Source organism: Globicephala melas, chromosome 16, assembly GCF_963455315.2.
Source record: "Globicephala melas chromosome 16, mGloMel1.2, whole genome shotgun sequence".
Lineage (NCBI taxonomy): Eukaryota > Metazoa > Chordata > Mammalia > Artiodactyla > Delphinidae > Globicephala > Globicephala melas.
Window position 1 is genome coordinate 76,815,606 of NC_083329.1, and position 144,179 is coordinate 76,959,784.

The following is a 144,179-nucleotide window of genomic DNA, read 5'->3' on the forward strand; positions in this document are numbered from 1 at the left end:
TAGCCAAATACAAGAAACATTTAACAAGGACCTAGAAGAACTAAAGATGAAACAAGCAACGATGAACAACACAATCAATGAAATTAAAAATACTCTAGAAGGGATCAATAGCAGAATAACTGAGGCAGAAGAACGGATAAGTGACCTGGAAGATAAAATAGTGGAAATAACTACTGCAGAGCAGAATAAAGAAAAAAGAATGAAAAGAACTGAGGACAGTCTCAGAGACCTCTGGGACAACATTAAACGCACCAACATTCAAATTATACGGGTTCCAGAAGAAGAAGAGAAAAAGAAAGGGACTGAGAAAATATTTGACGAGATTATAGTTGAAAACTTCCTTAATACGGGAAAGGAAATAGTTAATCAAGTCCAGGAAGCACAGAAAGTCCCATACAGGATAAATCCAAGGAGAAACACGCCAAGACACATATTAATCAAACTGTCAAAAATTAAATACAAAGAAAACATATTAAAAGCAGCAAGGGAAAAACAACAAATAACACACAAGGGAATCCCCATAAGGTTAACAGCTGATCTTTCAGCAGAAACTCTGCAAGCCAGAAGGGACTGGCAGGACATATTTAAAGTGATGAAGGAGAAAAACCTACAACCAAGATTACTCTACCCAGCAAGGATCTCATTCAGATTTGATGGAGAAATTAAAATCTTTACAGACAAGCAAAAGCTGAGAGGGTTCAGCACCACCAAACCAGCTTTACAACAAATGTTAAAGGATCTTCTCTAGGCAAGTAAGACAAGAGAAGGAAAAGACCTATAATAACAAACCCAAAACAATTAAGAAAATGGGAATAGGAACATACATATCGATAATTACCTTAAATGTAAATGGATTAAATGCTCCCACCAAAAGACACAGACTGGGGGCTTCCCTGGTGGCACAGTGGTTGAGAGTCCGCCTGCTGATGCAGGGGACACGGGTTCATGCCCCGGTCCGGGATGATCCCACATGCCGCGGAGTGGCTGGGCCCGTGAGCCGTGGCCGCTGAGCCTGTGCATCCAGAGCCTGTGCTCCACAACGGGAGAGGCCACAGCAGAAAGAGGCCCGCGTACCACAAAAAAAAAAAGAAAAAAGGGAGAAGACTCAAATCAATAGAATTAGAAATGAAAAAGGAGAAGTAACAACTGACACTGCAGAAATACAAAAGATCATGAGACATTACTACAAGCAACTCTATGCCAATAAAATGGACAACCTGGAAGAAATGGACAACTTCTTAGAAAAGCACAACCTGCCAAGACTGAATCAGGAAGAAACAGAAAATATGAACAGACCAATCACAAGCACTGAAATTGAAACTGTGATTAAAAATCTTCCAGCAAACAAAAGCCCAGGACCAGATGGCTTCACAGGCGAATGCTATCAAACACTTAGAGAAGAGCTAACACCTATCCTTCTCAAACTCTTCCAAAATATAGCAGAGGGAGGAACACTCCCAAACTCATTCTATGAGGCCACCATCACCCTGATACCAAAACCAGACAAGGATGTCACAAAGAAAGAAAACTACAGGCCAATAACACTGATGAACGCAGATGCAAAAATCCTCAACAAAGTATTAGCAAACAGAATCCAACAGCACATTAAAAGGATCATATACCATGATCAAGTGGGGTTTATTCCAGGAATGCAAGGATTCTTCAATATACGCAAATCAATCAATGTGATACACCATATTAACAAATTGAAGGAGAAAAACCATATGGTCATCTCAATAGATGCAGAGAAAGCTTTCAACAAAATTCAACACCCATTTATGATTAAAAAACCTCCAGAAAATAGGCATAGAGGGAACTTTCCTCAACATAATAAAGGCCATATATGACAAACCCACAGCCAACATCATCCTCAATGGTGAAAAACTGAAACCATTTCCACTGAGATTAGGAACAAGACAAGGTTGCCCACTCTCACCACTCCTATTCAACATAGTTTCGGAAGTTTTAGCCACAGCAATGAAAGAAGAAAAGGAAATAAAAGGAATCCAAATCGGAAAAGAAGAAGTAAAGCTGTCACTGTTTGCAGATGACATGATACTATACATGAAGAATCCTAAAGATGCTACCAGAAAACTACTAGAGCTAATCAATGAATTTGGTAAAGTAGCAGGATACAAAATTAATGCACATAAATCTCTGGCATTCCTATACACTAATGATGAAAAATCTGAAAGTGAAATCAAGAAAACACTCCCATTTCCCATTGCAACAAAAAGAATAAAATATCTAGGAATAAACCTACCTAAGGAGACAAGAGACCTGTATGCAGAAAATTATAAGACACTGATGAAAGAAATTAAGGATGATACAAATAGATGGAGAGTTATACCATGTTGTTGGATACGAAGAATCAACATTGTGAAAATGACTCTAGTACCCAAAGCAATCTACAGATTCAATGCAATACCTATCAAACTACCACTGGCATTTTTCACAGAACTGGAACAAAAAATTTCACAATTTGTATGGAAACACAAAAGATCCCAAATAACCAAAGCAATCTTGAGAATGAAAAATGGAGCTGGAGGAATCAGGCTCCCTGAATTCAGACTATACTACAAAGCTACAGTAATCAAGACAGTATGGTACTGGCACAAAAACAGAAATATAGATCAGTGGAACAGGATAGAAAGCCCAGAGATAAACCCACGCACATATGGTCACCTTATCTTTGATAAAGGAGGCAGGAATGTACAGTGGAGAAAGGACAGCCTCTTCAATAAGTGGTGCTGGGAAAACTGGTCAGGTACATGTAAAAGTATGAGATTAGATCACTCCCTAACACCATACACAAAAATAAGCTCCAAATGGATTAAAGACCTAAATGTAAGGCCAGAAACTATCAAACTCTTAGAGGAAAACATAGGCAGAACACTCTATGACATAAATCACAGCAAGAGCCTTTTTGACCCACCTCCTAGAGAAATGGAAATAAAAACAAAAAGAAACAAATGGGACCTAATGAAACTTCAAAGCTTTTGCACAGCAAAGGAAACCATAAACAAGACCAAAAGACAACCCTCAGAATGGGAGGAAATATTTGCAAATGAAACAACTGACAAAGGATTAATCTCCAAAATTTACAAGCAGCTCATGCAGCTCAATAACAAAAAAACAAACAACCCAATCCAAAAATGGGCAGAAGACCTAAATAGACATTTCTCCAAAGAAGATATACAGACTGCCAACAAACACATGAAAGAATGCTCAACATCATTAATCATTAGAGAAATGCAAATCAAAACTACAATGAGATATCATCTCACACCTGTCAGAATGGCCATCATCAAAAAATCTACAAACAATAAATGTTGGAGAGGGTGTGAAGAAAAGGGAACACTCTTGCACTGCTGGTGGGAATGTGAATTGGTACAGCCACTGTGGAGAACAGTATGGAGGTTCCTTAAAAAACTACAAATAGAACTACCATACGACCCAGCAATCCCACTACTCGGCATATACCCTGAGAAAACCATAACTCAAAAAGAGTCATGTGGGCTTCCCTGGTGGCGCAGTGGTTGAGAGTCCGCCTGCTGATGCAGGGAATACGGGTTCATGCCCTGGTCCGGGAAGATCCCACATGCCGCAGAGCGGCTGGGCCCGTGAGCCATGGCCGCTGAGCCTGCGCGTCCGGAGCCTGTGCTCCGCAACCGGAGAGGCCACAACAGTGAGAGGCCCATGTACGGCAAAAATAAAAAAAAAAAGAGTCATGTATCAAAATGTTCATTGCAGCTCTATTTACAATAGCCCGGAGATGGAAACAACCTAAGTGTCCCTCATTGCATGAATGGATAAAGAAGATGTGGCACATATATATAATGGAATATTACTCAGCCATAAAACGAAATGAAATTGAGCTATTTGTAATGAGATGGATGGACCTAGAGTCTGTCATACAGAGTGAAGTCAGAAAGAGAAAGGCAAATACCATATGCTAACACATATATATGGAATTTAAGAAAAAAAAAATGTCATGAAGAACCTAGGCGTAATACAGGAATAAAGACACAGACCTACTAGAGAATGGACTTGAGGACATGGGGAGGGGGAAGGGTAAGCTGTGACAAAGTGAGAGAGTGACATGGACATATATACACTACCAAACGTAAAACAGATAGCTAGTGGGAAGCAGCCACATAGCAAAGGGAGATCAGCTCGGTGCTTTGTGACCACACAGAGGGGTGGGATAGGGAGGGTGGGTGGGAGGGAGAGAGAGGGAAGAGATATGGGAACATATGTGTAGGTATAACTGATTCACTTTGTTGTAAAGCAATTATACTCCAATAAAGATGTAAAAAAAAAAGAAGAAAATGGAATCAAGGAATTTGCTTTAACTTTAATAATGGCTATTACAATCTCCTCACTACATTAGGGGATGCACCCCAGCCCCCAGCCCAGCCCAGCCCCTTTTTTCTCCTTTAACTCACCTTGGCATTGGCAGTATCAAAAATAGTTTCAATGAGTAAGATATCAACCCCACCATCCAGAAGCCCTTTGGCCTGCTCTTTGTATGCTTCAACGAGTTCATCAAATGCTGCAAAAAACAAACCACACCCAGGACATTAGTCATGGACATCCTCTGAAAGCCCAGGACACGCTGAGTTCAGGCCTGGTGCCAGGTGAACTGACCACTGCTGGTTTATAATACATAATTTAAGGGCAACACCACCTTTTGTAAGAAACATGGCAGTGATGCAAGTTAAACCAGCAAATTGAACACAGATGCTCCTAAGCACTTAGCACACGGGCTCACTTCCCATGTGTGAGCCGAGAATGAGTGGCTGGGTGGAAAGGTGTTTGATTTCTTGAGCCCTGGCTCTTACTTTTAAGATCTTTAATATAGATCTTTCCAGGGATGGTGTTAATCAATTCAGGGATGAGTGTGAGGAACAACAGGAGAAACGTGTCACACTGATCTGGATACAACACCGGTTGCATCACATTCTCTCACACCCTCTAAGATAAAAGTCTGCGGTCCTGTAGATTTTGCTCCTGCCCTCTGACACCAACTCTGTCAGAGAAGAAACCTGCCTGGGGGGCAATTTCACTCTCAAACACAAAAGTGTCTAATCACTCCTAGATAAAATTTTTGTTAGAAATGTCTACTTCCATCTGAGAGGTCACCCCTCTCCCCATTTGATCTCTCACCCAAGAAAGAAAAGATGCTCATATATTCAATAGAGAAGCCTACTTCATCCTATTCAGCACAAGAGACAGGAAACGTTAGCTCCTCACTGCCACACGTCAGCCCAGAATGAGCAACCCCCGGTGGAAAGTGTGGTATCTGTCACCAAAACCTACAATCCACACTTGCCTGAACTTGCCTTCTACACAGAACTCATTACCACGCGTAGCATCATTACTATTCTGCTCTAATCATTCAATACTTTTTGTTTTTTTGTAGTCTGATGCTTAAGAAATTGCCCTAGATTTCTAGACTTTTCATACACTCTCAATGCAAGTATGCTTACAGATGGTGGTTTACAACGTTTACAATGCTAGCATGCATATATAGCTTAGACTGTTTTCTGATAAATAAAGTGGGAGTCTAGTGGGTTATCCTATAACTGACCAAGGCCTGGTATCTATATTTGCTCAACTTCTCAGTTTAAAGTTTTATTTTGATTGGTTTCATTTCCGCAGCTCATAAAGAAGCCCAAACACAACAACATGCACCTTTGAAAGCAGGCTCAAAATGAGTAATACTAATACTATGACTAATACTAGCTCACTTTTTATCTTAATGTCTACTACATTCCAGGGACTGCTGTAAGCCCTTAAGTCACAATAATCCTTAAGTAGATGCTGGTATTGGCCCCATTTTACAGATTTATAGATTACTGAAACACAGAGGTACTTGCCCAAGGTCAATGATTATATCTCATACTCACTGATGTTCCTGTAATCTGGTCTTTCCACAGATGGGGACACAGAGAGTGTCTTGTTAGTTGGACCCAGAGCTCCTGCCACATACCTCTTAATTCCTTTAGGAAAAGAAAAACAAGTGTGAAATCTCTAAACAGCTCATAAGTTAATACGCTATCAGATTTCCCCTAGAACACAGGTATACAATCCTTTGTCCGTAACTCTGAAATCCAAAAAGCACAAAAGCCCCACTTTTTTCCTTAATTCATTTGACAACAAAACTTGACCTCTTCTAAACTACAAGAGGCTATTTATAGTCTTTACCTCACTTAGTGGACGATTCATAGATTTTACTGCAAACAGATGTTTGATTATGAGGCTGTCCTGGATCCCACTGAGGAAATTATGAAATATAAAGTATGTGCACATGTTACCGCCAAGCCAAAAACTCTGAATTCTCACACATGTGGCTTCAAAGAATTTCAGTTAGCAATCCTTTCCTATCACCATAGCTATGCTTGAACAAATGCTCTCTCTCCCTAATCTTAAGAAACCCTGAAGGTCGTGAACATAGGTTTTGCAGAAGTTCTTCACAGTAGCATTGATCTTGAAATGCTCTCCACTGCTGTACTACAGGGCCTTTGCTGGGGGAAAATATTAAATCACGATTAACAATTATGAAGCCTGAAATTCAAGTATGAAGCAGATCAAATATCACATTAAAACTCTTTCATGAATGTTTTAATAAGCTTTCCTCTAGGCTAGAGTCTAGGTGCTTCTAAAGGAGCCGGAGATACTGTGTTTCTTCCATATGGGAACACAGGGCAGGGCCGCAGTGCTCATCACCTTTGGTGGTTTTAACTAGGTGGTTATGCTTTACCATCTAACTGGAGCAAACTACCCACTAGCTGATAGCCCAGCCTTTGAACAGCTTACAAGCCCCGATATTCTTTATCTTCCCCAAAGCTGAACAATAACATGGGTGTAAGAAAAACGTCCTTGTCTTTCCCTGCTTTAGCTGGTTTGATAGCCTCTGACCTGTGACTTTGTTGGGGCAACAGCCTATGCCCTTCTGATTTCAACATTATCTCTCAGAAACGGAGCTCCTATAAATTGCTTCAGTCTTCATCAGTATGCTGTGTCTAACTTCCCAACAATTTTGCTTTACATCTTCCCTGTTGGCAATAATTTCACATTTCCAAATCTTAAGGGGCAGGTATTTCTTCCATTCCTTTCCCACCCTCAAAGCCTCCCCTGCAGCTGGTGCCCAAGTGTTCTTATGGCAGCCAGCCAGGAGGCTAGTTACTTCAGGGAGGCACTTTTCAAATCCCAGTAAGACTGATTCTCATGCCACCCTCTTTGTGTGGTACACAGCACCTTCAAAGACACTAGTGGTATGAAGTAGAAGATGCTCAAAAGACAATCTTTCTTTACCTAAATAAGGCAAAATCACAGGAGTGAGGGAAGCTTTCAAGCGAGAAGATCAAATATCTTAATGATCACCAATGTAACCAAAACAGCTGTGCCTCAATAACCAAAAGACGTACTCCCAAAGGGAGACAAATCATTTTAGCTGTAAATGTACAAGGAAGTCACAGTTCTACCTACAAAGTTAGGATAAAACACCCAGTAGAGTAAACACAGCGTAAACCCTGAGCCCAAGGCCCAAGGAAACAGAGTCAATTCAGAGGGACACTGAATGCTTGACTATGAAACTGCAGAGAAGTAACCTACAAACAAGTACGTGATGGTGTCTGCGGTGCTGCTGTAGGCCAACTGTCGCGAAAGGAAAAGGGGCAGTAAGGACAGTATATTATAGCTGAGGATGTCAAAGGAAACATCTTTGTAAAAAAAAAAAAAAAAAAAAGGAGAAAACTGTTCCTTACCTGTCTGGAGAGTTATCTCCTCAGCTGCTTTTCTGGCCACTCCCGCAGAGCACTTGTTCATCCTGTAGGCCTAACACATCAACTGCAAATGTTAGTTTGTCCTTCTTTCCCTCCATAAAATAAGGAATTCATGACCTTCTAAAACACAGTTTTATTCAGTAAGGAAAGGTGGAGTGAATTAGTTTGAGGTCTGAATGAAATCTTAGTCAAAAAGGCCTACCAGCGGCCCCAGCCTTGAGGGCAACAGGAAAGGCAAGAGTCTTTGGGAACTGCTTTTACGGTCTTCCACAGAACCATGAGCCAGCTGGCAAAAAGGGCAATCTCCGGACGTCTGGCATGTCAGAATAAGCTGATGTAGTGAAATATTCTGAGTTAGAAAAAAGCATAGTAATGGAAAAAGCAGGGGCTTCAGAGACAGAAGACCTGGGTTCTAAAACCAGCTCTGTCACTACCTGCCAGGGTGGTTCCCTTAGGAACTCCTCCAGGTCCTGGCTTCCTACACCGTACAATGGTGGGAATCAGTGGGTCTCAAGTTTTTGTAGATTATGAAACTCTTGAGAATTTGGAGAAGGGCCACGAACCCTCTCACTAGGAAATAAAGCAAGCATGCAGAAACATACAAAGTAGTGCCAGCAAGTTTTACCGAAAAACACTCAAGCCCATTCATTTACGTATTGTCTGTTGCTGCTTTTGCACTATAATGCTAGCGTTGAGTAGTTGCAAAAGAGACAGTACTAGCCAACAAAGCTTAAAATATTTACTGTCTGGCCCTTAACGGAAAATGTTTGCCAACTCCTGCCCTCAAATAATTCCTTTGATAACCCACAAGGCAAGTGATTTCACAAAGCCCCATCACTATAAGGGAAAACAGTGTCAGAGAACTCAGAACTATGTGCATGAACACAGAGGCAAGTTCTGGAAAAATCCCACCCAGAAATGGGGACCTCAGCATCTACCATATATTTTCATCATTAACCATTTACAAAACTTGAATATGGAAGCATCCTGTTGACTAAAAAGAAATGAAATCCTTTACCCCACACCCACTAGGATGCTTACTATCAGGAAAAAACAAAAACAAAACAAATGCTGGCAAAGATGTGTAAAAACTGGAAACCTTGTACACTATTGGTGGGTATACAAAATGATGCAGCCACTGTGGAAAACAGTATGGTGGTTTCGCCAAAAATTAAACATTGAATTAGTGTATAATTCGGCAACTCTACTTCTGGTTATGTATAGATACTCAAAGGAAATGAAAGCAGGGATGAAGAACAGATTATCTGTACACCATGCTCATAGTAACATTGTTCACAGGAGCCAAAAGGTGGAATCAGCCCATGTCCCTCAGCGGATGAATGAATAAACAAAATGTGGCATATCCATACGGTGGAATATTATTCAACCTCGAAAGAGTACGATATTCTGATACATGCTACATCATCAGTGAACCTTAGGGACATTAAACTAAGTGAAACAAGGTAAGTCACAAAAGGACAAAAACTGTATGATCCACTCAGATAAGGTAGCTAGGGGAGTTAAATTCATAGAGACAGAAAGTAGAATGGTGGTTTCTAAGGGCTGAGGTGGAAGGGAAAATTGGGAATTATTGTTTAATGGGTACAGAGTCTAAGTTCTACAAGGTGAAAAGAGTTCCACGGACAGATGGTGGTAATGGTAGCACAACAATGTGAATGTACTTAATGACACTGAACTGTACACTTAAAATTGGTTAAAATAGTAAATTTTATGTTACATGTATTTTTCCACAATTTTTTAAAGAAAGGAAACCAAATCTGGCCCCCAACTTAAAAAGGCTTCACAGAACTGTGCACATGGCCAATCATTATGCTTTTATTCAAGTCACTGCATAATGAGTATCGTTTTTATTTGATTATTACTTGCCCATAAAGAAAGCAGCTGGAAAATGAATGGGCTGTTGAGTGTATAAGCAGAAGCGATTCTAACCATTTTCCGCATCTGACCACAAATAATAGATAACTAGGCATTAGCTTGACTCTGCAGCTTTGGCTGGTTTTCTCACTAGCAATTACCAATGCAGCAAACGCTCATGAATATCTTAGATACAAGGAAAAATGAAATCCTTACCAAGTGTTCGAGGCCATAGTCAGCTTGGGCAATAGCAGTGCTGCTAAAAGTATTTGTTTCAATGATATCTGCCCCAGCCAGCAAGTAATCCTGCCACAAGAGAAAGTAATGTCAATGCTATGAATTTTAGAATCCCTGTCCCCCAACAATAAACTAGTCTTTTCCTCACCAAGGCCACCAAACATCTTTTGACCACTTACTAAGTGCAAGGCACTGTACTAGATAGAGGCTGGGGATGCAAAAAGACCTAAGGATTTCACAGAAAGGCCTGTGATATGAACAAATAAACACAGAACTTGAATTCAGACAAAGTTCACTTGTGGTGTGAATTGAGTCAAGTTCTTTAAACTCTGAGTTTCAGTTTCCTCATTTGAAAATAGTATAACCCTAACCCTACTTCACCGGGTGGCCAGATGATGGTACAGATCACACACCAAGCTTCTGGCACACGATGGCCAAGGAACATTCCTTCTGTTCCTTTGCCAGCTCTCTGCTTCAGCACAGTGAGACCCCCGCTGAGAAGGGCACTATCTCTGCAGTCTTGATTCTGACCACCGTTGTTTCAGTGCACAGCTCCTGGTCCCTCTGAGCCACATCTGCACCCTTACGAAACCCTGAGGACCTCGGTGCCCTCCGGTTCTCCCTGTTTGAAACATTTCTGCCTTGTTTCACTCTTTGGACACCATCTCAACCTCAATCCGGTGAAAATTCTGGAATCTCTTGATTTTCCAATAGTGAGTAAGCCCAACCCCACCTAAGCAGATGGACACTGTTTGCAGAAGAGCTGGGAAATGAAAACCAAGATTCACACATTTATAATAAGTCACAAACATCCCAACTATCTATCACTAGGGAAATGACGAAATAAACTATAATATGTCCATTTTATTACATGCTATGTGGCAGCTAAAAAACAGTGTGCACATATATGTACATACACTAACACGGAAAATCTCCAAAAGTATTGAGTAGAAAAACAAAATTGACTGATATGTAAACCATGACACCATTAAGTTTAAAACATACATACACACAAATTGTACTGAGTTTTCTACAGATATCTATATGTATACATGTACATGCATAATATATACATATACATAAATGCATAACAAATGATCTGGAAAGACATACATCAACTAGTATAAGTGGTTATCTCTGAGGAAAAAATAGAAATTTGGAGTAGTGGTAAAAAGGGAATTTATTCTTATCTATGGGTTCTGTTTCATAAGAACAAATTAAAATTCAGTTTTTCAACAAAGAGCAAGAAAAACTGAAAACAACCTTAATGCCTAAGAATAAGGTTAGTTAAGTAAATGATGGTATATATGTAGAATAGATTATAATAAAGTTATTAAAACCATGTCTCAGGATATTTAAGGCTCATGGTATTAAGTAAAAAATGCAAATTATAAAATAGTATGAAGCAATAATAATCCCAATTTAATTTTAAAAATCCAAACACAGAAAACTAGACTGAAATATAAATTAAAATATGTGAATGGCAATTATGTCTTGGTATCGATATCACAGGTGGTTTTAATTTTCTCCTTTATGCTTTCTATAGCATCTAGCTAGACATTTTATTTTTGTAACGATGAACACATATTGTCTTTATAATTAGGGAAAAAATATTTCTAAATTCCTAGTTATTATTTTCTCCAATTGTGTGTAGATTTAAAATTTTAAATAATATAAAGTTTAAAAGGTGTTTCTTCTAGCTCTTCACCCTTTCTCTCCACCTTTTTTCCCAGAACAATATCCCACTCATGAGCCCCGGATATGACACCCCTGAGATTCTAAGCCTATTCTCACCAATTTAAAACACGTGTGATAAGGGCAAGCTACTTAATTTCTCCTCAGTTTTCCCATGAATCAATAGAAAGCTGTCAAGATTAAAGGAGGTCATTAATGACAGCAAGGCCACAGGCTACCAACAGGTGTTTTAAATATTGGTTCCTGTTGGTCTCAGCCTATCAACAGTGATGGGCTAGGAATGCCTGATGCACTCACATAGGCCCTTACCGCCTGTGCTGAGCCAGGACCGAGCCAATGCCACAGCTACACTGGCGCTACTGGTTCTTATTATGATTGCAAGACTCACCTCAGCAACAACCATCAGGGAACTTTTGGAAAAAATCAAGGTTTATTACTCACAGGCATGCCCGGGCCATACAGTGAGGTAGCTGGGGGAAGGCGGGGGTTGGGCAGGAATGACCGAGAAAACCGGGGGTTCTGCCTTTATTGGGGTCAATGCAGGGGTGCCTAGGGTTTTGTGGGTTCACTCTTTATTGGAGAACTTAAAACCTAAGAGCAGAAATTAGGGCTCAGGAAGGAAAAAGCAGGGTAATTCATCGAGGTTATGAAAATTCCCTTTCTAAAAAGGGTATTTCATGGCTGGGAGAAGCCTGGTTCCTGGTCTGGCTGTTTAGCTAGCAGATGTGTCACACAACTGGCAGGGTGTTAATTGACATGGATGCCTCTGAAACGATGCCTCCGCAACCAAAAGCTTAATGTCAGGCACTTACATTACAATCAAAAAAGCTTAGTGTCAGACACTTGCACTTCAAATAGGACCTGGCCATTCCATTAAAATTAAGTATCAGGGGATCAGCTCTATGGTCAGTAACTCCACTAGAAATAACTAAGTGTGAAAATAACCCAGTCTTTTTCCCTTTCTCATCCATGAACACGACACGGTCTCTACATCCAGAGAATTCCAGCTAGTCAATATTCCCCCACGAATGGGACAGCTAGGTTACACCTTATGGTATTTACAGTCATTTTTGCTTCATGTCCCTATCTTGGGAAACTTGCTGTTCTATCTACATGCCTATCTAACTCACAGGACAAAGATTCGTTCCCTCAAAAAACATTTACTGGGACTTCCCTGGTGGCGCGGTGGTTAAGAATCCACCTGCCAATGCAGGGGACAAAGGTTTGAGCCCTGGTCCGGAAGATCCCACATGCCGCGGAGCAACTAAGCCTGTGTGCCACAGCTACGGAGCCTGCGCTCTAGAGCCTGCAAGCCACAACTACTGAGCCCGAGCCACAACTACTGAAGCCTGCGCTCCTAGAGCCCGTGCTCCACAGCCAGAGAAGCCACCGCAATGAGAAGCCCGTGCATCGCAACGAAGAGTAGCCCCTGCTTGCTGCAACTAGTGAAAGCCTCCGTGCAGCAACAAAGACCCAACGCAGCCAAAAATAAATAAATAAATAAAATTTATTTTAAAAAAAATTTACTGACTTACTACGTGCAAGATACTGTTTTAGGCAGTAGGGATTCAGTAGTGAAAAGCAGGCCCAAATTCCTGCCCTCAGGAAGCTCATACTCTAGTGATAATCCACTTGAATGAGGACAAAGCCACACATCATGGGCTGGCCTGGGTGTCGGGGGTTGGGGGAGGGTGGTGATTTTACCAACTGCATAATAAGAACTGATGTTTGTAACCACGCCAAGCAATTCATACCCATGATGGCATTCCCAGTCCACAATATACTGGAATTTTATAATGCAATTTGACTACATAGTCTCAGGCCTCACAGAAAAACTCGTAGAACCAAAACTCTTCAAGGACCAATTTAAAATCTTCCAGCAACTACAATTTCCATCATGACCAAAGGAAAGGCATTCCTAGTTCTTCTTCAAATGAAAACCGTTCTGCATCTTATCTAGAACAAAGTCTTGACCACCCAAGAGAAGGGTCCTTTCCACCCTCAATGAATCATTTAATCACTGATTCATTTGAGTTTTTTTTTCTCTAAGAAGAGTCTGAAAGGCAACAAAAGCAAAAAATAAATAAGTGGGACTATATCAAACTAAAAAGCATCTGCATAGCAAAGGAAACCATCAACAAAATGAAAAGGCAACCTACTGAATGGGAGAAAATATTTGCAAATCATGTGTCTGATAAGGATATCCAAAATAGACAAAGAACTCATACAACACAGTAGCAAAAAACAATCCAAACAATCCAATTCAAAAATGGGCAGAAGACAGGACTTCCCTGGCAGTCCAGTGGTTAAGACACCACACTTCCACTGCAGGGGGTGCAGGTTCGATCCCTGCTCAGGGAACTAAGATCCTACGTGCCTCGCAGCACGGCCAAAAAAAAAAATGGGCAGATCTGAATAGACATTTTTCCAAAGAAGACATACAGATGGCCAACAGGTACATGAAAAGATGCTCAACATCACTAATCATCAGGGAAAATGCAAATTAAAACCACACGATATCACCTCTCACCTATCAGAATGCCTATTATCAAAAAGATAAGAAATAACAAGTGTTGGTGGGGAGGTGGAGAAAAGGGAATCCTCTCGCACTGTTGGCAGGAATATAAATTTGTGCAGCCACTATGGGAAACAGAATGCACGTTCCTCAAAAAATTAAAAATAGAACTACTATATGATCCAGCAATTCTATTTCTGGGTAATATCCAAAGAAAACAAAAACACTAACTCAAAAAGATAGATGCACCCCCACGTTCACTGCAGCATTATTTACAGTTGCCAACATATGGAGACAATCTAAGTGTCCACTGATGGCTGAATAAAGAAAATGTTATATGTATATGCAATGGAATATAACTGAGCTATAAAAAAGAAGGAAGGTGGTTGCCAGAGGTGGAGGGTGGAGGGGAGGGGAAATGGATGAAGGGGTCAAAAGGTACAAACTTCCAGTTATAAAATAAATAAGTCATGGGGATGTAATGTACAACATGGTGACTATGTTTAATACTACTGTATTGTATATTTGAAAGTTGCTAAGAAAGTAGATCTTAAAAATCCTCATCACAAGGAAAAAAAATTGCAACTGTGTAGGGTAACAGATGTTAGCTAGACTTACTATGGTGACTGTTTCACAATATATACAAATTTCAAATCATGACATTGTACACCTGAAACCAATGTTATGTTCTTTGTCAATTATGCCTCAATTTTTTTAAAAAAAGTCTGAAACACCTATAACAATGCCCTTCTCCAAAAGATAAGACTTTCTCACTTCCCTGGTAAATATGTTTGTCCTTCAAATTGAATGCAGACCAGAAAAACAGATTAAATCACCTTATTATCTCTTCTAGTCATAATCCTATGAAATTCCCATGATAACCTATGAAACAATTTAGTCCTACACTTATTTTTAAATTTTAAAAGTCTAGCAATACTCAGTTACTTGCTTCTGATTTCTTTATGTTGGCTAGCCATTTTTATTAATTTATTTATTTTTTGGTCATGCCACACAGCTTGCAGGATCTTAGTTCCCTGACCAAGGCTAGTCATTTTTATTAAAGACAGGAAAATGGCATGAAAGAACATGGGTTTTCAAGTCAGTAAACCTCTGTAACGTCAGGCAAGTTATTTAAACTCTGAGGTGCTCAGTTTCCAAATCTACAAAATGAGAGTAACAACTACCTTTCAGTTTTACTTCATCAGGGCTGTTGTGGTGACTTAAATAAGTTAGTGTAGGTAAAAACCCTAATTTGTCCAGGATTTTATGGTTTTTCACTGTCGTTGAAATGCCTCAAAGGCAGAAAACCTGCCGTCCTCATTTCCTTATCTTGAATGCTCAATACGACTTTTACATGGTGCCCAAAACCTGCTTTCTGAATAAGCCACCTCTGTCTGAACAAATCACCCCTTTCTTCTCTCTCCCCCAGAGCACTTGGCCCAGTGGTCTGCCCTCAGGACACCAAAGGCCTTTCGGAATGACAGGATGAAAATATAAGAACCTGGGGATGCTTTACCTTATGGATTTGGTAAATGACATCGGGCTGAGTTATACTTAAAATGTCATTGTTGCCTTTCAGGGGCCTGGCGTGATCTTTAAATTCTTGTCCTCGGAAGTCATCTTCACTCAGCTTGTGCCGCTGGATCATGGTCCCCATCCCTCCATCAAGCACCATAATCCTCTCCCGCAGGATGGCGTCAATCTCATCCTGCAGGGTCTTCTTCATTCCTGCTTTAAAGAAAGTGAAAATCGGACTTTACAAAATGAAAGGGGGAAAACGTGTGTGGAGAGGGAGTGTAGACTAAATTATACTAATTCACAACAGGGAGTAAATGGGGCTCATAAAACATGTGCTTGTAACCTTGAGGCATTTGAAAAATGCTGCCCCAGAATGTTTAAATAACAATGCTTAATGAAATAGAACACTCTACAAAGCACAGAATCACTGGTAAAGCACGACACCAAGGTTAAAGTAGGCTCCAGTTGTTCCTGTTTCGAAGATGAGCAAAACAGGCAGCAAAGAGCCCAGTGTTAACAAGGCCAGGCCACCTGCCGGAGAACATCTTTAGGGCTCTCTGTTGGTTCTGTGCATGTGTCCCCTCAATAAGGAGATTTAGCTTGATAATTGAAAGCCATCAATAATTCCAAACTGCCATTTAGACTGTTAACTTTGACGGTCTCTCCCACCTACTGCCAGAACTCACGTAGCCTACACACAGGGTTTTCCTCACCCCTGCTCCACCTCCGGACCGATGGCTGCTTAACACCCTGGAGCTTCTCAACTCTCCCTGTGCCCTTGACTTCTCCTAATTCCCGGTCCTCAAAAGCCCCAAGGCCTACTCCTTCCAATCCTACTTTATGGTCTCCAAGAACTACTGGAAAGCCACAAAACCATGCTGTTTGGAGTCACTGAAAATTCCTAACATGGAGCCTCTCGTTTGGTTCACCTTTTCTCGGTGCTCTCAACACTTCCCACACCTGCTGTCCCAAACCTCTGCTTGCTTTTGGCACCAAATCCTTCTCATCCTTTTCACTCACAGGTGATTTCACCTAATCCTGTACAAAAGAGTCTTCTTTGGGGAGCTCCTCAAATTCACCCCCCTCCACCTCAAAATCCTCTTGCAGCTCGGCTCCCTCTGCACCTAAAGAAGAGCACTTGACCAGCTCCACCCACACCTCCCACTGCTCCTCCCTTCCAACTCCGCCCCCCACCCCCCCACCCCCGCCAACCCCGGGCAGCTCTAGCTCAACCTGTCTTCTCGCTGTGGCTTCCTCCTCTGCCTCTCTACCGCAATTACTCTCCAAAGGCACCCACGACCTTCGAATTCTCAAACACTGGCTCCAATCTTAGACCCAGATTTCAAGGTGTCCACCTGTGACGGCCCCCTAGAATACCCACCTGCCCCTCAATCTATTATCCAAATCCAAACCTGCCAAATTTCCTGTCTGCTCTTCCTGTTTCTGTGAATGGCACCACCCTTCCCAGAAGCCTGACCTGACAACCTCAGTGTCAACTGACTCCTCACTCGCCCTGATAACCAGCATCTACTCAGATCTCAAGCCCTATAGATCTGGCATCCAAAATGCCATTCATGGACTTCCCTGGTGGTCCAGTGGTTAAGACTCCGCACTTCCACTACAGAAAGGGGGCGTGGGTTTGATCCCTGGTCGGGGAACTAAGATTCCACATGCCAAGTGGCATGGCCAAAAGAACCCCCAAAAACCAAAAAAGCATTCACATTGGGCCCACCTTCCATCCCCAGTGCCACCCTTTTTTCAAGCCCTTACTACACATCCCAGCCATCACAGATCCTCTCTGAGCTTCAGTTTGCATCCATGAAAACTGAGAATAACAATACCTGCTCATCCTACCTCATGGAGTTGTCTTACGGGTTAAATGGGATCAGATATGAAGATGCTTTGTAAAAAATCAAGTGTCCTACAAAGGTAAGAGATTATGACCACCGGGGTGACTGTACCTGGTCACCCTACATTCCAACCCATCCTATGCACCACGACCAGATTCATCTTCCTAAAGTACAAGTTTAAACCAGCTGCTTCCCTTGCTCAAAAACCTTCACCAATCCCTTACTGCCGGGCTTCCCTGGTGGCACAGTGGTTGAGAGTCCACCTGCCGATGCAGGGGACACGGGTTCGTGCCCCAGTCCGGGAAGATCCCACATGCCGCAGAGCGGCTGGGCCCGTGAGCCATGGCCACTGAGCCTGCGCGTCCGGAGCCTGTGCTCCACAACCGGAGAGGTCACAACAGTGAGAGGCCCGCGTACCGCAAAAAAAAAAAAAAAAAAAATCCCTTACTGCCCACCAAACTTACAAGTTATTCACCACAAATCACAATGACACCCACCTCTGCTGTCAACATGGCCTTCTGTGCTCCCTAAAAGAGGAACAAAGCTGGAATAAAATGCAGCTGGCTCTAAGCTATTTGAGCCTCTTGGAGGAAAAGACTGTGACTACACCAACTGATCACTGTCCCTAGCAATACCAAGGACAGTACCTGGCACCTAAGTGTTCAGTAACTCTTTCCTTAATTGAGACAGCAAAAAAGTGAGGAAAGATGAGAAAGAAGAGAAGGTCATCTAAAACCCAAACCAGTAATGTATGAAGATTTGTAAGCTGGCATTGGGTGCAAATTTACAAGCCAGCGCTGTCTTACTGTCCAGAGTCTTAGGTACTCAATACAGAAACAGGAGCTAAATGATGGCTACAGAGCTATTTTGACTGATCTACTCCTAATAGGCTTCAGAAAGGTTTGCTCTAGCAACCCGCAAGGCAAATTTGCCAATATCTGGTTTCTTTCCCAAAGGACATTATGCTTATTTCAGGGTTTACTATTCCTTTCCAAAACCAACTCACTGGCTAATTCTGTTTATTGAACTGACAGGTGAAAGAAAACTCTTCCTGAAAAAGGAACAAAGTTAAGATCCAATGATCTGACCAGTAGTACTTCAAGTACCAAAGGAAAAAAATCACTTCCTGGGAATGTGAAGAAAAGCAGGGCTTATTGAGACATGTATAATAGAAAGATTGGTAGGCAATCCGGCAGTGGTCCAGTCATTTCCAGCTAAAGTCAAAAAAGGCAATTCAGGTGTGGCATTAATTTGGACACCCCATGATGTGGTTGTCCTATCAGCTAATAAGCACCCAGAATTTGACATGATTAATTAATGGTGACGACAAAAAAAGCCAAGAAATTGGGGTTTTAGTCCTCACTCTCATAAGTAGCTATGGGGTTTTGGACAAGATATGCCCCGCCTTTGTCACAGAAAGTGTGATAAGAGAATGAAACAATGTGTTTGAAAGCAAATTTCAGATGTTAACAGCTGGGACTCTCAAATCACACAAGTCATGAAATGAGACATATATCCTTCACATAAACAGCCCGTAAATGTTAATGACTCTTACTATGTCATTATTATTGCATAGCTGATAAAAAGTGGAGCTGGGCTTGAAACTCTAAAGGTTGCTTTCTATATACTACAGTGTCCAGCAGACCACGAAAAAGCATCACATAAGCCTGAAGCTATCAGCTCTGTTCATCTTGGGGCAGGAAGCAGGGATGGCATGTTTACAGGTTTGGAAATGAACATGAATGTGGCAGAGGGAAGACAATACTCGGTGAAAACTTTTAAATGGAGATCCTTTCAGATGGGGAATAAGAAGAGAGAAGATTAAAAACTTTAACCTATATGCTCAACTGAGTTCCTTTTTTCTTAAAAGAATGCAGCTGCAATCCACCCTGAAATAAGAGCATGTGAGCTTAAGTAGGTGTGACTGAATCACCCAACTGTGGGCGCACAGGGTGTGGACATGGTGGGGGGGGGGAGTAAGTGATGCATCTGAAATTTAAAAAGTATTCAAACCTTCTAGGAAAAAAACCCCAGTCTTTTCCACAATGAAATATGCCTTTCGCATCAGCAAAATAGTCAATCAGTATCATATTATTTACATGTCTTTGTCCTTCTATCTCCTCCACTGACCACGTGCACAGATGCTTAAGGAGACAGGAAGAAGAAAGGAGAAATTAACTTAACAACATAAGAAATGCCCCACCTCCTCCCACCCTGGTCTAGCTCATCAGTGTTGGTTTGGCTTTTCTCTACTCACTGCAAATCTGACAATGGAGTGCACCTCACTTCTCCCATTTTCATAAGAAGTCTAAGCATTTTTTCATGAGGCCTCCACTGTATTCACTTCTCAAATCAGAAATATAGATTGTTTTCAATCTGTAAGACAGTTCACTATAGGGACTTCCTTGGCCGTCCAGTGGTTAGGACTCTGGGCTTCCACTGCAGGGGGCACAGATTCGATCCCTGATCAGGGAACTAAGATCCCGCATGCCGCGTGGCAAAGCCAGAAAAAAAAAAGATAGTTCACTATTTACCATAAAACAACCCCATCCCCACACATACAAACTGTGGTATCTTGTTAAGAGTCATCACATATGTAAGAGATCGAAGGTTTTTTGTAAACTCTAGACAAAACATGTGAATTTTTATGAGAAACTTGATAAACTTACTCTGTAACTTATGTGGAAGACTAAAAGTCCAGAAAGAGCTAAGTTAACTTTTAAAAAGTAGGAAGAGATTATTTGGCCTACCAAATACTATGATATACTACAAAACAATATCATAAAATAAGGAAAGTAAAATATAGAATATCTTTATTACTTAGCATAGGGAAAGACTTCCAAAGACTCAGAAAGCTCAATCTATAATGTTAAAAAAAAAAAGGTGAATTTGATTACATAAAAACTAAGAATTTCTGTTAAATGACAGTCACTACAGACAAAAGTAATAAACAGATTATGAATTGGAGGAAGATTCTTCAATGTCTATAACTGAAAGGGACTGGGAATTCCCTGGCAGTCCAGTGGTTAGGACTCCGCGTTTCCACTGCTGGGGGCCCAGGTTCGATTCCTGCTCAGGGAACTAAGCAGGAACTAAGATTCCGCCTCAGGGAACTAAGATTCCACAAGCAGCACAGCACGGCCAAAGAAAAAAAAATTTAAAAAAAAAAAAAAGGTGTAAGTGAAAGGGACTAACATCTATTATGTACCAGGAGCTCCTACAAATCAATAAGAAATCAAATAGAAAAATGGGCAAAAGATGTGAATAAGCAAACCAAGAGAAGGAAAAATTGAATAATCAACAAGTATATGAAGAGATGCTCCAACTCATTAACTATCAAAAAGACAGGAATTAAAACAAGACAAAACCAATATATATACAATGGATGGGCAATAATTAGAAGACTGGATAATGCCAAAGAAAATCTGAACTCTTGCTTTTTGGAACATAGACAGATACAGCCATTGTGGAGAGCAGCCTAGCAGGAGTCAGTAAAATTAAGCATGAGGAAAACCCAACAATCTTACTCCTGGTATTTCCCAAACAAAGTCTCCATCGATCCACAGAGAACAAATCAGAGGATGTTTATAGAAGTGGCAAGTTGCAGACAACCTTGGGAAATGGCAAAGTCAAATGTGCAGGATGCTCATGCAGAATACTGCTGGGTGGTAGCCGGATCTACCTCTGTGTTGCTCTACTGTACAGACAGAATATTGAGGGAGAAAGTTAGAAATGACTAACTACCAGGTTTATATTTATATGAATTAAAAATACATACACAGACTAGAGTCTACAAGGAAATGTACAAATACGTGGAAATATGTGAAACAGGAGCAAGAGAATTGTGAACAGAAAATAGAGGCAAAAGGGAACACATAATAAAAAAAATATGAGTGGAAATTGTAAGGATTGAACACAAAACTCCTCTGCAACTGAGGTCCTTAAAAATCCAATGCATCTACATTTTCCACGTTTATTTATCCTTTGGGGGATAACGTAAGATTTACCATAAGAGAAACTAAAAGATCCTCCTCCCATATTTGTTAGCATAAGTGTTCACTGTTCTAATCTTTATGTGTTCCGCAAGACTTTCCAGTATGGGATTATCTTTCACTGGCTTCTAATCACCATTGCTCCTCCAGAACCTTCTCATAAGAGTAAGTCACCTTAACAATTCTCCTTTCCCTTGGCAGGGTGAGCATTTGTTGAAATGCTGCTCTCCCATAAACAACAAAAACAACAAATCAAACCTCTGGTATTTATCTGTATTCAGTTCATTAGGTCTAGAACATTCTGTACTTTTTTTTTTTTTGTGGTACGCGGGCCTCTCACCGTTGTGGCCTCTCCCGTTGTGGAGCACAGGCTCCGGGTGCACAGGTAAAGCAGCCATGGCTCACGGGCCCAGCCGCTCCGCGGCATGTGGGATCTTCCCAGACCGGGACACGAACCCGTGTCCCCTGCATCGGAAGGCGGACTCTCAACCAGTGCGCCACCAGGGAAGCCCTAGAACATTCTGTACATTCTGTACATTTTACTCCTGACTAGTCAGGTTCTAAACAGAGCAGATTCTCCCTAACATCTTTCACAGTAGAAGTTTTGCAGGTCCTTCATTTAACTGACTAGTTACAACAGTGTCTCAGAAATACCTTTAAGTTTAACATATATATGTATTATATAGATATGCAGTCCAGAAGAGAGAGTCCTTATCTAGCGAGCCTAAGAGATCATAGTATTTTTCCCAGTTTGAGAGGACCTAGACAATGTATTTTGTTTATTTGGGTGATTTTTTTTCTACCACTAACGTTTTATTTCCCAGTAATAATACTGTGATTCATAATAAGTGTTCCAAAGAATAAACAAACATGGGTTAACTGGTTAAAACACCAATTAGATGTTGAGGTGGGTAAGTCAGATACTATCACCTTTAAGAACCATCCTGAAGAATGACAAGATGAAGGCATAAACAAATAAACCCCTAATACACAGGATTTTAGGTAATAAATTAGTGTCAGGAACACATTTCCTCTGGGGATAGAATGATCCCATGTAGCTCATTTATTTAGGACTCCCATATCCACTGCACTAACTGGGGAACACACAGAGCAAGGAAAAGAAGTTTTCATTTTCTGCATTGTAAAAAAATGATCCCAACACATTCTCAGCAGTTTCCTGACTTTACTATATTAAAGACTATCTTACTGCTGCCCTATAAGTCCCTTGCAAGATACTTCATTTTTGAATCTCTAACTTCTAGGTTGCACCAACTTGCTACACTTTGTAGACATCTCTCTGCTTGTGCAATGTTCCATTTCTGAAATATACTATTTCCGCTTTGATTTTAATAAGACAAGGAAGAATTAGAATCAGGTAACTGGCTGATATCAATTCACTGGCTCATTTAGTCATTCTTTCATTAATCACTTAACAACTGAGTTCCAGATAACATAGATAGCAAGGATGAAACTAAGAAATGTTTAGAAGCTGTAGTTAAACTTTTCTCACAAGAAGTATTTGCTAGCCCACCAGCCTCTTTCCTAAGCGGTACAACCATGGTCTGAGGTCATGGACATTTAGGCTTAAGGCCTGACCTCGAGATTCAAGAATTCCCAGTTCTTCATTAAAGAGCTTCACTAAGACTGGACACCAATAAGTAACTAAGTAAGGGTTTTTAGGAAGTTAAAACCTGATTCTCACCCCAACATACAGGCTGCCCACACAGAGAGAAGCAGCAGAAGTGAGCCTTGGGGTCAGGGAGCTGAGCTAGATTCAAATACTCAACAATTTTCCTTTCATCTGCTGTACAAAGATCACTCAGTATTCAAACTATTCTAAATCTTTAGAGGCATTTTGCTGCTGGATGAGGGAAATCACATACCTCCTTTTTTAATTAAACGGGGAGGGGAGTGCCACAAGTCATCGGTAAGAGATATTGTTCAAATAAATAAATGACACCCCTGTGAGAGATACAGGTCTTACTTTATAGCAACAGTGATCAAATGTTTCTCAGTCATAGTTCCACTTGTTTCATGAACAATTCTAACGGTCCCATTTATCAGGACCTTACAATCTAAAGGGTCACTAGCTCACCTCTGAAAAATTTCTGAGTTATGAATTCAGTCTTCACGCTCCTCCCTGAGCTGAACAGCATCATCTGTCATAGCATTGCTACTGTTCCGTCCTTATTACTGATTCTCTTGTTTCTTCATTTTCTACTTCATACCTCACATGTTTTTATGGGTGTATTTGTCCACAAATTATAATCAGGGACGGCATTAAAGGCCCAGAGCTCATTTTAAAGCTGAAAATATATTCTGCTCTTGTGCTAAACTAGTTTGTTCGTTTTTTTTCCCCTCATTGTTGATGCCGGAGCCACCAACATCAAAATCACTCAGGATTATTACTCCACATCCCGACCTACTGTGTACCTGCTAATCTATTTTAACATAGTGATTCTATGCACACTGGAGTTTGCAGAACTACTGCTCTAACCCCGAAGTGGAAAATAAAACTTCAACGCAGTTTTAAATAGTTCTCTGGGCTTCCTTACCTCTCAGCGCCTGAACCTTCTTTGGCTTAGGTGCTCAGTAAACATATGCTGAATGAGAACGTTCAATCATGCAAAACTTCCATAGGGCCCTGCAGGAATACGCTACGTCAAACTGCAAAGTGTAGTTACCTTGACGTTCAGAATGTGTTTCGGGGGCATTGCGGGTAGGGGGTGTGCTCTACGGATTTGATGGTTGGTTTGCCTGGGGAGGAAGGGGGAAGTGGGTGGAGGGAAGGAACGCAGCAAGAAAACGTGGTACCTCGGGGCTCCTCCGCAAGTTCAAAGGCGCCGCCCGCCCACGGGGAAACCTAACCAGGTGTCTCCGGGTGGTGACTGAATCACCCCAGGGATTAGGAGGCAATAAACCACCGAAGCGCGGAGAGCGGGTCGTAGCGTTACCGGATGGCGTCAGGTCGTGGAGCGCGGGGGACATGCTGCGGAGTCCTCTCCTCCTCGGGCCGGGGACGCGGCGGGGAAGACGCACCCTCCCTCCACACGTGACGGCCCAGAGCCACGCCAGCCAGCGCGGGGCCAGTGGTTCACAGAAGGCCGGAGTCCGGGGGACACTGAGGGAGGAGCCTCCCCTCAGGACCCTGGCGCGGCGCGGCGACGACAGGCGGACCCCTGGCCCAGACCACTGCTCAAGCACGTGCTTTCTTCTCGGCCACCTGGCCTGTCCTCGGCAAGGGCCTGGCGGCTAGACCCGCGCGACCGGAGGCCGGGTCGCCGGGAGGGCGCGGGATAGACCCGAAGAGGAGGACGACGTGGCGGCCGAGGCGCCGGCCGAGACTCTGAGTCCCCTCAGGGTTTGGGGAAACTCAGAATACTGTTAGTTTCTGCGCGCAATCCAGCCTCAGCGTGAGAGGACCCGCCCTTCAGGCCCGTGATTGGTCTGTAGGAGCTCGTCGCGGCTCTATGGGCTGCTAGATCTCAACCACTCACCTGAGGCTTTGCCCCCAGGGGTTTCTGGGAGATGTAGTCCAGGGTCCCAGGTGCCCCTCTGAGGCTTTGCGCATCTCAGCCCTGCGTCCGAAAGTGCGGCCGCAGCGGGTCTCCCCAAGTTTAAATCCTGGTGTGAAGTTGGCGCTGACCTCAACATGTTGTATGATGTCAAGAGCCCGGTACTTGGGAGTCTTGGAAAACCAGGTGCGAGTCACGCTTTACTGTTGACTGGCGCGGGGCAAGATACTTAACTTCTTCGTCTCTACTCTACACTTAATAAAATAGGAAATGATAGGGTGGTGATAATTACTATTTTATAAGGTTGTAGTAGGGATCAAATAAGATCGTGTGAACGCGCAGGGAAAACTATGAAGTACATATATGCGTGTTAATTGTCACTTACTGACAATAAACTTTTATTGAGCGCGCACTATGTGTCAGGCTTTGGGCTACACACTTGGAATGCAAAGACAGACAAGGTACATCACACCCCCCACCTTTGTCTTAAGAGGAAGAACTCAGTCTGGTTAAGACTAGTAATTGAACAGGGAAAAATAAAAAGAATCACATACATTGTGCCAAAGGAACTCAGAAACCCAAGGGAAGGTTTCGAAGAAGACGCTGAGTTCTGAAGGAAAGGTGTGTGCCAGCTAAGGCCATTCCAGTTGGGAGAAACTCCCAGGTAGAACACAGCACTTGAGAGAATTTGAAAATAAAAGACAGCTGTGTACGGCTAAGCATGCTAGGAGGAAAAGCAAATGAATCTAGAAAAAATAAAATAGGGCTTCCCTGGTGGCGCAGTGGTTGAGAGTCCGCCTGCCGATGCAGGGGACACGGGTTCGTGCCCCTGTCTGGGAAGATCCCACGTGCCGCGGAGCGGCTGGGCCCGTGAGCCATGGCCGCTGAGCCTGCGCGTCCGGAGCCTGTGCTCCGCAACCGGAGAGGCCACAACAGTGAGAGGCCCGCGTACCGCAAAAAATAAATAAATAAAATAAAATAGAGACAAAATAATGAAGCCTACTAACTTTCAGAAAGAGCACAAGTTTGCTTGCCCTTCTCATTTTCCTGTATGTAATTGTACCTCAATTGTTTAAATCTACAAAATTATAGTAATGTGTATAGCATCCTTACCAAGGACGGTAATACCTGGAGGGGGGAAAATGGAGTGAGTGGGGAGAGAATGAAACAAGAGTGTGAGAGGGAGGGGATATCCCTGAATAGCTGAAGGTCTTCTTAAGATTGTAAGGGCTAGTTTAAAATTTTTCACCTCTCTCTCCAAGTTTGTTGATGTCTCTCTTGAAAAGTAATCTTAAAAGCACCTAGTCATTTACTATCCCCTATCCTAGTAAAAATTCCAGGTATTGTATATCAGTCTCTGTTGTTAGCAAGTCATCAGAAGTTTACTTTCTCAGATAAAACTGACCAAATTCACTATTTTCTTAGTTGTAAAAGGGGAACAAGATTTAAGGGATACATGATGCCTAATGCGGCAGTGAATTCCTACTACAAAAACTCACACAACTTAAAAGTTCCAAGAATACTCGTGTGGGTTGAATTGTGTCCTCCCAAGAAGATATGTTGAGGTTAGTCCTAAACTCCGGTACTTTAGAATGTGAATAAATTTGGATATAGGGTGGTGGTTGATGTAATTAACATGAAATCATACAGGAGCAGAGTGGCATCCTTATAGGAAAAGGAGAGAGATGCACAAGAAGAAAACAGTCATGTGACAGTGAAGGCAGATGTTGGTGTGATGCAGCTACAAACTGTGAAGTAAAATTCATAGTTTATGGCCAGACAAGAAAAATTTAAACATACAAAATTCTTCTCTGCCCTTTGGCCTCCTCTCTCCCGTCACTGTGCATTGTGTCTACATTATGCATGGACCAAACCTTCCACATCAGCAGGATGCTGCTCAACCATAAAGAGCAACATTCTCCCAGCACCAAGACAACTCCTTAAAAGATAACATTCCTTCCTGAGCTTGTAAGGGGTCACATGACCCACCACCTTGTACTTGCAGATCTGGATTATGTAAACTGTCAATAATAGGTCATTTGATGTACAGCCCTCTGTCTCAAACAACTTAGGTAACAGTGCCTTTACTTCTAACGGGCGGTACAGTTCTCAGAGCTTTCCGAGATGCTTTTCCCCGGTTATAATCCTCAAATTTGGCTCAAATAAAAATTTCTGTTTCTTTCTTAGATCGACTAATCAATTTTTCGTCGAGAAAACCAAGGAATGCTGAGGATTGCCAGCAAACATCAGAAGCTGGAAGAGACAAGGAAGGATTCTCCCCTGTAGGTAATTGTAAGAATTATTTTAAAACTTTCTCAGAAAATGCAATGTGTTCTGTTTTTTGTTTTTTTCTTCTTTGACTTGGATTTTTTGGTTTCGGGGGGGGGGTTGTTCTTATTGTTTGTGAGGGGTTGGTTTTTTAATTTGTTTTGGTTTTTTTCTATTTTTTTTTCTTTTGGTTTTGCCTAAGAGTAGTCAAGTATTTTTGTTTAATAGACAGGAATCTGGTACTTAAGATGTTGAATTGAGAGCTAAATTGATAATTGCTAATCTATCTGACTTATAAATGAGGTATAAGGAGGGGAAAGTGCTCTGACAAACACTTTTTAAAGTTCTGTCTTTGAATCCTGGAAATTTGTGTCCTAAACATGGAGGGAAATCAGAAATAATTTTTATTTTTTTTAATTTTTTTTAACCTACACTTCATTTAATATGGGTGCTATTTTATTGTTTTATATTTATTTATTTTTGCTGCATTTGGTCTTCATTCCTGTGCGTGGGCTCTCTCTAGCTGTGGTGAGCAGGGGTACTCTTCGTTGTGGTGCCCAGGCTTCTCACTGTGGTGGCTTCTGTTGTGGAGCACGGGCTCTAGGCGTGCGGGCTTCAGTAGTTGTGGTGCACGGGCTTAGTTGCTCCACAGCATGTGGGATCTTCCCGGACCAAGGCTCAAACCCATGTCCCCTGCATTGGCAGGCGGATTCTTAACCACTGCACCACGAGGGAAGTCCCAGAAATAATTTTTAAATTGAAAAGAGTACATGAAGAACGAATTCTTTTCTCATAACCAAAAAGGAAACTGGTTAAAGTTCAATGCGATCTAAACTAATCTCAAGTTCAGCAACCTAAACCAGTTAGTATTTTGCTTTGGTTTTCTTTTAAAATTTCAATATACAGGTGATTTAAAAGAATTAAGTGAACTAGCCAGTATTGTTTTCTGGCTCAGACTGGAAGGTGAAGTGCAATTAAGATAATCAAGTTTTGGGGAATTCCCTGGCGGTCCAGTGGTTAAGACTTGGTGCTTTCACTGCCTTGGCCGGGGTTCAGTCCCTGACCAGGGAACTAAGGTCCTGCAAGTTGCGTGGCGTGGCAAAAAAAAAAAAAAAAAAAAAAAGATAATCAAGTTGAAACCTAGAAATTCTGTGGTTTGGGGGACATTATCAAACTCATTAAAAGATAAGAGTTCTTGTTATACTGGCTTTTAAAGATCTAATTGTTGAAATCCTATGAATTGTTGGGGCATTTATTTATTTCACAAATATTTATTGACAATGCTATGTGCCAGGCATTGAAGCTAAAATAATGAGACAAAACAGATCCAGGTCCTGCAGCCTAGAGGGTATGACAAATGATAATCAAATATATCATTATAAAACAAGATTAGTGCCACGGAGGAGGATCTTTATAAGCTAGTTTCTGTTATCATCCTTATTTACTGATGAGAAAACCAAAGTAAAGAGACGTTGGCTGGCCAGAGTGCAAGAGTGTAACAGTGTTTACAATTCATTGATCACAGCCAGGTACAGATTTCTTTGTTCCTTCCCCACCCCCACTGCTTCACTTAACTAATCAAGAAGAAAAAGGAAAAAAAAGAAGAGAGAGAGAAGTTAAACAACTTGCCCAAGGTCACACTTCTAAGAGGTGGTACAGTTGGGCCTCAATCCCAGGAAAACTCGTTTCAGCATTCCTCTTCTTTATCTGTAAGCCAGTACTTGCCCTTGAATAGCTGATGAAAGAGCCCTCTCTGCAGAAAAGTGGACACATGGAATTGCTTGCAATTTCCATTGTTACTCAGATTCCCTGGCCTTAATTTACAGAATAACACGAGTTTATAAAATGTTGCCACGTCGTTAGAATTAAACAAATGCTATCTTCATTCATGAAACCATGGAATTTTAAATATACTACATTTTCAATGGGAGATATTCCTACTTGGCTTTTGGGAACAGATAAAACTTTAATGTTTAAAGGGTTCATGTTTAAAGGTCACCAAACATCATCCCCAGAGTGTTAGTACAGGACATTCCTGAGCTCTGGTAGGCCAGGTGCCTTGCCTGCTCTTTTGCCTTGCTTACTTAAGTCTTTGATTCAGTTTAAGAAAGTCTTATTTTAGTACAGACTTTTTCTGGTTTGGTCCTAGCTATAGCTACAGAAACATTTAATACCTGGCACATGGTGGCATGTGAGGAAATAATGTTTGCAAGAATAAATTACTGGAGAAATATTGCAGTCATCATTTTCTGGACATTATTAAATGAACACCGCTAGCTCAGCTTTCATAGCAGACGCTTTACTGGCAGAAAGAGAGATTTTTGTTTTATTTTGTCTTCACCAGGATGTAATTTGAAAGCTATAATCATTCTCTAAGATTGGAAATATGATTCCCTAATTAGCCAATGGTAAGATAAATCTCACTAAGGTTAACATTAAATAAAGCAAAATAATCCCCAGGTCAAGTGTAATTTGGTTAAAGGTATTAATCCTGGTGAAGAAACACCTGTCTGTCAGCAAATGTGGGGTTTGGGGCCGAGTGAGTACTGGTTAGGATTGGAGGCATAGACTAGGGAACTCGGGAATGTTCACCTGGTTGCTGGGATCTTTAACCCTGTTCCTGAGATGAAAGTGCAGCTGGTATCTATAATGGAGATTGCATACCTCAGGTTGTCCTGGTTTGATAGCACTAGTCTTCAAAGCCATTCAACTATTGCCTGGGTCTTTTTAGAAAGCTAGTCTTTCTCTGGTGACAGACAACCATGTTGGTATTGCTCTTCACATTTAAAGTGGAAAAATACTATACCTGGTGTATGATTAAGAATAGCTACGTAAAAAAAAAAAAAAAAGAATAGCCACGTATAAGTATCATGTACTTATAAAACGATGTGAGGTAGCTTTTACACTTGGCTAGCCAGTTGGTATTAAGAACCTTAATATAAATGTTATTATAAAACTATCAATTTGGATGTTGCACAGAAATGAACTATAGCCTGAAAACATTAAAATTAAATAATGTATTTTTCTTTAAGTAAATATTTAATCACCAATTATTCTTTCATTCTATTTGTCAATCATTAAGGTATATTGCAGGATTAGTTCTGCAGTGTGTTCAATCTTGGAATTTTTGTTATTAGGAATTAAATTAATTTCAAAGAAACTGAAGCCTATGGCCTTGTTCAGATTATCAAAATGTATAATTAATACTGACAGCAGAACTTCAGAAAATTCAATAAAACAAGTGCCAATTAAATACCTGAAGTGGATAAGAACCAGGTCAGGTGCCTTGGGGAATATAAAGATGTTCAAGATAAGATTCCTTCCCCAAAGACACTTCAAGACAAATTATGAATGAATAAGACAAAGCAGATCATAATAAATGGAATAACGGAAATACAATTGAAAAGCTACTGACTAGGGAAAAGGAAGTAAAGTTCATTCAAAATATGAAGAACTGAGAAAGATTCATGGAAGGAGGTGAGTTTGGACTACAAAAAATGGTGCTATGGGCTGAATGTTTGTGTTCAAATTCATATGTTGAAATCCTAATGCCCAATGTGATGGTATTAGGAGATGGGGCTTTGGGAAGTGGCTAGGTCATGAGGGTGGAACCCTCAGGAATGGAATTTGGGGTCTTATAGGAGAGGCCCAGCAGGGCTCCCTTGTCCCTTCTGCCGTGTGATAGGATATAAAGGGAAGTCTGCAACCAAGAACAGGCTTCTCACCTGACCATGCTGACACCATGATCTTGAACTTCTCAGCCTCCAGAACTGTGAGAAATATCTGTTGTTAATAAGCTACCTAGCCCATGGTATTTTGTTAGAGCAGCCCAAACGGACTAAGACAAATGGGTAGGAAGGAAAAGGCTATTACTTGGCTGCAAGTAATTTTTTGAAGGGCACATAGATAACAGACGTTCTAAACTCTGCCATATGTAAAATGTCTTTCTACTGTTCATTTACATGCACAACTAACTGGCTGCCTATGAAATTCTTGATACACAACCTTTTCCCCTCGAAGCTGATTGCCGCATCGTCTTTTTTTTTTAACAGCTTTATTGAAATATAATTCACATATCATGCAGTTCACCTATTTAAGGCATATAATTAAGTGGATTTTGGTGGTATTGGTATAGCTTTTTGAGGAACAGACTGTTTTCCATAGTGGCTGCAGCATTTTACGTTTCTACCAGCAATATACAAGGGTTCTAATTTCTCTGTATCCTTGCCAACACTTGTTATTTTTCATTTTATTGTTAGTAGCCATCCTAATAGGAGTAAAATGGTATCTCATTGTGGTTTTGATTTGCATTTCCCTAATGATTAGTGACGTTAAACAACTTTTCATGTGTTTATTGGCCATTTGTATATCTTCTTTGGAAAAATATCTACTTAAATTCTTTGCGCACTTTTGAATTGGGTTGTTTATTTTTTGTTGTTGTATTGTGGAAATTATTTGTGTATTCTGGATATTAATCCCTTATCAGATACATGATTTGTGAATATTTTCTCCCATTCTGTGGGTTATCTTCTCACTGTCTTGATAGTGTCCTTTAATGCATAAAAGCTTTTAATTTTGTTGAAGTCCAGTTTATCTATTTTTTTTATTACTTGTGCTTTTGGTGTCATATCTAAGTCATTGCTAAATCCAGTGTGATGAAAATTTTCCCCTGTGTTTTCTTCTAAGATTTTTAGAGTTTTAGCTACTAAGTTTAGGTCTTTGATCCATTTTTCGTTAATTTTTGTGCAGGGTGTAACATAAAAGTCCAAATTTATTCTTTTGCATGTGGAATCCAAATTTTCCCAGCACTATTTGTTGAAAGGACTATCTTTTCCACATTGAATTATTCCTCAGTTCTCTATTCCATTGGCCTATATGTCTGTTCTTGTGCCAGTACCACACTGTTTAGCTTTGTAGTAAGTTTTGAGATCAGAAAGTGTGTGTCCTTCAACTTTGTGCTTTTTTTCTCTCTTTTAAGATAGTTTTGGCTATTTGGGGTTCTTTGAGAGTTCATATAAATTTTAGGGGGACTCTTTCTGTTTCTGTAAAAAAAAAATGCCATTTGAATTTTGATATGGATTGCATTGAATCTATAGATTGCCTTGGGTAATATTGACATCACACAATATTCCAGGACATGAGCACGAGATTTATTTGGTCTTCCTTAATTTCTTTTAGCAATGTTTTATAGTTTTCAGTGTGCAGGTCTTTCACCTCCTTGGTTAAATCTATTCCTAAGTATTTTATTCTTTTTAATGAAGTTGTAAATGGAATTACTTCATAAATTCCATTTCAGATTGTTAATTGCAAGTGTGTAGAAATACAACATCAACACCTCAAAATCAGTTGTATCTGCAACCTTGCTGAATTCATTTATTTGCTCTAACAATGTTTTTGTGGATTCATTAGGATTTTCTACATCCAAAATCATATCATCTGTAGCACAGAGATAATTTCACTTTCTTTCCAATTTGAATGTCTTTTATTTCTTTTTCTTGCCTAATTGTTCTGGCTACAACTTCCAATTCTTTGTTTAATAGAAGTGGTGAAAGAAGGAACCCTTGTCTTGTTCTTGATCTTAAAGGAAAAGCTTTCAGTCTTTTTTTTTTTTTTTTTTTTTTTGCGGTGTGTGGGCCCCTCACTGTTGTGGCCTCTCCCATTGTGGAGCACAGGCTCCAGACGTGCAGGCTCAGCGGCCATGGCTCATGGGCCCAGCCGCTCCGCAGCATGTGGGATCTTCCCGGACCGGAGCATGAACCCATGTCCCCTGCATCGGCAGGTGGACTCTCAACCACTGCGCCACCAGGGAAGCCCTCAGTCTTTCAATGTTGAGTATAATATTAGCTATGTGTTTTTCATTTCATACGGCCTTTATCACATTAAGGAAGTTTCCTTCTATTCCTAGTTTATTGAATGTTTTTATCATGCAGAGGTGTTGCATATTATCATATTCTTTTTCTGGGTAATTTCAAATGTCTTATCTTCAAGTTTGCTGATCCTTTCCTCTGTCGGCTCAAATCTTCTATTAAATCCCTCTAGTGAGTTTTTCAATTCAGTTATTGTGCTTTTCAACACTAGAATTTCAGTGTGGTTCTTTTTGATCATTTCTATATCTTTACTGATACCCTCCTTTTATTCATACACCATTTTCCTGATTTCCTTTAGTTCATCTGTCCATGGTTTCCTTTATCTCTTTGAACATATTTAAGATAGTTGATTAAATGTCTTTGATTAATAATTCTAATATCTGAATTACTCAGGGATGATTGCTGTCCAATTCTTTACTTCCAATGAATGGATCATACTTTCCTGTTTCTTAGTATGTTTTGTAATTTTTTTGTTGAGAACTGAACATTCTGAGTATAATGTTTTGGTAATTCTGGTAATCTAATTCTCCAACTCCACAGGGATTGCTAGTTTTTGCTTGTTGAGGTCTAGAGCCATGTGAATTTTCCAAACTAATTTTGCAAAGTTTGTATTCCTTATTAGATACAATCACTGAAGTTTCTCTTCCATTGTTTCTGCAGTCAGTCTTTGACCTTACAAAGATTTCCTTAAATGTCTGGCTCCCACAAGGGGAAAAATAGATCCTGTTTCTTTAAATCCCCTCCTTGCTGGTAAGTCTTTCCTTAAAAGTCCAGTGTCCAATGAGATTATAGAATTGAAGTTCTTTATCCCCAGTAGACTGCAAGTTCTTTTTTTTTTTAATTTATTTTATTTATCTTTGGCTGCGTTGGGTCTTCGTTGCTGTGTGCCGGCTTTCTCTAGTTGCAGCAAGCGGGGGCTACTCTTCATTGTGATTCACAGGCTTTTCCTTGCGGTGGCTTCTTTTGTTGCGGAGCACAGGCTCTAGGCGCGCGGGCTTCAGTAGTTGTGGCACGTGGGCCAAGTAGTTGTGGCTCATGGGCTCTAGAGCACAGGCTCAGTAGTTGTGGTGCACGGGCTTAGTTGCTCCACGGCATGTGGGATCTTCCTGGCCCAGGGATCTAACCCGTGTCCCCTGCATTGGCAGGCAGATTCTTAACCACTGTGCCACCAGGGAAGCCCAGACTGCAAGTTCTTTAAAGACAGGGACCATGCCTTATTTATCTTTGGATCCCCACTCTTTATCACAGTGCCTGCATACAGCAGGAGCTCAATAAATCTTTGTTGAATAAATGATAATGTCTCAACTCTTAAGCTTCTTTCTTTTTTTTAAGCAAGGGACATATGGCCTCAGTCAGTGCTTGCACCTGCTTTATGCCAGTGCCCACCACTGGCCAAAGCTTGTCTGTCTTTTTCTGCCCCAGGGCTTAGGTCCCCAGAAATTTCCCAGGGACCATGGCCCCTGGGTGAGGGCTGTCTGCAGCGCAGCTCACTGGCAAAATAGACATGATGGATACTCCTGAGCTTGCTGTCAGCTTTCTCAAGGTTGATCTCGGCCAGATAAGAGGAGGGCTGGTTGGTACATGAAGGAGGTGCTTGATGAAAATGTTTGACAGTGAGCGGTGTGCAGGTGGAGTGCCCAGGAGAGAGGCAAAGACCAACACCCACCTTCCACCCCCATAGAGAGCTGAGGTGGTTTTACGACAGAATATTCTTTCATGCATGGTAATAACAAGCATTCCAAGATCCACGGAAGAAAACGAAGATATGATTTTAAGGAGGATGTTGCAATAGTCCAAATAGGAGATAAGGGTGTGGCCTAAGGCAGAGGCAGAAGAACAGAGACACCTCAGATGGGTTTTCTGATCCTAATCAAAATACCTACTGGGGACTCTGAAGTGATCTCCTGGGTAAAAATGTCTTCCTAATCCATTTAGTTTCCTAATCCATTTATCACTCACCTCTGAGTCAAACCTTAATTCCTCATCTCAAATTTACCCTTTACCCAACAAGCCAGTCTCTAATAATTTAAGGAAGGCAAATACTAAACCAAATGAGAGTTTTTAATGATGATGGAAATTTTACATGAGAAAAGTCTGTGGTTAACCAAAGAAGCTGGTTATTCTTTGAAATAATAAAAAACAGGGATTCCTTTTCTTTTACAAATTAAGTTTAATAATTCAGCTTCAGAAATAAAAATAACTTCTAAAATGAGAGTATAAACATGTTAAGTGTTTTCAGAGTTTATTTCCTTTTTTCATTTATTAGCAGACAGTATTGATCCATTCTCTTGCCTGAATGTTGTAAAGAAATTAAAGTTTTAGGTAGATGAACTACCTATACCCATTCTAAAACACCACAAATCCCCCTAGTAGCCTCAAAGGCAGAACAACTTCCCATTTTTTCCTTAATGTTTATGGCTGGAATATAGCACCTGCTTGAAGTAAAATAAGGAGTCACAGTTCATCTAAATGACACCCCAAAAGTGTTTGGCACTGAACTCAAGGACTTAGATATTTCAGGAATTTGTAAACTATCAACTACTTAATAAAATGAAGCAAATTAAATGAAATTTATAAAGGTTGAAGGTTCTAAGAGGGCCAACTGTGTAAAGGTATTAAGTTACCAGACAGTCATGAATGGAAAATATCACATTTCCAACTACTGGTGGAAATCTACAAAAATCTGAGGAAACAAACTGTAGGTAACACATTACTGCTTTTCTAGTGACACTTTAATTGCTGTTTACAACTGTTTTTGTTTATAATTCATGTCCTGATCATTAAGGACTCAGATATAAAAAGAATGCCTGCTTTATTCTCTACAAGCTGTCAACAAGATGGAAAAACAGGGGAGGTACAGCATACGGTAGCACAAGCAGGAAAATGAACGAACACTGACAGATCTAGCTGATGGTGGGAGCCACTGGCATCTTCTGCATGGGGCTTCCACGCGGACAGAGCCAGACTCAGGATGTGTTAGGATGCATCATCCAATCACAGCGGGAACATGCTCTGAGTGCTGGCAGAAACATCTAGGAACTCCTACTACACGAAATGAATTCACCTGAAGTATGTAAAGGTTCTACAGTGAAAGAACTTACCTCTACTGTTGTTGAGAACTAGTCCTTTCGTACTAACTCTTCCCTTCCAATGCCTTCTCTTCACCATATCATAAAACTCAAGGTATAAAGGAGAAGTTCTGCCTGGAGAGCTTATAAAGGTACCAGTTTTTGACTTGTCCCCATTATGAACTACTATCAACACCTGTTTGTTTAAAAACAGAGCACTTATGTACGGTCATCTCTTGAGAACCTAACATACTAACAAGCTCTAGACAAAGTACAGAAACCCGGAATCAATAAATAATCCTAAAAAACTCATTTTACCTAGTGATTCCATCTTCTTCCCCAGCAATTAAACTGACTTCCATGTTTCCTGAGGTCCCTACTTTGGAGGATGAGTAAGGCATTGAAACCCACTAATTAGACTACACAGTCCTAAATAATGAAGAGCTGACTATAATTTCTATCTAAAATGTTTTAAGTACTAAAGATCTTTTGGGTAGTCTGTTTCTATTCCCTGGAAGTTCCATCTCACAATATTAAATTCAGCTAAAGAGGTGACAGTACCATTTATCTTAAACATAGCTAATCTTTGGATAAGCAAGAAAGTAAAACACCGGTATCCCAAATATTTTCCCCTAGGGATAACCATATAAGCATATTATATATATGAAGAATATTTTTTAAAGTATCAAACATTTACTATTATTTTTCTGCTCTTGAATCTTGGGTATTTTGGAATTTTCCCATTTTGTACATTTCTTCTGTCCCTGGGTCTTCCTAATTTCACACTACTCAAGTAATTTGCTTTGCTTTATCAAAGAAACCAACAAAACCCCTGATATTTCATTGCATTTGGCTAGAATCTCAGAAATAAACTTATTTGTTAAGTACGCTATGTCATCTACTGGAAAAACCTCAGCCATATTACATTGCTGGCAATAACTGAGCTGCAAAAAAAGTTTTCTCTCTCTTAACTGAATAAAGCTTGTCAAAGTTTCCAAGGAACAAACTATAACGAGCTTTTATTGCGTCCTGCTGGGACCAGCGATTACAGAACCCCGGCCTCACAGATCGCTCTCCCCGTACAGCGCGGAGGAGAAGGCGGCGTAATCCAGGGCGCCAGGCACGCTTCCTGGGCCCGAGTAGGCGGGCATCCTCTTGATGCAGTACTGGGCCTGGTCAGGAGGCAGTTCTCGGCGCAGCTCCTCCGCCAGGATGTACGGCTGGAAAAAAAATACACGTGTGTTTGCAAAATCAACTGCAGAAAACACAGGAACATAAATGGTTTAAATACACTGCTTGCATTTGTGTAATTTTAAAAAAGGACTAACTGAATCACTTTGCTGTACACCTGAAATTAATACAACATTGTTAATCAACTATACTCCAATATGAAATAAAAATTAAAGGAAATAAATTAAAAATAAAAAGGACTAAAGGCAGGGTGTCTAATGTGCACAGTACTGGACAACCAACAAAAGGCTGAGTTTTACTTGTAATTCATCATCTAGCCAGCAGGAAATTTAATATACTCCATGAAGGCAAAGGGAGCAGTACCATCAGTACTCCTTGAACTGAGCCATAATGCAAGTGAAAAATACTATGAGGTAAATTTCATACCAGAAAGATTAAGGGTAGGCTGGTTTACATCATATGCTGATGAAAACGCAGGATTATTTAATTTGAAATTATCAATGTGGTTTTTTTTTTTTAAATAATGTGATGTGTGCTTTTAGAAAATGGAGTCACTTTCCTACACAGTTTATTAAAAGCTAGCAGCATGTTACCACTGGAGAAAAGCTCTTTCTAAAACAAAACAAAACTGACATTGAACAATGGAGTCTTTTTTTTGTTTTTCTTTTTCATGTCAAATGTCCAAGAGGAAATAGGGTAATTCTGATAAAACAGATCGGCTGGGCTTCCCTGGTGGTGCAGTGGTTGAGAGTCCGCCTGCCAATACAGGGGACACGGGTTCGTGCCCCGGTCCGGGAGGATCCCACATGCCGCGGAGCGGCTGGTCCCGTGAGCCATGGCCGCTTTGCCTGCGCGTCCGGAGCCTGTGCTCCGCAACGGGAGAGGCCACAACAGTGAGAGGCCCGCATACCGCAAAAAAAAAAAAAGAATCCGCCTGCCAACGAAGGGAACACAGGTTCTAGCCCTGGTCTGGGAAGATCCCGCATGCTGTGGAGCAACTAAGCCGTGCACCACAACTACTGAGCCTGCGCTCTAGAGCCCACGAGTCACAACTACTGAGCTCGCGTATGACAAATACTGAAGCCTGCCCGCCTAGAGCCCGTGGTCCACAACAAGAGAAAACAAGAGTAGCCCCCACTCACTGCAGCTAGAGAAAGCCCACACACAGCAACGAAGACCCAACACAGCCAAAAGTAAATAAATAAGTAAATTTATTTTAAAAAAAAAAGATTGGCTGGTCAAGATAAATAGCAAATATCATAGTGTAATTTATAGTAGGGTTTTTTGGGGGGTTAAATAAGCCTTGGTTTATTATCTCCTACATCAGTTGGACTTCCTCCCCTCCACCCCTATCCCCATGATAAAGGATTCATTTTAAAACGTAATTATTTTAAACATAGTTTATCTTGTCTGATAAGGGTTTTTTAAGGTAATAAACATGGCCATGTTGATGTGTTTCTTTTTTTTTTTGGCTGTGCTGCACAGCATGTAGGATCTTAGTTCCCTAACCAGGGATCAAACCCACGCCCCATGCATTGGAAGGTGGAGTCTTAACCAGTAGACTGCAGGGCAAGTCCCATGCTGATGTGTTTTAGAATCCTAACTTCCTTTCCCTCTCAGCTAGAACACAGGGTAAAGGAATCATAGCTCAAATTGAGTTTATACATACTGAGATGTTTTTATATTGTTTTGGGAAAGAGATTTGAAAATTCTGTATTTGCAATTAAACTCCTACTTAATTTCTAGGCTTCAGATAATGAAAAAGTAGCCAATTTTTTAAATGAATGAATGGCTCTTCTATTTAACTTTGCTCCAGGGGCGGGGCACAGTGTCAGGGTCATTGATCCTTGAGAGAAGGTTCTCAGTTTTATAACATCTGAATTGCATTGTTCCTTCTTTCAGAGTCATATCTACCAACCCAGAATGTGAAGTAGGGTCGAACCAGAAAAACACAAAAAAAAACTGCAAAATACATACTCTCGGTTCCTTCTATAAAACTCCCCATAAGGACAAGCACAAATGCCAGGACAGAATGTCTGTGTTTAACCTGTTCTGGGGGCATCACTGTTATATTTACGTGATTTCTGAATTCAGTGCTGTCGTGATACAAAATGCAATACATCAAAATGGTTATTATTTGCAATGCTGTTTCCTTTTTGATTAGAATGAAGCAGTGGGCTGTCACAAAAGCAGAAGAAAACATGTCCATGCAGACCTTGTCGGAAGCCAGGATTCGGAAGGAGGCGATGACCTGCTCGGCAGTGTCGGTGTCGGCCGTCTCTCTGGTCATGAAGTCAATGAAGGATTGGAAGGTGACGGTGCCCTGCCCGTTGGGATCCACCAGGGTCATGATGCGGGCAAACTCAGCTTCACCCTGAGGCAAGGTTGCAAAGAAACATTTACTTCAACCGACAACTCTCAGCAGTGCCGTTCTCCTGCTTTTACCTGTTGGCATGCAAGTTCCTTTCTGCTTGAAAACTTACATAGTCCCTGCACTTCCCTTCCACTTTTGGAACAGATTCCCCTTATGGGTGACTTAAGTTTACTGCCGTCAAATGATTTTTAAACGTTGCTGTAGCATCAACCCAGAAGCTCCTGAATGTCAGAATTCCTTCCTCTCTCTAACCCATGTTGCCGTTGGGACTTAATATAGTTATGGAAGAGGAATTCAAAGAGGGTTAGGCCTTTTCTCAGACTACAGTTGAGAAGAATAATACTGCAAAAGACAAGGCAGGTCAGAAAAGGGTTCTCATGATGCTTATTTGACAGTTCTGAGAGGAATCAAAGCAGCTCATGTTCAACATTACACATCAGCAGGTAATAGAGAAGTGAGGGTATAAGGGCACACTCACAGCCCACAGGGAAATGTAAGATTTCTTAGCTGATTTTTACTAAAAACTTTTTATCTTCTAAAATACTAGAGGAAAAATACTTTAAAATCAGCAAGGAAAGACACTGAAGTGTATACTCTCAATGGGTGAATTGTATGGTATGTGAATTATCTCTCACTTAAAGCTGTTTAAAAATCATCAGGAAAGTTTATGTTCTCTTCCTTCACTAGGAAAAAACCAGCTGACCGATGACTGAATGAAAATATATGTTCTGGCTCTGTGAAGTTATTTTTATATGGTACCAGGCAAACCTTCAAAAATGTTACCCTAGACAATGTAAGTCAACGAACCCCAAATGAGCTGCCATAGTTTAAGGCAGTTGTCTCCTATAATACAAATCTAAGCTCAATAGAATATCACACGGTAGTAAAATTTTCAACTTCTGTCTTACCAAGTCATAACCCATGGAGATCAGGCAGGCTCTGAAATCCTCATGATCCATCAGGCCATTCTTCCTCTGCCGACAAATACAAAGAACAAAGAAGCTGAGGGCTTCCCTGGTGGAGCAGTGGTTAAGAATCCGCCTGCCAATGCAGGGGACACAGGTTCGAGCCCTGGGCAGGGAAGATCCCACATGCCGCGGAGCAACTAAGCCCGTGCGCCACAACTACTGACCCTGCGCTCCAGAGCCCACGAGCCACAACTACTGAAGCCCACATGCCCAGAGCCTGTGCTCCGCAACAAGAGAAGCCACCGCAGTGAGAAGCTTGCGCACTGCAATGAAGAGTAGACCCCGCTCTCCAGAACTACAGAAAGCCCGCACGCAGCAACAAAGACCCAAAGCAGCCAAATAAATAAATTATATAAATAAATAAATAAATAAATAAAAAGAAGTTGAGAGTTAGAGGCAAAATAAAAAACTCTACTTGACCAGGGAACAAAATCCAACACAAGAAGGGACACTCTGAGATTTGCCAAATAATTTGTAAATGTCATCACTGACTTAGAGGAAGGACAGACCCGACACAGGGATGTTAGAAAATAATTTCTTAAAAAGGAAAAAGGAGGAAAGGAGGGTAAACAGCAGTCAAGAATGAAAGGAGACCACACATTCAAGAAAGCAGGAGGGACTACCCAGTGCCAGTGAAAATGACCTCGTCAGGAGCTGCCCACTGCCACCCACCGATGGCTGAACACACTCTTAAGTGTTCTGAGAAATCCTCACGCTCTCGTGGCCCCAGGCAGTCCTCACTTGTAAAATTCCCCCAAAGATTAAAACATGGCTAGGACTCACACTGGAAAGTTACCCCGCAGCTACTCTCAGGCCCATGTCCCTCCAAGACACAAAAATCCTTAATTTAAACTATTAAACTTGGCAGGTTCTGCATTGTCTGCCTTTGAACTTTTGTTGCAAAAGACAGTCTCGTTATCCTAGATTCAAATAAATTTGAGTTTTTTTTCCTATGAGGTGGCCCAAACGATTGAGGGCTGTCTTCGCATAAGCCCGGGTGGATGTGTGTAGGGACGATGATCAATTATTTCCCTCCACAGGAGGAAAATGACTCAACCTGAAGGAAGTCAGGTCAGTGTTACAGCATGTTTTGTACAGTACAGTTGTGCTGAAGCCAAGCTAACTTTAATGCCCAACTCTGTGTATAATTCTTTATTTATGCCTCAGCTCCCTGATCAGAAGTCTACTTTCTGAACTCTTTGATAGGCCTGAATATGGCTGGTCTAGAGCAGAGGCATTTTAAGAACCATTTCACTGATATCTGTAAACCATAAACAGGGTCCCAAGCAAAGTAATGAAATATACTTACTTTGTTACGGATCTTTTAAGGAATGGAATGTGGCCTTAGGAGTCACTTTTAACTAGATGATAAGCAAACTGGGCATTTTCTTGTGAAGAACTGGTTTTACTCAATTGTATTCAAATCAAAACACTAGATAATATTTTAAGAGCTGCACTTAACTTTTTATATGATCACCATTTTGTTGGTGCACTTTCCTTCAACATTCCATGAATCAATTTTGTTAATTAAAAAAGAAACTTAAATTTTATGGCAAAAGAGTAGGCTAATTTTCACCAGGTGCTTCACCTAAATAGTTAATTAGGAAAAGTTCACTACAGCTTTGTATTTAAGTATTTAGAAAATGTCCTAAATCCCAAAACCACGTTTTGGTAAGGGTACACTTTCACTTAGAACAAATCTAGTGTTGATCCCAACTACAAAGGCATTCGTTAAGTGCTCTGTATAAAACAGCCCACAAAGCCAGACTTTGTGTCACCTTCAGCGACATCAGAGCTTAGCACACTTCATTTCGGAGCCTCTTTTCCTTTGGCCTTAATCGTCCTGTTTCCCCATAACCTTTAAGGACATTAAAACTTAAAATGATAGCATGAATATTATTTCAAATACATCTTTTGATGTCCCCAGTGGTGCCTTTCAAATAACTAGAGGGAGTGAGGTACCCTGTCGAAGTGGTTGAAGGAGGCTCTGAACTCATTCATCTGCTCCTGGGTGATGCCCTTCGCATCTCTCATCAGGATCTGGGTCTCCACTTCGTTGATGGTCCTGGCAATGGTCGTCAGCAGCAGCTCCCAGCCCACACGAATGTGCTACCGAGGGAAACATCAAACGATCAGCTCCAGGTCCTCCCAGCAGGTCAATCTTGCCTCCTCATTTTCATTTTTTTTTTTTTACACCTTTATTAGAGTATAATTGCTTTACAATGGTGTGTTAGTTTCTGCTTTATAACAAAGTGAATCAGTTATACATATACATATGTTCCCATATCTCTTCCCTCTTGCGTCTCCCTCCCTCCCACCCTCCCTATCCCACCCCTCCAGGCGGTCACAAAGCACCGAGCTGAGTCAACCCAAAGGGAGATAAGTAGGGCTTCCCTATGCTTTTTTTTTTTTAAATTCTACTTTTCCACTTTTTTCGAGATTCTATAGTGGGAAATACTCAGAAGTGAGACCAGGGTTCTAGCAGTGACAACTGGCACTGTGAAGATAAAATATACAATGTACAGTGTATTATCTGTCGTTAGCGTTTACCAAATAGCAGGATGGGCCCTGGATTATACCCACTGGCCAATTTGCAAGATCAAATTGGGTCAAACTGGCCAAAACGTAATAGTCCAATTTCGGTTCATTGTTGTGATAATGATGATGATAAAGTTGTTGAGGACGGTGATGATAATTAACAACTAGGTAGCGCTTGATCTAGTTCACAAAGCTTTTTCACGTACAGTAATAGGAAAGGTTTAATGATCCCTTTCATACTTATAGAACAAAACAGGAACAGATGGAGACCAATGTGGGAGGAAAACACCCTGAGAAGGTGAAGTGGTCACAACCAGAAACCAGAGCACCGCAGGCCTGTGCAGTGGCTGTACCTCCATGGTGTAATTCGTGTGCTTGTTGTCGAAGACCAGGGCCTCCTGGATGAGCTGATGGTCACCTTCCAGCTTGTCGATGTTGTTCTTGTAGTTGATGATGTTGTGCTCGTACTGCTTCAGCTGATTCATCTGGTCCTCCAGGGCTCCCGTGATCTGGATGGAGCTCCGGGCAATCTCCTGGTGGAGGCATGAACAGGAGAAGAAAACAAGGTGAGCCGGCCTTTCAGGTTACTACGGGGGCCTTCCTGCTTCTGCTTCCAATGCCACGCCGGCATCAGGCGGCAGCTAGAGACACTTGCTTTTTCAGATAAAGTGGGAAACAGGATAGTACTGCAGCATGAAGCAAGCTCTATTTCTAGTCTGTCTAGAGAATGGGGAAAAAACAAAACAAACCCACCAAGATCCATAAAAGCAAAGCAAGACGGGTAAGAAAGGAGCCATTTAGGCCTCTTCCAGTGAACACAGAAGCCTCCCCAGGCTGGAGCTGCCTCTTCTGCAGGAGGCCAGGGGATGGTCTGCACGAATGCAGCTGCCAGGGAGATTTCAGACCACTGGATGCTTCATCACCGGTCAAAAGAATTTCCTAGATTTTTAGATGTCCTCCTCTTAAGAAAAAAGTTAACATTTTATCACCAAAAGGGAGGCTGGGAGAAGAATAAATAGGCCAATAAATGTCTCTTGGCTGTTCTTGGTGATAAAATGAACCCAGCAATCAGTGTCATTCAAAGATTACTTTTCCCTGAATGTTCTGAAAATGCCAAGTATTTGTGACTCATTAGGGACGCACGGTTTAAAACTCTAGGTCCTGCAGAGGCTGAAAACTGAGGAAGAGCCCCGTCACCATTCTTAAGGACAGGATGAATGGATGGCAGCAAGAACAGCCTCAACTTTGGTGCACAGGTGCCCTCCCTGCCCCCCGCCCTGCACTGACGCTCATGGGCACCCAGGCTGCAAGAGCTCAGGGGCCATCAAGAGTAAGGCCCACGGAGACCTGGATGGTGCTCTCACGGCACTGAGTGGAGACAGGTCGTCGTGTCAGCTCAGGGACCGATTTGGAGGCTGTGACAGGCTCCCTCTGAAGGTCACTAACCCACCTCCATCTTGTTCTGGATCCAGGGCCCAATGGCATTGGCCTGTGCAGCGAACTGGCGCCGCAGACGCTCGTTGGCATGCTGGCGGGCCAGCTCCTCCTGCAGCGACTGGTCCCGGATGGGCACGAGCTGCTTCACCTGCCAGGGTTCAAGGGCAACAGGGGTTAGAGGCCAGCTGTGGAGGAGGGACCAAGATCGGTGGTGGTGGCTGAAGGGCAGGGGTGGGAGCAGAGAGAGAGGGAGGGAGAGTAGTGGGGAGGGGAGGAGAGGTAGGGAGGGGAAGGGGAGTGGGGTCCCTACTTTAGGGACTAAAGGAAGAGCTCAGTCTAGCCTCGACTGCCACCCAGTGCCTCCACTGCCTGCTGAAAGACTGGCTAAGTCTGCAAGAGGGACACTGACTGTTCCTCTAGCCAGGGGCTCTTGGCCTGCAGTACTAACCCTACGGGGAGCTGGGTCCAGGGTGCAGAGAATTTGTGAACTTGAATGAAGGAAAAGTGGCATCCTTATTTTCACCACCCCTAATGGAAAATGAGCATTTCCTTTGATTATGAATGCGGGCACCAAATCCACTGTGACTTTACCACAATAGAAATCACAGACATTCTCATATATATCAGTTACTGCCTGCCTCTCAAAATATCATATACACTCATCACTACTCACAATTATTAGACCTGCTATTAGATCACGGTTTAAAATGTGGTAGTAAAGAAGTACATACATTACTATATCCCAACTTTAAATATATATATATATATATATATATCCTTTCATTAAAATTTATTTTTTATCCAAGTACCATTGATTTACAGTGTTGTGTTAATTTCAGGTGTACAGCAAAGTGATTCAGTTACACAAATATATATAAAATATATTTTACTAACTTTTTTTTTTTTTTTTCTTTTGCAGTACACGGGCCTCTCACTGTTGTGGCCTCTCCCGTTGCGGAGCACAGGCTCCAGACGCACAGGCTCAGTGGCCATGGCTCACGGGCCCAGCCGTTCCACGGACGGCATGTGGGATCTTCCCGGACCGGGGCGCAAACCCGTGTCCCCTGCATCGGCAGGCAGACTCTCAACCACTGCGCCACCAGGGAAGCCCTTTAATAACTATTTTTAATGTAATTTATTTTCTTTGTAACCTTAAGTATTTTTTATGAATTTACACATATTATTATCAGAAGGGATCCATGGGCTTCCCTGACTACCAAGTGATCCAAGACACAAAAAAAGTTGAGAACCCCTGCCAGTTTCAGGAGTTCAGTCCTATATGATGTTGGACCACAGGAAAGTATCCTACCCTGCCTACATCTTTTCCATTCCATTTGTACCCTGTGATTTACACTTTAATGCTATGTCTCAGTTCTTTTTGAATCTGCAGACAAAAGAGCTACTTCAAGAAGGCTTTTCTGTGTGTTGGCAAAACTGCTGCTAAAGACATTATTATTCAATGTACCTTTTACAAAACTCCCTCTGGCAAATTTTGCTTTATAACTTAGTGACAAGAGAAAAGTTTGTCTCACTTTAAGAAATGACACATTTCCCTGTTTTTTTTCAAGGAAACTACTTAGCTCAACACGTTTCCCTCTTCACTCCGGCTGTCAGAAGAACAGAGCTAATTTTAAGGTCAAACACAATAACTAATTATGGTCTCTCAGATGAACACTCTCTTTCCCATACCTGTTTTTTTTTTTCTCTTTGCATCGTTTATAACTAAACGACTGCTGAATGTGTGTTTTTATAGCAAGCCACCTCAAATGCACGTGGTGGATTTCTTAAAGACTATGTAGTAGCATACTAAGATGATCGTGCCTCAATTTAAACAAGAAAATAAATCTTTCTTAAGAATGAGACAAAAAGGCTCAAATGATCCCATTGGACTATAATTAAGCCTGTACGGTTTCCCCAAATATAAGAGGCAGCAAATTAGCAGGAAGTCCTTTGGTTCCCCAGATACAGTTTTCTAAGTAATTTTCCTGCATTTAAAATTCACACACACTTGGGACATGTCTATCCCATATTCTAAAAATTCTTTAACGAAGTACTAGCGGCAAGCTGATACCATCAAATTTTCAGTTGGGGTTTTAAAAATAGTTTCCTTTATGGTATTAGCATCATAACCTGTACTGAGTTTGCCAACATTGATAAGGTTTTCCTTAAGGACAATCATTTCTACTTTCTTTCCTTACAAATCACAGAAGCTGCTGAATGGATTTAAGAGTATAACATATTTCATCTGTTAAAAACAAGCCCAAAATAGAGTCGAGTGCTAAATCCCACTCCACCAGACCAAGATTTAACTTAATTACAGTTTCCACTCTCCCAGAAACGGAATCTTAGTCAATCAGTCATCTGGGTAGACCCCTTCCCTCCCCTAAAGGAAAGTAACTCTGAAATAACCAATCTGCCTTTTTTTGGCCAGATAACTTCCCTGTTCCTACTCCCTTCTGCCTATAAAAGCCTTTCATTTTGTTCAGCTCCTTGGAGTCCCTTTCTGCCAGCTAGATTGGATGCTGCCCAATTCGAATCGATTTTTGCTCAAACACTTAAAATTGTTACTATGCCTCAGTTTCCCTTTTAACATGTCTATGAAGACAACCCTGATTGTGAGGCAATGTCACGCAGTCTCTCTACCTCCCCCAGGGCTTCACCTCTTCCCTCCACCTCGGCTTTGAGAACGTTAGCCTCGCCCCCTCCCCCCTCAGTCACCCACCTTGTCCCACTTGGACCGGATCTCGTCCACGGTGACAGTGCTATAGGGGTTGCTCGAGCTGATCCTGATGCTGTAGCTCTGGATCACCTTCTCCACCTCGTTCTGGATGGCCAGGATGGACTGCCGCTCGCCGTCGGCCTCGGGCAGTGTGGCCTTGAACTGCTCGTGGGCGGTGATCAAGCTCTAAGCCAGAGACAGAGCGGAGAAAACCCGACTTACTTCAGTGTGAATTTTACAGGCTTGCTGTTCCCTTCAGCACGCGTATAAATGACTTCATAACTGCGGGAATCTCCAGTGGAAGACAAATTCTCGATGTCTTTAGAAAAGCTACCTGGTGCACAAAAGTCAAGTTCCTCGAAAAGGGAAAAAAAGATCTCCTGATGACTCCTTGGTGGCTATTAATCCAAAGTCTTCAAAAAATAATTGTTTTCTTTTTAAAAAATTATGTTTGATTTCATCTTATATGATCCCCAGCTATTGTTTAGGTCTGACTCGCCACTGACATACAGAACTTAAATCAGGGCTTCCCTGGTGGGGCAGTGGTTAAGAATCTGCCTGCCAATGCAGGGGACACGGGTTCGAGCCCTGGTCCAGGAAGATCCCACATGCTGCGGAGCAACTAAGCCTGTGCGCCACAACTACTGAGCCTGTGCTCTAGAGCCCGTGAGCCACAACTACTGAGCCTGCATGCCACAACTACTGAAGCCTGTACACCTAGAGGCTGTGCTCCGCAACAAGAGAAGCCACAGCAATGAGATGCCCGTGCACCACAACAAAGAACAGCCCCCGCTTGCCGCAACTAGAGAAAGCCCACGCACAGCAACGAAGACCCAACGCGGCCAAAAAAAAAAAAAAAAAAAAAAGTGTGTCTGTGTCCCAGTAACAGTTAAAAAAAAGAATTTAAATTAGCTGCCCTTTCTAATGACCAAGTTTACCTATAGCCCAAGAAAAGAACGTCACATTTGCTGCCTTTATACCTAAAGATCACCAGGAAGTACATCCCTTTCTCCAAAAGAAAAGGCCACAGAAACCAACTGCTTCCCCTCAGGCTTTATAAAACCTCCACTTAACAACCCTATACCCTTGGACCCTAAAGTATAAGACAGCAGCCCTTTATACTCAGCTGCAGGAAGGTGCCACGTGGACCACCTTCCAGGGCAAAGCTAACACTCAGTTCAGATGCTACAACAGATCAGCTGCTAACACACCTTTCACTAAACAGAGAAACTACTTCATGCATCAGGTATGGCTTCCAAGGCATACTTAGACATCTCACTTTTTCCAAAAATAAATGGTTTTAGGTTGCCAACCTCTGCTTAAGAGTCTATGCAAGAAACACCATCACAGCTTCTTTCAGAAGACAAAGGCAATGTTCAACAAATTTCTTGCCTCTTACACCCCGCTGCAAAGCCTTCTAGAATGGCCCTTGGCAGGGAGATATGGGTTCAAATCCCAACCTTCAGTATTTCCTTTACATCTGGATTCTTTTCGATGACCTATCTATTTTACAGAAAAAAGAGAATCTAAAAGTATTTTCTCTATATTCCATTATACGTCAAATTCAGTATACAATGGTCTCTAATATATTGGGTCCTGGCTATTGGAGAGGAACGTTCCTCCCTAACTCGATCACTTAGAGGTCTTATTTACAATCTGAAGCTCCAGCAAAAATCAAAAGCAGAACATTTTGGATGGTGGGAAGCAGAGGGTACTGATTGGTGGCTTCTTATGCTTTACGATCCGGCAAAACCCTATAGATCTTAATGAGGGGTAATATGCAAACATCTGCAAAGTAGTTAACTCAGCAGCCAGTAAACTCATAACCTGCTGTGACTAACCCCAAGAGCATATGTCTGTCTTGCTCGTATGATTCCACATTCCATTTTAAAGAACAGACCCTTTTAGATGTAGTCACCACTATCTGGCTGATGTTAATTTAGTTGCATTAAAGAGTGGTATACACATTTTTAAGCTAAAGGCCAAAGGGTAATATGGGTTTTCTAACCACATTTTTTTTTAAGTTAAAAAATGAAACAAAACCAAAAAGAGAACTCTACGTTTTTAAAATTACGATTCATTTCTGGTACAGTGAGAGCACAGAGCTGGCTTCAGTTACCTGGATTTCCTCAATGCTGTGGACAATAAACATGTCTTGCAGATCCTCCATGGCGCCTTCCATCCAGTTGTTGAAAGGAGCAGCTCTCTTGGCAAACTCCAGGTGAAGCTGATCGATGGTTTCCAGCAATTTCTCAGTTCTCTGGAGATCAAATAGAAACCAGTGTTATCATAGGTTAAATCATAAAAATTCTCTGAACATGTAAAGATGCACTCCAGAGCAGTAAACTATTATCTGACTTTTTTTTTTTAATGTATTTATTTATTTATTTTTGGCTGTGTTGGGTCTTCGTTTCTGTGCGAGGGCTTTCTCTAGTTGTGGCGAGCGGGGGCCACTCTTCATCGCGGTACGCAGGCCTCTCACTATCGCGGCCTCTCTTGTTGCGGAGCACAGGCTCCAGAAGCGCAGGCTCAGTAATTGTGGCTCACGGGCCCAGTTGCTCTGCGGCATGTGGGATCTTCCCAGACCAGGGCTCGAACCCGTGTCCCCTGCATTAGCAGGCAGATTCCAAACCACTGCGCCACCAGGGAAACCCTATCTGACGTTTTGATGGTCGCAATCCTCTCATCATTAGCTTGTGTATGCAAAAGATGAACTGATGTTCAAATGATGAGGCTGAGCCCTGCAGGTCTCCGAAGTGCCTTGTGCATCAGAGATGGATTTAACAACATCCAGAGTCACACTGTTCTGAAAGTACTTAAAATACTCCTCCACATGCTACTCTTTTGAAAACTGAGACTCCACATAGGGTATAGAGGCACTTGATTTCAGCTAAAGCAGTACTTTGTAAGTTATAGGACCTGATTCCCCAACCGTGCTGGTTCACAGGAAATTCACGGTATCTTCCTCATTTTATAATCAACAGTGTGCCTTTCCCAAAAGTCGCCTAGAGAAGACGGAAGGAACTACAGTTCCATATTCTTAAATCCTCATTCAGGATTTCACACAGAGACCCTCTTTGCCTTTCTGAGCACATGAAAGCACAGGGCTTTAAGCCACCGAGAACGGCACTACGCGCTTCCTATGGCAGACAGGGCGGGGAGCTGGCACGGAAGCGTCTGGTATCTTCAAGTCTTCCATAATTAGATTCATTTTTCCTCCTGTTCTAAAATATTTGAGCTGTCTCTGTTATATGCCTGGTCCTTCCTTTCTCTCAGCCTTTTTCTTTAGGTGGATATGTTAACCGCTGGCTGGCATCCAGGAAGCTTGGTATCACATGTGTTAAAAGTTTCATCAGAGTCAGGGTGAAAAGACTCAGAAAACTGCTAACTGCTTCTTTCTGTCACGTCGTCTGAGTCTTCCGTGGTGAGAGACGATGAGGTTCAGCTAAAAACCAGCTGTTTCTCCAAGCCGTATACTTGAACAAGGCCAGATTCATCCTGATTCTGTTTCATATCCACTTTTCCTTACTTCAACATGTGTTGCCATTTTCCCTTTGCACATCTCAACTTCCGTTCCTCCTGATTTCCTGACTCATTCATGGCTCAATTTACTCTCAGATAAGGACTCTGGGGGAATTATCTGCCATTACTACTTCACACAAAATGAGTTTATACCGTTATCTCATTACTACTACTGGACTTCTGTTTCTTTAATTCAAAAGGATGCGTCACTGCCGTGTGGATAAATTAAAGTACAAAACTACCGACTTTCCATTTCCCTCTTTCTCCTACTTTTCATGTTCCCTGTAGAAGCTCCCTTCCCTAGATAATCTGTTTCGATTTAAACACACCATACCACAGAAAAACAAAGGAACAGTGACTTACTGAAAGAGCCCCTATTAAAAGATTTCGTGCCAACAGGTGGCTTGGAGACTCACCTCCAGGGCCTCTCTCCTCTTCTGAGTGAGCGTTCCCAGCCTGTCCCACTGGTCACAGATTTTCTGGCACCGATCATTGATGTTCACAGCATCGTGATAGTCCAGTTCACTATCAGAAGGGAAAATAAAGGTTGACTTTCCCAGATGACGTGAAGAAAAGTGGACATGGGCTCAAAATAAACAGATGATAATTTTTTTTAAAAAAAAAAAGATCTGATGGGGAACTGGCAGGGTATTTCAGGGTTTTGTTCATCATCACCATCACAAACATGATCACTATTCCCTTACATCATGAGAAGAATTAGTAAAACTCTTGGTGGTCAGCAGATTTCTAAACAGAGAGAAACGCTGTCTTCTCGACACTGTAGGCTAACTCTATTCTCCCTTTGTTTTCTTGGCCAGGCCTCCGGAGTGCATTATTTTTAAGTGGTGATGTACCTGTAAATGAAGCCAAGTATCTGACCTGGAGGACAGTCCCAGGGGCTGTGCTGAAGCCACGGGGAAGGGAACATCAAATGAGTCATGCGGGAGGGAGGGAGGGAGGGAGGGATCAGCTTGCACCCCTTCGTGTCCTTGGCTGCCCTCAAAGGGCACGGGGCTGGATGGGGCACCACGTCCAGGAGGGGCACTGGGCCGCTGAGCCTGGCAGGACAGAGTCCTTCCTCTTCTGACAAAGATTCCAACTCGTCTTATGCCATTCGTGTGACAGCAGGAACAAAATGATTTCTCACTCCGTAGTCCCTCTTCCTCTCCAGCCCCGTCTGTACATCCTAACGGGATCTTGGTGACGTGAAGTAACTGAAACTTACCATTCAAGCAGATTCTCGACTAGATGGTTAACCTATTATCTCTGGGGGTAAAAAGTTTGAATCCTGGACAAAATGTAATCACCCTTTTAGTTAAGATGAAAGCAAGACTCAGGGAGGTTTAAAGACCTCTTCAGGAGACTTCTCCTTCAAAAATGGTCCAAGGTGAGGCTTTTAGGAAACTCCCTCCTATCCATCCAAATCCATTTCCCTGAAGCTTAAGTTTATTTCTTCTTCCAACTCTAAATGAAGGCAATGGTTGTTTATTACTTGTTTTTTCTCTTAAGTGATATTAGCTTGTCCTTATTGAATGTTACTGTTTCTTTTACTGAATAAAGAAGATGCATACAGTTGTGATCTGAGTGTCATTTCAGTGGGTAAGAAGCTCCCTATCACCTAATGAAAGCCTGTCCAGTTCTTAAGAGCAGCTTTCTACGTACACACACTTCACTAATTGAGATGGATTGAGATTCTGTGCTTATTATTATAACCAGGTAACCAAAACCAACCAAAACACACCAGCAATGTGCACAGCCTTGAATACAAAGTGAAAAGGCCATGGCCCTTCAAAATGCAACTATTAAAGAACAGAAAGATTTCAAAAACAAAAACCTAGGAACCGTCTACTGATCCACAATGGAGACATCAACACTAATCTCTCTGTGGTTATCTTTAGGGTGTACATTTTTCCCTCTTCTCTAATTCATACGTACTAGCTCTATACCTACTTGCTTTCAAGAACTTAGGGTTTGCATAACTGTGCATACTATTTTTATTTTTATTTTTTTAATAATTTTATTTATTTATTTATTGCTGTGTTGGGTCTTCGTTGCTGCACGCGGGCTTTCTATAGTTGCAGTGAGCGGAGGCTACTCTTCGTTGTGGTGAGCAGGCTTCTCATTACGGTGGTTCCTCTTATTGCAAAGCACGGGCTCTAGGCGCGCAGGCTTCAGTAGTTGCGGCACGCAGGCTCAGTAGTTGTGGCTAGGGCTCTAGAGTGCAGGCTCAGTAGCTGTGGTGCACAGGCTTAGTTGCTCTGCGGCATGTGGGATCTTCCCTGATCTTCCCACGGCTCAAACCCGTGTCCCCTGCATTGGCAGGCGGATTTTTAACCACTGCGCTACCAGGGAAGCCCTATTTTTATTTTTTGTACTTTAAGAACTGCACAAACATGTTCGTTATTTTAGAAAAGGTAAAAAGGAAAGGGAGACTAATAACAGTAAGATGAGCACATCTTAAAATTCTGTGGTTCCTCTCTCGACTGTGTAAAGAAATACACATTGAGGATAACCGAGAATAATAATAATATAAAATTATTACTTAAATTTTAAGGGCAACACTTAAAACCATTCCAAATTACTTATGGGAGCTATGATAGAGCATTCAATTGCTTGAGTTTCTCCCCCTTATTTTATCTGTAATTGTTAACAAGCAGCCAAACAGCCAACATGCAAGAAGCATGAGAAATAAGAGTAAGGCCACAATCATCAAAAAATCTAGAAACAATAAATGCTGGAGAGGGTGTAGAGAAAAGGGAACCCTCTTGCACTGCTGGTGGGAATGTGAATTGGTTCAGCCACTATGGAGAACAGTATGGAGGTTCCTTAAAAAACTACAAATAGAACTACCATATGACCCAGCAATCCCACTACTGGGCATATACCCTGAGAAAACCAAAATTCAAAAAGAGTCATGTACCAAAATGTTCATTGCAGCTCTATTTACAATAGCCCGGAGATGGAAACAACCTAACTGCCCATCATCGGATGAATGGATAAAGAAGATGTGGCACATATATACAATGGAATATTACTCAGCCATAAAAAGAAACGAAATTGAGCTATTTGTAATGAGGTGGATAGACCTAGAGTCTGTCATACAGAGTGAAGTAAGTCAGAAAGAAAAAGACAAATACCGTATGCTAACACATATATATGGAATTTAAGAAAAAAAATATCATGAAGAACCTAGGGGTAAAGCAGGAATAAAGACACAGACCTCCTAGAGAACGGACTTGAGGTTATGGGGAGGGGGAAGGGTGAGCTGTGACAGGGCGAGAGAGAGTCATGGGCATATACACACTAACAAACGTAGTAAGGTAGATAGCTAGTGGGAAGCAGCCGCATGGCACAGGGATATTGGCTCTGTGCTTTGTGACAGCCTGGAGGGGTGGGATAGGGAGGGTGGGAGGGAGGGAGAGGCAAGAGGGAAGACATATGGGAACATATGTTTATGTATGACTGATTCACTTTGTTATAAAGCAGAAACTAACACACCATTGTAAAGCAATTATACCCCAATAAAGATGTTAAAAAAAAAAAAAAAAGAGTAAGGCCACAAACACAGCGAACAAATTAGATACAAAGACCACAAATAATTAAGAATATTTTTAGGCAAGGCCAAATAGGAAGATACTCTTAAAAGAGGCCATCTCTGTTAATTAAGGCATTTGCTCTGGTTAAGAATGAGCAACATGGGGGTCTTAAAATGTAACATATCATAATAAACATTTATTATTGGTTGTTTAAAGTTATCATTATGTGACAGGCTCTAAAAATTGTGCAAATATATCCGTGGTTATAATGAGAGAGAAGTAGGGAATGAAATTCTGTATTTTTCAAAGAGAAGCAAGGGTCTTAAAAAAAAAAAAAGCTTAGAAACACTGCAGGGAGGCCCCTCTCCCAGAGGGTGGCCACAGCCAGAGGCAGCACCACCTGGACCAGCAGGACCTACAACTCCCACTGGGTAAACCAGCCTGGGCTCAACCTCATGCTAGCTCCTCCCATAAAAAAGCATGAAAAAGAAATGGCACTTATTTGACAACAAAGAAAAGTGGGGCCTTAATGTTTCTTCTTTCAGAGGTGTCTTGTTTTTGGTTTCTGGGCGGGCAACGTGGTCCCGTCTCCTGCACCCAGGCCTGGGTGAGGCCACCTTTGCGAGCCATGCTCTGTCCTGTTACTTGTTTCTCATCCTCTTGGATACGAAGCTGCCTGTGCTGGGGCTGGGGGTGTTGCCCAATGGGAGGACACAGGGATGCTACCACAATCAAAGCACCAGAGAGGAAGTCAGTGCATCTCTTTATATAAAAAAAAGGGCTTCCCTGGTGGTGCAGTGGTTAAGAACCTGCCTGCCAATGCAGGGGACACGGGTTCGAGCCCTGGTCAGAGCACCTAAGCCTGTGCGCCACAACTACTGAGCCCGCAAATGGCATTATTTCACTCTTTTTTATGGCTGTAGTATTCCATTGTATATATGTACCACATCTTCTTTATCCATTCGTCTGTCAATGGACATCTGTCAATGGACATTTAGGTTGCTTCCATGTCTTGGCTACTGTAAATAGTGCTGCTATGAACACAGGGGTACATGTATCTTTTTGAATTTTAGTTTTCTCCAGAAATATGCCCAGGGATTGCAGGATCATATGGCAACTCTATTTTTAGTTTTTTAAGGAACCTCCGTACTGTTCTCCATAGTGGCTGCACCAATTTACATTCCCACCAACAGTGTAGGAGGGTTCCCTTTTCTCTACACCCTCTCCAGCATTTATTATTTGTAGACGTTTTGATGATGGCCATTTTGACTGGTATGAGTTAGTACCTCATTGTAGTTTTGATTTGCATTTCTTTAATAATTAGCAATGTTGAGCATCTTTTCATGTGCCTGTTGGCCATCTGTATGTCTTCTTTGGAGAAATGTCTATTTAGATCTTCTGCCCATTTTTTGAATGGGTTGTCAACAAGGACCTACTGTATAGCACAGAGAACTATACTCAGTATTTTGTAATGACCTAGAAGGGAAAAGAATCTGAAAAAGAATAGATATATATATGTATAACTGAATCACTTTGCTGTACATCTGAAACTATCAAACACAACACTGTAAATCAACTATATTTCAATTAAAACAAAAAACAGGACCAATCCCATCACAGGGTCCTCTGGCTTGGTTCTATGGGTACATCTAAGACAGGACAGGAAAGGCAAGCTCCCCTGCCCCTCTCTGGGAATGCCCGGGGAAGCTCTCCACCGAGTTCTTGCTTGGACCCAGGGCTCAATGTCAGCACTGGCACCCACACAGAGCACGTACTTGAGCTCCTGCGCGATGGCCGCGATCTGCTCCACGCGGTCCTGGTGCGCCGCCAGGTCGCTCTCGAATGCCTCGTGCTTCCGCAGCAGAGCCCGGACTTCGGTCAGAGACGCCGACTCGTAATCCTTCTGCAGCAAGATCTGCTCTTTGCCTGCAATGGTTGTAGCAAGGGAATGTGAGTGCTGTCACACTTCAGCCTCTATGCAAAGTACTGGGTGATTCCATAGAACCAAGAGGAGGAAAGGACAGCCCCGAGAGTCAGAGGCCACATTTCAACTGGAATTCAGGCTGTCACTCTGCTAAGGCCCCGAGTCCCTCTGTGTTCTGAAAGCTCGTGTCTACAAATACAGGGCGGAAAGCACGCTGAGCACTTTCTAAATAACAAGTCTGTGATAAACCTAAGAAACAAGTATCTGACTTTCCCGTGAGATGCTCAGTTAAGTTAGTAATTATTAGCTCACAGAAATTACCTGGAATTATTAGGTAAAACACTTGTACTCTATTTGTCTGCCCATGGGCTCAACCTTTACTCCAATTCTTTTTGTTTGAAAGCTTTATTCTTTTAGTGTGGTTAAATGCAGCTTGTGATTTTTTTTTTTTTTTTTTTTTTGGCGGTACGCGGGCCTCTCACTGCTGTGGCCTCTCCCGTTGCGGAGCACAGGCTCCGGACGCGCAGGCTCAGCGGCCATGGCTCACGGGCCCAGCCTCTCCACGGCATGCGGGATCTTCCCGGACCGGGGCACGAACCCGTGTCCCCTGCATCGGCAGGCGGACTCTCAACCACTGCGCCACCAGGGAAGCCCCCAGCTTGTGATTTTTTATGTAATAACATTAGAAAAATTTCTCTCCGAAACTCCACCTATTTCCCCACAAATACTTCCTAAGTTAAGCAACTGCTGTGGTTATAACTGGACCCATTTTTATTCCCTGGTTGATGACCTTTAAGAATTTAATTCCACAAAGCTAGACGTGGAAAGCAAATGTTCACATGTTTAATGACAACACAGCACTTACCATCCGCCAGACACCAATTTTACTACTTTATAATACAAACTCATTAAGTCTTCATCAAAACCCTGCGAGGGAGGTATGATTGTTATTCCACTTTGGAGAGGACGCTGAGGCCCTGGGAGGTGAGAATGCATCCAAGGCCCACAGCTGGGAAGTATCAACTGCACGTCTGTGCCTGTGACCGTCTCGCTGAGCAACGCCAACAATCAAGCAGCAAGAAAGCAAAAGGGACCCAAGGGATGAGGGGAACCTCCCTGCCCTTTCTCGAAATAGATTACCATGCAATGAGGTGAATGTTTTGTTCTTTAACCTCAGCAAACAGCAGAGCCAAAAAAATCATGACCATAGTATCACGGCCATGGAAACAGGTATGTCTGCAAGGCCTGAAAGGAGTAGATGAATCTAAGTGAAACAAAGGAGTTAAGACTATAGAAAAGCACACCTCGTGTTCTTCCTTTCCAAGCAGATTTTCTAAGTGGGCAATTATGTTGCTTTGCGGCACTTAATAAACCTTCTATCAGCAGAAGCTAGTGTCTGGGCCAGGGCTGTCTGACCTGCTGTTAGGGAATAAACAGATGCTTGTGGAATCAGATAGAAGAAAGCGGGGGAGGCAGGAGGAGGCGGATACCTATGCAGGTAAGTGTGGGAAGAACGCATTGTGAGTCCTGTTTTATAAAAACATCCATCTTCATACTCACCTCCTTTTTTTTTCTTTCTTTCTTTTTTTTTTTTTTGGCCATGCCACGCTGCTTAAGGGATCTTAGTTCCCCAACCAGGGATTGAACCCGGGCCACGGCAGTGAAAGCGCCGAGTGCTAACCACTGGACCGCCAGGGAATTCCCCACACCCACCTCTTGAAGAACCGCAGTACCTGGGACAGCACACGAGAGAGGGGCGAGGGCAGCTGCCCACAGGGTCACAGGCGCCAGGGACAGTGGTCACTGCACGTGGGGCTCTGTCCATAGCTCAGGCCCGATTCTCCAGGAGCCCCACCGCATCCTGTGGACTCACCGTAGGCCCAGGTTTCGTGCGTGGACGCCTTCTGCCGGAACTTCTCTGCCAGGTGCTCCACACGCTCCAGCCTCCGGATCTCATTCAGCAGCCATTCCTCGTAGCCCTTCTCCGCCTGCTCCAGCCGCTGCCAGGCGCCCGCGATGTCCTGGGATGGGTGGGGACCGGCGAAGCCACGTCCGTTACGCCCTGGCCTCCTGGGCCTCTCTACGAATCCCCTCCACCACGTCCAACAGTGTTTTCCTTTGTGTCTTCTTGTCTTTCCCTCACCCCTGTGCCTCCACACCCGCCCCAAATAGCCATTCAAATGTTTTGGCTTCTAAACATCTTCATTACCACTGCACCCTTTTAGAACTAAGATCACGGTTCTCATCGGCGAACATTTAACCTGATGCTTCTCCGGATGTGGACAAAGGCTAACAGGGCTTTAATTTTCTGGCTACGAGAAGATGAAGCCTCACAGTGACTCAGCCCAAAACGACTCTGACTCAGCGACTGGGTTCAGTCAGCCATTAACTGTCTCCCCGGCATCACGCACGTGCCAGGCACAGTGAGAGCCTTGGATATAAGAGTGAACAACAGCACCTGTAAAGTTCCCTGGGCCCCTGTGCAGCTTTCATGATTGTTGGGGGAGAAAGACATTAAATAAGGCATTCAACAACAAGTGTAATTCCTATTTCCGATAGCGATACACTCTGAAGGAAAAACAAATCACGGTCAAGTGATGCTGATGAGAGCACGGTCGGGGCAGTTCCTTTAGGCGGGTTACTGAGAGGAGACCCCTCTGAGGAGGTGGCCTTGGAGCCCAGACCTCACTCATGGAAAAGCCAGGTATGTGATGAAGTGGGGGACGAGCTAAAGGCCCGAGGACGGGGTGCGCTCCACGTAGGGGAAGGACCACAGCAGGCGCAGCGGCCGCACAGTGGGTGAGGGGTAGAGCAGCCAGGGACATGGTCAGCAGGGTGGCCGTGGGGTCAGACCACATCGGATCCCAGATAAGGAATCTGGATCTTATTCTAAGTATTTCGGGAAGTCACTGGAGGGTTCTGAGAAGAAAGGAGACACGCTCTGATTTATATTTTAAAAAGATGACGGCAGCTGCTACATAGAGAATGCATTTTAGGGGAAAAAGAACAAGAAAAGCAAGTGAGAGGGTTACTGCAAGGTTGAAGGAGAGACACTGGTGGCTTAGCATAGGCGACAGCAGCTGAAGGGCTGCTCAGACTTAAGATATAATCTGGACGCAGAGCCAGTGGCACTGGCTGAGGAACCAGGTACAAGAAAGGGACAGACTAGGAGGATCAGTGATGACACCTGGGGTTGGGGCTTTAGTAACTTAGGGGATGGTGATGCTATTTACTAAGACAGAGATCACTGCGGGAGGACTCTTGGATGTTAGGTTTTGAGACATCCAAGTGGCTCTATGAACCTGGAACTGGGGGAGAAATCAGAGCTGAAGATGTAAAGTTTGGGAGGTGTTGCCATTACAGCTGGTAGTTAAAGCCACGGGCCTGGATGAGGTCACCTGCAGGTATCAAGACAGAGAAGAAGGTCAGCATCCCTGTACCCACAAACCATCCACCTACATACAGCCCAGGGACAGGAGGAGGCAAAGCTGTGAACAGCGACGGGAAGGACTCGGTGGTCAGGTGGGAGGAACTCAGCTAAGTTCAAGGGTGGAAGGAGTTTCAAGAAGAAGGCCATGGTTACAGCTAAAGCGAATATGAAAATAAAAGTGACCACTAGGGGGCTTCCCTGGTGGCGCAATGTTGAGAGTCCGCCTGCCGATGCAGGGGACATGGGTTCGTGCCCCGGTCCGGGAATATTCCACATGCCAAAAGAGCGGCTGGGCCCGTGAGCCATGGCCGCTGAGCCTGCGCGTCCGGAGCCTGTGCTCCGCAACGGGAGAGGGCACAACAGTGAGAGGCCCGCGTACCGCAAAAAAAAAAAAAAAAAAAAAAGTGACCACTAGGTTGTCAACACGAACGCCGTTGCCTTTGAACAGAACAGTCTGTCTTAGGGTGGACGGAAGCCGGATTACTTACTGCAGGTTGAAGAGTAAAAGACATAAAGGAACGGGAAGTGACCAAAAACCAGTACCATAAAGAACTCTCTCTAGATGTCCTGCTACAAAGGGGAGACGAGAAACAGGACAGGTGCTGCAGGGAGGTGTGGAGTCATAGGAGGTTTTCATTTTCCTCTGGCAGATGCTAGAGCGCTTCCTATGCGGATGTGAAAGCTTCAGCAGAGCGGGAGAAACTGATGATGCAAAGAGGGATGTAAATATGGGACTGAGGCCTGGAGAAGGTGAATCGGGGAGATGGTAACAGGAGGGAACAGAGGGCCTGTGATCTAGATGCTGGTCCACCTAGAGGCGGGGAGGAGAGGAAGGGGACCGTCATCATTAGGTGTTTGTCAGAGGCCTGTTCTGCGTGAGGCACCAAGAGCAGTGAGGGTCAAGAACTGCATGACGGCAGGGGGAAAAGTATCCAGAAGGAAGTGGTCACAGGGTCAGAATTACAGTCAGTGCCTCTTCTCAGTGGCCCATCAGAGGAAGGACTTTGGGAAAAGAAAAGGGGGGGCTGCCCCCGGGGCCAGGGGGCTACTCACCGACACCATCTTGCCCTCCGAGGGCATGAAGGCCGGCCGGTTGCTGATGCGCAGCTTGGTCTGCAGGGTGTTGAAGTTGATCTCCAGCTGGCACTTCTCCTGAACCTTGGGAGGCTTGTGCTTCCGGCGGTAATCCCGAAAGTCCTCCAGCTTCTTCTGCATGGCCTGCATGGTCTTCTCAGGGGTCCGGTTCTCTAGCCAGGGGATCGTGCGCTGAATCCATTCCAAAAGCTGTTCCCAAAACACATGCACACAAAAAAACTGCTGACAACACCAGCAAACTGCCCCCCGCCCCCGGTTAAAAAACAGAGGCACCGAACGATTGGGAATGGATTGACTGAATGCTCCCGAGATTACAGAAGTCTGACTGGAAGGAGGGCATAAATACAAACTTCTGTGCCCTCCCAGGGCCACTCACCCTCGCCTCAATGACACCACACACAGGTCGAAAATTCAGAGTCAGCACGAGTCATGTTTTACAAAAATGGGACATTTACAGGAAACTCCGGGACCAGACATTAGCAGACAAATGCTGGATGGAGCTTTCAAATGAGAAAACAAAAACCTCACGTGGTGGAACATGGTGGAACATGGTGGAATAAAATCAGGAAAGAACTGGGTTTAACTCAAAATGTATTTCTAGTTTAAATCAGCTCAAATCTAACGGGTCTACTTACGAGATGAAAGTATCGTAAATCTGAGACTGACTCAATGCCAAAGTATATTTTATTTTAATAGCTAGCTTTCAAGGAAATCCACAGGATGAAAGTGAAAATGGCAGTGACTCCAAGGACGAAGTACGCCCCCTTCTCTTGAATTACTACCAAGGCCTTACAAAGGCCCTGCATAGTCTGTTTGAGGGGTATAAATGAAGGACCAAGTAAGAAAAGAAAGGCTATCATCACTGAGGAGCATCTGTCCTTCGGTCCTGGTCATACTTCAACCCTGATGTCGATCGCTGGCATTAAACAATGTTGCCAAATGGAATTCTCCCATAGCAGCAGGAAACATAAACAGTATCATTAGCTTGGACTAATATACACCACTACTGGGGAAGACTGATTCCCAGTGTCCTGATGCTTTGCACAGTACAGACCAAGTATCAGCCAAAGTAAGTCAGAGCAAACATTATGTGGTCTCTGACATTGTCACTGTGATTGAGTTCAATCCAGAGAGAAGGTGGCTATGGACCTCACTCAGATCCTGCTTAGTTAAGATTTATACTATAGTAAGAACAAAAAGAAAAGCGACATGGAAAGTGCTATTCTAACTGAGAAATCTAGCTGAAGAGCTGTAGAAAGGCATCCTGGAAACTCATGCTCAAATGTCTCGGACGGAGGGCTCTGCCTCTCCCGAGGTTCCCTCTAGGTATTTAAATACACACACAAGGCTGAGGCTTGTCTCACTGGCATGTTCCTTAGATGCTGAGTCACCGCGTGGAGCTGGGATTCTGAATACAGAGCTCACCCTACGTGATGTCAGTAGCCGATGAAGCAGGAAAAAAACAAGGAACACAATGTCATCTAGGGGAGCCCGACCCCGGAGGTGCAGAGCTGAGGATGGAATCACATTCTACGTTTTGTAACATGCAAACCACCTCTGTGCCTTGCAATGCCTGGAAAGACCAGCAGCACTACCTTTGTGCCCGTAATTAAGCAGGATGAACAACCCCTGAGAGCGAGTGTACTTTCCTACTTTTATTCTGTCTGAGATGAAAAATGCAAAAAAAAAAACCCCAACACTGACAATCCGTGTTCACCCTCTGTGCCTCCCCCTCAGGGTGGGGATGGACAGGACTGCGGGGACCCGTTTCCTTTACCTCACTTGCTAGCCTCTCATATTCTTCCATCAGCCTCTCATTCTCTTGATTCACAGCAAGAACCTTACATATCCTGTTAGCCGCTGTCTCGGCCTGTAAAACACAATAGGTAAACAGGACGGCTCTGTCGACAGGGACGTGCATACACAAGGTGGAAGGTGGCAGGGCAGGGGGTGACCAGGGAGGCAGCATGTGCTGTAAGTGGTGCAGGTTCTGGGTTCGGGTGGGGTAAGCCTGAGGGCCCAGCTCGTTCACACTATGGGTCATTTCACACCTTTGGGACCGTTTTCACACAGACTTACATGGCAGGCTGAATATACTGTAGGGAGTAACAGGGAAATAGCATTAGTCGCAAACACGAGCTTTGTGAAACATCAAGCAAGTTAGTAACAGAAACTGATGGGCTGAGGAAACAATGGTCCCTGGGCGTCCACCTGAGCCCCCTGCCAACCTCACAACTACAGGGAGAGAACTCTCTGAGTTACATTAGCCTTTGGAAATCAAAGCAGACAGGACTGGATCCTGAATGTATACCTGTCATTGCACTGAGTTCACGAGGGCCTCTACGTATTCATTCCTGAAATGAATACATCGAATGTGCTAGATGGGATCCTTCCACGGGGCAGAACCTGCTTTAATACTTTATTTAACCCATGTGAGTAGCTGTTGAGGTATCAATAATTCCCGATCATTGTTTTGTGGGGAGCTTGAGGCCGGGAGGGGCCAAGTGCCTTAAACCGTGACCATGAGATCCGTCCGGCTTCCGGGCCTGCAGCCTGGCCCCCAGCCTTGCCTCTGAAGCCCTAGTAGGGGCCGATTTCCAGTTATCATTGTTCGCTGGTGATGATCTTTTTTTTTTTTTTTTTTTTTGGCCCCGCCAGGCGGCTTGTGGAATCTTAGTTCCCCGACCAGGGGTCGAACCCGCAACCCCTGCAGAGGAAGCGTGGAGTCCTAACCACTGGACCTCCAGGGAAGTCCCCCAGTGATGGTCTTAAAGAGATCACAGAAATGACACATACTCTGTCCAACCCCATCTCTCAGGACTCTGCAAGTAGAGATAGGGGGAGGGACAGGAAGCAGAAACAGGGGAACGCGGGAAAGCAGAGGGACATCCACCCATGATGTCCCTCAGGCTGTTTATCTTAAGGAGTATAAATTTTTTTGAGGTTTTAACACTGTTAGACTTTCACTATTTCAGTTAAATTAAGATTCATCTCGCAAGATGCTTGAACACGTCACTGAACAGTGAAGGCAATCTCCAGGCGGAGAACGGGACAGGGGCCCTGGAAAGGCGTTCACTTCTCCTCGCCCAAGTCCCCCTTCACCGCTCAATCAGTGTGGCTCAATTTTCAGGGCCCTTGTTTTTTCCTGAAGCACAAATGTTTCCCACCATTGATTAATGAGATAAGAGCAATATCTTAGAAAGACAGAGAGCTAAGAACACTTCAGAACCGTCTAAGGGTAAAGCTGTTAACTAAAAAAGCATTCGCAGTTTGGAACTTGCCATATTAGGTCATCACAAGCTACTTAGAAAGAGTCCAAGGTAAGATGTGAAGTGCACGCACACACACCCAGGTATGCACGCGCACTCCCACACGACTAAAACCGATGCACAAGGGCAGCACGGCAACCAGACGGACGAGGGTTAAATACCTGCTCCGCGCCCGCGAAAGCATGGTAGAAGCAGGAAACGTATGTCATGATAGCTCTTTCATCGGGTTTGGGAGTGTTCACAATGTCTGAGGGAGGGAAAAATAACACAGAAAACAGACACACGCACAGATGAAGAGCAGAAACCAGGGTGAACAAAGGGAAGAACGAACTGGTTTACACTTGACTTTCTGTGTTCCTCGGGCCCACAACCCTGACCCGCAGGAAGCCTGTACAGAACTGACACACTCGTGAACAGAATGCTTTCAACCAGCACGTTTTTTTGTTTTCACATCATCAAACCAAGGGTTTCCCTCCTCCCCTACCCTGGATGGCTTTTTTTTTAAAGTGTAGGCGAGGCATTCCTAGGGGAACCCGTGGGCTGCCTGTCAGAGCTGGTGACCACTTCCTAAGGACCCGGGCGGCCCCGTCTTCCTGTCTTTTGACTGGATCAGGTCATCTGCCACTTTGGCTGTGAGCAAGGCGTGGCCCTCTGCAAGATGCGGGGACACACGCAGACCTCTCTGGCCCCATCTCGGATGCCACACCCCGCCCCCACCCTCATAATCCTTGGCTTTCTGCTCTGTGCACGGCCCTGGCTTGTGTGGGGATGAAGTTCATTGAAGATGGCATGTTTCCTAATCCTTCTATACGTACTTGCCATGCCATTGCTAGAAGCTACCCAGAGGAACAAAGCATCTAAAGGGGAGGGTCTACACGGCTTGTACTTATTAACTATGACCCTTGCCACTATTTGTATGAGCTGCTGAGACAGCTACCGGGAAGAGAGAAAACAGAACCACGGGAACACACACCCTTCCTTCCTCACCTTGGCCTCACCCCAGTTTGGGCTGAATTACGTTCTAACTTCAGATTCAGTTCAGTCACTGGACAGAATGCAGTTAAAAAGGTGCCTCATAATTCCCTAAGGTGAAACCCAGTCATTGGGTTTCCAGAGGATATTGATAGAAAGGCTGTGGGGATGTGGAACAGCATGGAATCTTCTGGAAACCAAAGATGAATGGCATACTACTGCATGGACAGGAAGTAAGTTTCAAAGAAAACTGGACTGAAAAAGACAAACGACTGCCTCCTCAGAACCAGACGGGTCTCCTTACTCAGAGGAGTCGGTGGGGGGAAAAGAGAAAAACAATTGAAGAAAAATCAAGACAGAGGTAAAGGATGAGTGATGACTTGTGTTCTACCTCCTCACCTTCTGTGCACCAGCAAAAGCATGATAGTAACAGGAGACATAAGTCATTACGACTCTTCGGGTCTGGCGGTGTATGCTAAATCTGTGTGGAAAAAAGGTTAACGGCTCGGATGTTCCGAGAGCAGCAGGCTCCTGCTAAGGGCTGCCTCAGAGAGGCCAAGGTCATGAATCTTCCCCCAGCAGCCCCACACACTTGTGTTGCTCAAACTTTGGCTCAAATCAAAGAAGTGACATTTGCAAAGTCATTACTCTGTGTGCACTTCTAAGAACCACCAAAGAGAAGGGCACAGCCAGCTCAGAAGAGCCCTAAACTAGCAAGGAAGTCACATCCATGGCCGAGCTGGACCTCCAGAATTCCGCAGAGTGCACACAACAGCACTTTCGCTCTCTGGACAGATGGAGGGCCCAGGGGTCAGCAAAGGTCCTTCCTGCAAGTCCACACAGAACACGGGCACCCACAAATCTACAACGAGTACTCACCGGAGGGAGGAAAATAGAGAAACAGTTTTCATAACCTTTTAAAAAGCATGCAAGGGGGCTTCCCTGGTGGTGCAGTGGTTGGGAGTCCACCTGCCGATGCAGGGGACACGGGTTCGTGCCCCGGTCCGGGAAGATCCCACATGCCGCAGAGCGGCTAGGCCCGTGAGCCATGGCCGCTGAGCCTGCGTGTCCGGAGCCTGTGCTCCGCAACGGGAGAGGCCACAGCAGCGAGAGGCCCCGCATACCGCAAAAAAAAAAAAGCATGCAAGGTAGTTAAGATGAGGAAGAGTTTCACCAGTTTTCACTACAGGTTTATGGGTGAGCAGCCCAATTAGCCACTTCAAAATCCCCATTTAGGATTCAGAGACTATCACAAATGCCAGGAAGTAAGGTCAACCGCAGCAGGCGGTGGAGAGGCAAGGATTCGCCAAAGGGATTAAGTGATCTGAGGGGAGGAGATCAGTATAAGACATTACAGTAAAAGAGCAGGAGAAGTAAGAACACATTCATAGGAAGCTGTGGGGAAGGTAAGGCCGGGTGCAGGTGGCAAAGATGCAAAGGGTAATTAACAAATGGGGGGCTGATCTACTGGGGAGTTGGTTATACCACAGCTCGCCCCTCACCCAAGTCAGTCAAGTTCATAACTCTTTCACCAGAAGACTCTTACAGAAATTGCTCTGCAAAGAAAATAATATCGTATGCAAGCATTTTTCTGAGCCATTAAAAAGGAAAGAAAAAGAAAAGTAATAAGAGACTAGGATGTGTCACAAGGGAGCAAGAAATGAATAGAGTGCTAACGCATCCCATCCACTCAGAGGATAAGCAGAACACACGCCCAGACCAGGACTCAGAGACTAAGGGAAACCCAGGAACAAGAGGATGGTCAGCCTCCCAGGGTAATAACGACAGCAATCCTGAGCTCACTCTCAACCGTAGGAAATCAGGGAGGCATCAATGGACAGAGAGATGAATTTACTAAATGTCGCCTGTTTTCTCCTGTCTTCAGTATCCTAGCTGTTGACTCAAGTGGTAAACTCTGGGTAGTTATTTATCGAATGGAAAGGTCAAAGGACAGAGCAGAGCACCCAAATGCAAACTTAGCGTAGAGAGGACAGACAAGAAGGAAAAGGTATTTTCCTATGTGGCAACTTCACTGTTTTATTGTCTTTCTCCCTCTAAAGAGTTTCTGAAAAAAGTAGATTCTGAAGAGCATATTCAAGTGTGGTCAACACCCCATAATACAGGTGTTTGATAAAATGGCTAAATTAACAAACGGGCAAAATTAGAATCCTAATTGACAGACTACTGTCTCAGGTGCACTGTGTCCCTCAAAATGATAGGTGGAGTCCTACCTCCTGGTACCTGTGAATGGGACCTTATTCGGAAGTAGGTCTTTGCAGACGTGATCAAGTTAAGATGAGGTTGTGCTGGAATGAGGTGTGGCCTTAATCCATAATGACTGGTGTCCTCATAAGTAGCGGGAAAAAGACACAGAGACAGATGCAGAGGGAAGATGACCATGTAAAGACAGAGTCAGAGACTGGAGTGATGCTACCATGAGCCAAAGAACACCTGGGGCTTCTAGAAGCTGGAAGAAGCAAGGAAAGGTCCTTCTCTACAGACTTCGGAGGGAGCATGGCCCTGCCAACACCCTGATTTCAGAGTTACAGCCTACAGAACTACAAGAGAATAAACTTCTGTTGTTTCAAAAGCCACCTACTTTGTGGTGACTTGGTACAGCAGCCATGATGCAGTCACCAAAAATAAGGAGGAACAGAAGACTGACAACTGACTAGAATCAAGGTCTTTGCTTTTCCCCAACATGCTAATTAGCAGAAGCAAGGAACAAGAAGCAAGAATAATAAGATTAACAACGAGCACAGTAATATAAGTCCTTGAGGGCCGGGCCCTGCCTTATACATCACATTATCTCCTGCAGCATCTCCAGGGTCTTATACATGGTAGGTGCTCGGTAAGCGTCTGCTGAGTGAGAGGTGACTCATGCATAAGTGAAACGAAGGGATGGTCTCCACGTATCTGTGCTTTAAATGCTGTGCCAGGGCGAAACTCCCATGAACTCATCTCAGATAAAGGGCACAAGAGGTACTGAAACTAGTCTCCAGCATGAGGGCCGCTAAAGCTGCAAAATATTGAGAGGTTCTAGCTCTAACAAAACTAAATTTAATTTGGACAAATTAAAAATGAAACGTGAAAGTTTCAGAGGCACATGATGAATGACCGCTCCATAGTCTAGACTGAGATTCTATGACTTCCAGTTGGAAGGAAGCATTTTTTTCCTTGTGGAGTCTTAAAGAACAAGGAGATTTATTTGTTAAATTTCTATGTGGTTTAAAAAGAAAAAATGTTGTTAAAATAAAAACAGGAAGCTTTCCATTGAAAATCACAAACCAAAGCATTCTGTTTCTTTGCCAAAGCTGAACCTTTTACCCAACCCTTTCATTGTAGTTTTGCTGGCTTGGTTTTGAGCAGGATGCTAGAAAATAATTTTGAGCAAAAGCTACATACGAAATTCTCTAATATTCACGAGGCCAATGACAGAAACTTCTTAGGAATCCTAAGTCCTTCAGATGTAACCTGGCTATAACGTTTACAGGTCTTTATGTGTGGCCGTCACATAGGGAGGCAACAGATTTTCTGTAAGCCAAAAAACACAATTTTCATCTCACCTTCAGCATCCAACATTTTGGGAATATCCAGGTGCTTCTCTGCAATTTCCATGGCCAAGTTGATATTTCCTATTGGGTCATCCTGCATGGAAAACAGCACAACCAGCTTTTTAGCATATTTTTTTGAACAGGACTTACGACTGTTTTTTAGATACCTCATTCTGGGGAGGAAACTTTCCCATCCACACATAACCATAATAGGATAAGATCTTCCTTCTTATATTTTCCCAAACATTTCAAACATTTAGAGAAATATCAAAAATGACATGAGAATCACCCAATCCATGCACACTCCAACTTCATAAAACGTGAGCAAAAGGTTGAAGAGAACAGATACTGTGCAGCTAGAAGGAAAGTTGTGAGGTATTTTCTCATGGATGGAAAAACACCTGGATACCTCAGCGCTGAGCTTCAACTCTGGGTAACAAAAATCTAGATGATTCCAAAAGGAAGCATGAAACATACATTTTCCACATCTGGAAGGTGATCATGGAGAATATTTAGTACCACACTAACTTTGTTTATTTTTGTTTTAAATATAAGAAAACACGCTGCTTTCAGCATGTTTAGGTGAAACTTTTAGGTCACTAAAGAATATTACAAGATGGCTACAAAGAGCAAAAGTTAGGTTTCTAGGATGTTAAAGACCACAAGAAATGAAAGAAACTTAACATTATAATAGAAAATTGTGAAGAAATTTTTGTTCGTCCGATTGCGTTTGTCTTCCACGGTAAAGCTGGTTAAATATATACGTAACGTAACAAAATACATTGAACCAGAGGTGTATAAATGAAATACTGAAAAATTAAAAGAGGTATTTAACATTTCCTGTTTTAATCTTCTAAAGAGATTAAGTATTGTGAATTTGAAATGGGATGGGGGTATGTAAGACAGAAAAATCAAAATGAAAAGTAGTGTTAGTACAGGGATGACTGTAATGAATTTTAACATCAAAGCCATTTAAACATTTCAGAAACTGCAATGATTTGCAATAAGCACAATCATTTTAATACAGTGAAACATCTAAAACATAGAGGCTTCAAAAACATTCGGTGCTCAAGGAAGAAACCAAAGCAAGCTTCCTGGCCTCTCAGAGTTTACTATCATTTCAGGCAAAATGTTTCTTCAACTCCATGTTATTTTAACAAAGCATATAATCATTTCACTAAAAGCAGCCATATAATAAGGTGAGTCTTACCTGCATATTTTATGCAAATGTTTAGAAAACCAAATAGCTGAGTGAAAGTTTCTTTTTGTTCTTAATATATAAGAAAATTTTCAGCATTAAAAACAGAGTAATGATTCTGAGTCTTTGTGAAAGCTATCTCACTTACACTGTAACTTAGATAAAATGTAGCAGTTAAGTGTTTTCTTGGCTCAGCTACTGGTATGTGACCCTGGGAAGATTAAAGCACTCCTCCCTTCTTCATCTGTAAAACTGGGATAATTAGTACCTCCTTTATAGATGCATGATATTATATAGTTTACTGTAGATTTTGAAGATTGAATGACTGTGTATGTATAACATACATAAAATATATGTATTAATATTAACATACGTATATGTATATAAAACGTTAATATATGTAATATCCACATATGTAACACATATTAATACATATATATAATAAACATATATACTTATTTATTAACAGTGTCTAATCTAGAGCTATAGAAGTATTCACTGCTATGGTTAATTACTATCATTTTTCCACCCATCACAGGTGGCCAATTACCCCATCTGTTGACCTTTTGTAATAGAAACTGACCATTATAAACTGCTAATAAAATGAGGTCTATCTAGTATAATCCCTTCATTCTGCAAATGAGATAAAGAGTAACTGAAAAAAATATACACCGTCTCTATGTTTGAAACGTTTCAAAATAACTCAGGGATGAGAATATATGCTTGGGGAAGTCAAGCAACTCTGGCTGCCCCGTTCCCTTAGGCAACCTTCCATTCGTGTACGGCAGCTCTCATCTTCAGGATACAAGTACATTTTTCATGTGCTATCCTGTCGTCAGTGGAGAGAGGCCAGGGGAAGGGTGGTGAGCACGTGACAACTGCAAAGGTGGCAAAAGCCAGGACACTCTTCCTACTACCCCCTGTGCCACACGGGGAGGGCAGCATGCAGCAGGACCGGATTCCACACCAAACACAGCGACACGAGGTGCACGGCCAAGGAAGCACACCAGCAACCAGAGGAAATGTGCCCCACTACTCCTGGCAGGAATGGTCATGGGGCGGGCAACACTTTCCATCTTAAGTCTTTACACGGCATTATTTCTAGGACAGATGGACTGTCCACCACAAGATTTAGAAGGGAACAGGATTTCTTTTCTCCATCACAGATCCCACGTGCAAACTACTTTTAAAGAAAGAATGTGCAGACTATTTGAAACTTAAGCACCATACAGCTTAAGCTTAAAGGGAGAATGAAAGTTTCCTCAGCTGAAAACGTAAGTTCCCTAAGTTGAATTTTCTGAAAAGAGAGAGAGAAAAAAAAATCCCCCAAACTTCTTTTCTAAGGGTGCAACTCATACCTTGTATCAATAGCAAGATAAGCATCCCTTGTGTGAGAAACAAGTTAATCAACTCTGAGTAAATATGTCAACAACTAAATCCTTCAGAAAAAGGAATTTAAAAAGAAGGTTTGGGGTATTTGAACCTTTCTCCCCCCAGCCTGCCCACCCTGCAGCAAAACAGACACTTCACTTCTCATATTTACAACCTGGGAATGCAAAATCTCTGAGAAACATGTGTAAAAGCTGTCGTAGGAAATCAGGCCAAATCAACAAACATATCGTAATGTGGGCAAAAAGGTGACTTGGCTCTGGGTCTTGTCCTGCCCTAATTATAACAGGTGAGTATTTTCCCGCCACCCTTCCTGTTTTCATCCCGTGCCAGGCTAGCTGGGAGGGCATGCTGGCAGCAGCCTAGGTGTTGGTGTGAGTTCAATGCCAATGGGCTCACTTCCAGGACGACATGCTGGGGGCAGGGCAGACACAGCATGCCGGGCCCCGCAAATGACCTTGTTCAGCTTTGAGTAGTCAATGAGGTCGGGCCGGTGTCTGTGGATGAGTGCACAGAGTCCAAGGCCGTCTTTCCAGCTGCACGACGGTCACGGTCGGGAGGAACAGGAACACGGGTTAATGGACGGGCAGCAGCAAGGGGCTGACCTTGGTCAGACGTTGGCCTGAAATCTCGGACCTGGGGCCCCAGGTACCTCCCTCCCTCCCCCACCCAGTGACACCCTGGCCCCTTCCCTGGACTCTCGCCTCCCTCCCAGGGTCTGCCACCCCCCTACCAGTCTCCTTTCCATCTACAGCTTCAGGCCCAGCCTTGCTGGGGACTCCCCCTAACCTCCCCGCACCCCCCGCCGTGTCCTGCCCCGGTCCCTGCTGTGCTGGGAGAACTGGCAGGGACTGGAGGGAAGATGCCCCCTACTGTCCCCCACCTCCCTCAGTGCCCAGCAGGCCCGGCTTTCTCCTCTCTTCTCCAAGTCTCCATTCTAGACCTGACCCCCAGAGTCTGCCCAACAGACAGACACAAGGACATCCACCCAGAAATGCCCAGGACACACTTTCCTCCAAGAGCACACTCCTTTGTATACTCAGTACTCTCCGGTTCTCCTCTATCTTTCTTCATAAGGTTCCTTTTTGTTTTGGATTTCTTCTTTTAAAGGCAGAGATGTGTAAGCAGCTGAGGGACTTAGCAGGGAGGGTTTGGATTTCCAGTCTGTCTGCCCAGAGACACCAGCGCTCACTGTTCCCAGACACCCCCAGGCTACGAGCTCCCAAGTGATGAGCGGCAGGTTCACTGAAGGTCAGGAGCCTGTGCCTCCAAGGGTCGGGGAAGAAGGAGGCCCCTGGGGCCACACTGTCGAAGGGCTCAGGCCCATCTTGGGCCAGAAGAAGAAAAGCAAGAAGGTGAGTGGGAGGCCAGGCTGGGCCCTGAGACATTCTACCCAGCAGGTCCCACACCCCGATGGCATGTGATGTACGAACAGGAAGCCTCCTCCTCACCTGTGTGCACTCAGGGAGTGGCTCAGGGCCTAATAATACTTATCTACCTAGATTACCTCCCCAGTCTGTCCTGGTAGCTCGTCCATATCCTTCATTTCTTTTTTTTTTTTTTGCGGTACGCGGGCCTCTTGCTGTCGTGGCCTCTCCCATTGAGGAGCACAGGCTCCGGACGCGCAGGTTCAGCGGCCATGGCTCACGGGCCCAGCCGCTCCACAGCATGTGGGATCCTCCCGGACCGGGGCACGAACCCACGTCCCCTGCATCGGCAGGCGGACTCTCAACCACTGCGCCACCAGGGAAGCCCCATATCCTTCATTTCTTTTCTCTGATCTATGGGGGCCAGGGACCCATTTATATTCATGGGTAACCCACCACACAGAGGGAGAAAATATAAACACCTGACAAAAGATCTGTGCAAGGAAAAGACTGAAGCAAGGGACAATATCATGCTCTGAGGTTATATCTGGATTTCCTTCATCCAGTTCCCTACAGTTTTTCAAACATGATTTGCCTACTTCTCTCCAATCCCAGCCTACAAAGCTGACTGATGAAGCATCTTTTGGGCACGACAGAGAGGAGGGACGGGGTGGAGCTCGTATGTAGGATACGCAGACCCTGCTACGGTGTCTCCTTGTCACTGAGAATCCATCCCTGCCGCATCCCTGCATGACACTCACTTATAAACAGTGCCAGCCTCCCAAACCTTAATCCAACGTTTTCCCCTGAGAGACCCTAAACATCAATCATTCTAGAGCCTGAGCTCTACTACATACAGAAAACGCGTGTCAGACAGGAGGAGACACAGGAGTAAATAAACATTGTTCTCCCTGCCAACCCGGATTCCAAAGAGAATACCAGGACCCCAGGGCCCTGGTTGCGCACCTGGTGTGGAAGTTCTGAATGTTCACATTTCTATAAGGAGCGGTCTTCCTTTGACACCAAAGCAGCAGACCTTCTTTGGCAGAGGTTTCTGTAATGACAGTCAAGAAAAAGTGTCCACAGGGCAACACTCACCCTCACTGCTCACTCACCCAACTTCTAGTCACTTGCTAAAGAGACCTCCCAGGGGGCCAACACCAAAGGCAACCTCTCTTCTCCAGTCTCTGCAAGAGGATGGAGCTGGAACCCTGCTCCCAGGGACTGACTTCTGAGGCCACTTGAAGTGACTTGAAAAGGACAGTGCAGGAGCTACAGCAAGTTATGACATGATGAATACAAAACTGGACTTCAGGGTTACTGCTAACGTACCTTTCGGATGAAAATTTGTTTTAATGTGCATAATTTATGACCTAACTATCCTGTCATTTATCTCAATTATAATTTATATTCTTAGGTAACTGGAATTCACAGAGGCCACTGTGTCTGAAATGTATTCCCTTACCCACTGATTTTAAAGTACTTGAAGGCTTTTATTGGCAAATTCCAAGTTTGGCCACTTGGGTTCTGACCAAGTTAAGAAAGCAACCACCCCTGTGGCAGCCATGAAGACGTGCTGCTCAGATGTCCTGCTGCAGGGAGCACAGGACAGAACTGATGTCCCAGCTACCACACTCTGAATCCTCCCCTGCATTCCCCAGAGGCCACACTTCTTCAGGGCTACTCCAGCCACAGACTGAGTGAGGGAGGGGCACCAGAGCTGGGCCATTCCTGCCACACGTGGGACTCCTCTGAGAGCAACTGAGGCTGAAGAACTCCCCATTGGCCTGCTGACCCTGCCTGAGGACCACTTTGCAGAATGAGATTCTTCTTTCTCAAGCTCTTCCTTCCCCAGCACGGGTGTCAGCCAGGCGCTATGCCTGAAGGGGCTCTGCCATCTCCTGCTTCTCCCCACCCTTATCCTCCACAGGCATTTCCCCCAACAAATCTCTTGCATTTCTGCTATGGATGGAATGACTGTGTCCCCCGAAAATTCATAGACTGAAGCCCTAACCCCCAATGTGATGATATTTAGATATGGAGCCTTTGGGAGGTAATTAGGGTTAGATGAGGTTGTGAGGGTGGGGCCCTCATGATGGAATTAGTGCCCTTCTAAGAAGAGACAGCAGAGTGCTTGCTCAATCTCTCTCTCTCTCCCTCTCCCTCTCTTCCCTCCACTCTCCTTCTCCCTTCCCTTTCTTTCTCTGCCGTGTGAGGACACAGAGAAAAGGCAGCCATCTACAAGCCAAGAAGAGAGCCCTCACCAGAGACTAACTATGTTGGCACCCTGATCTTGATCTTCCAGGCTCCAGAACTGTGAGAAAATTAATTTCTGTTGTTTAAGCCACCCAGTCTATGGTATTTTGTATGGCAGCCTGAACAGACTAAGACAACTTCTAACACCATCTTGGCACTTGCTTGTTAGAGGACCCAAAGTTTTATACATCCAAACAGCTCCTCAAAGCCACTTACATAACTGGGATTCTGCTTGTATTTACATCTTAACAATTTAGAAAGCTCCTATGAACATGTGGACTCCTAACCAACATTGGGACCTGGCCTTCCATTTCAGTAAGAGCTTAAGTTGATTTTTTCAAATCAAAGTAAGTATTCTGTAATTATTTATCTAAATTCTCCATTTCTAGTTCAGATTTTTCTTTGACCCATAACCCATATGAAATACCCCCCCCCCGCCCCTCGCAAACTTCCACATGCTCTAAGAATAATTTGAATGATTCCTGATCATGTCTCTTATCTACCAAATTCCTGTTAAGGAAAACGACTGAAAGTTCTAAGACTTTATTAAAATATTAACTGGTATAGATATCGAAATATGGAACTCCATACCCAGCTGTTCTGCTATACACACAACTGCCTGCCTTTGGGGTCCTGGCGAACGGAATTAGTAAGAAAAAGTATAACAGGAGGAAATAATCCAAACTTTTTTATAAAGTTTAAATGGCACTTAGATTAGAAAAGTAAACAGAGGTAAAGGAGATCAATACAAGCTTACAACTGCCACTTAAGCTTAGATTTATAAGTCATTGAGTTTCACTTAATTTCTTTCTGAATACGTCTGAACACTCTTATGCTATGAATGTTGAACAAAGTTTTTTCCTTATTGAATTGGCTACTCTAACAAAGCTGACTCTCTCCCACCCCAAGTCCATTCTGAGGCATTCAGCAAAAGGTTACAAGCCTGTGCCACATAGTACATGACTGTGGTACCTCCACCCTGCCCCCGCAGGTGTAGGTTAAACCTGAGAAGTCCACACACAGAACCCTGATGGTGGGTATAAAAAGCATGTCATAAATAGGTAATGTCATTGGTTATTCCATCATGAAAAACCATAGGATGCACCAAGAAGCCCCATCTACTTGGGCATCTCTGCACTGCCCTCACCAACAGGTATGTCAATCTCTCATTTCCCTTCTTCGAAGAGGTCCATCATTCTGTTGACAGAGGCTGGCTCCTCAAAGAATTCAGTTTAATGACAATGTCATTCTCCTACATAATATACATCATCAAAATAAATTAGACAATTTTTCTATAGATTTACAGAAATTAAGTGAGGTTGTTAAGAAATGACCCCACAGAAGTAAAACAAATAAAAATATAAGTTAGCAAACTAACTTCATCTGCTGTGTGGGACACTGGAAGACTTCTGCTTGAAGAGATTTAAGCACCTTGTCAGTGATATCACACTTTTGAATGTTTATTTCTTAGTCTTTTGAAAAGCAGATTAGTATATCTTTCTATCATAATGTTTTATGAAATACTATGCTTTAATTATCTTATCTTGGGCACATAAATAATAAATTGGGGAACCTCTAATGGATCACACCATGCATAGTTACATTTGAAATAGAATTAAGTTTTCAATTAGTATAATCACAATTTGAAATCTGTTAACCAATCAGAAGAAAACCTGAGGTCAAGCTCACCTCTGTAATGTTTGTGGGAAAAGGATTTGCTAGTGTAGCAAATGCAGTGGTATGAACAAGATTTTTAAAAAATAATATTTGTTCTATCAAGTGGGCTCAACTGCTTAAATATTTAAATGCCGAAGTATATAAAACTGATTAAATGATTACAAACTATTCTTTTTTAATAAAGCAGGAACTTTTAAAAAGCAGATTATTATTTTCACTAGCATGAAAGAAATGTACTTTAATAAGAGTACATTGTATGAAAGTTTTCAAATTCAGACTCTTCATAAATTCGAGCTGGCTGTTATTTCTGAGCCTGAATTCTTGAGGTTTTAATATCATTATATCTTAGTTTGATTTTTAGAGGGCATAAGTAAATTCCTGGACAGAATTATGAACCACGCTCCCAGCCCTGACCATTTGGGTGCGTGGTTGCCTTCTAGGTGACAAAGTTAGAGGAGACTGCCTGGTTGGATAAGTCAGACCACCCTTAAGTACATTCTTTTTTTCATATTTATTTATTTATTTGGCTGTGCTGGGTCTTAGTTGTGGCATGCGAACTCTTAGTTGCAGCATGCATGTAGGATCTAGTTCCCTGACCAGGGAACGAACCCAGGCCCCCTGCATTGGGAGCGCAGAGTCTTAACCACTGTGCCACCAGGGAAGTCCTAACTATGTTCTGCAGCTATACCTTTTGTGATTTGAGTGCTAAATAGGCCGAGTTCTAATTTTAAGAATGTCAATTTGACACTTTTGACAGTGATGAATTCATCAAAATATTCTGGAGTGCAGTGGGCGTAAAAGACTAAAGAGCTGCATCTTCAGTGGCAGTGCTGAGGATTAGGGTTATGTTACAATGATGGAACAGTTATTGGGCCAAAAGACACAATGACAATAGATATTTTGTTTAAAAAAAGGGGGGGGAGGGAGAGAGGGAGGGGAGAGAGAGAAAAAAAGAAAGAACAAATGAACAAACTCAGATTTCAATCGATTATCTTTCAGCACTTGAAGGAAAGCGTTTCAAGTGTTTCAAGATCTAAGTCTAAAGAACTGTTATAGTCGTGAACCTACTAGTATAATAAGCAATAAAGAAGCTCAAAAAATGCTCATTTTAAAAAGCGACTTCTGTTCTGAACATGTACTCATCTTTTCCAAAATGATTCCAACCCCATGAATGAAACAGCATTGCTGGGGTCTTTTTTTCATACAAATAGAAAATTTGTGAAAACCCAAGTCCCGTTATCTTTCATTCAATCCAGTCAATTTTACAAAAGCCTATCCAAACTCAACTTCATCAGCTCAATTTACAAATCACGCTAAGTATCTTAATACGATCAGGTTTTTAACCCTGTCCTTTACCTTCAACGGAAATATCCTGAATAGCAAAGCGCAGGATGATGGTCCAGATCATACCCAGCGTCATCTTCACGTTGCCATCGACAATTTCTTTAGGTAAGAAGAAAGAGCAACAAATGAGGGTAAAGATAACATAATCAGCACATAAAGTTTTCCTGTAAGTTATGAGTCTCCTGTAAAGTTTTGACTTCAGAGCTACTGGAAGATATACATATGCAAAGACCAGTTTCTGTTTGTGTAAGTGTCGCAGCGTGTCTAGTTCTAAATGTGGTATTCATAACCAAATGTCTACAGTTTAAATGAGTTATGAGTTAATGATGAACACAAAGCTTCCATATGCAAAGTCACTGAAAACAACCCAGGGGTTTCCAAGGTTTACAGACTAGATGAGCCAAGGTTCTAAATAATCAAACAGAGAGAACACTGGGTCATCTTTACCCTGATCCCTCTTCCCGAGCTCAGTTGTAAAGATTGAGAGGCAGGGCAGTCTCAGCTCCTGCCAGACTCACCCGGACTCCCAATCTCCCACAGAGAATGGAGATCCTTCCTACTAGTTCTTATTAAGAGTCACTGGGATGTACAAGTTCTTTCTCATTTGGATGATCAGTTTGAAAAAGACAGCATCATATTTGACTCCTTTTTTTTGGCCACACCATGCAGCATGTGTGATCTTAGTTCCCCAACCAGGGATCGAACCTGCGGCCCCTGCAGTGGAAGCTCAGAGTCTTAACCGCTGGACCACCAGGGAACTCCCTTGACTCTATTATGTACAAATGATCCTAGAGCCTTGTCTCCCGTTCATGGTGCCTGCGGAGAGCCTGTCAAGAGAGGCTGACACAGGAGATGGGGAGAAGGAAGGGGGGAGGGAAGCAGGCATCCAGCTGCAGGCCCACTGCCCCACGGGGAGGTCTGTGCGCAGTCAGGGTCATTCGCATCACACCCCATTTACCTTCCGCCCCGATGGACACCAGCTTCACGCCTTTGCTGGCTATGTAATCCAAGGCTTTGTTGACGTTAGCGATTTTGTGGAATCGCATTTTGCCTCGGTCAGGTTTGGGCAGCCTTTCCCCTGTTGGATGAAGAAAGAATCATGTAGACACAGAGAAAGGAGACCCTTGATGCAGAATCAAGATGCCAAAGTTCAGAGCCCGTGCCCTCCTTAAATGGGAATCATTATTTGACTGTTCCTTATGTGTTCTCGGTTTCTGTAAATCACAGTACTTTCAAGGTCAAATGGACCAGAGGGGAGCTGTGCTATTAAGGCCATATGCTTTTCAGATTTGCTGGGAGAGCCCGGTTTGGTCTTTGAGCCAAAGTACGAATGAGTAAGAAAGAAGCTGGCTGGTGCCCCTGCAGCATTCAGAGGTGCTGACCAGCTGTGGGAGAGAGTCAGGGAGCTTCGTTCAAATCACAGGGTTCATCTCAGATGTGGAGCTACGGAGACACCTGGATCAGGGCCACCCTGCCCTCATCCTTCCCACTCACACCTCTTTAATTAAGCCCGATCCACTCTCCAGTCCCCAGTCTAAACCAGCCAGCTGACATTTAGGGCAAAGGATAACCCCTCTGGGACTTGAACTCCTGTTTTCAGAGTTAAGCCAACATGTACACTGGCCTTCGGCATGAAAGACAATTTCTGGAATACACACTCGCTGGACTTAGTGGAGAGGGCAGCCTGGTGGGCAGTCATATAAATGTCATTTTCTCTTCTCTTATTCTGTTTTGAAGTGGGTGGTAGAAACATGATTTTAATAAGTCAATTTTAAACAGAATTCACTCCTTTTTTAGAACAGAAAAATAACTCCAGGCAGACCGCTCTTTGGAAAGGTTTGCTTTGCCAATAATACCATCTCCCCCAGCCAGGTTCAAAGGGAGCTTTTTTTAAAAAACAAACAAACAAACAAAAAAACAGATGCGTATCTACTGCTCGGACATAGAAGTACATGTAAGATTGGGTATAACATGTATGAAAAATGTTTAAGACTCACCTGAGATGACTTCCAAAAGCAGCATGAGCTTAAGGCCATTCCGGAAGTCTTCCTCGATGTTCTCGATCTGAGTGCCAGCTTTCCTGAGGTGGGAGTTACACCAGGCAGTGAAGGTCTGCAACAAGAAGCAAACAGTGCTGAGCACAGCCCCATCAGCACTCAGAGCCCCTCCACATGGACCATGCCTGACATCTTACACATCGTGGGGAGAACAGGAGGCTGGGGCATCCTGGACCTTTGAGAGAGAGCAGACCGAATTGGATGGAAAGCATGATTTGAGCCCTGAAGGTAAGATTTTAATAAACTTTCTTCTTTAGAGACCAAAAAAATCATTTTTTGGGTCTAACCACCTGAGGAATTTTTGCCTTCAGTTTAGAAAGGTAACACATTTGGGATTAACATATACACACTATTATATATAAAATAGGTAACCAACAAGGACCTACTGGACAGCACAGGGAACTACACTCAATATTTTATAATAACCTATAAGGGAAAAGAATATATATATATATAATATATATATATAACTGAATCACTGTGCTGTATACCTGAAACTAACACAACATTGTAAATCAACTATACTTCAATTAAAAAACTAATAAAATTTTTTTTAAAAGATACCATGTTTACACCTATGCCTTTGCCTTCTGAAAACCTCTTATTCTGTAGGAAATAAGGATGTGCTTATTCCCTGCATACAACAGAAATCAGTGTGCTTGCAGAATGGATGAATAAATTATGCTTAAAGAATGTTCAAAATGTCGTACTTTAGAGCAGAGGGTGGGCGGCATTGTGCAGTAGAAAGGGGAAGAGAAGAGGGACCCGTAACCACTAATTATCTACAACTAGTTTATCCTGGATGAACAACAGTTTTAAGCTAGTAACTGAATCAATTAAACAAATTTGCAGTATAGTCAATCATTAATAATAATAATAGTAGTAGTAGCAATAATAATGAACTCCTACTGGCATATTCCAGGTCCTGGGCTAGACCCCGGATTTCAAAGACAATTAGATACAGCCCTGCCCTGGAAGGGCTCAGAGGCTAGTCATGTTAACAAATAACTAGGGCAATATTAAGCAGAAAGATGAACTCTATACTAAGTGGCATCCAGAGTCATTCTGTTTATTTTTCAAACTTCTTTTAACTTGGTTTCCACTTGTGCACTATTTCCTGCCAAAACCAGATTAGAAATGCTTCTGGCAGCTGCTGGCTGAGAATGCAAACTGTGCCCTTGTCACACAACAGCTGCTGGGCTCCGGAACAAAGTGCCCGCACATTACGCTGCAGCGAGACAGACAAACAGGGTTTGTGTTATAGATGAGAAGATGAACCTCTCAAAAATAGAGTTTTTCCAAGTAAGACTACAAAAAGACACAGTTTTCCATAAAAATGATTTTTCTGGGTAATAAAAAGGATTTTCAAATCTGACTGATGGGCACTTATTTCAAGAAATATGTGATGTTATTTGCAGCAACATGGATGGACCTGGAGATGATCATACTAAGTGAAGTAAGTCAGAAAGAGAAAGACAAATACCATATGATATCACTTATATGTGGAATCTAAAATAGGACACAAATGAACTGATCTACAAAACAGAAAGAGACTCACAGATACAGATAACAGACTTCTGGTTGTCAAGGGGGAAGGGAGCTGGGGGAGGGATGGATTGGGAGTTTGGGGTTAGCAGATGCAAACTGTTATATAGAGAATGGATAAAGAGCAAGGTCCTACTCTGGGATGAAGTGAGAGAGTAGCATGGACATATATACACTACCAAATGTAAAATAGCTAGTGGGAAGCAGCCGCATAGCACAGGGAGATCAGCTCAGTGCTTTGTGACCACCTAGAGGGGTGGGATAGGGAGGGTGGGAGGGAGACGCAAAAGGGAAGGGATATGGGGATATATGTATACGTATAGCTGATTCAATTTGTTATAAAGCAGAAACCAATACACCATTGTAAAGCGATTATACTCCAATAAAGATGTTAAAAAAAAAAAGGTCCTACTGTATAGCACAGGGAACTATATTCAATATTCTGTGATATACCATAATGAAAAAGAACATGAAAAAGAATGAATATAGATGTATAACTGAATCACTTTGCTGTACAGCAGAAATAAACACAACACTGTAAATCAACTGTATTTCAATAAAATAAATTTAAGAAAAAGAAATATGTGATGGCATTAAATTCTAGGACAAAAAGAAAATATAGGTATTTTCTTGGATTTCCAATAATAAATGTTATTGTGAGAGCCAAAACTAATAGTTATTTCTCCTAAAACACATCTAAACTTTAGTCAGGTTTAAACAGAAGAGATACTCTAAGTCATATACTCTAGGTCTGCACCCAATCAATATGGTAGCCAGTAACCATACTTCGCTATTTAAATGTAATTAATTAAAATGAAAGGAAATTAAAATTTTAGTTTTCCAGCTGTACAAGCCATCTTTCGAGTGTACAAAAGCCACATGTGTACAAGCACATCTGTACTGGATGGTGCAGATGTGTACGGAACACTTCCAGCATCACAGAGAGTTCTATTGGACAGTGCTACTATACATAATCAAATTTTGTTTTTTGAAGCTAAGATTATTAACAAGAGTCTATTATTACCTGGGTTCAAAATTCAAGTGGTACAAAAAGGCATAAAGTGGAAAGCCTCCCTCTCACTCCTGTTTCCAGCCACTGAGTTCCCTTCCCCAGAGGGAACGACAAAGAGATTCAGTGTCTTGTGTTTCTCCTCAACAATATTGTATACATACATTAACACAAAGGCACACACATCTTTTTTCTATCCCTTTAACACAAATCATAATATACACATTGTTCTGCACCTGGCTTTTTTATATTTTGGAAGAAAACTATAACCTAGGGTCATTCAGTATCAGCAAAGAGCATTCCTCTTTGTGGCTGCATAGTATTCCACTCTCGTGACTATACCACATTTATTTTCTAACTAGCTTGTTGGATGGACATTTAGGTTGCTTCCAGATAACTAAGTTCATACAGTGAAAAACTTCCCAGGCCCCATTTTCAGCAAGCAAAACTACTTTAAAGGTTTTCTGTTTGTTTTTTTCCCACAATACCGAGACTAACCATATACATAACCTTTTGGGGAAGGCACAAGAGAACAGTGGGTTATGGAACTGACAGAGAAAAAAATATAATGATATAAAATATTTATTGAATTATCTTTATCTATACTCTAATTAAAAATGGGCAGGCCTTCCCTGGTGCCGCAGTGGTTGGGAGCCCGCCTGCCGATGCAGGGGACGAGGGTTTGTGCCCCGGTCCGGGAGGATACCGCACGCCGCGGAGCGGCTGGGCCCGTGAGCAATGGCCGCTGAGCCTGCGCGTCCGGAGCCTGTGCTCCACAGCGGGAGAGGCCACAACAGTGAGAGGCCCGCGTACCGCAAAAAAAATAATAATAATAAAGGCAAATATTGCTGGTATAAATTACCTTATTACCATGTTATTTAAGCCCCTTCATAATGTAAGTATCAGAAGCACTTCTGGATAGAACCCCAAAGCTTTTCATGAAATCAATGCAGGTTTCCTGACCCCCACTATGGAACACTGTGAACATCTGCTGGATACCACCTTTTTTTTTTTTTTGCCGTACGCGGGCCTCTCACTGTTGTGGCCTCTCCCGTTGCGGAGCACAGGCTCCAGATGCACAGGCTCAGCGGCCATTGCTCACGGGCCCAGCGGCTCCGCGGCATGTGGGATCTTCCCGGACCGGAGCACGAACCCGTGTCCCCTGCATCAGCAGGCGGACTCTCAACCACAGCACCACCAGGGAAGCCCCTGGATACCACCTTTTTATAGGTATGCATGCGATGAAGGTAACTTACCACAGGTAATTATTTAGCTGTGCAAATCCAGAGAATGAACTGAATCTACCAGGTCAATTTTGTCAGTTAAGCCTAATGAAGTTTCGTTTTCTTTAATGAGTATTCCGAAGAGCCAATAAAGGTGGTTGACTAACCAACTCAAATGCGAAAAAGGACCCCAAGGCTCTGTGATAATAGCTTGCAAAGAAGCCAGTGCACTCTGAAAAGGAATTTTAAGCTTATTAGACTGTTTAATTTTCATTCTATTTACAGTTTCCATTACCACGGCCTACAGAGACTGTTCCTATGCCTTCCCTATTGTCCTCAGCTTCTGTGAAAATCCCGCTAATCGTGGAGGAGATAAAAACAAAAGCCATCACAGCAGCAACAAAATCCCACATATTGTACCTAAAAGACTTCTTTGTGGGGACTTCCCTGGTGGCGCAGTGGTTGGGAATCCGCCTGCCAATGCAGGGGACACAGGTTCGAGCCCTGGTTCGGGAAGATCCCACATGCCGCGGAGCAACTAAGCCCGTGCTCCACAACTACTAAGCCTGTGCTCTAGAGCCCGTGTGCCACAACTACTGAAGCCCACGCGCCTAGAGCCCATGCTCCACAACAAGAGAAGCCACTGCAATGAGAAGCCCTCGCACCACAACAAAAAGTAGGCCCCGCTCGCCACAACTAGAGAAAGCCCCCGCACAGCAAAGAAGACCCAGTGCAGACAAAAATAAAATAAATTAATTAAAAAAAAAAAAGACTTCTTTGTGGATTTTCTTGATCTTTGACGGCAACATGCATCTTTAAGTTCCCTGTGAACTAAATCTGGGAGAAATCAAATGGAACCAATGTAGGTCCACGTGGTTTTGGAGGGAGGCTCCTTGGTTCAAACCAGATTAGGAAGGCAGGTGTCCTTTCTTAAAAGATATGGTGTTGGGCTTCCCTGGTGGCGCAGTGGTTGAGAGTCCGCCTGACGATGCAGGGGACGCGGGTTCATGCCCCGGTCCGGGAAGATCCCACATGCTGCGGAGCGGCTGGGCCCATGAGCCATGGCCGCTGAGCCTGTGCGTCCAGAGCCTGTGCTCCGCAACGGGAGAGGCCACAACGGTGAGAGGCCCGCGTACCGCCAAAAAAAAAAAATAAAGACATGGTGTTACAAACGAGACAGAGACCCTCAAGGAAAGAGGCCAACGTCTCCCCAGCCCAAAGCTCACCTCAGAAGCTGCCTCATCACATCTGAGATCCTCCAACCTCCTCCCTTGCTTCCAACTCAAATCTTCCTCTACCTCTCTCCTAGAGAAGAGCTTCTTCCCTGCCCCTGTTCACCTAGTGATAAATACATACACTTTTTGCATCTTGAAAACAAGCACATAAAAAAACCTCTCAGGGGCTTCCCTGGTGGCGCAGTGGTTGAGAGTCCGCCTGCCGATGCAGGGGACGTGGGTTCGTGCCCCGGTCCGGGAAGATCCCACATGCCACGGAGCGGCTGGGCCCATGAGCCATGGCCGCTGAGCCTGCACGTCCAGAGCCTGTGCTCCGCAACAGGAGAGGCCACACAGTGAGAGGCCCGCGTACCGCAAAAAAACAAACAAACAAAAAACAAAGAAAAGAAAAAAACCTCTCAGAGCCACACAAAGAGAACCAGGATGGGAAAGCATGAACCGCCTACCCGCAGACAGGAAAGGCTGATGCTTCCAGTCCTTCTCACCCTTCAAAGACGCGCACAACAAAGGGAATGATGGACCTAGAGATGATCATACTAAGTGAAGTAAGCCAGACAGAGAAAGACAAATATCGTGATATTGCTTACATGTAAAATCTAAAAATAAAAAGTGATACAAATGAATTTATATACCAAACAGAAGTAGACTAACAGACATAGAAAACAAACTTACGGTTACCAAAGGGGAAACGGTGGGGGGAGGGATAAATTAGGAGTTTGGGATTAACAAATACACACTACTATATATAAAATAGGTAACCGACAAGGACCTATTATATAGCACAGAACTATACTCAATATTTTGTAATAACCTCGAAGGGAAAAGAATCTGAAAAATAGATATAAATGTATCACTGAATCACTGAATAGATATATATGTATCACTGAATCACTGTACACCTGAAATTAACACAACATTGTAAATCAATTATACTTCAATAAAAATGAATAAATATATATGTATATATTAAAAAAAAAGCTAAGAGAACAAGTGTTCAAGTCACAGAGGAAAAGACGGAAGGGCATGGGAGTCACTGTCTCACTTTGTATATTCCTTAGGCAATGGGAGCAAATATTAGCATTTCTTCCTGAAACATACAGAATCATAACCCATGAGTCACTGGCCAGGATGGACAGTCCTGTGGGTGCAGACTGGTCTCCCTGCTCATACAGGACCCTCTCTGGTCATGGTACTGAAACTCTCCAAACACAGGGGGCAGAAGAAGAGGGCCTGGGGGTTAAGGCCATGTGCCTGTGACTTATACTATTCTGTTTTCCCGGGATAAGTCTGAAGGATACTCAAACAATCAGCGGTCGCTACCCCGTTATCTTCCTGAACATAATCTAAGAGATCCAGAAATGCTCTTCAACCCCTGAAACATGGTGGTTGAGAAAAATGTCAGTTGGAATAACCAACACACGGAAGCAGCCTAAATGTCCATCAACAGAATAACGGATAAAGAAGATGTGGTACATATATACAATGGAATATTACTCAGCCATAAAAGAGAATGAAATAATGCCATCTGTAGCAACATGGGTGGACCTAGAGATTATCATACTAAGTGAAGTAAGTCAGAAAGAGAAAGACAAATATCATATCACTTATATCTGGAATCTAAAATATGATACAAATGAACTTATCTACAAAACAGAAACAGACTCACAGACATAGAGAACAGACTTCTGGTTACCAAAGAGGAAAGATCGGGGGGAGGGGTAAATTAGGAGTTTGGGATTAACACAGACACACTACTATATATAAAATAGATGATCAACAAGGACCTACTGTATTGCACAGGGAACTCTACTCAATATTCTGTAATAACCTATATGAGAAAGAATCTGAAAAAGAATGGATACATGTATACGTATAACTGAATCACTTTGCTGTACACCTGAAACACAACATTGTAAAATCAACTATACTCCAAAATAAAATAAAAATTTTAAAAAAAGAAAAAGAAAGAAAAATGTCAGTTGGGGGAGTTTTCCAGGAATATCTGTTAGCAAGAATTGCTACCCCCATTCAGAGGCCATACCTTCTTCCTTGAAGAACATACTAGCAAAGTCCCAAGTCCATAGGAATCCTAAGACCACTGTCTTTCTGAAAGTTAAATTATATGCCATGACAACCAATACAATGTGCTTAATGGCAAAAAAAAGCACTTATTAAAAAAAAAGGGACTTCCCTGATGGTCCAATGGTTAGGAGGACTCTGTGCTTCCACTGCAGGGGACGCGGGTTTGATCCCGGGTCAGGGAACTGAGATCCCACATGACGTGCAGAGCAGGAAAAAAAAAAAAAAAAAAGCACTTATGTCCTCACTGAAATATTGAGATAAGCTTGACCATTATGCATTCATATTTGGTTTCTATATAAGTTAATTAAGCCAATTAATTCCACAGACACAACAACCTACATTGTAGACTATTCCAAAGAGAGAAGGGAAAACAAGGTCTTTTAATCAAAATGAGTAATATCTGTGATTATATATATTGTTTAAATAACACAAGTTTGCATCTCTACCTGGAAAAGATTATCACCTGGAGACACAAATAAGAACCAAAAAGATCAATCCTGAATCTGACACGGTCCTCTGAGTTTGAGTCCATCTCATACCATCAGTTAATTATTAATTCTTCTAGCAATAAGGCTCTAGGGTTGGGCTGGCTCCTATAAGACCATCCCTGTTCAATTTACTATTCCATTTTCTCCAAACAAAAATCTGGCAACACAACAGCTATCAATTTCTTTTATACTCTGTTAACCAGCTTTTATTTTCATAATAACTGCATAAAATACTAATTAGAGGTCACATTTCCTAACATGGAGACTCACTACAGCCACTGGGCGTTTCTGAACAAAATAGAACAGGGTTTACTGAGGGCTGGGACGTTCGGGCAGAGCCTGCAGCATGAAGCTCAGGATAGGCAAGCCCGAATAATTTTCAGCTTTTAAATCCACTAATTATAAAACAGCATTGTCAACTGGGAGTCTGGGGTTAACAGATGCAAACTTTTATATATAGAATGGTTAACAATAAGGTCCTACTGTCTGGCACAGGGAACTATATATGTGTGTGTGTGTAGCTGAATCACTTTGCTCTACAGCAGAAATTAACACAACACTGTAAATCAACTATACATCCAAAAAAAAAGAAAAACAGCACTGTCTATCAGGTCTAAACAGGTTTGGGGCACCATCAGAGTGTTCTACAATTTTGAGTTTGCTTATCACTTACTGTTCTCATAGAGTAAAAACATCGAGTGGCTAGCATGGGAATTCCTGGCCTGCATCCTATGGGTGGGACAACTGAGCCCCAGGTGAGCAGGGGCAGTGGTCCCTGAGAGGGAGCAGGGAGGGCAGGTGGAGCCCAGTCCCGCCCACAGTCGTGGCTCAAACTCGGATTCTATTTCTGACTCTGGCACCATGCAATTATTTGTCCTTCACGTCCTGACACCTTCCCAGCTACCAAAAAATTGTCATGATCAACTTAATGAAACAATTCAAAAGGTTATCAGGAGGAGAAGAAATACAAAGGCCAGCCGGGCCACACGACCTATTATCACAGTGGTTCTGAACAGCCTCCCATGAAAAACTGTTGAAAACCACAGCTCTGTTAAGTTGATTTTCTAAAAATGCTCCATTTGTTTTTCTATTTACAACAATCATTATAACAGTGTCTTCTTTTCCACTTCACAAATTCTCAATTTGCCAGGATCCCTCCTAATCGCTTTCCTTGTTCTTTTTAAATATTCAAAAAGTAAGGCAGGGGTGCAGGTGTCTAGAGAGATGCACACATTTTGTAAGGGAGAAGGGGGGCAGCTCCAGCGTTTAAGAAAGGACACACTGCCCTCCTGAAGGGCAGGGAGCCGCTCCTTTGAGAGGGCAGAAATTCCTGCAAACCATGTGGCTGGCAGAAGCAGATGTGCTGGTTCACCACAAACCTTCACCACCCCTCAGCCAGAAAGACCCTGACCCACAAATCACAGGGGGAATAGCACTGGGTGAGCCTGGACAATGCCACAACGCCCAGAAAAATGGGCCACTCCAGCGTCACATCAGAAAAATCAGCAGAATGACCTCAAATTGAAAGATTCAGACACTCAACCATCTTTAAATAAAAGGTGTTTCTCAGGATCACAGACATAGAGAACAGACTGGTGGTTGCCAAGGGAGAGGGGGTTGGAGGAGGGATGGAGTGGGAGGTTGGGATTAGCAGACGTAAGCTATTATACATAGAATGGATAAACAACAAGGTCCTACTGTAGAGCACAGGGAATTATATTCAACATTCTATGAGAAACCATAAGGGAAAAGAATATATATGTATAACTGAATCACTTTGCTGTTCAGCAGTAATTAGCACAACACTGTAAATCAACTATACTTCAATTAAAAAAAAAAAAAAACACCAGGGGCTTCCCTGGTGGCGCAGTGGTTGAGAGTCCGCCTGCCAATGCAGGGGACACGGGTTCATGCCCCAGTCCGGGAGGATCCCACATGCCGCGGAGCGGCTAGGCCCGTGAGCCATGGCCGCTGAGCCTGCGCGTCCAGAGCCTGTGCTCCACAACGGGAGAGGCCACAACAGTGAGAGGCCCACGTACCGCCAAAACAAAACAACAAAAAAAAAACACCCCCCAATTTTTTTAATGTAAATCGCCAAAAAAAAAAAATGGTGTTTCTGCTGGAGTTTATACTAACATTAGGATAGTTCTCTGGACCCAGCAGTCACTCAACAGTTGTCACCGACTGTTCAGCACAGTGAACGCTGAATAATCATCTGATGTTGAAAACATTCCAAACCTTCAAGGTTACCAAGCACCCAAGTACACTTCTCAACTACAGACATTTAAAAAATTGAATCAAAGCAAGAAATACGTAAGTAGAAGAGTGTTCCTTCTAAGGATGCTGCATGTGCTACAAGCAATTACCAGATATCTCGGAAGCCCATTTGGGGCCCTCCTGTTCTCATAACTGGCATAACCAGGCAGCTAACGACACGGCGGGCAGCCCTTTCTTCTCCACCCACAAATCTCTGCTTAGTCTCCAAGATCCTGCTGCATAACATGGCATGCAACAGCTCAGTTTAGCAGTCCCTAAAAAACAGCGACCCTAAAATCCAAAGCCTGGCTCTGTGACCAGCTCAGCATCTGGTGTGGGTAAGTCAGCTCATCTCTCCTGTGGCTTATTACTTTCCTTTTCTTTTTTTTTCATTTTATTTTTAATTTTTTTAACATCTTTATTGCAGTATAATTGCTTTACAATGTTGTGTTAGTTTCTGCCGTATAACAAAGTGAATCAGCTATACGTATACACATATCCCCATATCTCCTCCTTCTTCTGTCTCCCTCCCACCCTCCCTATCCCACCCCTCTAGGTGGTCACAAAGCACGGAGCTGATCTCCCTGTGCTATGCGGCTGCTTCCCTTTAGCTATCTATTTTACATTTGGTGGTGTATATATGTCAGTGCCACTCTCTCACTTTGTCCCAGCTTACCCTTCCCCCTCCCCATGTCCTCACGTCCATTCTCAACATATGTGTCTTTATTCCTGTCCTGCCCCTAGGTTTTCAGAACCATATATATATTTTTAGAGACCATATATATGTGTTAGCATATGGTATTTTTTTTCTCTTTCTGACTTACTTCACTCTGTATGACAGACTCTGGGTCCATCCACCTCACTACAAATAACTCAATTTCGTTTCTTTTAATGGCTGAGTAATGTTCCATTCTATGTATGTGCCACTTCTTCTTTATCCATTCATCTGTCGATGGACACTTAGGTTGCTTCCATGTCCTAGCTATTGTAAATAGTGCTGCAATGAACATTGGGGTACATGACTCTTTCTGAATTACAGTTTACTCAGGATATATACCCAGTAGTGGGATTGCTGGGTCATATGGTAGTTCCATTTTTAGTTTTTTAAGGAACCTCCATACTGTTCTCCACAGAGGCTGTATCAATTTACATTCCCACCAACAGTGCAGAGGGTTACCTTTCCTCCACACCCTCTCCGGCATTTATTGTTTGTAGATTTTTTGATGATGGCCGTTCTGACCAGTGTGAGGTGATACCTCACCGTAGTTTTGATTTGCATCTCTCTAATGATTAGTGATGCAGAGCATCCTTTCAGTGTTTGTTGGCAGTCTGTATATCTTCTTTGGAGAAATGTCTATTTAGGTCTTCTGCCCATTTTTGGATTGGGCTGTTTGTTTTTTTGATAATGAGCTACATGAGCTGCTTGTGTATTTTGGAGATTAATCCTTTGTCAGTTGCTTCATTTGCAAATATTTTCTCCCATTCTGAGGGCTGTATTTTGGTCTTCTTTATGGTTTCCTTTACTGTGCAAAAGCTTTGAAGTTTCATTAGGTCCCATTTATTTATTTTTGTTTTTATTTCCATTTCTCTAGGAGGTGGGTCAAAAAGGATCTTGTTGTGATTTATGTCAGTGTTCTGCCTGTGTTTTCCTCTAAGAGTTTGATAATGTCTGCCTTACATTTAAGTCTTTAATCCATTCTGAGTTTATTTTTGTGTATGGTGTTAGGGAATTCATTCTTTTACATGTAGCTGTCCAGTTTTCCCAGTACTACTTATTGAAGAGGCTGTCTTTTCTCCATTGTATACTCTTGCCTCCTTTATCAAAGATAAGGCGACCATATGTGCGTGGGTTTATTTCTGGGCTTTCTATCCTGTTCCATTGATCTATATTTCTATTTTTGTGCCAGTACCATACCGTCTTGATTACTGTAGCTTTGTAGTATAGTCTGAAGTCAGGGAGCCTGATTCCTCCAGCTCCATTTTTCTTTCTCAACATTGCTTGGGCTATTCAGGGTCTCTGGTGTTTCCATACAAATTGTGAAATTTTTTTGTTCTAGTTCTGTGAAAAATGCCAGTGGTAGTTTGATAGGGATTGCGTTGAATCTGCAGATTGCTTTGGGTAGTATAGTCATTTTCACAATGTTGATTCTTCCAACCCAAGAACATGGTATATCTTTCCATCTGTTTGTATCGTTTTTAATTTCTTTCATCAGTGTCTTATAGATTTCTTCATACAGGTCTTTTGTCTCCTTGGGTAGGTTTATTCCTAGGTATTTTATTCTTTTTGTTGCACTGGTAAATGGGAGTGTTTCCTTAATTTCTCTTTCAGATTCTTCATCATTAGTGTATAGGAATGCAAGAGGTTTCTGTGCCTTAATTTTGTATCCTGCTACTTTACCAAATTCATTGATTAGCTCTAGTAGTCTCCTGGTAGCATCTTTAGGATTCTCTGTGTACAGTATCATGTCATCTGAAAACAGTGACAGTTTTATTTCTTCTTTTCCAATTTGGATTCCTTTCATTTCTTTTTCTTCTCTGATTGCTGCGGCTAAAACTTCTGAAACTACGTTGAATAATAGTGGTGCGAGTGGGAAACCTTGTCTTGTTCCTGATCTTAGTGGAAATGTTCTCAGTTTTTCACCACTGGGAATGATATTGGCTGTGGGTTTGTCATATGTGGCCTTTATTATGTTGAGGTAACTTCCCTCTATGCCTACTTTCTGAAGGGTTTTTATTATAAATGGGTGTTGAATTTTTTCAAAAGCTTTTTCTGCATCTACTGAGAGGATCATATGGTTTTTCTCCTTCAATTTGTTAATATGGTGTATCACATTGATTGATTTGCGTATATTGAAGAATCCTTGCATTCCTGGGATAAACCCCAGTTGATCATGGTGTATGATCCTTTAATGTGCTGTTGGATTCTGTTTGCTAGTATTTTGTTGAGGATTTTTGCATCTATGTTCATCAGTGATATTGGCCTGTAGTTTTCTTTTTTTGTGACATCTTTGTCTGGTTTTTTTTTAGCTGTACGCGGGCCTCTCACTGTTGTGGCCTCTCCCGTTGCGGAGCACAGGCTCCGGACGCACAGGCCCAGCAGCCATGGCTCACGGGCCCAGCCGCTCCGCGGCATGTGGGATCTTCCCAGACTGAGGCACAAACCCGTGTCCTCTGCATTGGCAGGCCGACCCTCAACCACTGTGCCACCAGGGAAGCCCTGTCTGGTTTTGGTATCACAGTGATGGTGGCCTCGTAGAATGAGTTTGGGAGTGTTCCTCCCTCTGCTATATTTTGGAAGAGTTTGAGAAGGATAGGTGTTAGCTCCCCTCAAAATGTTGAGAGAATTTACCTGTGAAGCCATCTGATCCTGGACTTTTGTTTGTTAGAAGATTTTTAATCACAGTTCCAATTTCCGTGCTTGTGACTGGTCTGTTTATATTTCCTATTTCTTCCTGGTTCACTCTCAGAAGGTTGTGCTTTTCTAAGAATTTGTCCATTTCTTCCAGGTTGTCCATTTTATTGGCATATAGTTGCTTGTAGTAATCTCTCATGATCCTTTGTATTTCTTCAGTGTCAGTTGTTACTTCTCCTTTTTCATTTCTAATTCTGTTGATTTGAGTCTTTTCCCTTTACTTCTTCTCTGAGTCTGGCTAATGGTTTATCAATTTCATCTTCTCAAAGAACCAGCTTTTAGTTTTATTGATCTTTGCTATTGTGTCCTTCATTTCTTTTTCATTTATTTCTGATCTGATATTTATGATTACTTTCCTTCTGCTAACTTTGGGGGTTTTTTGTTCTTCTTTCTCTAATTGCTTTAGGTGTAAGGTTAGGTTGTGGAGATTTTTCTTGTTTTTTGAGGTATGATTGTATTGCTATAAACTCCTCTCTTAGAACTGCTTTTGCTGCATCCCATAGGTTTTGCGTTGTTGTGCTTTCACTGTCATTTGTTTCTAGGTACTTTTTTATTTCCTCTTTGATTTCTTCAGTGATCTCTTGGTTATTTAGTATTGTTTAGCCTCCATGTGTTTGTAATTTTTACAGTTTTCTTCCTGTAACTGATATCTAGTCTCATAGCATTGTGGTTGGAAAAGATACTTGATATGATTTCTTTTATTTTTTTAATTTATTTATTATTTATTTTTGGCTGTCTTGGCTCTCTGTTGCTGCATGCGGGCTTTATTTAGTTGCAGTGAGCAGGGGCTACTCTTCGTTGCGGTATGTGGGCTTCTCTTGTTGTGGAGCATGGGCTCTAGGCAAGCGGGCTCAGTAGTTGTGGCTCATAAGCTCTAGATAGAGCACAGGCTCAGTAGTTGTGGCGCATGGGCTTAGTTCCTCTGTAGCATGTGGGATCTTCCCAGACCAGGGCTTGAACCCGTATCCCCTACATTGGCAGGCAGATTCTTAACCTCTGTGCCACCAGGGAAGTCCCTTGATATGATTTCAATTTTCTTAAATTTACCAAGGCTTGATTTGTGACCCAAGATATGATCCATCTTGGAGAATGTTCCATGAGCACTTCAGAAGAAAGTGGATTCTGTTGTTTTCGGATGGAATTTCCTATAAATATCAATTAAGCCCATGTTGTTTAATGTATCATTTAAAGCTTGTGTTTCCTTATTTATTTTCAGTTTGGATGATCTGTCCATTGGTGAAAGTGGGGTGCTAAATCTCCTACTATGAATGTGTTACTGTCAATTTCCCCTTTTGTGGCTGTTAGCATTTGCCTTATGTATTGAGGTGCTCCTATATTGGGTGCATAAATATTTACAATTCTTATATCTTCTTCTTGGATTGATTCCTTGATCATTATGTAGTGTCCTTCTTTGTCTCTTGTAATAGTCTTTATTTTAAAGTCTATTTTGTCTGATATGAGAATTGCTACTCCAGCTTTCTTTTGATTTCCATTTGCATGGACTATCTTTTTCCAATCCCCTTCCTTTCAGTCTGTATGTGTCCCTAGGTCTGAAGTGGGTCTCTTATAGACAGCATATATAAGGGTCTTGTTTTTGTATCCATTCAGCCAGTCCGTGTCTTTTGGTGGGAACATTTAATCCATTTACATTTAAGGTAATTATCAATATGTATGTTCCTATTACCATTTTGTTAATTGTTTTGGGTTTGTTATTGTAGGTCTTTTCCTTCTCTTGTGTTTCCTGCCTAGGGAAGCTCCTTTAGCATTTGTTGTAAAGTTGGTTTGGTGGTGCTGAATTCTCTTAGCTTCTGCTTGTCTGTAAAGGTTTTAATTTCTCCATCGAATCTGAATGAGATCCTTGCTGAGTAGAGTAATCTTCGTTGTAGGTTTTTCCCTTTCATCACTTTAAATATGTCCTGCCACTCCCTTCTGGCTTGCAGAGTTTCTGCTGAAAGATCAGCTGTTAACCTTATGGAGATTGCCTTGTATGTTATTTGTTGCTTTTCCCTTGCTGCTTTTAGTATTTTTTTCTGTGTATTTAATTTTTGATAGTGTGGTTAATATGTGTCTTAGCGTGTTTCTCCTTGGATTTATCCTGTATTCTTTTCATTTTATTGAAGTACAGTTGATTTACAATGTTGTGTTAATTTCTGCTGTACAGCAAAGTGACTCAGTTATACATATATGCTTTTTCATACTCTTTTCCATTATGGTTTTTACAGGATATTAAATATAGTTCCCTGTTCTATACAGTAGGACCTTGTTGTTTATCCATCCTATAGATAAGAGTTTGCCTCTGCTATTCATGTGGCTTATTTCTTCCCCTAAGCAATGCACCATGGACCTAATTCGATGAGTTGGCTGGGAAGTGTGATGAATTGTAAGCGACTGGAAAATATTTTGCAAATATAAATGCTACAGGAACACACACAGAAATACCAGCAGTCGGTGATGGCAATTCAAAGAAACCTGAAGTGCTTACAATGGAAATGGAAGTAAGTCATCACATAGAAAAATGAAGACAGCCCATGGTCACAATTTATGTCTACTTGAACAGAGGAGATATTCCACCTCTGATAACTGAACATAAAAATGCTGTCATTCAGCACATTTCATAGCCTACTGCTGTACACAGAGAAGGATACAAGGAGGTCTGTGATCCAAGAACCCAGAACCATGCCAGGTCTCCATCTTTGCTGGTTTATCACAAGTACTCACCCCACCATTAAAAGGAACAAGGACACCCACTGGCATATCTTAATTTCCTGAAGGTACAAGGTGCTTAGAGCACTAGTTTTTGCTCATAGAGGGTAAATATATTTTTCCCATGAACTTTAAAATTATCTCATGTAAAAAGACAAATTCCAGGCTTCCCTGGTGGCACAGTGGTTAAGAATCTGCCTGCCAATGCAGGGGACACGGGCTTGAGCCCTGGTCCGGGGAGATCCCACATGCCGTGGAGCAACTAGGGCCGTGCACCACAACTACTAAACCTCCGCTCTAGAGCCCGTGAGCCACAACTACTCAGCCTGCATGCCACAACTACTGAAGCCCGTGCTCCACAACAAGAGAAGCCACCACAAGAAGCAGCCCGCGCACCGCAACGAAGACCCAACTCAGCCAAAAAATATTTTTAAATAAAGTAAAATAATAAAATAAATTTAAAAAATTTTTAAAGACAAATACCACTGCATTCCATTGCAAATGGAAGGCCCACAACTGGTTTCCCAGGCTTTTATATGCCCGCAGGCATACATATTATGAATCAGAGAACCACAAAATGAACACAGAAGCCCCTAGTCTTCCCTTATTCACCTTTGTATCAGCACCAAGCAGGGACACCTGTATTCACGCACACAGAGCTAGCACTCATTCAAATTTTTAATACTTCAAGCTTAAACTTGACAATTTCAGTCCTAAATGAATTGGAGCCTCAACAGTAACAACATACTGCTTTTAACTTGAGTAACAGGAATACTCATCAATACAAATTTGATTACTCAAAGACAAAGAAAGAGAAAAAAACAGAGGCAGCCTTTTCCCACTTATTCATCCCCAACAAATACTGCCTTCAAGCAGGATTCAGGATCTCTTTGTAGGCAATGTGAGAATATCTAACAATTTCTAATTAAGGAATATCAAAGGCTACAAACAACTCAAGTAGGGCTGTCACCATTTAGAATTCTTTAAGGACTTGGTAGGGAAGCAGGAATAATCCTCTCAGAAATACCTGGTGGGTGACACCACCACCTGGAACATTCTAAAAATATCTGTGAAAGTGCCACACAGAGAAGCTGGGATTTTTGTTTTGTGTTCTAGACAGTGCCCGGGACCTAGTGGCACTCCGTAACTATTTGCTGAATAACATCTTATTTGACCTTCTGGAATAGATCAAAGGAGATAGCAATCAGATTTTTTAAACTGAAAAAATAAAAAACAGCGCAGAGCTAAAAATCTCTATTTGCTCAAGTTCCAGGCTTTTGAAAATTATTATTATCATGTCAAACTTAACTAGAGAATCCTTAAACGTTAAAAAAAGAGGAGTCTGTAATCTTGTTTCCCAAAAAACACCTCATAAAAAGTAAAAGGCAACCTTACTGCTGAGGGGACCTAAAAATAGAATCAGGCTAATGGATGACTGAAGTGGGGAGGTTAAAGATGGCTCTCCCAGCCTCTGAAAAGACAGTCTTAACCAGGTCTGGTTTTCATCATGAATTTTAGGCTTCAATCACCAGGCTCATAAGACTGACTTCCATTTAGTCCCTGGATGTTCAGAATAGATTAAGAAATGTGCTAAAAACCCTTGAGGCTGCCTAACGGGACAAAAATGCTTTTCAGTTTTTTTAACAAAGCCAAGTCTAGCCCGGACTAATTCCGGTTTAAGGAATGACCTGTCTGGGACTTCCCTGATGGAGCAGTGGATAAGACTCCACACTCCCAATGCAGAGGGCCTAGGTCCAATCCCTGGTCAGGGAACTAGATCCCACATGGTGCAACTAAGAGCTCACATGCCGCAACTAAAGATCCCGCATGCCACAACTAAGGATCCCATGTGCTGCAACTAAGGAGTCCGCCTGCCGCAACTAAGACCCAGTCTCAACCAAATTAAAAATAAATAAGTAAATAAATAAAAAAGGAATGACCTGCCTACTATGTGGAGTCTCTTCTGTAACTTCCAGAAAGGATGTAACAGAAAGTTATGAAATTTGGAAAGAGGAAATAGCTAAATGAGGTACTTTATGTTGGGAAGCATCTGAGCTCCAAAGGGAAAGTTGTGCATTGTCTACGGCATCACTTCTATGCTCTTCTACAGCTCATCTATCTAAGCCAAAGATGATCAAGAGCAATGCAAAGTCATTCTTGTCCACAGACAAGGAATGCATTCTGTCCAGTTCAGGGACAACCCTCCTTCCACCCACAGAAAAGTATCTGCCACCATTTGGACATTAATTTCAATATTACCGATCTATAAATGTTACTGTTCTTCAGATTCTCTTTTGAACTGGCTGGAACACCTCTCCAGTTTTCTCATTAGTAAGTTAAATAACATCTTTAACGTGTTTATTTTTCTTCTTGTATGAGAGTCGTGGTTTTACCTTTATTTAAGAACTATCTTTCAATAGTTTTAGTCTTTCTTCTAAAAAGAGGTCAACATTCACATGTGCTAAAATATTCACTATTCTGGTCTAAATTTTACTGATTTTGATGAAGACAAATAGTAATTAATGCACAAGAATGATACACAGAAAACAAATTTATGGTTACCAAAGGGGAAAGAGGGTGGGGGAGCGATAAATTAGGAGTTTGGGATTAGCAGATACAAACTAATATATATAAAATAGATAAACGACAAGGTCCTACTATATAGCACAGGGAACTATATTCAATATCTTGTAATAAACTATAAGGGAAGTATATAGTTATAAGTTATATATATATATAACTGAATCACTTTGCTGTACACCAGAAATCAACACAACATTGTAAATCAACTATACTTCAATAAAAAATAAAAAAGGACATGAGCAAAAATTTTACAAAAAGAATGATACACTAAAATAACTGAGGTCTATCACTTGCTGATGTTAATATCAGTACGCTTTGCCTGTCCTGTGAAAATGACAACTGTCTGAAGTCTCAGCTTACTGCATTCCTTTTTCATTTAAAACCCAATGTGCGTCCCCGTGTTCCCTCTCATACAGATCACCAGAAATAATATTGGATTTGGGTTGAATTATTTAGCACTTTTCTCTGTTTCATAAAAAAATCTTACATTTCTCTGGAAGCTGAAGTACCTCCATCTGTTAATTTCCTCCCAGCTCATGAAATTTCCTACAAACATTTTATTACCACTTACAGGAGTCCTTATTACTCATTCTCCTAATTCTTATTTTTCAGGGGCAATTACTCATCTCTGCATCTCTGTAGTCCTCAAGGTAGAGGGAAGCAACCTAAGCAAGGACATCAAACACTTCTGTGAGCCACTGACTCCCAATACTAGTTTGCAATCCAAACTACCTCTCCTTTAATTCCAAGGGATGTTTTGCAATGCTTGAAACAAAATCTTAATTATAAAAAAAAAAGTTACAGCCTTCTGTCTTCTAAAGGACAGTTAAATGATCTTGATGAAACTTCCCCATTTTAACTGTTAAATGGGAAAAAAAAAAAGTTAAGATTAGAAATATGCAGATACTTCCTAAACAATTGGAGGCATACGCTAACCAAATCAAATCTCTACAGAATCAAAGTTTTGGTCATTTTTGCTCTAAAGTATTAAAAACAAAAAGCGGTAAGCTCAAAGAACCACATGAAAGCTATTGGTGCCTGGTCACCTGAGCTTAAAGATTTCCTAAGGTCAAGAGCCTGACTTAGCCGCTGGCTGGGAGTTTTGTGGGGTCACACCTGCCTCCCCCAAGCTGGCATGACCTCCGTGGAGAATTCCTTTGACGACTTTCTGGTAAGCAAGCATTTAAGGCTCCCAACAGCCTCACATACGATTGATCCTAAGTTATGCTTTCCAAAATAACTTGTTCCCTTGGAGCCTGGGTAATTACGTGTAAGACATGGCTCTGGGACAGGGCAGACCCAACTGTTGCTCGGTTATAGGCAAAAGCAACATTAGTACTTTCACGATTCTCTTCTTGAGGATGAATTCAAGTTTAAAGAAAAGCACACTGATGGCCCCCTCCCCAACCCCGGTCCATCCCAGCAACCGGGGAAGCAGCTTGTACTACCCAGACACCAAAATAAATATTCTTTAATTCAGGTTCACCATACTGTTACTATTTTCAGGGACCCAAACAAATGGCTGTCTGCACAGAGAAATTCAAGTGTTCATTTCAAAGGGAACAGCTCTCTATAATACGCCAGTCTCTGCGTTGGCAGTTTGGACAGAGCACAGTTCTAAGTGAGGAACAGCCTCCAATTAGGTCCGTCTACAGCTTTGCTCTACATACGCGGAAAGCTCTGGAAAACAGAAGGGCTAAAAACCAGGAAAGCCGGTCACTTCCAAAGTTCCTGCCCACTCCGCCCTGGGGGAACCAGGCTGGGATTTCCTCCATCGAGAGGTTCTTCCCTAGGGCTCATGCTGACTAAAAAGTGTTCATAAAAATAGATAATAAAGTCTTCGTATCCTGAGCCATTTCAGACAGTTATATATTATAGTATAAAAGACAGAAATATATGCTTTTCTAGTACAGCCTCAAGTCATCTAGCAGGCAATATGGCAAAATGTTAACACTAGTTTTCCCTACAGTATGACTTTTTAAATTTCTTCTCCATATTTTCTGTAGTGAAGACATGACTTGGGTGATGTGATTATTTGAAAATGTATCTTAAAAAGGTAGTTTGGGAAAGTCTATATAATTTGTTAGGCTAGATTCTTCTCCCTTCCCTGGTTATCTGTAATTATGTTAGCTAGCTTTCTTTCACTCAGCCTCCATCTTTTTACCTGTAAAAGAAAAACTACTTAAATTGGATACATTCCAGCAAGCTTACATTTCTTAAGTTAATCAGTCGGTGAGGTGCTACTTCAGGACTTTTTTTAAGTTTGACACTAAAATCCCTATTTCAATGTGAAGTTTTAAAATGCCCATGGAGAAGGTACACACTGTCCAAGTCCGAGGACCGCAGCAGAGAAATCCTCAGTATCCAGTTACCCAGACACCAGTGACAGACAGCAATAGAACCCACTGTCACTCCCCAAGTATTTCTGACAACATTCACCCTGCTTCCCGACCAAGTCCTTAATGGACTCGAATGGTGACAGCCCCACCTGTGTCTCATGACAGAAGGGATAATTTTACATGAAACACGATTTTGTCCCACAGTAAATATATTTATCACCACTTCACTTCCAGACTTTCAAGTGTCTAAAGATATATACAATTTTATTAGAAAAAGACTTAAGCTGTCATAAGGACAAACCCAGAGATCCAACCTTGGAAATTGGTCCAGATATCTCAATAAAGTTTAACCCTTAGTTTTTTAGATGTGCAAAATAAGCATCCTTAAAGCCTAGCACATATTAATAGCAAGCTATCTGCATATGAGTATATATACTATTTATAAAACCACACAGACGGCATACAAACTACCATAAGGACGACGACAATGTGCATTTCAGAGGGAAACCTGGCCCACAGTAGGCATCCAGCGGGGTCCGTGGTCCCACACCCTCCAGACGCAGGGCTCACTCCCACCGCTGGCTACAAGGCTTGGTCTTCTAAAGGATTCGTGAGTTAGAAGATTCAGAAATTACTAGACAGTGATATTTAAAACTGTCGAAGTTTTAGAACTCTCATTTCACCAATATTTGCATTCTTTCAAGTTCAGAAATAGGCCAGAACTTTGAGAAAAGGCATTACTGTCCAATATACAAATTATTTGGGTCTCAATATTATGGTAACCTTCTCTGAGGTGGCCTTGTGTATCTCCTCTGAACAGTGACCACAGAATTCGAACTGGACCACTTCTGAGAGTGAAAGGTGATGCTATTTATAGTTACTCTGGGACAAGAGCCACAACTGGGATTGTCCTGGGCAAACCTGGATGAGGGGTCACCCTACCTCTGGAATCAGTCCACCCTCCTTCCTCATTTCCTTCCATAAAGAATAGAGAACCTGGGCTTCCCTGGTGGCGCAGTGGTTGAGAATCTGCCCTCTAATGCAGGGGACATGGGTTCGAGCGCTGGTCTGGGAAGATCCCACATGCGGCGGAGCAACTAGGCCCGTGAGCCACAACTACTGAGCCTGCGCGTCTGGAGCCTGTACTCCGCAACAAGAGACGTCACGATAGTGAGAGGCCCGCACGTCGCGATGAAGAGTGGCCCCCGCCTGCCACAACTAGAGAAAGCCCTCGTACAGAAATGAAGACGCAACACAGCAAAAATAAATAAATTAATTAATAAACTCCTACCCCCAACATCTTCTTAAAAAAAAAAAGAATAGAGAACCTGAAAGATGGGCAAGATGTTGTAACCCTTCAACTTATACAATATTACATCTCAATAAAGCTGGGAAACAAACTAAAATGAATCTTTGTAAGGAAGGGGGTGGCCTGGAACTGCTACGTGCAGGCAGCAGCCCCCATCCCTCCCAGGGCTCCCCTAGAAATTCACATACCTAAGCAGGTGAGGATGTGATCTGTACCTAAAGAAAAGCTGCAGAAGCAGTCTTGGCAAAACTGCCCCTAAAAATAACCTTTCCCCAAGAACACTTAACACGTGTGTTCTGCTCCTTCCTCCCTGCACTCTGGGGTGGTGGAGGAAACAAAGATGCAGAGGTATCAAATTCAGCCTCTTCAGACACGGTGCCCACCTCCTGTCTCAAATTCAGGCTCCCCACTCAAAGAAGTAAAAGCAGTGGTCGCGGGAGCTAGACCAATAAACCTGAAGGAGGTTATGGGGTCAGTTTATCAGATCAGTCTGCAGCAGGAGAAGAGAAATACCCTATCAGTACTGACTTTACAAGGGGCCACAAACAGCAGTTAACCATCCCCGTTTACAGGATGTTAAAAGGCTTTACCTCTGCCAACAGTGCTTTCTTTGCACAATTCTGTCCTCTTCTCCTACAGAGCCTGAAATTCACCATTGGAATTAGATAACAGCGTTATTGTCTTAGAAAGGTCACCTTTAAAATATTGATGATCTCTGGAAAAGCAGGTCTTGGCAATCTTTGGTTTTTAGAAATAGCCAGTTGTAACATTAACAGCATGAGAAATTACTAGGAGAACTGGGGGTTAGGAGAGGTATCCCAGCAGAGCAGGGAGGAGGCCTGGACAGCCAAAAGGGGTAGCAGGAAGCGTGGGGTCTGGGGGGGAGGAGACTGATGTTTCAAAACAGGGAAGGCAACTGTAGGCTTAATTGGCAGTTTTGATTCAAAATTTCGTTTAGAGAATAAAGCATCTATTGAACATAAAAACTTTTTTTTTCCTTTTAGTATTGGACATCCCTGGTAATTATTTCACAATGTATACATTTATCAAAACATGTGGCACACTTTAAATATATAAAATGTTTTATTTGTCAATGACAGCTCAATAAAGCTGGGGGAAAAAAGAACCAGGCATCCCCTATTCATGAAACTTTGGTTTTCCTTGGCCAGTGGGATTCAGAGGGATTCGCTATATGTCCTGTTTTTATATATGTTTGAAATTTTCCATAATAAGAAGTTAAAAATAAATAAAAGAAAGGCAGGATTTTTTTCAATGTAAAGTGAAGGGAGTCCTTGGCACTGCCTTTGGCCGAATCTCTGTGGACCCCAAATCTTGGAGAACATCCCTGTCCACTAAGACATCACGTCTGCAGGAGGACGGCTCTAATCTATGCTCTTGCCACTGGAAGTCTCCTTTTCTAGTTCCAAACGGGAACTGACTCAAATGCTTAGGCATCCTGAACTCCGGCTTCTTTTTGGAACTGTGTCAGACAGACCAGCAGGTAATTCCAAAGATGTGCCCTTAATGGCATGTCCTGTAAGCCTCCATTTGAGAGGTGTAGTTGGCTTTTCCTGTGGTCCGTTTCCTCCTCCTCTGGCACTTTTGTGGGACAGAGTGATTGCTAGGCCCTCACTTGGGGTTACCTTGGAAGGACAGTATTTTCCATAACTCAAAATTTAGTCTTCTCATTCTCATCAGATGCTCCCCCTGGACCCATTTAGAAATTAAAAATTCAGACACACACACCCTTATGCATGGGCAGTAGGTTTTGGATAAGTGAAAACTTAGGAATACTGAATTCCAGGTGTTTTCTCTAGGTTGTTGGTTAAAACTCTGAGCAAAAAAGCAACGAAAACAGAAAAATTTAGTGGTTAAAAAGCACCACCTTTGACTACTCACAATAGCCAATAAACAGCCTAGATGTCCATCAACAGAGGAATGGATAAAGAAGATGTGGTACATATATACAATGGAATACTACTCAGCCATTAAAAAGAATGAAATAATGCCATTTGCAGCAACATGGATGGGCCTAGAGATTATCATACTAAGTGAAATAAGTCAGAAAGAGAAAGACAAATACCATATTGTATCACTTGTATGTGAAGTGTAAAACAAGACACAAATGAACTTATCTGTAAAACAGAAACAGACTCACAGACATAGAGAACAGACCTGTGGCTGCCAAGGGGGAAGGAGACAGATTGAGAGTCTGGGGTTAGCAGAAGCAAACTATTATATATATATATAATGGATAAACCACAAGGTCTTACTGTACAGCATAGGGAACTATATTCAATATCCTGTGATAAACCATAATGGAAAAGAATATGGAAAAGAATATATATGTCTAACTGAATCACTTTGCTGTATAGCAGAAATTAACACAACATTATAAATCAACTAAAATTCAACAAAATAAATTTTAAAAATATAAAAATAAAAGCACTGCCTCTGGAGTTAAGCATCCTGGATCCAAACTTCAGCTCTGGCACTTGCAGACCAAAATGTGCAATAAAATAATTAGCATCTCCATGTGTTATAAAATTTCGATTGTGAGAGAGAATGTCTTTGTAATTTAGACAAAATTCTGTGTGCATGTTCCAGCTACCACTTCCCCACCCTCAACCACCCTTAGGTAAGTTACTTAACCTCCCTGGTTGAAAAATGAGAATCACAATACTCATCTCCTAAGACTGTTGTGACGTTCGAATAAAATAATACATATGGTCTAAACAGTGCCTGCAAATTCTCAATAAATAGCTGCTCTGCCCTATATACTGAATAGTTGGGGATACTGGGAACCATATGCCAAATCCCCTCCCATTCTTTTTTTAATCCACTGGAAAAAAATCCATATCTTAAAATATCACTTTTACTGTCTTACTGGAGTATTTTTGTTTTGCTGTTATACTGAAAAAATGAAAATAAACATCATTTTGTCCCAAAATTTAACAGGAAAGGTATGCAATGAAATATTCAGATACTTCCTATTTCATAAACTGCAGTAACAGAATAGAAATTGTACGGTTTACAAAATGTAAAACACATGGTTTGCATTTTTCCAACGAATATCCCCTCCTCACGTCCCAGCCCAACCTGATCTTTACCCTTGCCGCCCCTCCAACATGGATTTGTTTTAAAATAGGAAAATATTACCCTCTATGGGTAATCTCGAAACTGATTGCAATTCTGTTATGTCTTTTACTATTTTCATGACTGATACACGCAAAATATCAATAATATTTTTTAAACCTTAAAACAAAACCCCTAAATGAGGACCACCACTCATCCTATTTTCTTAATTTTATAAATGATAAAACAGAAAAGGGAAACCCACCTTGTGGTTGAATGCTACACTTGGTATGTTAAGATGAAACCAATTCTTTTCAGTAATGAAACTACTTTCTTCAGTAATCCTTACAAATTTTCAATAAAGTCTTCCTCAATAAAGCCCAGCCTTGGCCATTCCAGCTGCAGAAGGATTTTATGTCACAGACTTGAGCATACCGCCATAAATAGTTTCTTACAGCTTCTCACTTCCTTTGCAAGCATAACTTATCTCATGAGCTAAAAGATCTCCCATTCCACGGTGCCAAAGCCCTGGGTTTCTGTTCCAGCGACTAAACGGATTCAAATGTCAGATTCAGACGGACTGGCGAAGTTCCAGAGAAATACCAAGGTGAGATTTCTCCCGGAAGAAAATCAGACATTTCAACAGTTCATCTAGTTTTAAGTCATCCAGTAAATGCATGTTTTCATCCAGAGAAGCGAGGCTTCCACGTTCCAGTAATCACTGCTTCCTCTGGGAGCCCTCGATGTTAAGCTCACCTCAGCACCTGGCAGGTAGATCTTCCACTATCCCCTCCTTACAGTTTCAACCATGGCCTCTGAGCAGATAACTCCCACACCTAAATCTCTAGGCTTGACCTTCCTTCTCGATATTTCCATGGGCTGTCAAGCCCTCAATCGAAACCTCACATTTTTAACTTCTACAAAACCTAACCACCCCTTATTTTCCCAAATGAATACCAAAGGCATTAGAGGTAAGACTAGAAACAAGCTGAACTCAGTTTTATGGCTTGGCTGTGGTGTGGTCTTGGTCAAGTAACTTGAATATAGTGGGACAATAGTGGTAAAGTGGTTTTATTGGGTTGAGCCATAAGAAACTGCAATTTTTGGAAGTCAAAATGGTCAGTGTCAAAAATTTCCTACGGTTCAACCTAATGCATACAAAATATCTTAAAATCCTAATAAAAAACAATGAGATTAGATTACCTACCTTCTAAATAATTATTATCTTCCCATCCTGTTGGACTATAATGAAGAAACTTAAGGACTCCTCATGACTCTAAAAGACAGGATTTTTTTTTTTTTTTTGGCCGTGCTGCGTGGCATGCAGCATCTTAGTTCCTCGACCAGGGATCCAACCCGTGTCTCCTGCAGTAGAAGCGTGGAGCCCTAACCACTGGACAGCCAGGGAATTCCCGAGCATTTCTTGAGTTGCCAATCTCAATTATAATTGTCTGTATAAGACTCACTCATACCTTCAATATCAAATACTGTTCTCATTTCCCCTCAACCTCCTATTCACTTACTTGCCCACTTGATCCTTACAATCACTAAAAAATAAGAGTTTTTCCCGTGATAGCATGCCTTTTAATGAAAAGGTTGTAACAGAGGCTAATGAGAATCTATTTTCATTATATAGAAATTTCTAGGAATGATGACTAATACATTTATCCCCTAGCAAAAACAAACAAACACAGCAAGACAACTCAAAGCCATGCTAACTCTGTAGTCTTGGGTTCGGCTTATATCAATACCGCCCAGGCCAATTCTTTTCCAGGGTCCACATACCCTGCAGAATCATCTGCATCTCTTCTCTCTTTTCCATTTCCGCTACTGTGAAGCCTACCATGTCTTCCAAAAGTTTTTGTCTTACCAGGTTTTACATTGAGAAGAACAAATTTAAATGTATACTTCTCTGAATCTAAATGAATTTGGAATTTTCTCTATGATGTGGGTAAAGGTTTTCAATCTGGACAAAACAGTCATTTCCAATCCAATTTGGGCTCCCAGAGCTTTGTTCATTAATATGGTGACACATTTTAGTATCATTTAAATAAATCTACATGTATGATTTTATTTTATTCCCCAAATCTCTAAATTACAAATTATTGTTTTTTTTTTTAATTAAACATCTTATCTTCGTAGGCTCAGTCTGAGAATAAGAGCTAAGTCGGAGAAGTCCATCGTTTGGGGAACTTGCTCTTTAAGGAGCATTAAACAAGTATGAGCTGGAGTTAATACATTTGTAGCTCAAGGAGTTGCAAAGATTGCAAAAAAAAAATTTAATGGTACTAAATTCTTTTCAGAAATATGACTTATAATTCCTGCATTTCACAAATGTGAGTGCAGACTCTAAGCAGGACCGTTGCAGGGCCAGGGGGCCACAGGACAGTGTCTGCTCATAGGGGAGACCAGGACAGCACCCAGGGACCCATGGTCTAGAGGAGGGGCCCGAGGAAGAAGAACTCCCAGGGCGGGTAGAGGAGGTAGTCTCGGGTATAAGCCAAGAGGAGAATCAAACACGTGGGCTCCAGGAGCCCTAGGGGGAGAGGCGCAGCAGACAGAGGCTGGCTCAGGCCTGGCTCCCAACACCCTCCTGAAGGCAATAAAGAACCACACAGGGGCTTTAAGCAGAAATACCATGACCAGGCTGTGTTTTATACAGATCCCTCCTGCAGCGTCAGGCAGAAAAAAGCCTGAAGGCAAGTACGGTATGTGGAAGGGTGACAAAGCAGGGGCCACCACCCCCATCCAGGCAGGAAGTGCAGAGGCCCTGAAGGCCTTAAAGCACATGATGGGAGGAAGGGGCAGGGTCCGGAGGACTTTAGGAGGTGGGCTCACAGGAGCTGAGAGAGAGGGAAGCCTCAAGGGTAACTCCCAGCTTCCCTGCATGGGCGCCAGGGAGGAAGATGCTTCCAGGCACCGGGAAAGGGGACCATGCAGGAGGGGCTTTGGAAATGCTCTCCACTCCCTTCCACCGGCCAGGGTGAACTGGGTGTCCCTCCTCTGTACTTCTCACTGCCCTTTCTGTCTCTTGAACTAAGCTGCAAGCTCCTTAAAGCCTGGGGTGGTGTCAACTCCATTCCCTAACCCCGGCCTCTAGCGGGACCGTAATAAACGTCTGCCAAAGGAATGAAAAGGATAAACAGCCATGCTTGTGCTCCACTTCTATTCTGCCCTTCAGTACGGCTGCAGGAGAAAACATCCAGTTTCTGATCAAGAAAATCGTGGGGAGGGGTACAGGTGTGGTGTGGGCTCAGAGGCCAGTGCGCAAGTGCTCAGACGGATACGTGCTTGTGTAAAACATGTTCCTCAGCTTCTTTAGAAAAACACATTTCTGGCACTCAAGATTTTCCTTCCTTTGAACCAAGTCTAGCACAGTAGTTAGCAAGCGTTTTCCCCCTCATCTCTGCTTTCTGTTCTTTCTGGAAGAACTAGTACCGTTCCCACGGAAACAGCGGTACAGTTCTGACTGTCCTCCAACGTATTCCGTACCAACTCCTCTGCTCATCACGGGAGTGCCTCCACCCACCCCAGAGCTGCACCTTTTCTGTAGCCCAGCTGCAGCAACCGACTGTAGGGCTTTCTGACAGTTTTCTGAAGCTGCTGTTCTTTAGGCTTCCCAGCTAAGAGTTCTATTCCTCCTCCCACGCTCCCGGAAAATCGTATCTTGGGCTCAAGTTTCTTCCTTGGTGAATGTGGCTGAAGGGGTAGGGCAGACCCCAGGACACACCGCAGTGCCTAAGAGAAGATGCAGAAATCACAAAGAGTGATTTCCCCACCTTACGACTCCTGCACCTGTGGTTCTCCATAGCAAACCAAGGGCATCTTGAGAACAACAGCCCTTCTGGAGGCAGAGATTTCTTAGGGCTCATACAAGATTCTGCCTTTGCAAGCCTGCCCATCAGCAACTCTCTCTGGACATCAAAGGCTGCCTGAAACTCCAGCCCTGCATTTAGGCAATGGCCACGTGGACACACAACTTGCCCCTCAGCACTCAGCCCCTGCACTGAATGATACATCCTGTAAATGGTCAGCCTTCCACCCAGACACCTCTCCTGGTTAGATAAGCAGACACTCCTCATTAGTTTGTTTGTTACTTGTCAATATCACTATCTTGAGTTTTAAGCCCAGGAGCTCTAATGATGAGATCATGTCTGCTTAATTGGATTTATACAACAGCCTGCCATGCAACAACATGGGGTTATTTAATACTTTTTATAATCTCTCCTGATCACTCTCAAATTGATGGCTTCCTCACCACTGCTTCTAATCCTCACCACTTTAAACGTATCATTCCCGTAATGGGCTTCTACCTGGGTTCCCCACCTCAGCCCTTCACCCACTGCAATTTATTCTGCAAACAATATTCTACTTGAAGCATGGCTCTTCCTGGCTCAAATATTCCCAGAGCTCTGCACTGCTTGAAGAACGAAGTCCACACTCACCCTGGCATCCTAGGTCCTCTGTAAACTGGCCCTGGATCACCTATGCAATTTTCTCTCTAAATCTGAATCGTATCTTTAGCTTCAGTTAAGCCTAGACTGTTCACTCTATTTCTCTAGCCAGGAATGTTCTGTTTCTCTCTCCTCGCCACCCAGCTAGTATTTAGTTACTCCTCAAATTAAGGCCCACCCCAAGTTCTACTCCCTTGTAAAGCTGTTTCCCCATTATCCTCACCCACAATGGTTTTCCTTACTTGATCTCCTAAATTTTTTGCTCTTTATACAACAAGCACCTGGCACTTGTTATTAAACAATTTCTTGTTCTAAGTGTGGAAGCGTGTAAACCCTACCTTTAAAGGTACATGGGGGGAGGAGGTACTAGGAAGTTACTGTTTAATAGACACAGAGTTTAACTTGGGGGTGAGATGGAAAAGTTCTGGAGATGGATGGTGGTGATGGTTGCACAACAATGTGAATGTATTAATGTCACTGAATTGTACACCTAAAAATGGTTAAAATGGTAAATTTTATGTTATGTCGATTTTACCACAATTTTTTTGAAAAGTAAATCCAAGTCACTAAAGAACAAATCACGTGCTTCTTCAACCTCACAAATTCAATCACAGCGCTAATTACTACAACACCACCTGATGAAATTAATTATTAGGCTGCACTAGGATAGTAATAATATTTGAACATTTACAGATCCCTGTACAGCGTACAAAGCCCCTTCGACGTAAACTAGTTTGACCATTTGATTCTGAAAAACTCTGTGAGGCAAGAAAGACAGGAATCCCTTATCTTTATTTTCTAGATGGAACTCGAAAGGCTTAGTGACTTGATTACGGCCAAACAGAGGGTACCAGGCAGAGCTGAGATTCATCTGGGTCTCATGAATCTGAGACACTTCCCAGGCCCCTCGTTAATCGTTTACCTCGTTGGAACAATTCGTGCCTTTCTTTCCCCAGGGAAAATTCCCGCAAGAGCGTACTCCACTGTGCAGGGGAGAAGAGCCTTGACCTGCACCCTTAACCAGCAGTTGCTCCTTGAGACACGGAAAGGGGCAACTGGCAGGTTCTGGATCCTCTATTTAATCCAACCTGTGCGCAGCTGCTCCCACACAAGCGTCCTTCCCCACTGCCTGACCCCACGTGGCAACATTTCAGCCTGATGACAGGACAGGCAGCAGGTGTGCTGAGGAGAACAGTGAGCTGCTCCATCTAAACTGTGACTCTGCGGAAGAACTTGGATTTCTTTAGGAACGATGAAAACTAATCAGGATTCTGAATGTGGAATAAATGAACGACTCTCTTATGCTCCCCACAGCTGGTGAAAAAGAGTATCGATCACCTAGCCCTATACAGATTAAGGATGTAAGGGCCCTTTATGTATCGAAACACACAGTCATTTCCTTAAAAGGTCTGTTCTAGCCTCCCAGAGTGGTGAAGGACAGCGCCCTGTGCCCACGGAGATAGCACACATATTCAGCATTGCTGTTCTGACAAGTCACCTCCCGATTAGGCCGCAGTTGAATTAAAGGCTGAATGTGCTCTTTGCTTCCAGGAGAAGCTTACTTCTAACCACCAAAGCTCTAGAAGTTTCAGAAGTCCACTAAAGAGAGCTTCACTTATGTGACTACAAATATTCTTAAACACCCCTGCAAGAGGAGAGCACTTTGAAATGCCTGTACATACTCATGCCAAATTCAACATCTTCTAAATTGCCCTTCTTTTGGAAAAAGCACTGCATGTGCTCAAAAAATTGAAAACCAATCATTGCCACAAGATCCAGAAATTCCACTTCTAGGTATCTAACCAAAAAAACCCGAAAGCGGGGACATGAAGAGATATTGGTACACCCATGTTCACAGCAGCATTATTTACAATAACCAAAAGGTAGAAGCAATCCACGTGTGCATCAATCAATGAATGGATAAACAAAGTGTGGTCCATACAGTCAGTGAAATATTACTCAGCCTTAAAAAGGAAGGAAATTCTGACACATGACACAACGTGGATGAACCTTGAGGACATTATGCTAAGTCAAGTAAGCCAGATGCAAAAGGACAAATAGTCTGTGATTCCACCCATATGAGGTCCTCAGGGGTCAAATCCATGGAGACAGAAGGTAGAAGGGTGGTTGCCAGGGGCTAGGGGGTGGGGAGGATAGAAAGTTATTGTTTTATACAGAGTTTAATTCTGCAAGATGAAGAGTCTTGGAGATTGATTGCACAACAATGTGAATGTACGTAGCACGCCTGAACTGGACGCTTTAAAATGGTTAAGATTGGGCTTCCCTGGTGGCGCAGTGGTTGAGAGTCCGCCTGCCGATGCAGGGGACAGGGGTTCGTGCCCCGGTCCGGGAAGATCCCACATGCCGCGGAGCGGCTGGGCCCGTGAGCCATGGCCGCTGAGCCTGCGCATCGGGAGCCTGTGCTCCGCAACGGGAGAGGCCAAAACAGTGAGAGGCCCGCGTAACGCAAAAAAAAAAAAAAAAAAAAAATTTAAAATGGTTAAGATGGTAAATTTTATGTAAAAAAAAAAAAAAAAGATCTCCCATCACATACACACACAGCACTACAGTTTTACTAAGTCCTTCTGTAGCAAGGCATTCCATACCAGAGCAAGGTTTACCACAGCCCATGAGACTCTGTGAACTGTGGATATAATTAGGTCCCTCATCCATTATAACGCTACAGACGTCATCATGTGTTACCAGCATCTGTTGACAGATCTCATACCCAGCATATCATTGAAATGGCAAGTGTGGAAAAGGTAGCCCACAATAGAAACAATGGCATTTTATCCCTGTCCTGTTCCAGCAGTTTGGCTCATAGGACATAAATAGAGGCTACTGCTCTGCCTGCCGGGACCTCACAGTTCAGTATTACTTTACTGACTTGAGTGGGTTCTCTACCAAAAGTAGAAACAGAGGATCTTCTGGATCTGTTCAGGTCTGTGTCCTAACGTAATGTTTGGCTCTGTTTTGTTTGTCACTAAAGTCACAACACAGCACTCAACCTACCTGAGAAAAAGATGACATATGTCTGTTTTTTAATATATAATATACAAGTGCTATACAATTATAATAACATATTCACGCAGGAACCCCAAACTTTAAAAAAATCACAATGAAATTATACCCAAAAATACTGTGAATTTAAAAATATATATAATTATATATCATATATTAAAAATAATTTTAAAATTATATGTATATGACAGAAGACATATATCAATGTTGTCTTTGGAAACTAAAATTAACTCTATCCTGTACTGTAATTTTAAAAAATCAACAGAAACCACTGTGATTAGACTATTACTTTCAAAAATGATGGGCAGACTACCTGTCCAATTCCTTAGCTATTTTGCTCTTCCTCATGAGGAAAAAAAAAAAGCAATCTCTGCAACAAAGACTTAAGACTTTTTTAAAAATCCATGAAAAAATGTAGTAATCAAAATTGTGGGGAAAATTTTTAAAAAGAAACACTCACTGTTAAAAATTAAAGCAACTATTTAACTTCTTTCTCATTGATGATGCAGCAATTAGCTCAGATGACGAACTAATAATAACAACACATTAATAATCTTCAAGCCAGGTGTTTAAAAAATTGTAGAAGGTTTGAAATTTTATTCTCCTTTATAGACTCAACTTCTACTTATCACTCCCATTCTACTGTTTCCAAGAAGGCAGGGATGACGGAACTAAGGGGGAGAATGAAATGTAGCTAAATTAGAGCTTTAAAACAATAATAGTAAGTGGTTTTAAAAGAGAATAGACAACAAAAGAAAAATCTTGATTTGAAAATATCATGGTTATTTAACAACAATAAAAAAAAACCCTAAAATGGTTATCTGATAATTATCCAAATGTGGGACCTCTCTCCTTCAGCTAACACTGTTTGTTGGGAGTATGTGTTTCCTACAGTCAGACACATTCACCAGGCACTATCAGATAATCCCCCACAGTGGCAGCTACACAGAGCAATCCCAGGCACACAGATGGTCAACAGACGTTATCCACTTAATGGCAGGCCCTTAGAAGGGAAACCCACTTTGCCCCACCCCGAGAAAAATAGGGGGGAAAAGCAGAGGTCACTTTGCTTTTGCCAGGACACTGTCATCATAAGGTTGGGTGAGCAGGTCTGGGTTGGCATCCCTGACCCAGCCAGGCTCTGTGCCCAAACAGGAGGCGAGATTTAGCCTCCTGGTGAGCAGTCCCTAGAATTCTAGCCAAGGGGATCAAGAAGAAACCTTGAGATAGTGGAATGTTCCATTGGGCCCCCAGAGAGCGCCAACCAAGATGGGAAGGGAACTTTTAGAGCTGGCTGACTCCCTCGTCCCTGTGCGCTCACCTCAATGAACCGTAAATAGAGTGTGAAATAACTATTAATTTATCTGTGAATGTCTAGTGTTCTTACAGCATCTCTCTCCAGGGAACCCCAAAACATGTAATAAATGATTTTCAATTACTCTCTGGGGCAGCTCTGTGAAAATCGGAATGAAGCCGATGTTCTTTTGACCTCTTTTACTTGGAGAAAGACGGGTTAGGGGGAAATGGGACACAACGGGACCAGAAGACACAACTCTGTGGCCAAGGTCACAGACTCAAGGGATCAGGAACAGACCTGAGACTTTCACATTCTGGACTAATGCAGGTTAAAACAGAAACGGCTGCACTGTTCTTCCCCTAACATTGTTCGTTTTGTGACTCTTATGTGACACACGCGCGCACCCACGCACAATCGTGCGCGCGCGCACTCACGACGCCCAGGTCCGTGCCTGTCCCTGGACTTTTCCCGGATACGAGGACATGGGACAACACGACCCTCCATCAAGCTCCCTCCCGCTAGTCCACACGGTCGGCGGCGCCCCCGGGCGGTCGCCCCCCGGGGAAGGCGACACACAGACACGCGGGTCCAGCCCGCAGACGGCGGGCACGCGGCCCTGGCTGACCTTCCTCTGCTGCTTCTCCCAGGCCGGGTCGAGGAGCAGGTCGCGGTCCCACTCCTCCTCCTGGATCATGTACTCGTCATCTTCGTAGACGTAGTTGTACTGCACGCCGGGCTCGATCTGGTTCATGGCGCTCGGGTGGCCGGGGCTGCGGCGGGGCGCGCGGGGCTCGGGCGGTCGGACGGGCGGGCGGAGACGCGGCGGGGCCGGCGAGGCGCGCGGGGCTCGGCGGAGGCGCGGGCGGCGGACGGGCTGGCGGGCGCGGGGTGACCTTCGCGCGGTCCTCTCGGGGCGGCACGCCTGGGCGCTGGGTCGCGGGCGAAGCACCAGCTCGGGCTGCGGAGCAGCTGCCGCCCCGCTTAATACCCGCGCCGCCCGTCACGTGCCCGCCCGGCCGCGCCCCCACCCCCCGCCCCGCCCGGGCCTCCGCCCGCCCCCGCCCCCGCCCCCGCCCCTCCGAGCGCTTGCTGGCGGGCAGCGGGGCCAGGGGTTCGCGTCAGCGTTCCCGGTGCTGCCCCAAACCTCCGGCGCTGCGAGCTGAGGCCGCCGGCACCAGCCCACGCCTCCCACCCACCCTCTGCCTCGCTGCGCGGCTGGACTTGCGGGCGCCCAGGTGGGTTACCCGGGTGAGTGGATGCGGGCGCCCAGGTGGGTTACCCGGGTGAGTGGATGTTCGCGGATCAGAGAAGGGACACACGGCCTGGGCTCCTGACCACCCCCAGCACATCCAAGTTGTCCAGCGTCTTCACGTTTTCCATATATTCCCACATATTCGTAGATACCACACACATACACCCCTAAAAAGTAAAGTTTAGAAGCTACGGCATCCCCTTTCTTCCTCCTCTCCTCCCTGCCCTCACCTGCGGAAACCGAGGCAAGGGAGTTGGCCCAGCCATGTTAAAAAGTCAGGAACCAAACCAAAGGCAGGAAGTGTCTGCTCTCACCTGCCAGTCTTAAAACAACTGACAACTGAGGACAAGCAGCCAGCTTCATGTTACATTTCCATCTCCCCTGATGTGTTGCACTTAAGGCTTTTCCTCCCTATCGTCCTGGCTGGCTGTTTCCTGTGCCTTATGCCCCTATAGGAACCAAGATGAGGTCCCTTGAAGAGGAGGTTGAAATTTTTTTATCACATATGTGTTAGACACCGGGAATCCAGAGGCCAGCTGACAGGCAGGGCACTTGCCTCGTGCAACTTATGTCCAAATTGAATAAAAGTTGCCCACCGCTGCTACACAACTGTGGTTCAGGTCTACTACTTTGTTGACAGATTTCAAGCCAAAAGTATGTCTGGATTCATTATTGTTCCTTAGAATTTTTATATCACTTAGTTTTATTTTTTTGAGCTTTCTGCAAAAAAACTTTGACAAATTAGCAAATACATCATGCTAACATTTTTTTAAAACATGCCCACTAGAATATGAACTCCATGAGGCCAGGGCTCTTGTCCTGTTCACAGCTGTAATCCCCAGAAACCACTAGGTGCTCAAGTATTTGTTGACAAAATAAGTATCCTTAGAAACAGTGACTGAGCTAATTTGCTTGGATTTAAAGTTTAAATTAGGATTAAAATTATAATCTCTAAACAAGTTTATGAGTAAATTTAATTATTAGAAACTGGACCAGCAATTACAAAAACTGTTAATGTTAGGCTTCAAAAATTGTGGGGACTTCAGGTTCCAGATGAGATGTATTAAAAGACACCAGATTTACAATGCTGCCTGAAACAACTAAAATCTGGAGGAAAATATATTAAGCAAAGCTTTTTAAGACATTGACCATCAGGCAATGAAAGATGATGATCCCTGAGAGGCAGAAAACAAATGACATGAGCACTCTGCCCCAGGTTATTGCCTGGAGAAGGTTTCCAAGATGTACCAGAATAAGGGGAACCCAGGCACAGCTCAATGGTCTCCCTCAACTGTGAGTTCAGAGAGACAGAGGCAGGTAGAGTTTGCAAGGCCAGTTGCAGAAGAGGAGAGAGCTGCAAAGAGAGAGAGAACCCTGGAGATTTGCAGAGGGTCTCCCTTGAGTCTTATCAGTGAATGTGTGGGAGAAAAACACCTGAGGCCAAGGAAGGAAGCACCCAAAAAGATTAGAAGGAATGATTCTTAGAATTTCCAAAGGGCTGGGAATAGTTCCTGTTTCCATTCATAATTCACAGGGCATTAATTAGATAGAGTGTTCAGAAGTGGGGGAGTGGGGGAAGGGGCATTAGGCTTAAACTAAATGATGTACTGGTGCTACCTGAAAAAGCGCAAAAGCAAGACCTGAAAGGGTCAAACTGTTTCCGAGTCACGTAACTGTGTCCCAGAACAAAGCTGAACACGTAGTAATACACGAACATTCAACACTTAAGGTAAATTTTGCGGTTTCTGGCATCTATCAAATATTACCAAGTGTGCAAAGAAACAGGAAAGTATGATCTCTAATGAGGAGAACAATCAATCAAAACTGATCCAGGGACTTCCCTGGCAGTCCAGTGGTTAAGACTCCATGCGTCCAATGCAGGGGGTACAGGTTCAATCCCTGGTCAGGGAACTAAGATCCCACATGCCCCGTGGCATGGCAAAAAATAACAACAACAAAAAAAAACTGATCCAAAATTGGCACATGATTGATAGAGTTAGTAGAAAAGAACACTAAAAGCAGCTATTACTGTATTACATGTATTTAAGAAGCTAAAAGAAAGATTGAACATGCTATGTAGAGACATGGAAGATTTTAAAAAGACCCAAATTGAATATCTAGAGATGAAAAGTACAACATCTGAGATTAAAAATACCCTGAATGGGATTAAATACAGGGTAGACAAGAAAAGATGAATGAACTCGAAGACTTAGCAATAGAAACAATGCAATATGAAACATGGAGAGGAAAAAAAAAGACTTAAAAAAATAAGCAGAGGATGAGTGAGATGGGAAAACTTTAAGCAGCCTAGTATTTGTGTAATTGGAGTCCCTGAAGTGGGAGGACAGGAAAAAAACAAACAAACAAACTTGAAGACATAACAGCTAAAGTTAAGAAATTAATAAAGCAACTTCTACTTCTGGCCAAGATGGAGTAATAAGGACTGGAATCACCTTTCCTCTTGAAACAATTGTGGGGGCAAAAAAAAAGACAAAGCATATGAAGCAATGGTTTTCCAATACACCAGAAATCATGTAATGAAGGACAGGAATGCTGAGAGATGGGAAACAAATGGGGAGAGTCCTATAACTGCCTCAGTTTACAGCCTTGGCTTGTAGACCAGACCATTGAGGTAGAGTCCGGAGGGCTCCCTGAGTTGAGGACATGAAGCTGAGAGTATGGGAAGAAGAAGGCAGCTAGTATTCATAGGATAAAGTATCAGAGAGGAGAGGGCCACACACAGAGAGAGCTCTGGAGATCTTCGGAATGTCCCACCTGAGCGTGTACTGATCAGAGCATGCTTGTGAAGAAGCCACCCAAGTCCGAGGAAAGAGCCATCTGAGAGGATTAGAGGGAGCAGTGCATGGCATTCACACAGGGCCAGGTGGGTGGCTGCTTCAACCACAGGACTGCAGAAACGTTTAATTCCCAGAGCATTGAGTAGAGGACTTAAGGTCTTGCTTCAGTAGTGTAGAATGAATTATTCCTAGATTGGTAGTGGTATGGAATTAATTATTCCTAGACTAGTCCTAGAATGACCACTGCTCTCAACTGGCCTAAAAAATTATAAAACAATCATGAAATCATAAAAGCAAGACCCAAAAGGACAAAAATGTTTTCCAAGTAACTTGTTTGCAAGTTAAGTTAACGGTTTCCAAGCAACTGAACTACATCACAGAACAAAGCTCAAGATTTGTAAGAACACAAAAATATCCAGCACTCCACAAGGTAAAACTTACAAATATCTGGCGCCAACCAAAGATTCCCACCTATACAAAGAAGCAGGAAAACACAACCCATAATGAAAATAGCAAATCAATCAAAACTGATCGAGGGCTGACATAGATGTTAGAGATAACAGACGAGGACGCTAAAACAGTTATTACGGCTGTATTCCATATGTTCAAAAAGTTAAAGAGAAACATGGAAGATTCTTTTTTTTAAAGATCCAAATGAAACTTCTAGTAATAAAACTATAATATCTGAGATGAAAAATACACCAAATGGGATTAAGGGCAGGTTAGAGATTGCAGAAGAAAAGATCAGTGAATTTGAAAGCATAGAAATAGAAGCTATCCAAGGGGCTTCCCTGGTGGCGCAGTGGTTAAGAATCCGCCTGCCAATGCAGGGGACATGGGTTCGAGCCCTGGTCCGGGAAGATCCCACGTGCCGCGGAGCAACTAAGCCCGTGTGCCACAACTACTGAGCCTGCACTCTAGAGCTCGTGAGCCACAACTACTCAGCCCGTGTGCCACAACAAAAGGAGGCACCGCAATGAGAAGCCCGCGCACCGCAACAAAGGGTAGCCCCCACTCGCCGCAACTAGAGAAAGCCCGCCAGCAGCAACAAAGACCCAACACAGCCAAAAATAAATAAATAAGTTTTAAAAAAAATAGAAGCTATCCAAAATGAAATACAGAAAGAAAAAAATAATCCAGAAGAATCAAAAGAACTTCAGTGACCTTGTTGGGGGGTAATCCACCATGGGTCCTGAGTATGCCTGCACATTCTTGCAGGTATGCCAGAATTGCAGAACCCTGGCCACTTTATCCAGGCAATTTCACTAGGTTGTATTTGCAATGAGCAATCTTGTCAGATGAGGTAATGTTCACCCCTTTGAACAAAGAACAGTCTTGCTTCTGCTTGCAATGAAAGTCATGAGTCCCCAAGCTCAGTCTTCCTCTCCTCTAATGAAACCCACAGTGTGTGCAGGCTTCCATTATGGGTTCTTTGAATCACCCCAATAGGACCTAGGAATTATGGAAAACCAGCATGAGCAGCAAGATAGACCATATTCAGGGCCATAAAACAACTCTCAATAAATTTAAAAGGATATAAGTCTTACAAAGTATGGTCTCAGACCACAATAGGATTAAATTAGAAAGCAGAAACAGAGACCTCTAGAAGATCCCCAGATATTTGGAAATTCAATAACACATTTCTAGGTAATCCAAGGATGAAAGGAAAAATCAAAAGGATATTAGAAAGCATTTTTTAACTGAATGAAAATGAAAACACTTTATATCAGAAGTTGTGGGGTGCCATTAAAGCAGTGCTTAGGGGGAAATTTATAGCACTAAATGCCTATATTAAAAAAGAAGAAGGATCTTACATTAGTAACCTCAACTTCCACCTTAAAAACTAGAAAAAAGAGCAGAGTAGGCAAAAGAAAGGAAATAATAAAGGTCAATATAGAAATCAATAAAATAAATAAAACAGAAACCCAGTAAACTTAAAGCTGGTCCTCTAAGAAGATCAATAAAATTGATCCCCTTCAGGCCACACTGTTGATCAGGGAAAAACCACAAATTATCTGTATCAGGAATGAAAGAGGTCGCATCATTACCAATTCTATATACATTAAAATATAATAACAACTATTATTAATACTATTAACAACTATATTCCAATAAAGTCAACGGTTTAGATGAAATAGACAAATTCCTTTAATGACACAAGCTACTAAACTCACTCAAGAAGAAGTAAAAAATTGGAATAGCCCTGTATCTGTTAAAGAAACTCAATTTGTAGTTTAAAACACCCCTCTCCTCCATCACAGGCACACAAAAACTCTTAAGGCCCAGATGGCTTCTGTAGTGAATTCAATCAAACAATTTTTTAAATTTTATTTATTTATTTGTTTATTTTGGCTGCGTTGGGTCTTCATTGCTACGCACACGCTTTCTCTAGTTACGGCGAGCTGGGGCTACTCTTCATTGCGGTGCGCGGGCTTCTCATTGCAGTGGCTTCTCTTGTCGTGGGGCACAGGCTCTAGGCGCGTGGGATTCAGTAGTTGTGTCACACGAGCTTCCGTATTTGTGGCTCATGGGCTCTAGAGCACAGGCTCAGTAGTTGTGGTGCACGGGCTTAGTTGCTCCACGGCATGTGGGATCTTCCCAGACCATGACTTGGACCCGTGTCCCCTGCGTTGGCAGATGTATTCTTAACCACTGCACCACCAGGGAAGACCTGGTTATACATAACCAGGAAACTGAAGAGAAGGGACTACTTCCCAACTCATTCTATAAGACCAGTATTGGTCTGATACCAAAGGTAGGTAAAGATGTTACAAAAAAAGGAAAACTACAGATCAATATCTCTCATGAAAATTGATGCAGAAATCCTCAACAGGGGCTTCCCTTGTGGTGCAGTGGTTGAGAGTCCGCCTGCCGATGCAGGGGACACGGGTTCGTGCCCCGGTCCGGGAAGATCCCACATGCCGCAGAGCGGCTGGGCCCGTGAGCCATGGCCGCTGAGCCTGCGCGTCCGGAGCCTGTGCTCCACAGCGGGAGAGGCCACAACAGTGAGAGGCCCACGTACGGCAAAAAAAAAAAAAAAAAAAATCCTCAACAAAATTTTACCAATTCAATCCCTGATGATCAAGTGGGATTTATTCCAGAAATTCAGGGTTGATTTAAATATTCAAAAATCAATTAATTTAATTTATCATATAAGCAGACTAAAAAGAAAAACCATATGATCATCTCAATAGATACAAAAAAATTTGACAAAATCCAACATTCATTACTGATAAAACCCTCAGCAAATTGGAATGGAAGGGAACTTTCTGAACCTGAAAAGGGGCATCTATTTAAAAAAAAAACACTATAGCTAACACCATACTTAATTTTGAAAAACTGAATGCTTTCTCCCTAAAATCAGGAACTAATCAGGAACAAAACTGTTAATGTCTGCTCTCACAACTTCTATTCAACATTGTACTGGTGATTCTAACCCAGGGCAATCAGGCAAAAAAAAGAAATAGTCATCAAGATTGGAAAAGAAGTAAAATTTATTTATTTTATTTATTTATTTTTGGCTGCGTTGGGTCTTCATTGCTGTGCCCAGGCTCTCTCTAGTTGCGGTGCACGGGCTTCTCATTGCGGGGGCTTCTCTTGTTGCGGAGCGCGGGCTCTAGGCACGCAGGCTTCAGTAGTTGTGGCACGAGGGCTCAGTAATTGTGTCTCGCGGGCTCTAGAGCACAGGCTCAGTAGTTGTGGTGCACGGGCTTAGTTGCTCCGCAGCATGTGGGATCTTCCTGGACCAGGGATCAAACCCATGTCCCCTGCATTGGCAGGCAGATTCTTAACCATTGCACCACCAGGGAAGTCCCATAAAACCGTATTTATTCACAGACAGTGATCATCTATGTAAAAAATCCAATGGGATCATCAAAAAAGTTCCTAGAACTAATAAGTTAATTTATCAAAGTTGCAGGATACAAGATCAATATACAAAAAATCAACTGTATTAAGACATATCCTGATCCAAATGGCTTCACTGGCAAATTTTAACAGAATTTAAAACAGAAATACCTCTAATCCTACACATTCTCTTCCAGATAATAGAAGAGGCAGGAACACTTCCCAACTCGTTTTATGAAGCCAGCATTATCTTGGTACCCAAACCAGACAAAGACAGTGCAAAAAAAAAAGCGAGAGAGAGAAAACTATTCTAATTAGTCTATTCCAATTGGTCTCTTCCAACTAGACCAGTTTCCCTCATGAACTTAGGTACAAAAGTCCTCAATGAATTATTAGCAAACTGAACTGGTTATGTATAAAAAGAATAAAGACATTTGCAAATCCCATATCCAACAAAGAGCTTATATCCATAATATATTTTTAAAACTCTCTTCATGCAACACTAAGAAAACAATCAACCCAGTAAAAAGATGGTCAAATGGCTTGAACAGATAATTCACCTGAGAGGATATACTACCAGCTTACCTTGTTTTCTTGTGCTTCACTTTGTTACTCTTTGCAGAGACTGCATTTTTTTTTTTTTTAACAAATTGAAGGTTTGTGGCAACCCTGCACTGAGTAAGTCAATTGGTGCCATTTTTTTCTGACAGCATTTGCTCACTTCATGTCTTTGTGTCACATTTTGGTAATTCAATATTTCAGACTTTTTCATTATTATTATATTTGTTATGCTGATCTGTGATCAGTGATCTTTGATGTTCCTGTTGTCATTGTGTTGAGGTGCCATGAACTGTGCCCAGGATGGCAAATTTAATCAGTAAACGCTGTGTGTGTTTCCTGACTACTCTGCCGACTGGCCATTTCCCCATCTCTCTCCCTCTCCTCGCGCCTTCCTATTCACTGAGACACAACAATATTGAAATCAGGCCACTTAAACCCAACAGTGGCCTTTAAGTGTGTTCAAGTGGAAGGAAGAGCTGCACATCTCTTTTTTTAAATCAAAAGCTAGAAATGATTAAGCTTAGGGAGGGAGGCATGTCAAAAGCCAAGACAGGCTAAAAGCGAGGCATCTTGTGCCAAGCAGTGAGCAAAGGTTGTGAACGCAAAGGAAAAGTTCTCGGAGGAAATTAAAAGTGCTGCCCCAGTGAACACACGAATGATGAGAAAGTGAAACAGCCTTATTGCTAAGACAGAGAAAGTTGTAGTGGTCTGGATAAAAGAACAAACCAGCCACAACATTCCCTTAAGCCAAAGCCTAATCCAGAGCAAAGCCCTAACTCTTCAATCCTATGGCTGAGAGAAGTGAGGAAGCTTCTTCTCAGATACCATCTCCATAACATGAAAGTAAAGGGTGAAGCAGCAAGGGCTGATCTAGAAGCTGCTGCAAGTTACCCAGAATATCTAGCTAAGAGAATTAATGAAGGTGGCTACACTAAACAATAGGTTTTCCATGTAGGTGAAACAGCCTTATATTGGAAGAAGACAACACCTAGGACTTTCATAGCAAGAGAGGAGAAGTCGATGCCTCACTTCAAATTTTCAAAGGAGAGGCTGACTCTCTTGTTAGAGGCTAATGCAGCTGATGACTTTAAGCTGAAGCCAGTGCTCATTTACCATTCCAAAAATCCTGGGGCCTTAAGAATTATGCTAAATCTTCTCTGACTCTATAAATGGAACAGTAAAGCCAGGATGACAGCACATCTGTTGACAACATGGTTTACTGAATATTTTAAGCCCATTGTTGAGGCACTGCACAGGAAAAAAAACATTCCTTTCAAAACATTACTGCTCAATGATAATGCACCTGGTCATGCAAGAGCTCTGCTGGAGATGTACTATGAGATTAATGTTGTTTTAGGGCCTGCTAACACAACATCCATTCTGCATCCCATTGATCAAAGAGTAATTTCAACTTTCAAGTCTTATTATTTAAGAAATATATTTTTTAAGGCTATAGCTGCCATAGATAGTGATTCCTCTGATGGATCTGGACAAAGTCAATTGAAAACCTGAGAAGGATTCACCATTCTAGATGCCATTAAGATTCATGATTCATGGGAAGAGGTCAAAATATCAACAACTTTGTTGACTTTGGAAGAAGTTGATTCCAACCTTCATAGATGACTCTGAGGGGTTCAAGGTTTCAGTGGAGGAAGTAATTGAAGAGAACTAGAATTTGAAGTGAAGCCTGAAGATGTGACTGAATTGCTGCAATCTCACAATAAAACTTTAACAGATGAGGAGTTGCTTCTTACGGATGAGCAAAGAAAGTGGTTTCTTGAGATGGAATCTACTCCTGGTGAAGATGCTATGAAAATTGTTGAAATGACAACAAAGGATTTAAATATTACACAAATTTAGTTGGTAGAGCAGCGGCAGGGTTTGAAAGAACTGTCTCCAATTTTGGAAGAAGTTCTACTGTGGGTAAAATGCTATCAAACAGCATTGCAGAGAAATTGTTCATGGAAGGAAGAGTCAGTTGATGGCAAACTTCCTTGTTGTCTTATTGTAAGAGATTGCCACGGCCACCCCAGGCTCGGCCACCACCACCCATCAACATCAAGGCAAGACCCTCCACCAGCAAAAAGATTACAACTTGCTGAAGGCTCAGATGATGGTTAGCATTTTTAAACAATAAAATTTATAAAATCTCTACCCTTCCTTTGGCCCCTTCTCCCCAACTCCTCCCACCTACATGTAAAGATTGGTCAAGGACAGATGAATGGATAAAGAAGATGTGGTATATATATATATATATATATATATATATATATATATAAAATGGAATATTACTCAGCCATAAAAAAGAATGAAATAATGTCATTTGCAGCAACATGGATGGACCTAGAGATTATCATACTAAGTGAAGTGAGTCAGAAAGAGAAAGACAAATATCATATAATATCACTTATATGTGGAATCTAAAATATGATACAAATGAACTTATTTATACAACAGACTCATAGTTATAGAAAACAAACTTATGGTTACCAAAGGGGAAAGGTGGGGAGGGACAAATTAGGAGCTTGGGATTCACAAACACGCACCATATATATAAAATAAATAACAAGGACCTACTGTATAGCACAGGGAAGTATATTCAATAGTTCAGTATTTCAAAGAATTTGAAAAAGAATACACACACACACACACACACACACATATATATAACTGAATCACTTTGCTGTACACCAGAAACTAACAAAACAACCAACGACACTTCAGTTAAAAAAAGATTGATTGTCAAGAAGTTAAATCAACATTATTGAGACAATGCTGCCTTTAGGAAGAATGATCTACATGCAGTGATATAGAAACATATCCAAGATAGTATTACATTAAAAAAAGGAAGTTGTACAATCATTCATATAGTTTAATCTTATTTAAATTAAAAAAATTTATGGAAAAGCATCACATTTTTAAATGTACATTTATAAAAAAAACCAACAAATTGAAATACCCCCAGCACAGTCAAATAGCTCTACCTGCACACACCACCCACCTGCCCTTTTTCACTCTCTTAAGAGACTCTGAACCTCATGGTAACTCAAGGAAACCGTAAACATCATCAATAGGAAAGAGAATGTGGGTTGATGCATGAATAAATGTTGGAAATGCCAAGGATTTCACGTTGTTTTAAGTCTGTTCTTAACAATAAGTAACAATAATTGGACTGAATTTTATCTCTTGTTTTTTTACCCACACTGCTTTCTGCTTCTGTGAAAAAGACCTAGGTGTCTTAACTGACAGCAAGTTCAATAGAAGCCAACTGTAGGCGGACCAAAAAAATCAAATGCAAAGTTAAACTGGATTAATAGATGTGATATTCAGTTCTAGATGATGCATTGTTCTCTGAGCTGGCGAGAACACAGCTGGAGTAATAAAGGCTATCATTTATTACAAATGTGACGTACTCCCTGTAAAAATACAAATAGTACAAAATGGTATGAAATAAATAGTCGAAGTCCCCGCATCTTTCCATCCCCTACCCATTTGCCATGGTTTGCTGATATGAAGAGCTTGGAGTGTTTTCTTCTAAATACAAACATTTTATAGACATATGTAATTTTCTTCCAGAAAAGAAATCACTTTTGCAACTTGCTTTTCATTTCTAAATCACAGACATCAACATTTAGAGATGTTCCATAATTTCCTTAATCAACCCCCTACACATGGACATTTGTCTGTATCTGTAGGGTAGGTTCACAAAAATGGAATTTCTGTGTCAAAGAGCACATTTACAATTTTTGATAGGTAATCTCCAGAGAAGAGACCCTCTCCCTGCCAGAATTGCCCTTCTGGATTCAGTCAAGCCAAGTTCACCCCAGGACAGCATTCTCCCACACCTGGTGGGGGGATGGTAGAAGGCCGGAGGACACAGTGTTACGTCTACCTGTTCATAAACATCCATTTGTGCCAACTGTTTTATTGAGGCAATGTCTGAGATGGTCTTGTGAATTTGAGTTTAGGTACTAGGTAGCAAGGTTTAATTTGGACTTTTGGAAAATGGGAATGCCTGGGTGGGTGGGATGTAGGATGTTAGATGGTAAAGGACAGAACACAGTGCTGGAAGAGAAGAAGGAAGTGAGAAAGGTGGGTGAAGACTTTCACGTACTTCGTAATTTTGATAGAACTTGGGTAATGGCTGGAATAATTCCTTAAAAGCTCTCTAATGCCATTGGCAGATTTATGGTTCTACAGGGTGCCAGGGCCTGAATTTTGGATCTTTCTAACATGATAATCCAATTATGAGCCCTTAGTAAATTCTCCAGTAGCTCCCCCCTGTCTTATAGACCAGGTCTACACTGTCCAGTGCAGTACACGAGGCCCCTCCTCAGGGTCTGCCCCAGCCCTCCTGTGATGTGTCTGCTCTTACTTCCTGCTCTGCCCCACCCCACCACCTCACGTTAGATTCTCACCCTCAGGGCTCTAACAGGCATCCATGCCTTTGCATGTGTTTTTCCTTCTTCCTAAATACCGACTCCAGCTTAGGGACCTGGAAAACTCCTGCTCAACTTTCACATCTCAGCTCAAACCCCACCTCCTCTGTAAGGTCTGCCTTGTCTCACCTGATCAGACCTGAGTCCCATCTTCCTTTACACCCATGCATTTGTACAAACTCCCATCACAGCTACTAAATGATTCTACTGTGTAGCCCTTCATTTGTGATTCTCTCCCCTTTAGTCTGTGAGCTCCTTGAAGGTAAGAGCAATTTGCTTTCTTCTTCGTATCCCCAGCACCTACCCAGGTCCTTGGTACTTAGAACCTGCTCAAAAAACATTTGCTGAGTAAAGAAGTGACCTTCTTGACCTGCCTTGTCCTGATTGTTCTGCAACAGAGCTGATTCAGAGAACAGAGGAACTTCTGGAAGTTTCTCACTTGTATGGGAGTATTCCTAAATTGGAGTGGTCCAGGGAAGTGGGTCATTCAAGAACAAGAGTTGAACCTACTTTTCCCCAAGCACAGGTCTGGCAAATTCTTTTGCCTTGGGTTTCCTTACGCTCTCTTGGGGAGAATCACTAAATTCAAAATTGCATCAGACTGCAACTAGAGATTATCATACTAAGTGAAGTAAGTCAGAAAGAAAGACAAATACCGTAATATATCATTTATATGTGGAATCTAAAATATGGCACAAATGAACCTATCTGCAAAACAGAAACACACTCACAGACATAGAGAACAGACTTGTGCTTGCCAAGGGGAAGCGGGAGGGAAGGGCTGGGAGATTGGGATGAGCAGATGTAAACTATTATATATAGGGTGGATAAACAACAAGGTCCTACTGAATAGCGCAGGGAACTATATTCAATACCCCGTGATAAACCATAATGGAAAAGAGTACAAAAAAAAAAGAATGTCTCTATGCGTGTAACTGAGTCACTTTGCTGCACAGCAAAGATTGCCACAACTTTGTAAATCAACTATACTTTTTAAAAAAAAAAGTAAAATTAAAAAAAATTGCATCAGAGGATATTTGCCTAGCTTGGATCAGAATCTACCAGTTAAAATAAGATAGACTGAGATTACTGCCTTGAGAAAAGCAGTATGCCACAATAGCTAAGGAGTTTGAAATCAGAAAGATCTATGTTTGAATCCTGACTGCAGCATTAACTAGTTGTGGGCAGATTTGCTCATTGATTTGACAATCATTTTTTTAATGGCATCCTACTTTCATTAGTAGAGATTCAAAATAGCTATTGTTGGTTTGAATTTAATCAGGATGCATGGATCTACCGAATATACCAAAAGGCTAGCTGGTTTTCTTTGGCAAAAACCCAGAAAACTTTCTATTCTATTTTAGTCTCTTTTTTCTTTATTTTGTATGTGGGATTGAGTAATACAGTTTCTTTTTTCTGAATGTTCGTACAAATATGCTTTTTTTCTAGAAAGTTATAAAATCATTAGGAATTTTTATTTCCTTCATCTAAAAGAAATCTTCAAATACATCTTCTAAAGACCAATTCCACTGTCTCTTTCCCAATCCCTAGTAATGGACCCTGACAGTTTAAACAAAATAAAAAGTCAAGCAGTGGAGGAAATGTAGGAAGACCACAACTGAAGGGCTAGTAAAGCTCCCTCCTGGGAGGTCTGGCAATGACAAAGGAATAGGGTGATGAGTTTTTGTTATCTCTTTGACACAAAAAAGAAGCCAAGTTCCAAGCCCACCCTATAATTTAGTCCTTAAGGCAACTCAGCTGAAAATAACACAAGTGCTTCAAGGCAAAAGGCAAAACAATTTTCTCACTTGACAGAGACTGAGAATCAGGGGACTTTCTCATAACAGTGGAAAGAGTACATTCCCACTTGAAATTTTATTTTAAACAACACTTTGTGCTTGAGTTAATTGCCTTAGGTCTAAATTGCTACAGTAGGAGGGGGGACCCATCTCTTGTCCTTCTATTCTTTTCCAACATGAGAAGTAAAGGAGATACAACTTTCAGAGAGTATTAGAGGTAGTGGGGTCATAGTGACCATGTCTAACCCTCTCATTTTACAGGTGAGGATATACTTACTGAGGCTGATGGATTTAGGGGCCTGCCCTAGGGCTAATCATCACTGGTGTCTGGAGAGGCCATGTGTGGTGGCAGAAAAAGAACTGGTACTAGAGCCAGTTTGACCCAGCTTTTCTGGTCCTGCTCTGAGACCTCAGGCAGCTTTAGTTACCTCTCTGAGCTAGATTTCCATCCAGGTAAAAAAGAAAAACCTGGGTTATAAAATCTCTACTATCACTTCAAGCGATAGCATCCTGAAAATGGCTTTTCGTTGTTGTTGGTTGGTTGGGCTTTTCATTGTTTTTTATTTATTTTAATTGTGCCTGCATGCACAGTGCTGCACCACCATGTGAACTTGGGGGGGCGAGCCACTGCCTCAGTCAAATGGCCACCAAGGTCTCGGGGCTGGGGAGGCGCACACTGGGGAAGGGTATGGGGAGCAGTCAAGTGCCTTTTTTTTTTTTTTTGGTCGTCCCGACCAGGGATTGAACCCGTACCCACTGCATTGGTAGTGCAGAGTCTTAACAACTGAACCACCAAGGAAGTCCCCAAGTGGCTTTTTTAAGATCAGAGCCAAAATTACCTGGTCGCTCGTCCAGGACATTTTAACCACACTTTACTGCCCCTCACACCATAAGTTCTTGTTTGCAAAAATTGTGAAACCCTTGCTACTCAAAGAGTGGTCTGTCTGCAGACCTTCAGCTACACCTGGGGGCTTATTATACAGCAGAGCTTGTGGGTCAAACCCTAGACTAGACCTTGTGAATCAGACTCTGCATTTTAACAAGATCCACTACTGGCTTAGAGTTTGAGAAGCACTGTGTTTAAACACTCTGTGCTGTAGTGTTGATCACAAACACTCTAATTATATTAACATTATATGTATATTATTTATTTTTATTTATTTATAGTTATATTATTTATGTATTATATTTATATTAACATTACATTTAATGTGTTTACACTTAAAAAACATAAATTAGAAGCATATATAAACAAATTACTTACTGTTCAGATCAAATTCACATTTCACATTATCAGGACTTAAGAATTTAGATTCAAGGCCCAGAATTATTACTTATTATTTGTGTGATGCTGGACAAATTATCCCCCAAGCTCCAGCTTCCCCAGCTGTAAAATGTGAATAATTCCTGCCTTGCATACTTCATCAGGGGTATTATGAAGAGCAAAAGAACTTTGTAAACGTTTATTACAGAGAAGCAACTTTTAAGAAAGGGGATAGGGCTTCCCTGGTGGCGCAGTGGTTGAGAGTCCACCTGCCGATGCAGGGGACACGGGTTCGTGCCCCGGTCTGGGAAGATCCCACATGCCGTGGAGCGGCTGGGCCTGTGAGCCATGGCCGCTGAGCCTGCGTGTCCGGAGCCTGTGCTCCGCAATGGGAGAGCCCACAACAGTGAGAGGCCTGCGTACAGGGAAAAAAAAAAAAGAAAGGGGATAATCCTGACTCTATTGATAGTAGAACAAAGTACCTTCGAGAAGTTGATAGGATGGGTTTTGTTTATAGAGAGAGGTAATTACCTGCACAGTGAGGTTTATGAAATGATGGGAAGGCTTCTTCCATCCTTTTCATTCTCTTATCCAGGAAATGTCAGAATTTTTCTAATGGGAGCCTGGGATTGAAAGAAGTTCAATACAATAAATCAATTAAGAGACTGGACGTACTATTTTAAAACATCTTTGTAAATGCATTAATGAGCTGGCATTGTTATATTAGATATGACACCAAAAGCATTATCCATGAAAGGAAAAAATTGACAAATTGGGCTTCCTCAAAATTAGGAAAGTCTGTTTTTCAGAAGATACTGGTAAGAGAATGAAAAGACAAATTACACAGGAGAGAAAATATTTACAAATCCTATCGGTAAAATACCTATATTTAGGTATACCAGCAATCCCATAAAAAAAGGGCAAAATATTTAAACAGACACTTCACCAATAAAAATATAGGGGTGGCAACTAAGCACCATAAAATATGCACGACATCAGTTGTTACTATGGAAATGCACATCAGAAGCATAATGAGATAACATCACATGCGTGTTAGAATGGCTGAAATTAAAAAGACTTACTATACCAAGTGTTGGCCAGGATGTGGAAGAAACAGAACTCTCAGACATTGCTGATGAAAAATGGTTTGGACGTTTCTTTAAAAGTTAAATATATGCCTACCATATCTTCCAATCAATCCACTCCTCGATATCTACCCAAGAAATATGAATATGTACATACAAAGACTTATACATGAATGTCCTTACAGTATTTGTAGTAGCCAAAAAGTTGAAAATAAACTAAATATCCATCAACAGGTGAGCAGATAAAAGAATTGTGGTCTATCCATTCTGCAGTAGGCTGAAAAATTGCCCCCCAAAGACACCCAAGTCTAATGCCTGAAACCTCTGAATGCTACCTTATTTGGGAAAAAGGTCTTTGTTTTTATGATTCAGTTAAGAATTTTGTGAAGAAAAGATAATGCTGGATTATCCAGATGAGCCTTAAATACCACCGTAAGTGACATGATAAGAGTGACACGAGGAAGAGAAGACAAACAGAAGAGGCGAAGGCACTGTGACCACAGAGGCAGAGGTTGTGATGCAGTCACAAGTAAAGGAATGGAGACTTTCCCCAGGAGCTGGAAAAGGCAAGGAATAGTTTCTCTCCTAAAGCCCGTGGAAACAGAGTGGTCTTCCTGGATTTCAGACTTTTAGCCTCCAGAACTACGGGAAGAATACATTTCCGTTGTTTGAAGCCATCCGGTTTGTGGTAATTTGTTGCACAAGCCCCAGGAAACTAATATACATACAAGAGAATACTATTCAGTAATAAAAAGAAATGAACACTGCGTCCACATAATAATATGGCTAAATTTCAAAGTAATTATGCCAAGTGAAAGAAGCCAGACCAAAAAAAGAGTACATGTTGCATGATTCCACTTCTATGAAATTCTGTGAAATTCTAGAAAATGCAAACTATGGAGACAGAAAGCAGATCAGTGTTTGCCTGGGGGTGAGGAAGGGCAGAAATGAGACATTACAAAGGGCACGAGAAAACTTTTGGTGGGGTTCATTATTGTGACTGTGGTGATGGTTTTATAGGTGTATACATATGTCAGCTTCATTGAATTATACATTTTAAATGTGTATACATTATTATATGTTAATGATGCCTTAATATATTTTAAACAAAGCAAAACAAAACAAAACAAAATATAAAGGGCTATCAATCGCTAGGGCCCACAGTCTCCTGGTAGAAGTAAATCCAGATGCTGTCTGGAAGACCAGACACCTTAAACACTGGGGTTGAAAAATTCCCATCAATCAGCTTCAAAGGATTCTGAGCTCATGTTCGAAACTCCCCAAACACCAAAGGAAGGAAGGCAGAAAAAAAAAAAATTTGCAGGAAAAAAATTAGGTATCAAAATCAGACTAACATTTCAGATATTGGAATGAACAAAATCAGAATATAAAATAAAATATGCTTCCTATGTTTAAAGAAATAAAAGATAATTAAAAACATGAAGATATAAAGGACTGTAAAATAATTTTAAATACTGCAAAATAATGAAATAAATTAAAAGTTAAAAAAGATAAGCCTACAATAATGGAAAATTAAAACCCAAAGGAGGAACTTCCCTGGCCGTCCAGTGGTAAGAACTCCCTGCCTCCACTGCAGGGGGTGCAGGTTTGATCTCTGGTTGGGGAAATAAGATCCCACATGCCAAACACCTCCCTGCCCCCCACAAAAAAACAAAACCCAAAGGAATTTAACAACAGATTAAACACAGATGAAAATATACTTTGGTAAATCAAATAATATCCTTCCCCTCAAATGTCTATACCTCAGTCCTTAGAACCTGTGACAATGTTATGTTACACGGCAAAAGGGATTTTGCAGATGTAATTAAGGTTATGGATCTTGGGAGCTTGAAACTGACGGCAATCAATCATCAGTGAGATCTTTTCCACCTGTGACCTGCCTTCACAGATCAAGCTCGCTTTAATTGTTGCTACAAAAGACTTTCCTGTCCTCCAAGCGGCACGTGGCAGAAACAATGTTTGCCTGAGCTGATTTTTTTTTTTTTTTTTTTTTTTTTGCGTTACGCGGGCCTCTCACTGTTGTGGCCTCTCCCGTTGCGGGGCACAGGCTCCGGACGCGCAGGCTCAGCAGCCATGGCTCACGGGCCCAGCCGCTCCGCGGCACGTGGGATCCTCCCAGACCAGGGCACGAACCCGCATCCCCTGCATCGGCAGGCGGACTCTCAACCACCGCGCCACCAGGGAAGCCCGCCTGAGCTGATTTTTAGGAACCTGGAGTCAGCTGTGTCCAGTTGGAGCTTGAGCCGGTTAAAACTGGTTAGGACCACCGACCCCCCCCCCCCCCAAACCCGGCATGCGCGAGTGTCCGCACCATGACCCTTTTTTTTTTTTGGTACGCGGGCCTCTCACTGTCGCAGCCTCTCCCGTTGCGGAGCACAGGCTCCGAACGCGCAGGCCCAGCGGCCATGGCTCACGGGCCCAGCCGCTCCGCTGCACGTGGGATCTTCCTGGACCAGGGCACAAACCCGCGTCGCCTGCATCGGGAGGCGGACTCTCAACCACTGCGCCACCAGGGAAGCCCCGCTCCATGACCTTTTGACCTTTTGAACTTTTGACAACAGAGGGCTGGAAGCTCCACACTCAGATTATGCTAATGCCCAAATTTCTGAACACGTGTTCTGTGAAGATGCCTGTAGCTTAATTGCACCTGCGCAAAACCATGATTACCTCACCTTTTTCTTATTTACATTCACCTTGCCACGGCCCCCCCGCCGCCTCAGCCCATCCTGCGCCTCAGCCCATCAATATCCTGAGCTCTGTGCCTTGGCGGAGGACAATTTGATATTTGTTCTCTCTTCTCCTCGCTTGGTTGCCTCGTAAATAAACCTTTTCTCTGCTGCAGACCTTGGCATCTCGGCGTTCAGCTTGTTGTGTGTCAGGTAAATGAACCCGGTTCAGTAACAAGCCTTTAATTCAACTTAATTAATTTTTTAATTGAAGTGTAATTGATTTACAATACACTGTCAGTGTCAGGTTTATAGCAAAGTGATGCAGTTATGTACATACATTTTTTTTTAGATTTTTTTCCACCCTAGGTTATTACAAGATATTGAATATTGTTGGCTGTGTTATACAGAAAATCTTTGTTGCTTATCTGTTTTATATATGGTAGTGTGTGTCTGTTAATCCCATACTACTAATTTATCCCTCCCTCCCTCCCCCTTTCCCCTTTGGTAACCAAAACTTTGTTTTCTATGTGTGAGTCTGTTTCTGTTTTGTTTTATTTATGTATGTATGTATGTATGTATTTATTTATTTATGGCTGCATTAGGTCTTTGTTTCTGTGCGTGGGCTTTCTCTAGTTGCTGTGAGCAGGGGCTACTCTTCGTTGCTGTGCGCAGGCTTCTCATTGTGGTGGATTCTCATTGCGGTGGCTTCTCTTGTTGCGGAGCACAGGCTCTAGGCATGTGGGCTCAGTAGTTGTGGCTCGCAGGCTCTAGAGAGCAGGCTCAGTAGTTGTGGTGCACAGGCTTAGTTGCTCCACGGCATGTGGGATCTTCCCGGACCAGGAGTCGAACCCGTGTCCCCTGCACTGGCAGGAGGATTCTTAACCACTGGGCAACCAGGGAAATCCCTGTCATGTATATTTAAAGGCATGAGGACAATAGCATATAAATCAGGAACAGGTGCTCCGCATTACAGTGGTCTACAGTCCTTGCATGGTCCAGGAGGAAGTTAAAGATGTTGTATAACTTTAGAAGTTAGCATTTATCATGTTGTAATTCCCATCTAACTGCTAACAGAATAGAAATATGGTTTATAACTTTCAAGGTAGTAAAGGGGAAAAATTGGATTGAGGAAAAAAGAAAACATTTTATCCATTATAAGGCAGGAAAACAAGGCAAGAAAGGCAAGAAAGGAAAACAGAAAAGTAGAACATATTAGAGCAAATTTGAATGTGGACGGAAACAATCCAGAAGAGAGCAGGAGAGGAAGCATTCGAGGAAGAAATGAGAATTAGGGAGGAAGGTGTGTGTGAAAAGGAAGGGAATGGGATTGGAGCACATGAGGATGAGGCAGGGGCTCCCAGGGTGGGGGGATGGTGAAGACGTGCAGATACTGGGTGGCTGTGGGCATGGTCCCCGGAAGATGAGGCGCTTCTGTCTGATGGCTTTTTAGAGTCACCAATGAAGTGGAGGAAGCAAGGACATCTGCTGAGGGAGAGGGAGGGGGTCGAGGGGTATGAGAGAGTTCAGCAGTGCTGCCCAAAAAGAGCAGAAAGTACCACAAATGGCAAGAGAGAAAAACTCGCCCCTTCACAATTGTGTCTCGTTTCCTGGAAGTCTGCTTCTATCAATAGACTGTGGAGACATTTAGAACTACAGCTGAGCTGAGCCCACCTTGAAATGATAAAGCAGAAAATGCTTTATCCATTTCATTTTTGCTTCCATTTCATGTTTGCTTCATTATCCATCCAACCTTCCTCTTTTAGAAACATCCCTGTCAAATTAAGTCACAGAACTATGAAGCTTGGTATCTTCGAGCTTGGAGGAAATTGGAGATCATTTTTACAGAGGAGAAAGTCCCAGAAATATTAATCAAATTTTCCTTTCCCAGACCTCTGTTTTATTAATTATTTAATTGATGTATAGGTGATTTACAGTGTTTCAGGTCTGCAGCAAAGTGATTGTCATACATCTGTTTTATTAATTTTATTTAAAAAGAAGACTCTGGCAATACAAGATGATTGACAGCATTTCTGCAGGTCTTTTTTTATTGTTTTAAAACTTAAAATTTACTATTTTAACTATTTTTAAGTATACATTTCAATGGCACAAATTACATTCACTTTGTTGTGTACCCATCGCTACTATCCACCTCTAGAAGGTTTTCATCTTCCCAAATTAAAGCTCTGGACCCATTAAACAGGTTATCATTCTTTCATTCTTTTTTTTTTTCTCCTTACATTGCCTTTATTTATTTATTTTTAATTGGAGTATAGTTGCTTTACAATGTTGTGTTAGTTTCTGCAGTACAGTGAAGTGAATCAGCTATATGTGTACATATATCCCCTCTTTTTTGCATTTTCTTCCCATTTAGTCACCACAGAACACTGAGTAGAGTTCCCTGTGCTATACAGCAGGTACTTACTAGTTAACTGTTTTATACATAGTAGTGTATATATGTCAATTCCAATCTCCCGATTCATTCCACCACCACCCCCCCCCCCCATTTATCCCCTTGGTGTCCATACGTTTGTTCTCTACATCTGTGTCTCTATTTCTGCTTTGCAAATAGGTTCATCTGTACCATTTCAGGGTATCATTCTTAACCCACGTACTGACTGAGTCAACAGCATTCATATGCATAACAACAGGGTCTCAGCCCCCCTCAAAACATCTCCCAGCTGTTTTTGGAGAATTTAAAGAGTGATTGTCAAGTACTCATAAAGCAATTTGTTACCTTCACTTCCTCCCAGTGCCAGGCCTGCCTTTCCTTGGCCTCTTGGCTGGTGGAATGGCCCTGAAAGACACTTTCACTGATTGCCCATCCGTGGACCACCAACCTCCGAGCCCCAGTGCTTCCAGGACTTGGGATGTCAGAGCATTGTCGAGTTCTGCGCAGAGGCCAGGGGATGGGCTTCCTTTCCAACCTTCTCATCTGGAATACCACATAGCTCTGCTTGCACGCAGAGGCTCTGTTCTTGAAGAGTTCTTTCAACTTCCAGGATTCATTCTCCCACCTAGAGTACTTCCAGTCCCCTGCACACACCTGAGTTTATAAACAGAAGCTGGTCCATCCTTTCCCTTCTCTTTTTGATTTCTGCTCCCTCTTTTTTTCTACCTTCATCAGAAAGCACAGTCTCCAGCTGCATATCGGTTGAGGCAAAAGGATGTGCGCGTGACTGTGTCTATGTCTGTGTGTTCGGGGGTGGGGGGAGGGTGGAAGTGGGAAGAGAGGCGAGCTGTCACATACCTTGGCAACAGCCCTGTCGCACATCAATCACCCTTGGACCAGTTGCAGTTGGCTCTCAGAGCCCTATCTCCATCAGCAAGATAAAGTTTTCTAGTCAGTGCTCATCTTGAAGAGGCTCCTGTAGACAGAAAACTAAAAAGAGTTATCAATTCCAGTGTAGACAACATGGTTTTATTTTTCTATTGTTTCCTTCACTCTAAGGTTACACGGTGCTGTTAGCACTGAGATTGCTTTCGATAACACTGTATTCTAATGGTAGAAAATGTCACATTTGTAAAAATTAAAAAAAATTATAGACTGTTGGAACTTGAAAACACCTTTAGAGATCATCGGTGCAATCCCATATTTTAGACAGAGAAAATGTGGCCAGAGATTTAGGTGTCTTTATGGAGGTCATATAGCTGGTGTTCTGACACCAAATTAAATGTTCTTTTTAGTACATCATGCTGCTATCTAAATTTCCAGTCTTTTCTGTGAAAGCAGAGCTTCTCAACCACTTTTTTCATTATTATATCCCCAGGAGTCTTCTTTGGTCTTTTTCCTCCTAAACCTGTCCCTTCTCCGTGAAATTAAAATATGAGAGAAAATCTGTAAATCTGTTTAGACACTGTATGTATATCTGTGCTTTACACATAAAAAGAGTAAGATTTTTTCACCCCTTCATTGAGAATGAATGTGTTAAAGCAATACAGAGTGGTGTAAAAGGCATAATTCTAAAACACCACCAAAAACAAAAAAAAATTTATGTTGGGGCACTTTTGGCTACCAGTAATAGAAATTTGACTAGAAGTCACTTAAACAAGGAGAATGTATAGCCCCACATAACAAGAAATCCAGAGGTAGGCAATTCAGGCTTGGTTAATCCTTTATTCGATTGTAAATTTATATAATCTTTTAATTAATAGACACTTTTTGAGCAGTTTTAAGTTTACAGAAAAATTGAGCTGAAAGTACAGAGTGTTCCCATCTACTCCCTCACCTATTTCCCCTATTAATACTAGTTTCCCCTAATACAAACATCTTGCAATTGGTGTGGTCCATTTGTTACAATTGATGCACCAACATTAATATGCTATTAGTAACTAAAGTCCATCATTTACATTAGGGTTCATACTTGGTACTGCAGTCTTTGGCTCTTGACAGATGTGTATAACGACTTGTGTCCATCATTACAGAATAATACTGAATAGTTTCACTGACCTAAAAATACCCTGTGCTCCACCTATTGATTGCCTTCTCCCCCCAAATCCCTGTCAACCACTGATCTTTTTACTATCTCAATACTTCTGCCTTTTCCAGAATGTCATAAATAGTCATGTAGGATGTAGCCTTTTCAGACTGGCTTCTTTCACTTAGTAACATGCTTTTATACTTTCTCCATGTCTTTTTATGCCTTGATAGCTCATTGCTTTTTTATCACTGAATAATATTCCACTATCTGAATGTACCATAATTTGTTTATTCATTCACCTTCTGAAGGATGTCTTGGTTGCTTCCAACTTTTGGCAATTATGAATAAAACTGCTACAAACACTCATATGCAGGTTTTCATATGGACATAAGTTTTTAAATTATTGGGTAAATAGTAAACACTACTGCTGGATCATATGGTAAGAGTATGTTTAGTTTTGTAAGAAACTCTGTCTTCCAAAGTGGCTGCACCATGTTGTGTTCCCACCAGCAATGACGAGAGTTCCTGTTGCTCCACATTCTCACCAGCATTTGTGTTGTCAGTGTTTTAGATGTTAGCCATTTTAACAGGTATGTAGTGGTATCTCATTATTGTTTTAATTTTCAATTCCCTAATGACAATATGATATAAAACATATTTTCATACACTTATTTGCCATCTGTATATCTTGTTTCTTAAGGTATCTGTTCAGAGCTTATTGTTAAGTTTTAAGAGTTCTTTGTATATTTTGGATAACGGTCTTTTATGAGAGATCTCTTTTGCAAATATTTTCTCCCAGTGTGTGGCTTGCCTTTTCATTCTTTTAATAGTAACTTAAACAGAAGGTTTTTTTAAAATCATTTTATTTATTTATTTTATTTTTGGCTGCGTTGAGTCTTCGTTGCTATGCGCGGGCTTTGACGGCGAGCGGGGGCTACTCTTCATTGCGGTGTGCAGGCTTCTCGTTGCAGTGGCTTCTCCTGTTGCGGAGCACGGGCTCTAGGCACGCGGGCTTCAGTAGTTGTGGCGCACAGGTTAGTTGCTCCGTGGCATGTGGGATCTTCCTGGACCAGGGCTCGAACCCGTGTCCCCTGCATTGGCAGGCAGATTCTCAACCACTGCGCCACCAGGGAAGCCCCAGAAGGTTTTTTTTTTAATGTTAATGAAGTCCAACTTATTTCTTTAAAAAAATTTTTTTATTGAACTAGAGTTAATTTACAATATTGTGTTAGTTTCAGGTGTACAGCACAGTGATTCAGATATATATATATATATATATATATATATATATTCTTTTTCAGATTCTTTTCCCTTATAGGTTATTACAAAGTATTGAGTATAGTTCCCTGTGCTCTACAGTAGGTCCTGCTGGTTATCTGTTTTATATATAGTTATGTGTATATGTTAATCCCAAACTCCTAATTTATCCCTTTCCCCCTTCCCCTTTGGTAACCATGTTTGTTTTCTATGTTAACTCATTTCTTCCTTTCATAGATAGCACTTTTGGTGTTGTACTTAAAACTCATCAGCAAACCAAGGTCACCTTGATTTTTTCTGTGTTATCTTCCAGGAGTTTTTCATTTAGATCTGTGATACATTCTATTTTCTTTTTTAATTAATGCTCTCCATAATTTTCCATTTTAATTATTGCATTGGTGGCTATTTTCCATTCACGCTATAAATTGCGCTTTGAAAATTGTGTTCTTACTTTGTATTCCACTATGCTTTTCTGCTTTCTTTCCATTGGTATTTCTTCTGCAATAATCCTTTTATAACGTCTATATGGTTTGGACTTGTACAGTAGCTTCTTTAATCATGAGCATATTTTGCAATTAGTAAGTCAAAGATTTCTCATTTAAAAATGGGAAATAATTCAGACCCTAAGTGAAACTAACTTCCTAGATACCTAACTCAATATGTATCACACAACCCAAGTGAAACGGCACAGCTGAAAAGCTGTGAAGGTTCATAAAGTGTCCCTCAAATGGAACATTCAAAGAAAGCACGGTGTTCTAAATGAGCTCGAGCTGGGATCGTGTGCTGCATGAAGCTGCACTCGCCCTTTGCAGCCGAACACACATGGTGACAGGTGGAGAAACTACAAATAGCCTTGGCCTAAGAATGGAAAAAATGATAAGCTGGGGCCAAAGCTTTCAAAGTGACTGAATGCCAGGAATGCAAGGGGCAGACCTGAGGATACAGAGGAGGGTATTACAGGCCTCCTGAAGAACCTTTGAGTGCAGAGGACTTAGGCTGCATCCCTCTCCTGCTGGCTGCTTAGACTAGGGTAGAAAACCCCAAGACTCGCTTCTGTGCCAGTGCTGAGATCCACGAGTACACACAGCGTGAAGCACAAATACCAGCTTCTTCAAAACAGCCGAGGCCCCCATCAGTCCTTGTCATGACACTGAACGGAGCCACTCTGAGCTGCTCATTTGCTGGGCCCATGGGTTGGTTGGTGTTGGGTTTTGATGCTGGTGGAGAGTGGCTAGCCGCTTAGCTCACCTGTATCATGTTACCTGTAGGCCGAGCAGAGGACAGTGGGCAGGAGATTTAAGAACTCAGGGTTTTAATCCCAGCTCCACTCGTCGGCTCATTGAACACTTTCGGCATTTTGATTTCCTCATCTTTAAAACTGGGATATGAGCTGGCTTGACTGGGAAGGTGACCATGAGTGATGAACCGTAGACCGTTTGGTGCTCTAAAAATTATTCAGCGGATGAGTAAAGAGTTAACCACGGGGGCTTCCCTGGTGGCGCAGTGGTTGAGAGTCCGCCTGCCGATGCAGGGGACACAGGTTCGTGTCCCGGTCCGGGAAGATCCCACATGCCGCAGAGTGGCTGGGCCCGTGAGCCATGGCCGCAGAGCCTGCGTGTCCAGAGCCTGTGCTCCGCAACGGGAGAGGCCACACAGTGAGAGGCCCGCATACGCAAAAAAAGAGTTAACCACGAACTCTAGGCCTCGCTCTGCTTCATTTCCTCAATACAAGATAGGCCACATGATCCCTAAGATTGCTTCCATTCCGAAATCCATCATTTTATTTTATTTTTACATGGTATTGTATTTTATTATTTATTTATTTTATTTATTTTTGGCTGTGTTGGGTCTTCGTTGCTGTGTGCGGGCTTTCTCTAGTTGCGGCGAGTGGGGGCTCCTCTTCGTTGCGGTGCACGGACTTCTCATTGCGGTGGCTTCTCATTGCGGAGCACGGGCTCTAGGCGCACGGGCTCAGTAGTTGTGGCACGTGGACTCAGTAGTTGTGGCACATGGGCTCAGTAGTTGTGGCTCGCGGGCTTTAGAGCATAGGCTAAGTAGCTGTGGTGCACGGGCTTAGTTGCTCCGCGGCATGTGGGATCTTCCCGGACCAGGGCTCGAACCTGTGTCCCCTGCATTGGCAGGCGGATTCTTAACCACTGTGCCACCAGGGAAGCCCCATGGTATTGTATTTTATTTCATTTTATTATTTTAATTTTTTTATAGAAATATAGTTGATGTACAATATTATACAGGTGTACAACATAGTGATTTATGATTTTTAAAGGTTATGCTCCACTTATAGTTATTATAAAATATTGGCTATATTCCCTGTGTTGTACAATATACCCTCATAGCTTATTTATTTTATACATAATAGTTCGTACCTTTCAATCCCTTCCCCCTTCCCTCTCCTCACTGGTAACCACTAGTTTGTTCTGTGTATCTGTGAGTCTGTTTCTTTTCTGTTATACTCACTAATTTGTTTTATATTTTGGATTCCACATAGTAGTGATATCATACAGTATTTGTCCTCCGTCTGACTTACCGAGATCCATCATTTTAGACATCGAATTCCATCACGTGGCAGTGGTTCTCAAACTTGAACATGAGACAGAATCACCTGGAAGGTTGATAAAATCACAGACAGGAGCCCAAGATGGGCATGTCCAACAAGTTCCTGGATGTCACTGATGCCACTTTCTAGGGACCTCACCCCTGAGAACACTAGATTTCGGCAGTGGAGAAAACTGGTCCAAGGAGGGTTGGTGAATAAAGCCTCTTCATGGGCACACAACCTGGGCAGCACCCCAGGCTCCCTGCCTCCCCTCAGAAGCTCTCATGCTTGGTTTAATGCTCTGCTCTCACCAACCACTGGAAATTTTAAATTTTCAAACAAGAGGCCTTGCATTTTCATTTTGCATTGGGCCCCATACATTACGTAGCCGGTCCTGTTCATAGTTTTGGTTTTACAAATAAACTTTGGGTAATGAACAAATGTCATTTGGAAAAGGCATCTTAAAAAACCACTAAGAACTTTTCAGCTGCTTCTCCACCCCAAGAAACAGGCTTATTGAAAAATTGTTCTTCTAGTTACAGGCATTTTGCCAGTCTGCTAATCCACGTGCATAAGTGGGCAAGCCCTTGGCAAAATTAGGGCAAGGTGAGGTCCAGTCTTATCCTCCCCCTTCTTTTGCTCCTTCCTCTCCTCTGTTCACCAGATGGGCTGGGCCTTCCTCACTGCCCCAGGCAGAAAAGCCTTAACAGGTTGTAGCAGGAATGCCTACGTTTCAGAAGGTGAATACAGTTAATCTTTGAACAACATGTGTTTGAACTGCGTGGGTCACTTATGCATGGATTTTTTTTCAGTAGTAAATACTAAAGTACTACATGGTCCAGACCCATGCTTGGTTGAATCCGAGGATTCAGAACCAGGGTTACGGAGGAACCACAGACATGGAGGAACTGCCTATACAGAGGACCAACTATAAATTATACGTGGATTTTTCAACTGTAGCAGAGGGTGGGCACCCCTCACTGTTTGTGTTGTTCAACGGTAACTGTACTTACAGGGAGAAAGCAATATTATTATATAAATAGACATATTTTTTGAGGGTGGAGGACTTCACCCTTTGAATCATAACAGGCAAGTGCTGTCTGCCCAGCCTGTCTCTCAGACTGGGCTGCAACATTATCTTATCCCTAAGAGGAGAGATCCTTTAGGGGCCTGACCTGAAAATACCCAAGTAAGACCAACTACATGGCCAAGCCAACTGACTGGATCATGGTTGGAGTAATAAAATGAAGACATCCACTTCCTTTTTTATGTCTACCCTGGAATACCTCTTTTTTTATTTATTTTTGGGGGGAAGGGGAGGCAGGGGGTCAGAGCTAATAATAGCATTTGGGTTTTATACAGTCCTATTACTGTGCATGTCAACAGTGTAGGGAAGCGTAGAGCCAAAGTCTGTTTCTTTTGCTTCTCTAGGGTAACTGGCATTTGACTGCTAGCAGCAGATAACCTACATAAGTTTTGGCAAGAGGACAAAAAGCATGGGAGATTGGAAGAGCCATTGCCTAAATTAAGATTTTCTTGGACTGACTGAGAAAGATTCTTGGTCTCAAGGTGGTAGGAAGAGGACAGGACACGCTCACTAAGAAGGGAGTGATTCAGCCGGTGTTTGAGTTACCAGGGTTCATAAAGAGTTTCTGGGATGATAGGATGTTAGCAAACTAGAAATGAAAGGCACTAGTTAGCTTTCAGCAAACGTGGAGCAGCCCCTCTAAAAATACCAAGAAATTTAAGCGTCTTTCCCTCTGAAGGATCATGTACCCGCCACCCCACTTTTTGCATACAGGAGACTGCAATTTAGAAAAGGGATCCCCTGCTTAAGGACATTTTACAGCTTCTTGTCGTCATCACCATATAAATTTGTGGTGTCCTGAAGTGCATGGCGCTCCTTGCAGTTGGGCCAGTACAACTTACCCAGACTTTAAACAAAGACCATTTCTAAGGATCCAAAGTCGTGGGGATGTTAGACAGGTCTGTTAGCTATTATCTCCTTGCGGGTAACAGTACAGATCATTGTCAAGAATTAATACTTACTGCCTATTGACCTTGGTATGGCTGTGTGATAAGAATTCAAAAGAGGGCTTCCCTGGTGGCGCAGTGGTTGAGAGTCCGCCTGCGGATGCAGGGGACATGGGTTCGTGCCCTGGTCCAGAAAGATACCAC

General features: G+C 42.5%; 2 protein-coding genes across 3 annotated transcripts in view; both read right to left on the bottom strand.

Moving 5' to 3' along the window:
- Positions 1–24,834, bottom strand: part of MTR (5-methyltetrahydrofolate-homocysteine methyltransferase) — a 121,764-nt gene extending 96,930 nt beyond the window's left edge. Inside the window, exons 1-6 of the mRNA XM_060286435.1 lie at positions 24,427–24,834; positions 15,629–15,843; positions 9,882–9,971; positions 7,773–7,842; positions 5,913–6,005; positions 4,449–4,555 (exon numbers count right to left, since the gene is read on the bottom strand). Coding sequence (XP_060142418.1) covers positions 4,449–4,555; positions 5,913–6,005; positions 7,773–7,842; positions 9,882–9,971; positions 15,629–15,843; positions 24,427–24,460 — 609 coding nt within the window. The 5' untranslated portion in view covers positions 24,461–24,834. The remainder of the gene's footprint in view (positions 1–4,448; positions 4,556–5,912; positions 6,006–7,772; positions 7,843–9,881; positions 9,972–15,628; positions 15,844–24,426) is intronic.
- A 10,406-nt stretch (positions 24,835–35,240) lies between these two features.
- On the bottom strand, positions 35,241–114,826 carry ACTN2 (actinin alpha 2). Of its 2 annotated transcripts, XM_030839476.2 has the most exons (21): positions 114,664–114,826; positions 79,948–80,062; positions 78,909–79,028; positions 77,963–78,049; positions 73,640–73,727; positions 71,764–71,842; positions 68,732–68,813; positions 64,355–64,440; positions 62,702–62,794; positions 60,883–61,113; positions 58,273–58,420; positions 56,251–56,401; positions 51,356–51,464; positions 49,537–49,677; positions 47,421–47,603; positions 44,712–44,846; positions 43,615–43,794; positions 42,686–42,832; positions 40,664–40,729; positions 39,597–39,755; positions 35,241–37,410 (listed from the first exon to the last, which is right to left on the bottom strand). In XM_030839476.2, the coding sequence occupies exons 1-21, from the start codon at positions 114,787–114,789 to the stop codon at positions 37,252–37,254; spliced, it is 2,685 nt and encodes an 894-aa protein (XP_030695336.1). In that variant the 5' UTR covers positions 114,790–114,826; the 3' UTR covers positions 35,241–37,251. The 2 variants fall into 2 exon arrangements, with proteins under 2 accessions (XP_030695336.1, XP_060142237.1); XM_060286254.2 differs by lacking the exons at positions 71,764–71,842; positions 77,963–78,049; positions 78,909–79,028; positions 79,948–80,062; positions 114,664–114,826 and having other exon boundaries at positions 35,243–37,410; positions 73,640–73,682.
- Between the last annotated feature and the right edge of the window lie 29,353 nt (positions 114,827–144,179).

Coding starts and splice junctions, on each gene's coding strand:
- ACTN2 (XM_030839476.2), bottom strand. CDS start 114,789: ATGAACCAGATCGAGCCCGGCGTGCAGTACAACTACGTCTACGAAGAT. Junction 79,029..79,947: donor GCTTTTGGAAGTCATCTCAG/GTGAGTCTTAAA, acceptor TTCATCCAACAG/GGGAAAGGCTGCCCAAACCT. Junction 40,730..42,685: donor CCTTCAACCACTTCGACAGG/GTACCTCACTCC, acceptor ATTTGTCGGCAG/AGGAAGAATGGCCTGATGGA.